This window comes from Enoplosus armatus, chromosome 7 (genome assembly GCF_043641665.1).
Source record: "Enoplosus armatus isolate fEnoArm2 chromosome 7, fEnoArm2.hap1, whole genome shotgun sequence".
NCBI classification, from domain to species: Eukaryota; Metazoa; Chordata; class Actinopteri; order Centrarchiformes; family Enoplosidae; genus Enoplosus; species Enoplosus armatus.
Genome location: NC_092186.1, coordinates 14314584 through 14435000, shown reverse-complemented (window position 1 = coordinate 14435000; position 120417 = coordinate 14314584). Strand labels below are relative to the sequence as shown.

Below are 120417 nucleotides of genomic sequence, written 5' to 3'. Positions count from 1 at the left end.
ATCAAGAAAAACAAACAATAAAAAGACGAATATTTCGACTAAAAGGTAATACAAAACACACTCTTGTGTGATCAAATGTTTTGAATATTGGTGCATAAAAGTACAGAATTCATTGTAACGCTACCATCCATGGCCACGTGATGTCGCCCTTGTTCAGCCAATTTTGTATTATCAATGCTATAAACAAGTCAGACTATTAATAACATATCTAAATCTGGATTTGTATGAGAGCATTTAATCTAAGTCTCAGAAAGCATCACAGTGGAAATAGCAGTTTGAGATATCAATCCCAACTCAAGGTTCACTGAGCTCACATCAACCGACCTGTCTCCATGACAACACAGCAATCCACTGATGATGACCTTGTGTTGGTTAAAACCTCCAGAAAACAGCTGAAGAGTGGACCTTGAGTTGAGATTGTTTTGTTTTGTAAATACCCCGATAGCCACACAAACTATAGTTCAGCCATCTGACGTCAAAACTACTGCTTAGTTCAAGAGAGAAACCTCTGGTTCTGGTCTGTGTCTGAGTATTCCTCTCCCTTGTCAGGAGACAGGGCACCATTTAATTCACACACACACACACACACACACACACACACACACACACACACACACACACACACACAGACCTCTGTTTGGTTTTATATATATATATATATATATATATATATATATATACTGTAGGTTTTTACTGCCTGGCTGCAGCCCAGGATGTCATGCAGGTGTAAAGGGGAGAGGGCAGAGTGCACATCTCGTCTCCCTCAATTTATGAGATGCATTAACATGTGACTGACGTTTCTTGTCTCATTTTAAGGTCTTATCTCATATTGTCTCAATCAACCATTCCTCACTGCATGGCTGCATGTGGTTTAGATGGAAACAGTGGAGGTTTTCTGCACAGTTAGCTGTCTGTTTAAATCTATTGTTTGAGCTTCATGATTAAATAGGCTATGTATGTGTAATTACAGCTGTTTGAATAGTCGAGAATGCATGACTTTTACTTGTAAAGTATTTCTACACTGCAGTTTTGCTACTTTTACTAAAGTAAAAGTTCTAAGTACTTCTTCCACCACTGAGTGTGTATATGAGTGTGTAATTATTACTACAAAATGTATATACAGGTTTGCATTGTGCTGTATGAGTGGTGCAGGATTGCATTGCAGTGCAAGGCACACTGGAATTATCTTTGTATGTAATAAATTACTCCATATAAAGAGATTTTTTGCACATCTATAAATGGATAGAGTATATGTACAGTATATACAGCCTGCTTAGACTAACAATAATCAGTGAAAGAATATTATGTGCATGCCATTGCACAATGAGTATATTTGGCTATGTATGTGCAGTAAGAGGATTAGGTGTTTTATTTTACAAATATGAATTCCAAACTACTATAATTTGGAGAAAGATATTTAAATTGAATTTCAGTGGATTTAGCTGAAAGTACCCTTTGCCCACTGATGAAACATAAAAGAGAGTAAAACATCTTTGCCAATTGCCTTTTATAATGCTGGCTGTTTTTGTGAAGCGCTATTAAAATACCATTATTTGTATCCTCTGATCGATGAAACAACCTTGTTTAAAGCCTGAATGAATGAATGAATAACTCTGAACATTTGTGCCTCTTGCATTCAGGTCTGCTGCACAAAATAAAGTGTGAGTATGAGTGTCATCCTCTCACAAAATGTCTACAAAAGCATGAAATACATTTGCCCAGTCTCAATAACAAATACTGTACATGTACATTCCTCTCTTTTTCACACAAGAAGAACAGTTTGTGTTACAGGAGACGACAAAAAGTCTCATGTCTGCTCCAGTACGTGTATATTTTTATGTATGTCCCTGGAGCCATAAAGCGTCGCCCCTCGTGAAGCGTGACACACGAACAGATGTTTGGTACGAGAGGAGACACCTTAACATTGTCTGACACTCATGTGTGAAACCCATGAAACAATACGAGCATTTAGAACCAAATTCTACCAAAATAACTGGAAGTTGAATAACCCGTCCGCCCTTCACCCTCCCCTCCATCTCCTCCCCCTCCTTCCCTGTTCGCAGCCTCATCCGGGCCGCCTCCCTGACCGATCCCACTTCCCAGCCCAAAAATAATACAATAACAGGATTAATAACAGCACACGTTCACTCAGACAGCCTGCTGAGTGTTTTAATATTTACACAGCAGCTCCGGGAGGAAAAGTACAGGGGTCATTAGTTACACATTCTTCTGTTTGAAACAGGCAGAGCTGTTAAATCTGTAATGATGTGTAAATGGTCAGACTCAGGGAGTCCTCGTCCTGCCCAGGTAAACATTGTTTCCTCTTTCAGGATGTCGGACACTCGGCTGTGTAAAACCAGGAGGAGAGAAAACTATTCAGTCATTTCCACTGTGCTCACACAAGCAGCTTCTTCTCTTTGCTATAAACAAACAATTCTCTGAGAAGGTAAATACAGACCACATATCCAGACAGAGAAACAGAACATTAGTGCAGAGTTGGCGTCAAGTTATTTCGCTAATGATGCTTCAGACTCTACACACACACCTCAGCATGTCAGCGGTTACGTATTTGTAGATTTATATACTTCAGAGTCAATTTAACACTTTTAATAGTTCAGAACGGCTGTCACGAGCTGTGAATCAGCACAGTCTGTCTGTTCTTGTCAACTCAAAATAAAATTCAGATGGAAACTCAACTGTGAAGAATTGCCTCTCCATCTGATTGTTTGGTTGATTACCACCATGCCTTCCTATCATTGGATGATTAGTCATATCTGATGAATGTATTATTATTATGTCCTCTCATGGAGCTGATGTGTGAGCTCATAATCATCTAAAAGTGTTAAATGAATTCTGGAGGATGTTGATTTATATGAACACTGGCACAGCGTGGATTACCACACTGGCAGAGTTGGATTTATCACAATGAACTCATACTACAGTATGTGAACGAGCTCTGTTCAAACCAAATCAAGCTTTGATTATTCTTAATTCTAGTGAAACAAAAGTGTGATTCAAAATATATCCAGACATTTCCAATTGATATAATGGTACCACTAAAAAATAAACCTTATATTATATATTTAACTTGAAGCTGCACTAATCAAGATTTTTGTATTAACAATGCATCAAATCACTGTGTGTAATATGAATGGTCTTGCTTGTAATGACAAACCCACAGCAGTATCTGCAGCTCCCCTCAACTCTCCTGAACGTTTTGGCCTCTTTCAGCTCATTGCTTTGGTTTTCAGCCAAAGTAGGTGGATGTTTTCAGAATAAAAGCTCTAAAAAAAACCCCACTGTACACTACGTGCTCAGCACCAAACAGCATATAGACAAAGTTAGCGACTAGCTGGTGAACATAGTGGGGCGTTTAGCAGCTGAAGAGCCAGAGATTTCATTTAGGAGTTGGTGTTTAAAGCTTGATCTGAGGCCCAGAGTGGCGAAAAATTTCAGTTTGTTTTGATTTCAGCTTTAATGTAAGTGTCATATAACCTCAGTGAAGTGCTGAAACAAGCAAGTACAGAATAATAATGCTACGCAAAGGAAAAAGGGTAAAGGTTGAAGGGATCAGTATTGACAGTTTTGCAGTTTGTGTCTGTAGAAGGAACAAACTGACTGCCATAAAGTGTCACTGCAGTCTAGCCTGTTGGCTCTGACACTTGTTGACCGGGAGTCTCAGACAGCCAGGCCTCTGGGCACAGCCTCACAGACGGTCAGCCCGCGATAAGGATGGTTTCTGTGGTGCTCGCTGATGTCAGCAGTTTGCAGTCAGGTTTTCCTGGCCGTCTGCGGATCTGTGGAATTTCTCTCCTCCTCGCCATCTCCAGCGGGGGCAGGCAGGGGCGACCGGCAGCTCTGCCCATCCTGCACGCCCTGCAGGCTTAGCGCGTCGGCCTGCCCTGAGCAAACAGCAACTGGATCAGCGGAGGAGGCTCTGCTCCTGACCCTCTGTCACACTCATATTCACATCAGCGGATCACCTCGAGGGTTCTCTGACCAAAGATGGCGAGGGCTCGACAGAGAGGCCATGTTTGGATAAGAGGATGAGTGAAATGGGTTCAAGCCCTGTGTGGTGTGGATATCTGCTGTGCATGCACTGACATTCTCCTAATCTCTGATAATCTTTCCCATCTCATCGTTACAGCGATGGAAAGTAACCAAGTACATTTGCTCAAGTACAATTTTGAGGTACTTGTACTTTACATGAGTCTTTCCATTTTTATGCTACTTCATACTTCTACTCGCCTACATTTCAGAGGGAAATATTGCAGATTTTTAACAGATGTACTTACTGGTTACCTTCAGATTTATAATTTACCTACAAAAAAAACACATGATGAGGTGATGAAATACAAGTTCAAACAAGTGATTTCCAAACCTTTTGACTTGAGACCCCTTACAATGAAGCAGTATCTGCTTGTGGCTCCTTGTCATGTTTCATAAGTTGTTAGCAGTTCTACCAAAGAGTGATTTCTAAACTTCTCACATGGTTTAATTTAAATAACAGTTTGAGGCCTAAAGAAATAAAATTATCCAATATTTTACAAAAAGGCAAAGAGAATGATCCAAAAAATAAATACATATTGTGTAGCAGAACTTTATTTTTCTTCTTTCCGACACTATTAATCATCTCACGACCCCCCAAATGTATTTTGTGATCCTTTGGAGGGGCCCGTCTCATAGGTTGGGAACCACTGGACTAAACCACCCAACTGTTTATAAAGTGGTTAAAATTAGCTGCACCTAAACCCGCTACAACAGTAACATTCATCTTACACAGTACCCCTGTGTTAGTGTGTTTGAGTCTTGGTGCCTTCATAACTTGCAAAGTATAAAACAGCAGATGGAGATTCATCAACCCAGCAAACAAGAGCAAAACTCACAGCATCTGAGAAGCTGACAGCACACATGGTTGAAAACAGACTCTCACCACTATCATGAGAGGGAGTGGAGAAGTCAAGTACAGTAACAGATGCTGTAGAGCAGCTAAAGCAGCAGAGAAAACACACTCCGTGACCTCAGCTCCCACCTGCCTGCATTTTCATCTCATAAACATCCTGAAACTGTTTCCTTCTTTCATCAAGGCTTTGCATGGAAATGGCTGAAATCCTCCACTTTACAAGAACCACAAAAAGTTTACTTAAATCTACTTTGTTGAACGTATTAAAATAAGCTGTTATCTTCTACAAAGTACGAGAAGTGAGGTACTGTACTGTACTGAGTTTATACAGTCAAAACACTTTTACTTTCATGCTTTACATTTAACATTACAAGACTATGAAGCAATGTATTTGTGCTGGACAGTAAAGACCACTGTTGAAAAAGAGCACAAAGAACATATGGTGTTAAAAAATAGTTGCAGTGATTATTTATACATTTCCAAGTCCCAGTCAGACAGTGTCCCTAATAAATCTGGTGACAAAGTGCAAATAGAGCGAGACATTCCCAGACACCTCACATGGAGTTATTGCCAGGTGAATAAATGTTTTCTCACGACAAACACGCAACAACAGGCTTGTTGGTGTGAAGCTCTATGTCTTTTGCTGACATTTCCGAGAGACATAAACGTGCTAAGTGGAATTATTTCAGGTATTTCTCCAAGGTGTGTTATTCCAAAAGCATTTAAGAAATGTACCACTCCCCACGCTAATGGCCCTCAGCAGTAAATGTGCAGCGGAATGACTTCATGTTGTTAAATATTTGTTCAAATTATCCCATCAGTAGTGATTATTTAGATCGAATTTAAGGCGTCAGTCCTCAAACCCAAATAAACTTTATTATAAAACATAATAAAAATTCCGAACACCTTTCAAGCAATCAAACACCCTTTCAATAGGTTGTAAAAGGACAGACTAAACATGTGTGCTGTGGTAATATACACAAAATCATACACACCATACTGCTCAAAACGCATGCATGAGAGTATTTGTTTTTCATATCTTAACAGCACTTATAAATCCTTCACTCCGATACATATGTGGTCAATATTAAACAGAGGATCTTTTCTCTGACAAAACAAAATGCTAATAAATTTCAGTAGAGAAGAGCACCGCTGTTTTCTTTCAGTCATACAGTTTGACTGAATGACTTTACACAGCTTCCTTAAGAATAACAGACAGCTGACAGTACAGTCTTGCATTGCTTAAAAACCCACTAAAAAAATGTATATTCTTACAAATAACATAACTTAACACCTAGCCAGCTGGGCTGTAGCTACAATATATCATATGACATAAATACAAACAGATTAATTTATATAGTAGCAAATGTTTGAATGTAAAACAGCTGCACAGCAGAGCAGCAACTGCAGGTTAAGAGCAACAAGAAGGTTTCTGTGGGAAAACTTTCTTCAGGTCAGCTTCTGTGAAACAAAGAATAGACATCAGTGATGAGCTCTTCTCTTTGCTTCTGATCTTAGCTATAAGGAGTGACAACATTATAAAGACTGACTTACACAGTGATCCTGCAGTTTCTTGCCTGGACGTAGCCTCCTGTGTACCTGATGTCGCAGCGCACCTCATTGTTGGAGAAGTCGGACTCCTGAACCAGCTGAGAGGGGTTCACCGTCACCTGAGAAACAGCAGAAACAGCTGACGTAAATATTTTGCGTGAATTCAGTTAAATCGGATTATTATTCATCCTGTTCATAAAGCAGTTCTACGCTCGCACCTTGAGTATGTAGTTTCCAGGTGTTACATCAGTGATGTCGATCCACTGGCAGTCGATGTTGGCGTGATACGTATCGTAGCAACCAGGACCGAGCCCCTGAGAAAGATCCAAAGTCATAATAATGCTCTGTTGGCTTAAGGAAAGATTTAATTTGTATTTCCAATTATGTCAATGAAAATTATAGTAATTAATCAAATCAAATGAAATTAAACGACCAAACAAATATAAATGAATTGATAATGGATGGATGGATCAATGGGACAATAAATAAAGGAGGAAGACCGACCTGTGTGTGAGCAGTGCAGGCGAAGCGTCGTCTTACTCCTGGGTCACAAGACGTGTCCTCCAGACAGAAACTGGCCTTGTGTCCCTCAGCGACCTTCTGTCCAGTGGAGACGTCCAGCAAGTCATAGTTACTGAACGCCTCCATGCTGTGGTAATGCCTGGAAACATAGAGACAATGTGTCTCCGTTGTCTTGGTCAGCTCATATTGATGGTAAAGTGGCCAAAATAGGAAGTATTGTATGTCACGCATATATTCTTAAAAATGTTGTACTGTCACTTATTTTCGGGAGGAGTTGGGGATCAAACCTGCACACCCTGTGATTAGCGGACGACCCGCTGCACCTCCTGAGCCACAGGAATTGAATTGTATAACAACAGTGAACTCACTGGTGACAGCTGTGCCATTCCCACTCGTGTCTGGGCTTCACTGGGAGGAAGTCTGCTGTTCCTTGGTTCTTCACTCGCTGTGGGAACCGCAGCAGGACTCTGTAGTCCAGGTCCCTCACGCTCGGATGATTCGCGGACCTGAAATGGAAACAGGAAGGGAAAGAGCCCAAGTTTACCTCGAGTATCTTCACTATGAGCAGAGAGGACACGAAGAAAACCTAAACCGCTGAGACCACAGCTGAGGTTGACTCCTAACACCTTTTTGTTTGTGGTATCTTAACATCACATTCTCCTCCACACGCTGAACTCCTTCTCCTCCTCGCTGACCAGTTCACCACGGTGATTTACTGTCCAAGCGACAGAAGTGGTTTCTGGTCTTGCCTCAGTAGTTTCTGCAGTCACCTCAGGAATCCTTTGCCTTTCATTTCAGAGCTTCTTTAACTTGGCAAAGTGGCCGCTCAGATCAGAGGAGAGAATCTTGGGCGGTTGCCAGGTTTGTGTCCAGCCGCTCTGTCACTCAGCTGTAGCTTCCAAGTGGGACTGAGGCCAACACACATCCTAATGTGGCAACCTCAAAGGAATCCTAAATCATTATTTATTTATTTATTTATACATGTATAACCCATTGATTTTTGTGTGTGAAGGTATAACATTTTATCACACAATAGAGAGTGTGTGCATAACAAAATATCAGTCAAGGACAAAGAGCAACACAAGAATCACAAAAAAGAATTAGACTGGCTGAAATCTACTTATATCTTCACTAATTAACTGATTGAATTAATTGGTTTTGACTTGACAGATTAATATAAATAAGTGCACCTGGAAAGACAGTTCTCCTCAGCAGCACAACGGAGTGCGTACATCTGCACTCTCTGGATGTAAGAGGCAGCTTGGATGTAATACGGGTCAGGAACCAAGTCTGGGAGACCTGCAGAACAAAGTGAATCCACAACTTCAAGTTAATGTAAATAAATGCATGGACCAGAAATGAAGGAGGCGATTACTTTTTGTTAAGACTTTTGAAAACAGGGGCTTCAGACTGATTTTTGGGTCTTCAGTGTTTCCTCTGGAAAAGAAGAGGAAGCTTTTTAATTATATTCTCTGAGGAAGCACGTGCATACATAATCAGAACATTACCACGACCATCTCACCTGTATCTATGCAAGTAAAATATCTATCTGTATCTACTGATGTTATAAGAGAATATAGGAAATTGGACAGATTTTAACAAATAAAAACAACTTCAGTGTTTATGTTGCCAATGAACTGTGAGGATATCACGTTAAATAAGTAATTTTCCTTCTGATGCCTGAGTACACTTTACTCTAGAGTCTACCTTAATAGGACACTTAGCAGATTATTGAAAGGAGAACTTTGCATACTTTATAATAACTTTTAGTGGTAATTACTTCACCACTGCTGGCCATCTACTAATGAGTCGCTCCCTGTCTATCATCAGCCGTCTCATTTAAATTCTGCTCAGAGGCTCTCACACTGGAGACATTAGTTTTGTCATTAAGGGGCATTAACCCTAAGTCTCATTACAAATGCATTAAAATCTGCTGAAAAAGGGGGATTTAAAGTTTGTGAAAGTGAAAATGAGCTCGGGGCATCTGCTGCCTCAGCATTGCTCCACTCAGTGCTTCAAGGATGAGCTGTGATTGATAGGGCTTGTTGGTTTTAAGGTGTTATCAATTAAGAAATATCCCTTTTATTACAGTCAAAGTGTGTGTCAGTCTTTGTACAGTTTACATGTCTCCTGTCCGCCTCACCATTGTGGAAGAACCTGGTGCCATAGCCCGGTGCAGGTGGAGGGCGCACAGTGATCCTGTTTCTGCGGTCTGCTGGGTAAATATTATAGAAAACTGAGTTCCTGTGGTGAATACTGTGCGGGTCCCGTGGATCACTCGTGTCCGTAGTCCGTGCTGTATCCGGCCTTGGACGAGGAAAGTGTATTTCTACGGCGTTACTGGACAGAGCTGTGGGAGAAACATTAGTCTCCGGTGTGATTCTGGTCAGTGAGTGCACTCTTTGCGCGCTGCGGGCGTCTCCTAAACTGGTTTGCTGCGGGAGGCGACGTGCATTCCCACTATCCTCAGTGATGGTGACCCATCCAGCAGGTGATTCCCAGCTCTCAGATCTTATTCTGCCGCCTCTGTTGTGCGTAAAGTCCGGCGATCTTACCGGAGACGCAGTGGCCTGTTGTGCGCCAGCGTCGTGTCCAGGTGTACTCCGGCCTCCGCGTGGGACTCCGCTGCCGGAGAACTCCTGGGTGGCGGTGAAAGCGGCAGCGCTGCCGTTAGACGGCGCCTGTTGTGAACGGTGTCTCACAGCCACAGCCTCTCCCGTGGTTGCGAGGCGCGGTGGGGACTGACTGTGTCTCCCGGGTCGTCCCGCGGCGAGTAAATACTGACCCGCATCAGCACCAAGAACCGACGCATCCATTTGAATGAGGTCGTTGTGCTGAGAGCGACCCCCGGCAGCATCCTCGAGGTCTCCAGATCTGGTTCTGGTGGATCTACTGAGCGCTACAGGAGGGTGAAGTCGGTTAATACCGTTTTCAGTTGTCAATAAGAGCTGAGTGCGTCTTCTGGTCTGCGCAGGTGAGCGATACTGAGTCCCCGTGCTCAGCAAACTGTACACCTGACCGTTATTCTCCCACTGGATCCGGTGTCTCCACGGTCCGACACGTGCGCGTAAATGGTGCTGACCGGTGCCCAAACACACCAGCACCTCTAGAAGGCAAATTAATACAAGCACACACTTCTCCATGGCTGAAAGTGACGGTGTCTCTATCCGGTGAGCTCCAACACTGAGACGTTAACGACGAACATCTGGGTTTGAGGTGACGGGGTGGTGTTTTGAATACACTCCACTCCGTCACGCAGTTGCGCACAGCATCACCGCAGAGAAAGAGTTTGGGTTGAAACGTCTTCAAATGTTTGTAATGTGAGTTACTCTCAGAAAAAATCCATGCACCGCACGGAGCTGCTCTCATGTCAGTTTGACCGTTTCACCACTGGCTGGGCTCCATATTCGCAAGATGTAGGTGGAGAAAAAGTTGTAGCATATTCACTACCATGAAACATATCCCAAAAAGATGGAGGTGAGAGTAGGTGCATAGCAGCGTGGCCGCTGATTTTACATGGACTGAGGTGCACGAGTGCTTCTCAAAGTGGTTTCCGGGACCCAATTGTCCACTGAAGGTCCCGGGAAAGAAATTAGATTGCATGTTAATACCAGTAGGAAATGTCATCGCCTTTTATTTAGGTAGGGGCTGGTGGCACTGGGAGTGCATGTCTTTACTACAACCTGTTGTGTCTCCACACCGCGGCCAGGCCGACCTCTTCACCACATGATGGCAGTGGACCCTCACTGAAAGTCAGCGCCCTGGTGACTCAACTATTTCTATCAAAGTCTCGTGACTTTTGCGGGTGACATTACGTCACGGCAAGGTTTTTTTTTTATGAGGCTGATCAAGATAAGAAATTCTGGATCAAGATAAACCTGTGGTCCACTTATAACCGACTGGTCTTCGTGAATCTCACTTTGAAGTCAATTAACCTTCAAAACCCATGGAAGTCCTCCAGTGTTTGTTTACACAACAGGATGTCTGCTCTCCATATCTGAACTTGTGCAGTGTTCAAACTCAGGTCAGGTTTATATTTATAGTCCTTGTAGAGTTTTAAAGTGCTTGACATCCTTCATAGGCTACAGACCACTTACTCTATCCCCGTGGTATAGGTGAGCTCTTTACATTTGATATCTTATGTGCTTCACTTTCTGCCAAGTTATTGCAGGAGGCCTGAAGGAATCCTGCATAACCCATGTACAATACCAGAAAACAGTTTCAGGTAGTTCAGGCTTTTGTGGTGCACACATGATGATGAGGCTGTAGATTTTGGCAGGAAGTGGGTGAGAGGTCCACACCTTTGCCTTTCTTTTAGACTGGTAGTCATAGCATGGTGCCAGTCCCGAGTGCATGGTGACAAAGACGCACACTCCGGATTAGAGGAGGTCTGAGTGTATAAAACATCCTGTATCTGCTCCTGCACCAACTCTACAAGAACCCCCCTCTAAATATATACCTTCACACCCTGGCAGGCACTCAGAGCCTTTCAGCAATCTGTGTGAGTATAAATCCATGAGTGAGTGTGAGAAACAGGAGTAGGGGTGTGTGTGTGTGTCAGTCGTGGGACATAATCTCGGGGTCCAGACCTAGTTGGCTCAGGCGGGCTGTAACCGGATGGGTGTCATTCCTCCAGCATGTTGGGTGGCCTCTCACAGTTAAAGCACGTAAGGTCTCTCAGCCTGTGACACTCCTCCGTCCCTAACTCGTTGACACACATGATTTAAACCGTCGCCTCTCTTGGCACTAACGTCCCACATGTGGGATCTGACACCATCAATGAACACTGGCTTTGGTTTCCATCAAAACTGCTTTGGAGGTTAAAGGGGCAGGATTTCACTAGAGGCCTGTTTCTTTAAAATGTTCAGATATAACTGGATATTTGGTGGAGAAGTGAAGAAAAAGTCACCTTCACGAAATAACTATGATTGGCTCACTTGAGCAAGGCGCTCAACCCTACCTCCTGCTCAGTACTACTTGCAAATACTACATCCAGTGGTGAAAAGTAACAATACACACAAGTACTGTACTTAAGAACAATTTTTCAAAGTTTTTCTATCTACTTGACACTTCTACTCCCCTCCCTTTCAGAAGGAAATATTGTACTTTTTACTTTGTAGATTAAGATTTTACATCATTGAATGGTAAATGGACTGTACTTACACTGAACTCAGCGTCTTGCTCAAGGACACTTGGACAAGTGGACAGGAGGAACCGGGGATCCAATGTGATAATGAGTATGATGCATTGCTATTAAATTACCCAATAGTTGGACTTGGCTCTATCTTGACCAGTTGCAACATTAAAATGCTGCTTACACCCCAACATGGGTATGAAATGTGAGATATAAATAAAGCTTGCCTTGCCTGACATGTTAATGCATAACTAATAACAATGAAATAATGTATGATATGACACTAATCAGTACACTTTGTGTTACAATTACGTCTGTACTTTTACTTAAGTAAACATTGTAATGCAGGACATTTACTTATGAGTGTTTTTACTTTGTTTAAGTAAAATTAGCAATACAACAATGTGAAAATATTCGGTTGAAAGTAGAAATCCTGCATTCAATATCTTACTTATGTAAAAGTTCGGAAGTATTAGAAACAAAATGTACTTAGTAAGTAAAAGTATCAGCACAATGTCAGTGATTTTATTGTCATATATTACATTATTTGATGATTGTTGCTGATGCATTAACATGAGCAGCATTTAGATCCTGCGTCTGGTTTAGGTACAGCTAATTTCATACACAGTTTGGTATGTAAAATATTAATCTGCTAACTATAACTGCAAGATTCTCCGCTGGGTCTGAATGTAAACATGTGGATAGTAAACTTGAGTGTACATGCTGCAACACTGAGTGAGAGTTTTTCCATGTCAGTAATAAACCTCAGTGTCCTGTGACGCACATTGAGAAGAGGTTTGTGAATCCAAAACAAAGCACAGATGTATTAATTTATCCACAACATCAATCTCAATATTCACTTCTTGTAAACCCTGTTTCATAATGTCTCAGAGCAGCACTGATACACCTCCTGCATGTGATGAAAGTCATCCATTCATCTATTCCAAACAGGCACTTGACAGATATAAAAGCAAGAATGGGATGGCTAACACATGCACCTACACAAAGTTACACTGCGATGTTCTGTATGTGTGTACACTTGTAAACACTCTGAGGATCAGATACAAACATCATGAAAACAGAAAATAGCCCATTTCCTCAGTGTAACACTCTTCTCTCGGCCAGAACCATCATGTGTACCTGACATTACTGACTTTAGACAGGCCCGCACTGCTGATGGACGTGTTTCAGTCACATGATTCACTCAAGCTGTGAGGAATGAGGTCAGGTTTGTCCAGGAAAACGTCTAGACTGGATGTGTTTTCACTGTAAAGCAGCTCGGGATAATGTAGCCTCTGTTTCACACAGTTCAAATGGGCATGAGCCGATGTGTGCATGAACACGTACACACCACACGCAGCTGGCACACATAATGTTGTAAACCTTTTGAGTATGATTATATATGTATGTGTGTGTGTGTGTATCGTGGTTCATGTTTGTCCTCGGTGAACAGATCCACCTGTGTGCGTGCTTCCACAGCCATCACACACTCTGCTGTCATTTTTAGCACCGGGAGTCCAGGCCAATGTGGTTCACTCCACGTCCACCTGTTAGAGCGTCACAACAATCACCTTGTCACTGCATTTCCACAAGACACGCACATGACAGATTACGTGAACCTGCAGTTGATGTCATTAGCAACTGACAGTCAATAAAATTAAGGGGAGAATGTGCTGAATATAGATGCACTACAAGCTCCACTCTGGCTTTTCCAAAATGATGACAAGAGCCTAGTTAGCTGTTGCTTTCTGCTGCTTTGTAACGTTGGACTCAGAATGGCCCAAAACATTAATACTTTCTGACTTTCATGTCCAAATGACCCTTTGTTCTTCTAATGAAAGACATATTGGTTGTCAATCAGTGTTGGAAGAAGTACTCAGATCTATTACTTAAGTAAAAGTAGCAATACCACTGTGTAAAAATCATGCATTTAAAATTTTACTTAAGTAAAATTGCAAAAGTATCAACATCAAAATATGCTTAAAGTACACATTTTGCAGAATAACATATTTCAGAATAAAGTATAATAATTATATTATGGGATTATAATTATTGACGCATTAATGTGTGCTTTAATATTGCAGCTGGTAAATGTGGAGCTAATTTTTATTTATTTCTAAATATTTTATATATATATTACTTTATATACTGCTGGGTAGCTTTATGCATTTCCCCCTGGGGAATCATAATTTGTGTGTTGATTGTATTTTGTATTATTAATCTGAATCTGGAAAGTAACTAAAGTTATCAGATAGAGTAAAATGTACAATACTTGTCTCTGAGATGTAGTGGAGTAGAGGTATAAAGTAGTAGAAAATGGAATTACTCAAGTCAAAAGTATACTAGTACAGTACATGAGTAAATGTACTTACTTACTTTCCACCACTGCTGTCAATGTACGTTGGAAATGAGGAGGCCCAAAATACATTCACCTACCCGACCTGTTCTTTATTTAGCTGTCGTATAATACGCTGAAGTTCAAACTAGCTACTGTGACAGAATAAGGTATTCCCTTAGGGGAAATGAGAAATTATTCTGGTCTATTTATACATGTGGAAACAGGTGATATCAGCACATGCCTCTGGCCTCATGTGCTGTAAATCTAGTGCTAATAGCCTAAATCTTGTGGTTAGTCGATGACCTACTCAGACTTCTACTTGAGGGAAGCGAGGGCAGCTATTTCAAACCCCGGGGGGACAGATATAGGTGTTGAACAGAGCCTCTCCTGGTTCGAAAATAGATGCAAGCAAAATTGGCTCAACCTGGATGTTTATATTCTATGTCAGGTATTCAGATAATGACATTAAAGCTATCAAATGTCTTGCCAGTGAGATCACGTTCAGTAGGTTCATGAGCCACATGAAATCCAGAGTGGCCCAGTTTCTTCATATATAATCCTCGGCAAAACAGGCTCTGGTCACCTTCATCAGTGGCTCCCAACATGTTTGGCTTGTGTGCCTTTACAATGAGCAGGATCCCTCCTCAAAGGCTGAACATGCCGATGAGTTGCAAGCAGTTCAACCAAAACGTGACGTGACGTTTTTAGAGAATTTGAGATTTCGAAAAAGAAAATTTCTTCTCCCTTCCTGTCTTGTTAACTATCTTTGGACCTCTTGGGGGGTCCAACCCCCAGCTTGGGAACCATTGCTTCTGATCCCAGGTCTGAGATGAGAATCAACAACCCACACTTAAGGACTAATTAATACACCACAGCGTTACTCGCTTGAGGGAAGAATAGTTGTGTTGAAATGTCCATACAAGGTGAAATTGTCCCTACAGAGACACCGTCCAGGGAGGTCTAGGGAGTGTCATTTTGAAAAGGTAACTTAAACATACTTCAAATAAACTGTACATGGAGCCATGCTCGTACAACACTAAGTTATTTGCCTTCTGATGTAATCTATAAAATTACTCCAAATCTTCTCTAAATTGGAGAATGGTTGATTTCCATTCCCTCCAAATAACTCTTTTAGCTACATCCATACAAAGCATGAAAGCCTGCTGGTTCTCAAAGGAACAGTCTGGAATGATTAGTTGTACTAAGTCAATGAAATGTTTACCCCTGAAATGTTTTAACTTTTAACCAGAGATGAGTCAGGGTGTTTGTAAAATGAAACTGTACCAAATCAGTATTTACATTGATAAAAGGAAACATGTAGCTCTTTATGTGTACATTTAAATGCAAATTTATTTTTCTGATGACAAAACAAATAGATCCTTGCTGTACTGTATATCAACAGCTATTAACGCATTTATTTATAGCAGATTGCGACAAATGGTCCAGTACAAGTCAGTGGTTTAACAGTAACATACTAGTTAAAAAGTTCAATCACTTTTAAAAAACAAAAATATGAATCATCTGAAGATGATTTAAAAAAAACAATGATAAGTTAACATTGCTTTGTTCCATATACAAACAAAGAATAAAATTAGAAAAGCTTCATAAAAAAAGAATCCTTGGGACTATTTACAAATTCTGTACAGGGATGGAGAGGAGTCTTCCTGCTGCAAGAGACAGAAATAAATCATGTTAGATCATTTTGCACTTCAGCATCCTTTTACTTTTCAAATTGTACCAACAGGGTTTTTATACATTTCTATTTCTGAAAATATGCACTTTGTTGGGTTTTTTTCAAGAGCAGAATAGAAAGATCAGATGTGGCAGATTTTTCAAACCAAAATTCTTACCTATAAACGATTGAGCAGATTGTTCTGAATGTCCTCGTACACCTGGTTGTAGACCTCCTCTTTGTGTTTCAAACCATCCAGGTACTCTGCAACACACACAAAAGGTGGCCAGTTAATCAGATGTTTGCAAACTGTTGGAAATTTTGCCCTAAATAGATTACACATATACAGAAAATATTAGCAAATATTAAAAAGACATTGATCTGACAAACTGGATAAAGCATCCAAGCTGCAACATACCAATATTCAAGCCGCAGTCCTCCATTGCGCTCCTGTGTTTCAGGTACATTGGCCACACATGGCCGTCAAACAGACCGGGAGGATCGGGGACAGTGTACTGCCTGGTACTGAAAATAATAATATCACTGTTAGCCAACACTTGCCATGACAGGATTAATGAGGAAAAACAACTGAAGTCAATGATTTGAAAAAGGTAAACGTGAGAATGTAGCCATTAAATTGTTAAAAAACAACAACAAAAAATGGTAAACAGCAACAATATTAACAAACATGTTTGTGTACTCTCACCTTCTCCTTCTCTTGCACTCCTCATAGGGAATCGTGATGTAATAGCACTTGTCGAAAACATCCAGCAGGGGCCTAGAGGGTCATCGATGAAGATACATAATGTCAACCAAACCAGAGTAAAGGAGCATGGTTACACAACTGCTCATATGGTGTCTTATCTAGGTCTCTGCAGCGAGCCTGACATTCATCCCTGGCACAGAGTACAAATCACCCAGCAGTGAGCTTTAAGGACAACTCAGAGAGCCTCTTTCTGCTGAAACCCTTATCTCTCTCTGCAGGATCCGCCCTAGTGTGCATGCAGGGCACTGCGTACATGTGCCAATGGTACGCATACAACATTACCATGTGACACTACAGAAATAACACCGCCCATCCAATGTTTGTTGTCATGAATTGAAGACGGCCTGTTCTGCTTCACTGAAAACTTTGTGGTGTGAAGGCGATTCAGTGAGAGAACTTATTCAATTTAGAGCCAGATTAAAAACACACGACATAATCTACTATAATAATTTTATACACTCTGGCTAACCACACTTATTAATAAAACTGGTTTATATGTCAATCAACATTATAGATGCATACAGGTGAGTCGTTCAGGACGGAATTAAACCGAGTGAATCAAAATTAAATTTACGGGTAGTTGTAGAGCAGGAAGCCCTCCACGATCAGGATGTGGATCTGCTCGTCAGGGTTGGCCACGTCAGATGCAGAAGACAGAGTGACACCGTGGGAACGGGCGAACTTCGCTGGATTCTCGATCCAGCCTTTTACGGTGTTGGTCATGGCCTCCATATCCATAGCTGTGATCACTGTAGAGGAGGATTGATAGAAAGGAAGATGATGGAAAAGACAGATAGTGAATTAGAATAGACAATAGTCAAGAATATAAAAAAATGGAAATGTGTTTTGTATTTGGCTCCAAGTTACTGGAGGTTATTATCAGTTTAATGTCGATATAATGGTGTGCATGTATGTATGTATGTAATGTTTGAGGGTGGGGGGATGTGACATTAAAGGGTAAACAATGAGTTATTGGCAGTCTCCAGTGAAGTCTTACCATCCCATTGTATAAAGCCGTCCTCCCCGACTTCTATCTGATCAGGTTTCTGAAATAACAGTCACCAATAAAACACTGCTGCAACCTCACAGCTCTGATCCCACTCACATGCTAGAGTAATAAGACGCACAAACAGAAGACAAAAGGGAAAACAAGGCACACAGCAAAAGGCATGCACAAAATAAAGCAAGCCATTTACAAAAGTGCACAGCTTTAGCACACTATATAATGTGAAGGTGCTAATGGAGATGAAGGAGAAAATGGATGCATCTAGCCATCTTAGAAAAGTTTAGGGGAAGTAAGGCAAAGCTGATTAATCTATTAATGTGATTATATTTATAATACGCTTATCACAGTACATAAGGACACTTAATAAGAAAGTTAAAGGACACAGGGGAGGAAAATTATGACTGAAGCAGTGAGAAGAGACAGCCAGGTAAAGATGCTATTTGCATTGATGTAAATGCCGTGTCTACTATCTACTGTGGAGAACAGAGGTTACTCACGGCAGCATCCACTACTTTGCTTACATGCGATGCTCATGCAGTGCTCAAGGGAAAACGTAGGCAAACAATAACACAAATAAAACTCTTACTTATCCACTCGCTAAAACTCACCTTGAAAAAGTCGTCTTGGTGCACAACACAGCAGTTGGGCAACGTCTTGATCAACTTATTTGTCAGGGTGGTTTTGCCACCATTAGTGACTCTGTAAACAAAAAGTCAAGAAAGTGATGAAATGCACATTAATAAAAGCAAGGTATTGCCAGCTACAATTATGGTTTAAAAACATAATTATTTTTATCAGGGGGAAAAAAAGCAGCCCTGCAAGCTTTCAACCAGAATGTGGCGCCCTTTGTTTACATTTAGTTAGTTAATTTGGTACACATGACAAAAAGACACATTTGGATAAAACATAGTTAAATGTAATAAAGACGTATTTGTGTTTGTGATTAAAAGTTGCACTGACTTAGTAGACAAATGATGCTGAATAAAAAGCACATGCTGTTTTCATGAAATCTGCTGAAATACAATACAATACAATTGTGTCATTTCCTAATTCAAAAGGTTTGCATATAAATGGTGATTATAACATTAAACGGTTTTTGGTTTGGGACAATACTGATGTTAAATCTCCCTCCACTTTTGAACTAAGTCTCGCGGTGAATTTTCAAATGTCCCGCTCGATTGATGACAACAAACCAGCCGCACCGGACGGACTGGCTTTAACAGCTGGTACAGCACAGCGTTTCCAACTTTCTGGCGGGCAGCTGATAAAACATGTGGCCAACGGATAAAAAGGATCAACCAGAAGCGTTATTCACCATTACAAAATAAATGACTTAAGCCGAACCACTAGCATAACTTAAGACACCTACACAAACCTAACATAACGTTACACTAGACCATTTTAGTCAAGTCCAATATAAACTGCGTAACTCCACCTAACTATCAGTCACTTTAGCTAAGATAACATTACAATGTTAGATTGAAATGATGTAACAACGTGCAAAATGTTAGCAAACAGCCTAACTAACGTTAGCTGTTTGATAAAAATAAAAGCACTTACCCGCCAATTCCTATAATATATTTCATCTTTTTGTCACTTCTCGACAGTCCCGCTCAACGTCAGCTGAAGAAACAGTCAAGAGTACTTTTGACCAAAGTCGCGGAAGAAAATCCAACAAATGAAACGGTTCAAAAAGATGTAAATGTAAGTTATAGTTTGACTGCGTTTCTCTCTACTGCTCCATTGAATGTGAGCGCGAGGTACTGCAATATATATCCGTCTGTGTCGTATTGCGTCACCACTCACGCAGCCATGGGGCGTTCTCGTGATCGGACGTGCCTGAGACGCGCGAGGGCTCTTTTCCACTCTTGGTACGTGCCTCTTCGCAGCAGCCAATCAGTCCCCGCAGAGCTCCTGCCACCAGCCAATCACAGCCCGCAAACTTTCACATATTTACATATTTCACTGCACCTGCTCTTGTCCATCACAGCGATGGATGATCAGCAGCTCCTCCCAATCCATTCAGCAGTTAATCCACCTGATGACCTGAACTACAGTGGAAAACTACCATTGATGGTGTCAACTGTCTATAAATAAAGGCATGAAAGTAATATAATACTTTAAAACAATATAAGTAAAAGTAAAGTAAGGAATCAAGCCTACATCATTTCATAACTCTATTCACATGGTGGGATTTTCTTATAGAGCACAAATGTGGAAAATAACCAGCCAAATGGATCAAGAGGTATTGTTATTGTACTGAGATTTTAGGTTGGGGTACCGCTATAAATCTTTATTAATTAAAAGTAAAAATTAGGTCATTTTAGTCTTTGACAGGAGGGCACTTTCCTTTTCCTTTTCTCAAAATGAATTATAGCCAATCAATACCAGTCGTATTAGATTCTTAAGAAAAAAAAGTAGTAATAAATTACATACAGTTATTCAAATGTAACTGTATTCTGTTTTAAGTAGGTCCTGCATTCAAAATGATACTAAAGTAACAGCTCATACACATTATGAGCAAAATGTAGTCGTAGCAGTAGAGTAAAAGTAAATAGAATTGCCCCTTTCAGAGAGTTATACTATAACACATATCGCATAGTTGAATTTACATCATATATTCAATTTTAACAGTATGATATGATATTATTGAAACTGGCAGATGTTAAGCTAATTTTAATTACTTTATGCATTATATTTTGTAATCTATAACAATGCATCATATTTTATTAACAAATTTTATTTTTGAAAGAAATGTTTAATCTACAAAGTAACTACTAACTGTCAAACAAATGCAGTGGAACAAAACGTGTAATATTTCCCTCTGAAATGTAGTGAAGTAAAACTATAAAATAGCATTAAAGTAATGTACAAATACCTCAAAATTTTACTCAAGCATAGTATTTAGAATAGAATAGAATCAAGGGTCGAAGGATAGAGGGTGTCGTATGCTGAACAGTGATTTGTGTTTATTGGACTATATGAATAAAATGGACTTGACTACTCAAGTAAAAGTAGTTACACATAAAAGCTACATCTTGTACAATAAAGAGAGTGACAGTAACATCTTTCTATGAGTTGCAGTTATTGTTATGAGATGTAATAAAATCTTCTCAACCAACATTTGACACACTTTCTTCATTTTGTACAGCACAGATTTGTTTTTCTAAATCATACTTATATACACATATACAGAATTTTAGAGAAAACCCAACAACATGTCATGAAGCAACACAAAATACAGAAACCAAACATAAGCTCAACTTTAGTATCTTAACATTTGGCTAACAACATAACAGTTTTATGTATTTTTGCCTTGAAGTGGCTTTATTACACTGGGAGCAATGTTGGCTTTGACAATATTATATCATATTCATCCCCAAAGATTTCAAGTCAAATTCTAATTCATAACTTCATACTGACAAGCGCACTTTATGTGAATATACTCACATCCATGGTAAACTTTCCTGTGTTTGGTAAAGTGAGACAGAAAGCAGGAGCCTAATTCAAAGGGAAACAGCCTTATTGGGACAGATGGGTTCAGATGTGAGCCAGAGCAACGTACAGTCTATTTGTGTGTATGAGTCCATGTGCAATGTGAATCCTGTCACAGCCGTCGGGGGGTCGGGGGTCAGCAGTTAGGGTCTCTGTCTGTCAATATTAGTGAGTAATGGAAAAGGGTGTGATGGGTGACTCATGTGATAATCTTTGGGAACATTACAGGGCTTGGTCACAGCCCTGTTCAGACATGTTGGGAACTGAAAAGGTGGCACCAAAAAGTAAGATATCTTTTTGGATGTCCTCAAGCACCAACCTCATCTAGCAGGAAGTTCCCCTGGCATCAGAACTTAAGAAGTCATTCAGGGAAAACAAGCTCTGCAGGTTGTTTAAATATGTTCTGGGCAACTGTGCGCTACATAAAAAGAGATATGTTTGTGTGAAGTATGAAAAAGGAAACTACAGCGTACACTTGGAACCATGAACACATTTCTGGTACTTTATAAAGAGATTATCAGCCCATATAGTTCAGGATAGCTGTATACGGTTTACATATATGTGGAAGAGAAAATGTGTTATTTGATTACAGGCACAAATGTATATTACTGGTTCCCAAATTCTTTCTGCAACGCCCCCATAACCTGTAAAGTTTTAACACACAAAACACACAAGATTTTACTGCCATATTGACAATGAATGAGACAGAGACAGTGTTTTAAAATATTTTTTTGTTTGCTTGATGAGCATTACCAGCTGTTCTTTTCCTCCCTGTCAAAAGTCTGTCAAGGGATCGAGGGTGCTGTATGCTGGGCAGATTGTAAAGCTCTTTGAGGCAAATTTGTGAAGTGGGGCTATATTAGTAAAACGGATTTGACTTGACATCTTATACTTTACATGTTAATTTTGCTGTGTGAATAAATCTATTTTCTTTATTGTTCCAAAATGAATCAGCAACACCTTTTTCATAGCAGCCAGGTGGAACTAATAACATAAACAATGGCTCCATTGCTGCAGTGCAGTGCAGAAATTAATGTTATTAGTCACAAATGACAAGTCAAAATTTTTGCTGTGGAAAAGGGGAGCCAATCCCCATCACTGCTGTATATTATAACACACTTATATCATTTACTGTAGCTGTGTGTTTACACATGCACCCAATCTTCTTCATATGCTTATACCTACATGTAAGATACATACTCATTTTCAGTCAGGTCCAGTATCTCCAGGCCAAACTCTGTGTCTAAAGTGCAGAAATTATCTCCCCCGTTTGAGTGCACAGAAAGGATGAAAACAAAAAAAACAACAGATTTTGGGAGGAACGGTTTATTCAGTTATATTTACAAGGCAGAACCGATCATATCAATCCAAAGAACTTCAGAACCATGAATGATAGATCATCTTTCCCATTGGAGTCTGAGCAAACAATTTACAGCAGACAAATGGAAGGCAAAGAATTTGTAACAATATGAATATTGTGCTTTTATTGTCAAAATGAACATTTTGATTCTTGGAGAGGTCATATCAGCCATTTTTATGCAAACCTTGCTATACACCATATTGGGTATGACTTGATATAGTAAACCTATAAACTATTATAACTCAAAATCGGAAAAAGGCTACACGTTACATTCCTTCACTTTTTCTGGATTTCTTTTAATCCTTTGGTTGAAAAACAGGCACTCAGTACAGCCAACAAACCTGCCCAAAGCTGCTGAGCTGGGATTGTTTCATCAAGGATGATAAATATTTGATGGAACTGCTCAGGTTTGGTTTATTGGTGTGAAAACAGCCTAACAGGACTGAAAAGAACAGAAAAGTTTAACCTTTTCGTTAACATTCCTGCACCAGAAAGGCAAAGGAACAAAAGGAAAACTAAAAGTGAGATGGCACTTTCGAAACAGACATTTCACGAATCCTATTTCCTGTACCAAAGACATGTTCATGCCTTGCTAACAGCTACACAGCGGCATGACATCTGGCTACTTAACAACAACACAAAATACATTTTAGGAGAACACATCACCTCCTAAACATTAATCAATCACATTATATGCTGAAATCATTCAAAGGTTCCGTGACAACCAAATCCAATAGTGCAAAACAAGGCAGGCAGGAAATACAAGTATGCAGTTCTTTACAAAAATAAAACTTCTCACTTCTCTGCCCTCCTGCTACAATAAGCTGAACAGATGGAAGACATTAGAGAAACTCAATGTAATATGTACAATCCCTAATGCATTAGGATGTTTGAGAAATGTTTAGACTTCTGTTCCATATGAGAATGTCACTCCTTCATACTTTAAATCACAAACTAAATCTCCACATAGGCTAAATAAACGTAATCATTCTGAAATAAGATCAAATGTCTTCTTTCAGAGGACGCTTTATACTCAAGTTAGTGGACAGAACATGTTTTCACAATTTGAGCTGACAACAAATGTTCCAGGGATGAAACAGATCTATAAGAATTTGTGAAATAAATATGCAAACATATGTACAATGCTTGCGTATTTTGTCTCGATTATGGCCACTTTGATACAGATTTCATACAGAATTATTGCAACTGTTTTTTATATGGTGGGTTAGTATTATATTTATGTTACAGATGACATGAGTATGCAATATGCAGAATATATACTCTGGATATGATGTACTAAATGTGAAGCATATGTGTTTAATGTTTGTATGAAATCTGTTTATGAGGCCATAACCATGTTACACAAGACAAACAAGCATTGCTTGCATAAACATTTTACAACATATACATGATTCTTATAGATTTTCTCATACTGGTTTTCCAGGCCACAAAATGCAAATACTGATCATGTTCTTACATTTTCTACGCACAAGACGACTGAGGCACATCATAACACAAGGTACAGTACAGATGTTAGTACGTGACATTTTCAAAATGTCAGTCCAGCAAAAGAGAGAGTTTGAAAAGGCATTATGATACAGCAGTTATGAGGCAAAAGATAAAGATAAAGGCATCCGATGCATTGGAAAACATTGTTATTTACATCAAACACACATTATATTATTCACACCAACCAGCATGAATATAAATGTGTGTAACCAGTTTGGTCTGGTGGTCTCACACTGACCCAAGCTCTCCATCTGCTACATGAGTGATGTTGATACTAGACACCTCTGGTCTCGCAGAGTGTTAAATCTTTCATAATATATGTACACATCGCTACTGTCAGGCAAAAACCTTATATCTCCAATATGTCAGATTTTCAAGAACTCAGGAAAATATCCTGAATTTTGGATACAAAATTTTTACTTAATTTAGAACATTTATTTTACTATTGACAAAAAGTAGAATTGTAAAATGTTCTCAACCCATTTTAAAACCTCTTATCCTTCAAATGAAGTTACAGCACGAGGATCCACAATTGGAGTTACAATTGTTTCGCCCAAAATTGCCAAAATCAGTTTTTCTTAATTTTGAGTTACATTATAGAGTGTAAAGTTTCTGTCAATGTCCAGAGCCTCACGATGATGTAATATTACAATATGAGCTATACAGCAGGTCCGACCACGCAGCAGGTTAATGACTCGATGAACCCAACAACAGTTTCCATGGCGAAACACTTCTTGTAACAGAACAGCAACTTCCTTCGCACGTTTTCAAGTTGCAATATGAAACCTTCTGGCAGAGAGGGAGAAGAGGTTCCAGACAGAGTGAAAATGAGATGGAGGTTCACCATCTTGATCGGAAAATGACGGCACAAATCGTCAGCTGGATGTTGGTAAGACAAGGAAGCACATGTAGACTCGTTGGACCACAGCTTCATATGGGTATAAATCGAAGGGTTCATGCTCCATGTGTCTGTCACACACTGCATAAAGAGAAGGAAATGTTTGTGGATGATGAAAAACATGTTGCTGCTCTTGTATCATGATCAAATTAAAACTCAGAATTCAGAGAAATGTGTTTGTGTGTATGTGAAACTTTGTGTCTTCCTGATCCTTTAAGGAATAAAACAAACTGCAACCCAACTGCCTTCAGTACCATTGTGTTCAAAAACTACAGTGTTTTGGAAAAAAAGGAAGCAGCCCTTCCTAGTTATTATTACACATTTCTAAAAGAAGTTTTCTGTACTGGAGATTTGAAGAAGATCACTGTTACAATTAACTTCAGAACTCCATGTGTGCCTAACTGGAGCAGATACAGAGTCAATCTGTTGATCTTGACATGTATAAATGAAGCGTCCAGTCTCAGTTCAACAGCCTTTTTATCCTGCTCACTGTTTTAAATCACTTCTATGCATTTCATCATTGGCGTTTCAGTCTCTCTAATACTATTTCAAAAAGGAACAAATACCTGATTGCTTAAAAAATGCATGTAATGAATGCAATCTAATATGATAAAGAACTTAATTTGTTCACTTGACAGCAAATGTAAACAGTAAGATCATCGTACTGAAATATATAAAAATAATACACTGGAACGTGTAATTATTGGCCACTATTTATCCGTTTGTGTGGAGATGTAATGGGCTATGTGGTGAATCTATTTCAAAGTATAGAGCCACATTGGGGGTCCTACAAGAAATACAACAGCGGTTTATATTACCTTCACCTTCTCATAATCCTTGATTTACAATCATTGACTTCGGCCTGAAAATGAGAAAAATAAAATACACTGAGAACTTTTGGATGATGATGTGCCAGAAAGTGATGAATGTACCAACTAGCAACTAGTTAAATGTCCGATGTGAAAATATGACAGGTTTGGTAAATCCAGGGTGGACCAGTACCTCTCAGACTTTTTAATTGGCTCCTGTGGGACTGACTGCTGCTGCTGCTCCTGCTCCATCCTACACACACACACACACATACACACACACACACACACACATACAGAGTTAATGCAGGCATTTGGGCTGATGTCCATTGGACAATGGGGAATCTAAAGGTAGTCTTCGGTATCCAATTAATTCAGATTAAGTGCTTAAACCACAGTTCATTTCGGGTGCAGTTCTGTATGAGCAATATATATGTATGTATGAAGCAGTAATCTTAGCAAAATTAGACAAATGTATTTTACCTTTCCCTCCGTGCTTTAAGCCTCTCCTCGTCAAATCTGAAAATGAGCAATAGTTACATCCTCAGTCCACTCAGTAAATCCTTCCATCCAAGTGGAACTAGAGTACTAATCTTATTTTACATTTATTCAGACATTAGATAATAATAATTAGAAACTTTAATTGTATAGCACTTTTCAAAACAGAGATGTCACACTAGACATGGACGTCACAGGAGAAGCTGCTGGCTGCAGGCTGTGGTCACTGCCGCAGCTCATTTTCTCCATCTAGTGGTCAGAGATACTTACTGCACCACACACTCGGGAACATGGACATGCTCCATGGGGACGATCTCTGCCAGTTCATCCAGGCTGTGTACATACTGGATCTTATTCATGAACTTCACACTGCAGAGGGCAACAGGACAACAACAACAACAACAACAACAACACAACCACAGTTACAGTCAGTTACAGCATCATTGAGCTACAAAATCCTCACGAGTCATTCAATATGAAATATACTGCTGTCAAAATGATACTTTACTGTATTTTCTTCTAAATACAAATGCATTGGAAATACTTGACTGAATTTTTAGTGTAAAAAGCACAGATGTGTTTTGGATTGGATAAACAGTTGAGCATGAATCAGCCAAAACATGCAACAATATTCAGTGAAAACTGTCCAAGGCACACAAACAAGGCACTGAGTCATTCTTTTATCTCATATAGTAAGGATAAATTAAAACTCCTCATCGGTTCACTGTGATTAGTGCTACAAAAAGCACTTTAACTTGTGCACCAAGCCATATTTGTCCAGTTGTTGGTTGGCATGTATTACCTGATAAAGGGCCTGGATATAGCCAGGACAGTGCGTATGAACCAGGTGGGATGAGCGATGACCAAAGACTTCAGGTTCTTCCTCAGTCTGCCATCACAACACAAAACAACCATTCACAGTAAGTTAGTCAGTGTTCACAAGTTTAAAGGCTTCTGCTAAAATTACCATATAGTTGTGGAGCAACACGAGACATTAAAAATATTGAGAATTAAAAAGAGGTTTTCTCTAAACAGAATCCTGCTGTAAAGTCGACTTCAGTCTCCTACTGACTGGCAGCAGACGACAACTTCCATTACTCTCCATTTTATGTCTGTCTTGCATTTCTGTATGTTGACAACATATCAATCAATATTTAAAAGTAGTTTCTTCTTTCCCCACCTTCTGTCAATCATTTGGTAACACTTCTTGAGCCAGCTGATCCCAGGCATCTTACTCCGAGGAGTGGCTCCGTTCATGTAGATGATCAGATAGTCTTCAGCCACAAGCATCTCCAGACTGCTCACCACATACCTGTAGGAGTGAGAAGGCTCTTAAGCTTTGTTATAGGAAACACTGGGTTACCTCAAAACATTCAGTCATCCATCCACATCCATCCAAAGCCTGTACTTGAAAACTAAAAGTCAGCCATGGCGGACTCACAGGAAGAGGTTTTCCATGATGTAGTGGTAGTCTGGACAGCTGCTGTCAGGCAGGTAACAGGCAGAGAAAACAATGATGGCATTAAGGCCCTCGCCATAATATCCTGATGGAAGAGAGTTAATAGTGAATAACGCTTCAGGCCATGTACTGAACAGTTAGGTAGGTCTGCTACTTATAACAGCACAACACGTCTTGTACACTGGTCTATTATGCAGGTTAAAGGTTGTCAGTATATTACTGGAAACCATCTTCCAAAGCCTTTCTAAGTGATCAGATTGATTTCTGTCCTCCCACTGACCTCCGTGTGTGATGACCCGGAGGTAGGGTCTGATGACCTGCATGTCAATACGATGCTCCTGTTCTCCGATGATCACCGTCCTCCAGAGGCGTCCGTTGTTGGCATTCCCATCCCCGTCTGCTTCTCCTGAACGGTCACTAGGACCTGCTTTAGCTGAGGCCACCGGGGTGTCATCTGGACAGATATAGAGCCAGATTTCTTTCTTAATAATGCACTGAAAGATGTACCATGCTGCATAGCACTGGTTCCAAGGAAGAGTCAAATATACTGTCTGTGTGTAAGATCCTTTTAAGTGAGGTTTTGGTTAAGGTTTGAATTAGGATTACTTTTAGTCTGAGCAAAACTACAGTTACTTTAAGATTAATATCCAGTTAGGATTAGGTTAGCATATATAAATATAATAAGAAAAAATGTATTTATATATATATATATATATATATATATATACCTTTCAAGTTACAAAGTGCTTTACAAAAAAATAAAGATTAAAACAGGCAAATAAATGTACAAAAAATGAAATAAACCAAGAATAACAGTCGTATATGTGCAATTTTAACCACTTACCTTCCCACTCCAGCTCGTTGCCATTGGTGATGAACTCCAGCGAGTCCGTCTCATCAGGCGTATCGATGTCATCAACGTTGATGTCCAGGTCGTCCGGTGTATCCAGGAAGTCGTCTGACAGCAGAGAACCCTCACTTTGGTCGAGCGAAAGGTTCATCTCCGGGGCAACCAACGTACGCCGTTTACGGTGGGATGAAGACACACCGCCTCCTCCTCCAGGTGGGCTCACAGTCAGGGAGTTAGGGGGAGCTACAGCAAGACCAGGAGAGGAGAAACAGATGAGGAAATGTAACGGATGTCATGAAGCGGGGATATTATGGTCTTTCCATTATTGACCCTCCCACTCCCCAGTGTTACTTACAGGCTCTGTCGTCTGTGAGACCACAAGAGGGATCCATGTCTCCGTACTCTGGTAGTGGTCTGGAGGGAAACATGCACAGGTAAGCAACCAGCAGTGTGTTTGATGAGTAAAGTCATGAGGAAGTCATGATGCTGCCGATGTTCAGCAGAGCAATCATGACTTAGCTATTTAATGTTTTTCTGATCTATGTTCTCTAACATGCACTAGTCCATAACCACGGCCTCATAATAAAATGTAACATTGGGATTAGGACGGCGTTCAATGGACCAGTCGAGGCGTGGGTGTTGTCACTGATCTGACTGAGCACTAAAAAGAGGAGCAAGCAGAGGAAGATAGAGATGGTAATTAACTTCTCTCTGGGGAGAGATGAAGATTACAAGGCTGCCAGGCAGGGCGTGAGGGGAGGAGAGATAGAGGAGAAAAGGGGAGGAATAAGAGACAGAGAATGAGTGGAAGAGGGAAGAAGTGGTGCAGCTCTCTCTCCCTTTACGCTGCCTGTTATTTACTGATGACAACCTGCACAGAAGGAGGAGCGGACAGGACGTCAACATGTAGCTCTGCATGTGTTTGTGTGTGTGTGTGCATGTAGCCCATCTGCGGGTTTATGTGACAGTAAGCTAAACTACGCACATTAGGACAGATGTGCTTACACCTGCATATCATCAACAACGCTCAGTGCAAACAAGGAACTGGAAGCAGGGTTGTACAACTAAATGCTTAGAGATGCAGAGAGCTACAGTGCAGTGTTGTTCAGCAGAGAGGGTCTTAGCTGCAGTTCCTGTGAAAGCCAACTGCTTCATCCTCCCATCTAGAGGAGGACTGTGTGTGACAACAACACTGGCTTTAGCCCAGAGACACAGGCAACCCTATTCCCTGGGGATCACTGCAGTGATTACTAGTCCAACGCCTCCTTTGTCAGCAATGAAGCACTATCTATAAACATAACAGATTTATGGATTTATTTCCTCTTTTAACAAAAGCAAGATCATCTCTTTTGTCCCTGTTTATGGCTGCATTGTCCTTCAGCTACAAACATCGATATCAGGATGAAGCGATGATGCTTACCTTTTGGAAATAGCACAGGGCTGCTTTTGTCAGAGCCGATTCAAATGAGCTTTTTAAACCTCACACACCTTTATATTTGATTTGCTAACTCATTCCCTTTCTTCCCAGTTGATAACAGACAGCATCTCTCAGAGGCTACTTTAATAATCCATTAGCTGCTGGCTTATTCCTCCGTCTCTGTCTGTCTTTAATCAAAACCTGCCACCATTTTCCTGGCGATGCTGTGTTGTTGATCGGTGACTGCTGTTGCGTCACATGACGTAGCCTGAGACGATTTACAGACAGAGCTGCACCTGCTCCCTGGCTTCCTGCCTCCCAGTCTGACGGAGGAGGGAGGATAAAAGAGGGAGGAGGAGGAGGAGGAGGAGGAGGAGGAGGGAGCCCAGAGCTGACTGTCATCACACTTCTCTCCTGCTCTTTTTCTGCCCATCAAGCTCCTCATCTCAAACATCTCTGAATATCAAATTCCCACACTTTCTAAAGACTTCTTTCTGTTTCTTCTCCTTCTGATCGATCAGCTGTCATATCTCAGAGCCTCTAACTGTGAACATGAAGTTAAATGACACACTGTGCTCAAACCTCCCTGTGCAAATAATTTCACATCAACACAATAATTATCAAAACTTCAGATACAATAGTACATTAATATCTCCAATGATGCTTAGAAAGAAGAACAAAAATAAGATATGGCTATGATAAAGATAAATGTGTTTTAATAAAATTTAAAAACTGCCAATATTACAAAAATACAGATTAAACTAAATAACACTGCTTAATCCATCCAGACTGAACTGTGCTGGAAGTGATATGGTGCAGCTGGCCCATAATCGATAATTAACTGCACAATTAATCCTACACAAACACAAGAACATACAAACACAAGAATATGCTAAATGGCTAAAGACATTTAGCGTATTCTTACGTTATTTGACATCAGTAGGACAGTTGAAGGATTTCACCTGGGGAAGTCTTCATCCTGCCACTCGTCTTTCACTTCCATGTTCTCCATTCTTAGAGTTGCCTCTGTGGTGCCCATCCCTTAGAGAGGAGAGCAGGGGCCTGGAGGTGTGAAGAGAAGAATCTATCATTTACAATAACAGAGGAAAACGGTCACATATAATGAGTGTATACTAACTAGACAGTCAGCTCCATGGCTGCAATGCAGGAACACGTGTCGGCCTCAGATGACAAAGAGCAGGAGGATTTCATCCAAATCATTTTTCATTACAATATGAGGGCTGTAACCACTTTTGATCACATGGGTTTTATCCCCCTGCCCAGAGGAGCACATGTGAGAGGCATGTGACTGACTCGGACAGAGCCCATATTCTGAGCTCAGCTCTCCTCAAAGTCAAATATTATGTACGAATTTCATCCTAGGTGGAATTTAAGAGGCCAATGAGGAGGACGACATGCAGACCTAATCCTCCCTCACTGCTCCCTAATCCCACTACACTGATGTGACGGCTGCCTGTTTGATCTCTGTTCACACTGAGGCTTTATGTCACCAATAGCATTAATAGAAAAACTTGACTTCAGATCTAATATTCATTCGTTTGTGCTCAAGAGTTTGAAGACATTTCACATACTGATGAATGCCTACAATACAGCAACTACACGCTGACTGCATAATCAATGGTGGCATTAGGATGCACTCCTCTAAATGACAGGATTTAATGCTGAAATCCAGTTGCATTATCACAACACAATGGTGACCCATTAATAAGAGAAGCACAGGTTTGTTTTGGCTGGTGAATTGCTCTCTTTGTACTTCTCCATTCAAGCATAAAATCCACAAAGTGTGAGCAGGTTCTGCTGAGTGACAGAGTATTCCCAGGTCTGTGTGGGAGGTTATACTTAGACACAGAGACTCTGAGGAAAGGAGTGCATCTTAAGTGCTTCTCTGGGAGCCATTAACACAGCTCAGAGCGTTTTAAGTGACTACAGTGCAACAAAAATACCTGTTGTGGGAAAATGAAACACAACAAACCCAATGTGATCCTGACATTCTTGTCAGCAGTGCATAATGTTGATTACAATGAGATATAATGCAACATGGGTTCCTGTGATATAATTAGTAGAAGGAGTGGAGTGGTTTTGGTGGTTTTGGCAGCGAAACTCGTGGCTGAACTGGACGACAGCCAAGTCTCACATAGAGGAAATAATTCATTTCTAAAGGCGTTTTTTACATTACACATGAACATCAAGAGATTGTACCGTGAAGTAAAATCCACCAACACATCACACACTTGTTTGTAGTAGGTTAGGGTTAGTCCCACATGTGATAACACCCCAAAAGAGAAAGCAGTAGCGTGTGCTGCACTCTATCAGTTTAGAGAGGAGTGGAGAGCAGTACACATAAAAAATAATTCATTATCAATTATATCAAAGACAAGGAGGTTTCTTCACAAATGTAATGTAACTGTAAGTGAAAATATTCCAATAACCATTTAAGATTTCTACCAAATGCTATGTGTAGAAATTGGCCTATGTAATTGAAAGACCCTGCTCCTGTACATGTATTGTGCTGTCCATGTCAACCCACTCATTCTGCTTGAAAATATCAATATTGCAAAAAAGATTTCTACACAATGAATTACCACCAAATGTGCAGCATGTGTACTCCATCACAGAGTAAAATGGCCCCAGAGCCTTTCTAGGTCATCCTAAATGGAACAGCCAATAGGAGAAAAACCCAAATGGATTTCATGTGTTAGTGGACAATCTGATGTGCATGCAGTCTGTCTAAGGTGTCTGCCTTGTGCAACGAGCAAAATAGAAATGCAAGGATGTTAAGTCAGTGACTATACTCACATGAGCGGTGTGAGATCCTCTCAAAACCTCTCACTGGTGTCTGTGTGTCCTCCCTCTTCCTCAGTCACAGATGCAAAGATTCAAAGTCCTAATCCTCCACACCAACAGAAAAGCAGGGGTCAGGCTGAAATTTCTCCTCTCACGCTCCCTGTCTCTCACTCATTCACATGCATACACACACACACACACACACGCTCACTCATGCACAGACACAGTCATACAGTGTCCTCGATGTCAGCCGCAAGCCAGCAGCAGGTGGCTGAAGACAGGGGGCACCTCTGTGCTGGACCCCCCCTCCCTTCTCTTCTCCTCCGCCTCTGGCCACCTTTGTTGGAGAAAGGCTGGCCGTGAAGAGCGAGCCGACAGCCTGCCTCTCAGCTCCTACGTCCACACCACCGAGACACAAAATTCCTTTAATCAGAATGCATCTGCTCTGGCATCATAATCTCTCTCTCTATTATCCCCCTTTTCTCTGCTTGTAACTCCAGATACCTTTGGAGTATTTTTTCCCACTCCCAAATATGAATTCAAACCCTTCTTTTAGTTTCCTCTGTATCCAAATCCCTCCGTGGAGGCAGCTTATTAATGTGTGTATCCCTTTACTCCATTAGATAATCCTGCTGTTGTTGTCAGTGGTCCTCTATGTGGCTGCTGTTCCCTGGCAACAGCATCTCTCTCTCCATCCATAGCCTCTCCCCTCCCTCTGTCTCCTCACCCCAGTCTCTTTCATACCCACTCTACCCCAACTCTCCCCACACATATTAATTATTCAGCACCTTACTTCACTTGCACCCAACCAATCATATCACTCCTGCCCAGTTTCCCTGCATAGTATGCTGCTAGCTTGCATACTCCTATAACAGGCCTCTTTGTACATATATATATATACATATATATATATAGATATATATAGATATATATCTATATATATATTAGATTTATAGCATAATTTTCTCCTCTATCCTCTGTGTTAAAACCCAAGGTCGTTTTACCTTATTATCCATTTGGAAGATTTTGAATTCCAGGCAGTTTAATATCACACTGACAGAGGACATGAATGTTATGTTCTGTCTTTCTTTTTGTCTAATGACTCACTGCCTGGTAACTTAGTTGGGTTTACATTAGATTGTATCTCTATCATCGGTACAAGCGTGACTGACAGGCACACGCTACATTCAGCAGATTCACCGCAGGCAACGCGGGAGGATTCACTTCAATCTACTTCCGTCTTCGCGTAAATCATTTAAGCATTGTAGAATTGCATTTTAAATTTGCGTAAACCAGCATCAAATAATTAACTAAATGCTTTTTTTTGTTGTCCATTTAGTTTTATGAATGAAGTTTCTTCCCAATCCGAGTGATAACGATAACAAAAAAGTGATCATCCTACTTTCTTCTTCCTTATTTCCCCTCCTCATTTATTTTTTCTGTTCTTTGTTCCTTTTCATTGTAATATTCATAACTTTCTACTGTTCCTCTAATTCATATGTCAACGTCTCATTATGTCTCACAAGCAAAAAGCTTCCTTCTCAGTTCATTTTCCAAATGTTTGGTGCGCATGCGTACCGCAGTAATGTTGAATAACAAGAACAGAATTACGAAAATCGATGTATGCTAAAAATGTCACGATAAATTTACTGAAAATATACATTTACACGACATTTTCTCGCTGTGTATTCTTTAACATCTTGACTCACTGTGTGTGTGAAATATTTGTTGTCTTACGCAGTTCCGGTGTAGCGGAGAGGTGTTTCTATTGGTTGCAGTAGAGGGGGTGAACTATCTTGACGATCAGTTTCAGGCTTTCACTGCTGTCTGCCAGTACTGTACTGTACTGGAGATGCCAAGATGGCTGCAAGCAATTATTTCGGCTTCACACATGGTGCCGGTCCGCAATACAGGTAATTCAAGAGATGGAGGTTGGTGTCAGCATGTCTTTTGAGTCGCATTTGTTAGCCGCTGGTGTTTAACGGCAGAGACACAGTCGCTGGTGGGATTTTACTGCGCGGCGGTGGAGAGACGGGCTCGTCAGCTAGCTTGACCCGCTAGTTCGGTTAGCTAACGTTAGCTAGCTGAGTTCGCAGGCCAGTGCTGTCCTACACGCTGGTTGACATTAGGTGAATCCCATTACAGTCATCATCCGGTTGGAAAGCTGCTATTGATGGTTCAACTCTTTACCACTTGGCATACCTTTACGTCAATCAAAACGTCACTTATAGCAAGTGTCACGCAGCTGGTTTAGTCAGTCGAGCTGTCTGCAGCTGTGACTGGAGAGATATTGGCCGGCGTTTAGGATTAGCTCTGGTCAAGCTTCACTGAAGATCCGGTGTGTCATTAACAGTGCATTTGTTGTAGTTATTTGTTTATAACGACGTGTTGCTACAAAGGCACATTTAAATAGATGCTTGTGTGGAGGTTTAAAATGAACACAGGTCAAAAGAAAAACTCAAGCAGGATGGATTGGTGTTAATCGAGTTGTAATCATTCAATTTGCCACTTTGACAGGTAATATGATATATATTTAGCATATAATGTAATTATCATTCACTGCGGTTAGTGAAGTGTGAAGGTTTCCTGTTTTGTCTGTTGTTTTGGTATGTTGGCCAGCGCTCAAGCCAACAAACCTGACTAACAGGAGTGGACTGAGTTCTCTGTACATGTTAACCTTAGTTTATACACTAAAGTCTGGACTTCTCCTGATTTGAATACATTGCTGACCAGTCTGAAGTTTTAATCCTAATTCTTGATTGAACATAAACTTGTACAGCCTCAAACATGTCACTGTGTTGGAGCTGCAGAGACACAGTAAGTTTTTAGTCTTCATGAGATGCTCACTAAGTGCAGGATTACAATATCTGTAGTTAAGTGTGAGCGACATGGAGAACAACCTATATCATGAGTTATGTCATGGTATTGCAGTGTTGTATATTTTCTGGAAGAATCAGTGGACAGAAACGACCAATCCAGCAAATTGAATTCCTGTGAAATCAAGGTACTTGATAACTTTGATGTAAAAAAAAAAACCCCAGTACTGCGGTAAAGCAGTTCTGTCCATTGATTGCAAAATTTCCCACAATGACCTTGCACACCCAGAGATATTAAAGGGTAGCTCCAACGGCATAAACCGTAAAACTGATGAATGAAGAAACTGTTTAGCCTCTGGAAACACACATCAGGGGCTGCATACAGTCATTTACTAATCCCGATCCCACCCGGCAATTCTGCAATGAATTCAAGGTCAAAAAGAGGAGTGTTTATGGCTCTTCGTAGCTAACTTTTTCAAACAACTAAATCCAGTTTCCAAAAAGCATATCTGAAGTAAGTGAGACACCCCAGGGTCTGGAAATTTAACAATGATACAGCAATTTTACATATACCATGTACTTTTCAGTAATTTTCAACCACAATAGCAAAATCTGACAAATGAGTAACATATATTGTCGCACGGTTTATATCGCCCTATCTGTAGTACTGAATTCTGAGAAATTTAATAAGCAATGAGTGAATATCAGTGTTTGTTCTCCATTTAGTGTTATGAAAGCAGAGGCATCTCTTATCCAAAACTTGCAATATTTAACACAGAGGCATTCTGATAGCAGGTTTGGCAGCAGGGGTGGGTCAGAGCAGGCAAGTAGGTCAACCGTCGAGTGTTCAACCAAACTTATTGATTTGTTTTCCTGTCTAATTTTGGTGAAGTGGATGATGTCAGACTTGTTCAGGAGTGAGTCACGGCATGGCATGTGGCTCTTACATAATCTAATCATTAGATCTTGGATTTTCTTGTCCACAGTATGAGATAATGAAATTACAGGCATTGCTATCGAGGAACAATTAAGCTACTCAATGCACGATGCACAGACTATTCAGCCTTGAAATGTGTTTTTCCAAAACCCTTCTTGGTAGTCTCTGTACGTATTAGACGAACACAGTTTCCTGTATACATTTTATTGAGCAACTGTTTTGTATTTGCAGTGGCTCCAGTATATTTTTGCATGATAAAATAGTGTTATGATTACTCTCACAGCATTTTGACACTATGCACTTATATGTATTAACCACTTAAGTCCAGACTGAAATATCTCAAGAACAATTGGATGAATTTACATGAAATTTTGATGTTCATGGTGCCCAGACGATGAATCCCACTGAATACATGACTTTTCCTCTAGTGCCACCATGAGGTTCACTTTTGTGGTTTTGAGTGAAATATCTCTCTCTATAACTATTGGATGGATTGGCATGAAAGTTAGTCATTCATGCCCCCTTCAGAATTAATTGTAGTCACTTTTGTGATCCTTGGACTTGCGGATATTAGTACAGCCTCACAGAGCTGCTAGCATGGTTATAGACTCTTAGTCTTGTTGAAATATACTGACATTTGAACTTTGAAGAAAATTTTGTTTCGCTTAATTTCCCTTCCCTCTCTTCTCCTTCAGTGCCCAGCCTCCCCCAGCATACTCCCATCCCTCTACAGCCAGTTACACTGTCCAGCAGGCTCCAGCTGTTGCTCATGCAGTGACTGCGTCCTATGCTCCAGCTCCAGTCCAAGCAGCCCGGCCTGTGGTCTCTGCCCCTTACCCTGCCTATCAGAGCCACCAGGCCCCCCCTGACTATGCCTACAGGCAGCCAGATCCCCCAGCACCCCCGCAGCCCACCACCACCCCACAGACGTACCAGGTATATTCGGACACGGTGAGTCTCTTCCTGCTTCCCTTATATTTTCTGCTTCTCAGATTCTTATAGCACGATATGGTCATATTGGATCATATTGGTCGTGTAATGGTTTTTGTTTTGGGTCATATAATGTGACTTTTAGCCACAAGACAGTCCACCACCATAGTCTAATTTTTCACAAACAAATACTTGAGCCATCAGAATGTTACCAATGCTTTAATTTTACACACAGTGGCTTTAAAGCAATGACAAGATATCTGTGCTTTTTTTAAAAAAAAAATTTAACTACTAAATATGCTGCTTTTCCATTGGATTAAATGCTCTCTTGTAAACAGCAGGACAACTACAGCTACGGGCGCCCTGCAGCTGTGACTACCTATGACAATAAACAATACTACCAGACGAGTATAGCGACGGCTCAGAGGACACCCACAGAGAATTACTACCAGACTGGTGAGTCACTTTATTTTTACTCTCATGTTGCGTCCAAACGTTCAATCATTGTTTGGGTTGAGCGATTATTAAATGTCAGATATGCTATACTGTTTAGGTTCATGCATGCTGTGCTTGATTAACATCTCCCTCACTTTCCTGTTATTTTGTTGCACCTGTTAGGGCGTGACAACTTACACCTTTATCATGTTTATTACTTCATAGAAACATCACGTAATTCCCAGCATATCTTCACTCAACTTCTAAGGTCTAATCGGCCAGGGTGATTGAAACGCCTGTGTGGCTGTGCAGGCGAACTTTACTACATCAGTTCATATCAGTTTCACAAAAATTACTGTTGACTGTTATATAACAAGTGTTTCAGATCTAATTAACAGTGTAAAACACCGGCACACACACACACCCCAGTCTTGCTGGCGGATTTGTGGGTCATCAGTCTTGGTGTTATTTACTTTGCACTTTTGAAGGGTGATATGAGATATGTGGAATGTGCCTGCAGCCCATTTGCTCATGGAAGGAATGATCCTTCCTGCCCTGCCAAAAACTCTCTGACAGGCAGTCCCAGAGGAATCGTTTCAGACCTCTTTTGCTCTCCTCTTTCCTCACTCTGATACCCTTCCTCTCCACCTCTACTCCCTCTCTCCTCTTTGCCCCTCACCCCCAACTGCCCCCCCCATCTCTCTCTGTTTCAGTAGGAGTAAAGAGTGCTTACAGTCCAGCCCCCTCCACTGTGTACAGCCAGCCTCCTCCTCCCCAGAGGCAGATAACAACCCTGAAACCTCTGGCCCCCTCCAGCGCTGTGTCCACCAGCTACAACATCTACCCAGTGTCCACCAGTGTCCAGCAGCCGCCCACGCCCATTTCATCCTACACCCTCGGCTCCTCCTTCGGCTCCACCGTTTCAGCCACCACTTACTCAGGTAGAGATAAGATACTTTAGAGTAAATATTGTAGAGTAAATATATTGTATATACATTCACAGTAAAACCACTGAAGAAAAAACATATTAAGGGAGATGAAAAGTGCAAATGATTGTACAACACAAAAGCAAAAAACGTACAGTACATGTATGTTACTATGTTACAAGCATAGAAATAAAGAGTGTGTAAGTCGTCCAACATAGCTGCAGTATAAAACAAAAACATATTTATTGCAGCATATTGACTTGCACACAATAGCTGATAACATTTCTTCTCCTTCCGGTCAAACACGAAAGTGGCACAGTGAAATGAATCTGCATCTTTGCGAAATATTTGTTTGAAGCTTGATGACATGATCTCTACTTGATGCCAGCCGTGAATGTGCTAGTCACAATAGCTTCCTGAGCTTCTTTCCACTCAGCATTCTGTCCTCAGGATTGTTGATCTCTGAGCTAGCTAGTCATATTGTTTGCTCTCAAATTTGATTTATTTTATTTTATTATTTATCTATTATTTGTCTCATAACTGTCACCCTTGCAAGCAAATCCACTGATCGAGTGAGGTAATTCCAAGTGGAGACAGGTGTATACAAACATTGATACCTTGCTAATTAAAAGTTGAAGCTTGAGTTTCTTCTTACGTCCTTGACTCTTGTCAAAGAGGATTTTGGGATCCTCTGTGTCCTCCTTGGTCTTTAAGTGCAGCTTATTGCTGCATGACTGCTGGCTGTTCATGTTTGACCCATATCTTGTGTGCTTTCCTTCTTTCTAATAACACTCTGTCCTCACTCTCTTCCTCCTGTTCTCTCACCCTCAGGCCTTAGCTACTCCAGTTATGATTCAACTGGCTACACCTCCACATCCGCCCCCTCCTATTACCAGCCGGCTCAGCAGACTCTCACCCAGCCGCAGCCTCCACCTCAACAGCCACAGCAGCCGCAACAGCCCCAGCCCCCCATCCAGCCGCCACCCAAGCAGCTGACGAGCTCTTCTTGGAGCAACTCGGGCAGCAACATGGTGACAGCTCCGGCAGTAAACACCTACAAAAAGCCCACGTTTCACCAGAACAAGCTGCAGAAGCCCAAAGGGCCTCCCAAGCAGCCCCAGCTCCATTACTGCGACATTTGCAAGATCAGCTGTGCAGGCCCTCAGGTACGAGTAGATCATTTTATTTATGAAAAGCTTTCAACATAAAAGCTGTATGGTGTTGAGCTTTGAACTGTGCTTTACAATATTAACATTTAAGACTAGAGAACATGTTTTAATGTCTATATGAAGACACTTTATGTAGATTCATAGAGTAGAAGAATAAAAAAAGAAATGATAAGTAAGAAGACTATTTCTGTATGTGCATTTGGAATCTCTCGCTAACTGGTTTAATTTACTGCATCAGACGTACCGGGAGCACCTTGAGGGCCAGAAGCATAAGAAAAAGGAGGCAGCCCTTAAATCTGGGGGGCAGACGGGGGCCAGCAACGGGCCCAGAGGGGTCCAAACTCAGTTACGCTGTGAGTTATGTGACGTCTCCTGCACCGGAGTGGACGCCTACGCCGCCCATATCCGTGGGGCCAAACACCAGAAGGTTAGCACAGCTGTGATGCTTTTGTCTTCAAGCGTTTCAGTATTTGTTGTTATTTAAGAAAATATAGGCAGCTGTAGAAGATATTGATGTAACATGCTTTCATTATTGGACTTGACTGTGGTGTACTCATGTGATGTTCCATCTGAGCTGCCAAGACATGAAAGAAAACCTGCCTCAGGGATTTGGGATGGGATTAAGTGTCAGCAGACTTAAATGGTTGTATCTCCCTCTGTCTCTCTTTGTCAACCTTGGAAAGGTGGTGAAACTTCACACCAAGCTGGGCAAACCTATACCTTCCACTGAGCCAGTGTTGGTGAATTCTGCTCCAGTTATCACAACCTCGACAGCAGGGAAACCTCCAGTCTCCACGTCCACTCCGGCCTCCATCTCCACCACTTCAACTCCCACTGCGACACCCAAACAGGTGGCTGTGAACGCCACGATCAAAACAACAACAGCACCAGTCAAGAAACCAGCTCCTTCCAAAATAACTGTCATTTGTAAGTTTGTTGATTTGTTAAGTAGATGATTAGGAATGTTTTCTTTCCTTTATCTTCTGGACGAGCCAAATACTGGTTAAGTTCAAATGAAAATTTCACACAATAACAGCACTTTATAAGCATTATGCACAAGTGCTGCAGGTGCATAATGCATTTTTCCCCCAACAGATGGACATACTGTATATCAGAATCAGCTTTATTGGCCAAGCACACAAGGAGTTTGACTCCGTTCCTTAAATGAGTTCTTTAAACTACAGCATTTTGCTTCTCTGTGTGTTTGCTTGCTGTGCTGCATCATCAAATACATGAGTTTAATCTGAATGTTTTCAGCCCTGCACTTCAGTTTTACTGACCAATAATGTGGCTCACATGGAAACTTAATGCTGCAAGGATGAAAAGTATCTGTCCCTATTAGTGTCAAAGTTAATTAACAAAATGAACTGTGTCCCAAATGTTTTTCAAATCAAATAACTTGTTTAACAGACAAAATACTTTTCAAGAAGGAATTTCTGTAACTGTAAGACCCTGAATGGTAATTCATCAACGGTTATTTACCAACCTTTGGAAGAGAACAAGAGACAGAAATTAGAGATTAGAAATGTTGTGTTGTGTTTTTTTTTTTTTTTAACAAATGGGCATATAGTGTTCCTTAAATTCACTCTCTGATCTGTAATATCTTTCCTGCCGCATAGCCAATAAGCCTGCCAGCGCTCCAGCAGCTGCAGTGACAACAGCAGCGGCAGTGGTGGTGGCAGCCAAGGTGGAGGAGACCATGCAACAGTCAGCTCAGAAGATGGAGCCTCTGAGTGATGATGAGGACGGTGACAGAGCTGGAGGCCAGGGAGACATCCAGCCGGTGGGACACGACTACGTAGAGGAGGTAAGCAGGAGATGAGAAGAAAAAAAAACCGATCACAATCTTAGCTTTTACCAGTTATAGCACATTATAAAGTAAAAATTATACTTTACTTTTTTATGTAATTCATTCAAAAGTCTCAATTGTTTACAGTCATCTACAACATGTGAGTTAACAGTGTAGTCTCACAACTGAGAAGATGTTTTGTGCAAGGTCTTAAAATTGATACTGTCTTGTAATCTGTGAAGTACTCTACTTACAGTAAAGACTGTCTCATACACTTTTTAAACCGTATTTATACATCAGTATTTGCATCAGACCTAGAAATCGAGTTTTGATCAAGCTTCAGTTATATTTATAGTATCAACGTTGACTCTAGTAAGAGTTATATTGTATTTGTATGTCAAATATTTTGTGTCCTTTTTAGAGTCTTAAGATCATTTATGTGACGTTCGCTGTCCTGTATGATGTGTATTTACCTGAACTGTCTGTCTGTTTCAGGTCCGTAACGATGACGGCAAGGTGATTCGATTCCACTGTAAACTGTGCGAGTGCAGCTTCAACGACCCCAATGCTAAAGACATGCACCTAAAAGGAAGAAGGCACAGACTCCAATACAAGGTAAGAGAGTTTGAGAATGAGGAGTGCGTTTGAATGGTCTCACCAGCTTTTCTTGCCTCCTGCTCTTTTTGTTATCACTAGTTTTGTGCTTCAGTACAGCCAAACACACAATCAGAATCAGATTCAGAATCAGAAATACTTTATTGATCCCTGGGGGAAATTGTACTCCAGATGCCCTCAAGTTACTTATGCTTTTGTCAGTCAATGGTGGTTTGATTAAGGATAAAAATTCAAGCTTAGAGTGGATGGAAGCCCAAATTGAAAGAAAAAGATAATTTCAAGTTCATCTGCTCTAGTGTGGAATGGCCTGAGAATGTGCAGGATCACACGTGCTCTGACTTTTATTACATTCCCCTTACGTTTGTTTGTCCTCCTCTCCGTCTTTCTTTAGAAGAAAGTGAACCCAGAGCTTCCTGTGGAGATCAAGCCCAGTAACCGGGCCAGGAAGCTGCAGGAGAGCAAGCTGAAGAAGCAGAAGCAGAAGGCGGTGCTGAAGAGACAGAGAGACGACGAGCAGCGCTGGCACATGGAGATGAGGTCAGACTCGTGGCCAAAGTTAGTAACCTAAACTTGTTCCCACTCCTACGTTAAGTTTGCAAGTTTCCCTGGTTGGCACAGAACTGACTGAAAAGGAAAAGATGAGGAAGATGCATTCATACAGGTGATATCAGTAAGGGGAAGTCCTGAAGTTGACCAGCTGACTGTTAGTCTGACGCATGCACACATGGGGGAAAAAAAGGGAATTTCATGCTTCATTCGACTCTTTTCCTGTTTTCTTGACTCTTTCTGGTGCTGGTCAATCACATGAGCTTTCCTGCATGTGTAATAAAATACAGTCTCTCAACAGCCCGAGGAAAGTCATATTAATCAAATTAGATGTGAGGATTTTATCATGAAAACTGTGCAGTCCAATTCATTATATTTTTACATTTTTTAAGTACCAGGCCTGTGCTTTAATTGTTGTATTACAAGAGGAAATGCACATTTTGTAACCCTGGGTTACCTTCAACTAACATAGTTAGAGTTTGACACAAAACCTCTGTATGATAATTATTTTGTATGATCAGTAGATTAGAGTAAATGTTTTGTTAAAGTGCTTTTTTATGCACTACTGTGTCCTTTTAATGGCAGCCATAACATTCCCCTGTGGGAATAAATCATTTTTAATTAATGGCATTGAAAATGTCCCCCTCCCCTGCAGGCGATATGAGGAGGATATGTACTGGAGGAGGATGGAGGAGGAGCAGATGTACTGGGGGGAGCAGAGACGCAGGATGGCCCCTCCACCACTGATGAGTCGCCCTGGTATGCCAGTACCCCCTCTACTGGTGAGCATCACAATTGCAGTTTTTTTTGTTTCGTATACTACAAACTAACTTTCACAGTGGCTTTATTCAAAGTGTGATTAATCACTTTATTCCCACCTCTCCCTTAAGACGTGTGTGCGTCGGCCAGACTCTCCTGATGACCGTCACATCATGGCTAAACACTCAACCATTTACCCAGTAGAAGAAGAGCTGCAGGCTGTTCAGAGGATTGTCTCCCACTCTGAGAGAGCCCTAAAACTGGTGTCAGACTCCCTGCTGGATAAGGACACACCAGTTGTGGCTACCGCTGCTACTGAAGGAGGAGATGAAAAAGGGTAAAGAGTCACTTTCGGCAGATAACTCACATTTTTCTCTGAGCATGTTGGTAATAACAAGGATTAAGGTGAAGCCTAAAAGGACTTTTATTGATTTGGAACAAGCGAAGGGCTACACAGAGATGCAAAGGTATCAAAGCTTCGCTTTTGATTATGATGTAAGTTTTTGACATGTGGATAAAGGAAATTCATGGTATTTTAATTGCTGAGTAGGTTCTAAATGCATAGATAGATATAGATAGACACTGTATTTAAAAACTGTATATTATTACAATCAATCAATTAATAAATAACAAATAAAACAAACCATAAGTGATGCACCTAAAGACAGGACCAATAATACAGACAATAAATATGAAATAAATATACATACATAGAACCACAGATGTGTGGTCAGGTAAAAAAATAGCAGCCATTGATAAATATAGTCTTCATTATGATCCATCAGGTAGCTGCAAAAGAAACCACTTTATCTGACTTGTTTGTAAAATCAGGCCTGCGAGTCTTCATCTTGGCCTCTGTACCTCTGATGACAGTACTGAGAACCCAGCACGGCTGCTAAAAGGTGTGATGAGGGTGGGCATCCTGGCCAAAGGCCTGCTGCTTCGTGGGGACAGAAATGTTGAGCTCATCCTGCTGACTGCTAAGAAACCCACTATCTCTTTACTGAAGAGCATCGCCAAGCAGCTGCCCAAAGAACTGGAGGTAAGAAAACGTCGCCCCTTTACAGACTGTTTATTTAGGACATTGGTGCAGGTTGAGGGAGGGAAGAATTGTGGTAAACTTGGAATTCACAACACTGACATTCTTACATTTTTAGGTTTTATCTTGAATTATTGGCAGATTTCGGGATATACACCTGAGTATGGGATCATATAGACGGACTGTAAACAAAATCTGATGAAAAATGGCAGGAAAAAGGCTCCGTTTGCCAGTTTTAGCAGTAGTTTGTTATATTTTCAGATGCTGTAGATTTTCAAAAAGAGGAAACTATTCTCTGTCATCCACTGCCTTATGACTTTTGTCATAAGAGCTGGATACTCGAAGACTTCATAGTTATGTAACAAATAGAATGGGAACGAGAAGTTTTCACTTTGGTATAGAGAAAGACGTTTTAGAAAGCAAAATACAAAACCAGAAAAATTCCACAGTTGAGTCTCTTCATCCTAGAGGGGTTTTTCTCGTATGCTAGAGCCGCTCATTAATCATTAGTGAACATGTGCAGCTGTACCCCACAGCAGTTTGTCGTCCACACATGTATTAATGATTATAACATATCATCTGAAAGTAAAATCAGTAGAATTGACTCACATTTTAGCTTCCAGGCTGCATCATAGGATTACTGTGTGGTTGCTAGCTTTGGGAGAGATTTCTCCATGTTCACGAATGACTAAACTGCCCCTAGCCTAAAGAGAAAAGCTCTTGTGAATGTTTAAATATACTGGCATTTCCATTTAAGTCCCACAAGACAGAGGATTGACACCAAATACATGGTTGTGATGTGTTGTAATTCCTCACTCTTCCTCCCTCCTGCTTTAGCTGTAATGAGTGTTTCATTAAAGATGCTTTTGACTGATCTTTAGATTCACTGCCTGGTTATGACACCTGAATCCTACAGAGTGAGATGGGGCTTTTCGTCTTTATAAAATACGCCATTGCTTTCCTAAATATTACAATTACAAAGATATATTGAATTGTTGAGAAATATAGTCATGGTAATGTTACCAACCCTGTTTAAATAAGGGAACTGCCTTGAGAAAAAACAAATTGCGCAACCCAGGGTTGAAAACACAACAGTATTGCCCTGTAACCTTGCCAAACAAGGCTATTCTTTGCCCCTACACCCCTCCTCCTCTGTAGTGAGTAATCCCAAGTGTCCTTTTAACCGGCAGACATTTTCTGAAGATCAGTATGAGGTGCAGGCTCACCCCGAGGAGGCGAACATCGTGATATTTTCAAGCAAGGAGCCCAAAATGCAGGTGACCATTTCTCTCACCTCGCCGCTGATGAGGGAGGACACTGCTGCTGAGAAGGACAAGCAGGCAGGAGGAAAAGCGGCTGAGAAAGGTTAGAGAAGCCAAAGCTTTCAGTACCAGACAACCAAATGTAAGCGATGTGTGTAATACACTTATATATATATACATATATATATACCCCTTGCTCCACCCTTCCACCTATTAGCAGCCTAGATTTTAGGCTGAAAAGCTCTTAAATTACACAAAATGAGAGGTGGGACTTTTAACCAAAGCCCACTTTCAAGCTTTTTTTCTTTAACCCCTCAAATAAGAATTAACTCACGCATTCATTTGTCCCACTCTTTTCATTTCCCCCATTTTTTGCAGTTACACTAGTCCCCAATTTCTTTATTTCTTTTCCACAACATGGGAATCAAAAGCCGGGCTCTCCGACCTTTCTGTGCCACTAGGGTGTGTGTTTATCTGGTGAACACATGCTCCGATAAAACCTTTGGGAAACTATAGTAATAGACTGAAGTGATGATCGGTGTTCAGATGATGCCCAGGGATGGACATGCTTCAAATGGTGGTACTATTTCTACAGATATTCTTATTTTTTCAGACTTGAGAAAGGTTTTGCTTGTGGTTGCATTTTGGCCATGATACCTATGAGGGGATTTTGAGGTCCAGCGACTTCCCATTCCCTCGTCTCTCATCCCTGAATCATAATGTGGCATTATCAATGACGAGGTGTTGGAGTGTCATTTTATAGCCTCACAATGATCAGCACTGAAATAATAATAAGATGACACTAGTAAATCCATTGTCATTAATTCCCCCCACCATCTAACAATGAAGGTAATTCTCCAGATCATTGTGTTGTAAACACTCCTCCGCCTGCTCCAATATCTGTCAGTATTTTAATGTGTTTTTTTCCCATTTGGAAAACATGGTAGATATGTTTTCTGTGGACGTTGTCTTTTATTTTTTTTAAATTTTGTTTGGGTTTGTTGATCAGTGCCCCTAATTCTGTATCAGCAGACCTAGGCAAGCCAATGGCTGATCTGAAGACCACACTTGTACACATACCACTAAGAATAGAGAAATGAAAGGAACCAGGCGTCCCATGTTTATTAAGCTTTTTAGAGGAGGAAAAAGCCTCTTGTTCACTGTCATCACAGGGGCTGATGCTAAATGAAAATCCCAACTCTAAGAGGCATGATAAATATGGGTCTTTGATTCTAAGTGGTATGGTAGTGTAGACTTCAAAAAAGTGGCTTTGTTTTTTGTTATGTATTTCCCCTGTGAGACAGCTAATGACCTCTGTTGTTGCTCCAGTTCTAGTGAATATAGAAGTGTGGAAATCCCAGAGGCTGATCTTGTGAAATGTTAACTCATCGCTGTCTTCAAACCACATTGAATGTTTTGGACAAACCTGTCATTTTTGTAAACGTGTCTTAAATTTGTCCACAAACTTTTTTACTATTTCATAAATCCAACACAGACACAAGCATATTTTTTTTTTAAACAAACATATTTAGTACTACTAATTAAGTTAATCGTGGGCTTTGTCATATTGTTTACGGTCTGATTTCACTTTAATTGGTTTGCTTTTTGAAGTTGAAATATGGAGGCATGAAGGGAAAGAAGTATCCTTGCTCTTGTGCCTTTATCTGCTTGAGAAGGTTCCTTAATTGCAGCAGAGTAGTGGAAACTATTGCTGTCTATGCAAAGTAGGTCCAATTAAAAACATTTGGCCTGGAATGAGAACATTTCCAAAGGGATAAAGTTCATGTTTCAGTTGTTAAATGATCAAAAGCTGCTGAAAATACATCTTTGGATCTGTCAGTCAGGCCCTTGTTCAAAGTCAAGTGCAAAAAAGCGGAAATCCACAACACTCAGAGTTTGAGTTTATTAAAGGGAATTTTCTAAAAGTCGTAAAAATGTTTTACTTGTAAAATAATTGACATGACGGGACTTAGTAGTGGTCTGAAGGAATCCACATTTTACAGAGTTTAGATTCTTTTAGTGAATAAAAATTGTGGAATAAAATTTCAGATGTTGAGTGATGACACTCCATTATAGTAAGAAGGAAATGTGTGTAGTGAGAAGGAAACAGCTTAAGCTTAAATTAGCTTTGATGACGTATAATAAAACGTTCTTTAATGCGCCTTTCTCAAAGCCGACATTTTGGCTAATCATAACAGGAAATCTTAATGTAATGTAGATATTATTAATGTTATTAGTTACACCTGTGTTTGACAAGTCAAAATGTCTCTAGAGAAAGATGAGGTCAGACAGGCGATAATAGGGCGGGCAACAAATTTACAATTTATGTGGTTTAGTCACCTCAAACTAGATTAGTTATAAACTCGACCACTCTCTTCTCTGAATGTCATGGATTTCCATTGTTTTTGCATGTGCCTTCCACTCCAAACAACACCGGTGATTGTACCACTTTTTTGCTATTTTTTTCTACTCAGAACACATCTGTAAACCATAGAAACCCTCCTTATTCGATGGTCAAATGCTTGCTTTTTCTTTATATCTTCCCCTCATTATTTTTCTCACAAACAAAGTGAGTATTTAGGGATTCAAGGAAATGTCTGAGATAACCATGAGCGTCCAGTCAGTGTTTTTATAGTTTCATCCCTGATCAGCATCTGTACATCAGTAACAACACTTACTATGTATTGCAGTCATCATTTGGGCTTTGCATTAGTGTGACTGTAAGTCGTGAGCTAGTACATGTTATCTCCACCAGATGTGGCTGAGAAAGACCCTCCTGATCTTCTGAATAAGAAGAAATGTCTGGAATACCTGGCTGCTCTCCGTCACGCCAAATGGTTTCAGGTAAATGCATCATGACAGCTCGAGCTCCGTCTTTCCCGTCTTTTTGTGAACTTCATTTAACTTTTCAGTCCCTTCAGGAAATTGTTCTGGTGTGATGACAAGAATAGACAGCAGTTATTTTGACTTTTTATTTGACTCGTAGCGGGAAAAGTTTAACTAACAACATTAACACGGCTGTTAGTTACACAGTTCTCTTGAATTGAATTTCTATTAAAGGGTCCCACCAAGCCACGCCAATGAGCCATCATGCACTCTGGTTCTGTTACTGGAAAAAACTAAATGGAATGCAGCCTTTATTAATGTTATTAGTTACACCTGAACTTTCCTGTGGGCTAATTGTAACAGATTAAGACACTGGTGTAACCAATGACATTAGTGATTGCTGCATTCCATTCAGGTGTACCATTGACTGTATATAAAGATGGACGACACGTCTCCACTTCCTCCCACTGTACAAAAACGAAGCCAAAATATTGCGGACACGGGCGCTGCCATCTGGTGATGTCATTTGGAGCCAGAGTCAGCTCCGTGGTGATCGGCGAGTGGAGCCGTGGTCCGAGTTCCCGCCCATACACCCGCCTGACCCAATCGCAAACACACCGCTGTCAATCATGACGCTTCAGCCTGTTTTTATCGCATCAAATAACTAATTAAAACACTTGAACAAACACCAGCATGATAAGAACTACTTAAAATGACAGAAACTATCTTTGGGAAAATTATATTTGACGTATACTTTGATGTTTTAGTTCTGCCCATGTCCCATCTGCTAACATGGAGGGGGCGGGGTTTATGACCTATACTGCAGCCAGCCACCAGGGGGCGATCGAGATGTTTTGGCTTCACTTTCAGGGAGCTGTTATGCCGTGCATCTATATATACAGTCTATGAGGTGTACACCTGAATTCAATGGAGCACTTTCTCCACTAGCAGCTCCCTCACCTGCAATGTTGTTAGTTAACACCTGTGTGTATCTTCCTCTGACATGTCAAAATGTCAGGTCTATAATTTGTGATGAGATATTTATGATATATTGATTTAAAACATTCTGTATCTTGTATTATATTGTAGAACTGTAGAAAATGCACAAATTTAAAGTCACCAGTTAAATGTTTAGTGACATTGTCAGAAGTCCAGTCTAATAAAACAAATGCTTGTTGTTAGTTGATTTCTTTTTTCCTTCACTTCTGAAGGCTCGTGCCAACGGGCTGCAGTCCTGTGTGATCATCATCCGGGTGCTGAGAGATTTATGTCAGCGGGTTCCCACCTGGGGGAAGATGCCCGGCTGGGTAAGCAGCTTCAACTGTCTTTGAATTTCTGTCTTGACCGGGTGTTTTCTGAAGAGTTCAGACAGTGGATTGAAGGCCTCCTCTACCTTTCGATGTCTGGAGTGTCTTCTTCCATTTCAGTGTGTCTGTTTCTCCCTGCAGGCGATGGAGCTGCTGGTGGAGAAAGTGATCAGCAGTGCTACAGGCCCGCTCAGCCCAGGAGAGGCCATGCGCAGAGTCCTGGAGTGCATCTCCACAGGCATCCTGCTTCCAGGTCAGACTGATAAACATGTTAATGAGACGGGGACAAGTAGATTGTTTCACAGCATCAGAAAATCTCTCCAGTTGATGAATGCCACATACTCACTCAGAACTTTTATTACTTAAAAGTTTGATTGCTTTTTTACTCTGGAGACATTTTCTTATCTGCTGTGCTACAAAGTCAACTTCGAAAGGAGAAGGATTCACCATTTTCTCTGATTTAGTAACATCTTCTATCACATTTACATGTTTAACTCTTTTCTCTCTTTACTCAGACGGACCAGGGTTGATGGACCCCTGTGAGAAAGAGCCAACAGATGCTTTGGAAAGCATGATGCTTCAAGCCAGAGAGGACATAACTGCCAGCGCACAGGTAACCATACAGAGCATTTATACCAATTCACACTGGCTGGAAGGTGTGAATTTACTTTTAGTTACCCACCTATGACTAAGTGTTTGCTTTCAGTTATAAATAAATGAGCCAGTATTAAACTATGTAAAAAGACAGCAACAGTGAGGCTTAGCTAAAGAGCTTGGTGCCAGAGTTATTTGTGTAACCACCAACAACAACTAAAAACAAAATAGCGGCTCAGTCTGAACCACAAACATTTACTTTCAAGAGTGTTTGATATTTGCGTAAGAGACGTTTAAATTATTGTTAGCCATGGTGGAGCTGGTAGCATGTGTCTGAGGGGCCGCTGCAGGGGAAAGGAGAGAAGACCCTTGTTTCCTGTGTACCCCTATACTGTCAAAAAAAGAAAATGCCAAAACAATCATCTTACAAAAAGATGCCTACAACTCTACAAACCTACATTTCTCTCTCCTGTTTCCTCTGGTTCTAGCATGCTCTGCGGCTGCTTGCTTTCCGTCAGATCCACAAGGTTCTGGGCATGGAGTCTCTGCCGGCGTCCAAGGCCAGCGCTCGCAACCGCAAGCGTCGACGGGACGGCAGCGACGCAGGCGAAGGGGAGGGGGAAGGCAAAAAAGACAAGAAAGAAGAAGCAGAGAGCGCTTGACCTCTGCCTGCAGAGCGAAGGCGTTAACTAGTTTAGAGACTGGTAGAATGTCACAACTTTAAACTTTTCTTATCTTGGAAACAATCTTAACACGCAGCTATACACATATGAATATGACTGACTGTACATGCTACATGTCTGCTCGTGAATTAAGAGGAATAATGTGTCGGAGGAGGAGACTGAAGTTTGAGAATCTGTACTGCACCTTCTCCGGTGTAGTAACTTCCTGCAGACATAGTGTCTTTAAAGTGTGCAGAGAACATTGGCTCAGAAAAAGATCATGAAAATTACTATTCCATCATTCCATTTCACTATAATTGCACACTTAACTACTGAGCATCCCCCCTGTTTCTCCACAATAGTTAAACCACCACCACCAAGTACAGTTATATGGTTTTCTATGATATTAAAGTCTCCAGTTAAATCATCAGCACCTTAAGCTTTATTTCCAGCTTTTCTCTTTGAAGAAGAGTCTGAACTCAGTTTTACCATCCGACTCTTGAGTCGGGCCTCGCTGAACTAACGTTGGTGCATGACATTTGTACACTGAAATGTGTTTTTCAGCCTGTGTTTAAATGAAAAAAAGATGGGTGTATAAATGTTTGAAGCTTTGAAACTGTGAGAGAGATCAGAGAAGACTGATCGTGTTTAGGATCTACATACATACAGTACTGTGACGTTCAATGTGCCTGAGATGACACATTAGTATTAAAATAGTGTAACGCTGTTGAGCGAACCTCAGAAGTCCTTCCTGAAGTCTTTTCAGGCCCTCTTTGCTCCCTCTCCTGTAAGGCCGTTTCAACATTTCCTCCCAGCACATTTTGAAAACGTCAGAGCGATAACTCGATAGAGTTTTGAAATCCAAAGGCCCCGCTTCACAAAACAAGGCTACACTAAAATAACTTCCCCTTGTGACGGTACGTCATTAAGGTGTGTCGAGAAACGTACAAAGACACAGAAGCTCTGCTTTGTGCAGCATCCCGACACACTGGAGAGTAGATCTGTCTCTGAAGAGAGAGAAGTCTTATGTTGCACAGTCTGTAGCATGCTGAGGGAATGAAGCACTTAAGAAATGACAATGTTACTGTACGCAGCCATAATTTTAATCATTGACATAATATGCCGAGTAATATTTTTTTCTTCCAAGAGTATGGTTAGCAGAAGAGAGAAGCTTTAGACTGAATATCTACTGTAATGATCAAGTAGTCCTTCGACTTTCTTCCTTGTGCCTGCATCATGTTGTGTGTTTCAAGAGATGGAGTAAGGGGAACATTTATGAGTTGTCATGTTAATATTGTAATGCTCTTATTCCACAAAGGTGTAGGACAGGAAGGGGACTGTTGCACAACTCTTTTGGCTTAAAAGACGACGTGAGAGAATTATTGTGCAGTTTGTTTTTCGTTTGTCAAAGAGCATCATATAAGTATTGCTTATTTTATTTCTGAAGGATGTTGCAATCTATTTTGTATTGTTTAAACGGAAAGTGTGAGCGTTGCTGTCCTATTATTTGAATGTCTTTGTAGTGTTGCCTAAAATTTAAGGGGAGATATTAAAACACTTTTAAGCCATTTTGTCTCCTGGGTTGTGTTTCCTGGATCACTGTTTTTCACCCATTAAATGCCCTGCACGTTGTCAAGAGACACAGTCCCGTCGCGATGAACACACGAGGACAAGTAGTCACCTTCAGCGTCACTTCTTACGTCGACCTGAGGACACATGAGCCACAGCTGCCTAAATATTGAGGAAGTGGTGTGACAGACTGATGTCGGCCATCACACCACAGCTGCAGTACGTGTCTGGGGAATGAATATCTCCAGAATCGGTTCCTGCTTCAGTTGTTTTCAATGAAGACATTTGACAAGAAATGTGACCGCTGAAGGAGACAAACGGGGACCGCGGCTGCTGGAGGATCTGAAGTCGTCGTGGTGGTGTTTTCTTTCAGTTGACTGAGCCAGCTGTCCGCATCTGTCCAGAGAGAGCCGCAGGTACTGAAACATTCATGTCGACTAGAGACCAGACTGAACAAGCTGCCCGGGCGTTCAGCTGCTGGCTTTTTACTTTTCATTTGTGCGGCAGGAGCAGCCAGACACAAAGCTGCAAACAGCCCGCTGCCCGATAACTGCTCCCTTCTGCCTTTGTTGTGTTGTTGGACCCCCAGTGTGAGTTTACTGGACACGGCTTTCATAAAAGGCAGTAGTAAATACTCAGTGTTATGTACATGCAGTATAGACAGTATTTTATGTCCTCTGGTTGTTCAGAGACATGTTTCTCTTTGACAGGAGTCCAACACAGAATTATCCGGCTCTGCAGACCTGCTCATGGCAAAGGCACATTCAGTAGTTTGCTCTAATATCAGTCAATATGATGAAGTCCTTCTTGATCTCGGGTGTGTTATTTTGCTAAAACGGGAGGTCGTTTAAGATTTTAAATGTGTATATATATATATATAATATATCTGAGATTAATATAAATTAACGACGTTAATCAACACAGTCAGATACAGTGGTGGAGGAAGTATTCACATCCTTTACTTAAGTAAAAGTACTAATACCACATTGTAAAAATACATAATATTACAAGTATAATCAGGAAGATGTACTTAAAGTATTAAAAGTAAAAGTACTCAATGCAGAAAAAAGGAATCTGTGACTGTTATACTATTATATATTATATTGTTATATTATTATTACTAATTAAGCTAACAGCAGGATTTTACTGTTGGAGCTTCTTTTTAACTAGTTTGTGTAAGACTGCAGCTAGTTATTATTTTCATTATGGATTCATCTGCTGATTAATTTCTCCATTAATCAGTTGATTGTTTGGTTTGTAAAAATTCAGAAAATACTACAATTACCCAGAGCCCAACGTGACAGCTTCATAATGCTTGTTTTGTCCAACCAATGGTAAAAGAATATTAAAATAATATTATATAATATGAATAAAGGAAAAGCATCAAATCCTCCCATTTGTAAAGTTGGAACCATGAAATGTTTTTTGATGAAAAAATGACACTTAATGAACTAATTGTTTCAGCTGTACTTGTACATTTTAATATGTTTTGTATGAAAAATTAGTTAAACTAAAGCTGTCAAATAAACAAAAAACATTTCCCTCTAAATTGTAGTTAAGTATTAAGTGGCATGAAAAGAATAGACAGTGCTTGAGTAAATGTACTTAGTTACATACCGCCACTGGTGATGAATAATAATAATAAAGCTATCAAACTCTAAGCAACAGAGAGTTTGAGGTGTTTTTTAAAAAAAAATTAATCCATGTGTATTGAAGTCAGTGTCTCTGCAGTTCTTGTTGGATAAAATTAGGGACAAGGCAAAAATCCTAGTAATTTCCTAGGAAGTTTACTAGAAAGAATAATTAGTTATTTCAGACAGACACAGAGATGGTACAGAGTCTCTTATTATTGTTCCTGTGCTTCTGCAGATGAGCTGGGCTGTCGGTACACAGTGTGTGGCCAAGGGGGGCCACAGGAAACCAAAACCTGGAGAGCTAGCATACCATAAAGGAGACATCCTCACTATCGTTGACACGAGCACGGTACTGTCATGTGTTAAGAGGAGCTACAGACTGTGTTTGTTCAGAGTCCATTATTTTCCACCATTTGAGACAAGACTTTGATTTCTGTTTTGTAGAAGAAGGGATATTACAAGGCCAAATGTAACCGCACAGGAGAGGAAGGACTCATAAACTCCAACAATGTGCGTGAAAGAGAGGCTCTGCGTGTCGACCCCAGCCTCAGCCTCATGCCGTATGTCTCCTCTTCCTTTTTGAATTTTACACTTTTTTCCTTTGTGCTGCTCAATACGGAGTGTCAGTATTGTCTCACATCAGTAGGATGTGGTCATGTTTACAAGCAGTGTGACTGTCACATGGAGGCCCACTGGTTTCTAACTTTAGCAGTGCCTGTGGTCAATCTCAAAAACACATCTTGTGACCATACAGAGTAATGTTGGATGTGCCATTGTCTCAGGGTTAATCACTCCAACTTCCTTTTTTGGTGTGTAAACTACTGTTTTCACCTCCTGTCTGTTTTAAAAAGCATGTCTGTTTAGCATCTGTAAGATGTAAGAAGGACTTATTTAGGATCCCAAATGGATCAGTATCAATATCTGACAGAGACAGATGGGTTTTGTATGTTTATGTGGCTCACCCTGTGCTGTCTATCACCAGTTGGTTTCATGGGAAGATCTCTGGTCCAGAGGCGGTGAGTAAACTGCAGCCAACCCAGGATGGCCTGTTCCTGGTTCGAGAGTCCATCCGGCATCCCGGCGACTACGTTCTGTGTGTCAGTGTCTCCGGAGAGGTCGTCCACTACCGGGTGATTTATCAGGACAACAAGCTGACCATCGACAACACACAGTATTTCTACAACCTCATTGACATGATAGAGGTGAGAGGCTCTCGGTTAGATTCAATCCAAGTTGTGAAGGGGTTTCAGGCACAACTTCACTCACTTCCAAGGTGCATGGACAAGGGGGGGGGGGGGGGGGTTTAAAGAGGTCAAAACTCCAGCTACACTTATAGTAGAAAGAACAACTTCATTGTGTGAACAAAGCTTGTGGCCTTCATCAAGGTCACCCAAATGAAGCTCACAAGTTGAAACACGTTGGTCTCACAGTAAAGTCAACCTCTTCACTCTGAATTCAGCAAGATTGAGTAAATAATCAGTTCATCAACAAATTTCTCCCATACAAACTCCGAGGCCAGCGGTTTCTAACCTGCTGGCTGGGACAAGATCAATCTGAGGGGTCATTAAGGACATAAAAAAAAGCATTTCTGCTCCACAAAATATATATTTATATGATTATTCTCTAATTTTGTGCTTTTGTGCATTACATGCTCACAATGACAATGCTAACATGCTGATGTTAAACAACTCATTTTTACCACGATCGCCATCTTAGTTTAGCATCTTAGCATGAGCTAATACAAAGTACAGCTGAGGCTGATGTGAAGTTTTTCAGGTATTTGGTCATAAACCAAAGTAAACAAATGAACATTTTGACTTTATGATGGTACTAGATGAAAAGTCAAGGGATCGCCAAAGTCAGCAGGGCTATGAATGAATGTACAACATTTCATGGCAATCCATAGAATATTTGTTGAGATATTTCAGTCCGAACCAACGTGGTCAACCGCCAACTGAAGACATTGCCATCATAGAGCCACAACGCTAAATGATCGTTAAAAACGTTCACACTTAGACGATGTGACGAGAGCATGTTAAAGGCTCACAAGCCAAAAATGTCGGGAACTACGGTCCACTACCCCGATGCTTGCTGTATTTATGGCCAAAGTGTTTGTCAGCCTGAAGCAGCGGAACGGAAACCAGTGTAAAAATATACACTTCATGTGTCAAAATGAAACACAGAGGAAAACACGTAAAGCACGGCCCTTTTATAGTTTATCTGTGTTCAGCCTGTGTCTGTGTGGGGGTGCAGTGAAAGCTTTGCTGCAGTGAGGTTTGAAGATGGATTTGACAGAGACGACCGACTCTTATCAGCGAGTCACAGATGGCTTCAGGCCTGAGTCAGACCGGCTGACTTACTCATGGGAGGAAACAGAGGGAAGTCGTTCCAGAGGGATATTTGGGCTGAATCATGTTAGAAATGCTCTGTCTCAGTGCTGGCAGACTGCTGACAATATAAAACCAGCCTCTGATGTGTTGCCGTGCATGAGCTCATAATTTACTGGTGCAGTTTAATTCAGCTGCTGTCCCTTGATGCTTTTGTATTTTGTCGTTAGGAAACATAGACTTTATACTGACATTGAAGAGTATCTTTACATAGAATGGGTGGTGCAGTTTTTCTAATGATTTGTAAAGCTAGATATAGGTTATAGGTTGTTGGGTTTTTGTTAAGCCCCAGTTCTGTCAAATGGCTTCCTGCGTACTGGTGGAGGTGTTCTCGCATGGCTCAGGTTCTCTGTATCAAAGTTTTAATGAGCTCATTACTCTCTCTACAGCTAGAGAAAATAATAATATGTGCTTTACATTCATAAACTCTACTATATATGTGGCAACCTGTACACAGCACGTTCAGTGTTTATTGTGCAGAAAAAGAAGAATGAACATACCAAAGGAAATGACAGATTAAAAAAAACATCTACTATAAATAACGGAATGTGTTTGGTGAACATCTGTTGTTGTGTGTTTCCATCTTTTGCAGTTCTACTCAGAGAACAAAGGCTCCATTGCTACAACTCTTCTGAAGCCCAAACAAAAACAAGGAGCCAAGTCAGCTGAGCTGGAGCTGTCTAAAAGTGAGCCTGATGTCAAGAAAACTGTATCTAAGGCACTTTTATAAGATCATTTAAATGAATCATTGGTAATAACTTGTAGTCTATCAAATGTAATAATAATGATGTATTATGTAAAGGTATGTGTCAGGTTTACAGTGCTGTTGATATATCTGCTCTCCAGATGGATGGCTGATGGACATTACGATGCTCACGCTGGGAGAGAATATTGGAGAGGGGGAATTTGGTGGTGAGCTTTCTTTGATTTTGTCTGCTTTTCTTATTATCAGCCCATCTTTGTATCCTCATAAGATTTATAATGGAAAAGTGTCAGAAAACATTAACGAAAAAGAATAATTCTGTCTTAGTCAGGATGTATTCTGATATATGATTCTCCACCCAGCTGTTTATGAAGGAGAGTACATGGGCCAGAGGGTGGCAGTAAAGACCATTAAATGTGATGTCACAGCTCAGGCCTTCCTGCAGGAGACGACTGTTATGACGTGAGTCTGAAGATTTCATCAATTTTGATATTTTTCCCATTTTACAACTTCTGTCAGAACACTTCTTTTTATTCTTCTGACAGTGTTTTTAATGTGGATTCACTCCTTCCAGGAAGCTTCAGCATAAAAACCTGGTGCGATTGTTGGGGGTCATTCTTCACAAAGGGCTTCATATTGTCACAGAGCTCATGACTAAGGTACAGTAAACACATCCTTCATCGGCTGGAAAGTAAAACATTATAATAACAACTGTTAACAGGATAAACGAATAAAAACAAGAAACAGTGAATACATATTGAGCGTAACAATCTAAACCATTAAAATTATAAGGTTAAACTACAACGTATATTTGTTCTACAATGATACTTAACAGACCCTACATGGGCAGTTCTCACATTATCCTCATGAATGCACAAACAGGACAAAAATAATTAAGGAAAGGAGTCTGTTATCCCTCTGAAAAGTCATTAAGGAGCAATGTCAGTAATCTAACTGCGGGGGGCGTACAGGTTCTCTGACGGTGTGGGGGATCTGCTCGATGTAGCGTCTCCTGAGCCCTCTGTCTAAACACAAAGCTGGACTCATCAGCTGCGATTACACCTGCTTGTTTCTGCAAATTCACCACCAGCCGCTAATGAGACAAAAAATAGTTATGAGGGGCTTATTAGTTTTCTAGGGTTGTTTTACTTTCTGGGTAATCAAGTCCAACAATTCAATCAGCTCCAGGATGCCCTGCTGCCACTTGGCTGTGATTGCAAAGCAGCTTTAGGGACTCAGAGTCGGCCTTTCTCTCTCTGCTGGGCTTCAAATACGGTCATATTATGACTTTAGGTGGCATTTTAAAGCACTAAATAACTTGTTTGGCAGAGAGTTAACACATTTGCAAATATTCTGCAGCACCAAAAAGTTATCCCCTGCTTGCAGTATTTCTGTCTGAGTGAAGTATTTCTCATAAAACTGAGAAATCTTCTCATAGAACCTGATTTAAGTTTTTTTATCATTTGTGTGTTTGTGTTGCAGGGAAACCTTGTTAACTTTCTCAGGACAAGGGGACGTTCAGTCATAAACTCAGTCCAGCTGCTCCGCTTTGCTCTGTGAGTTCAAACTTCAAAGACATCTTGATCAATGATTTTAATGTTCTGTATTGCAGAAGTTAGTAGCACATTGTGTGTCAGGAGATGGACTGCTGCGTCCAAAAAATTGCTTGTAACTGTATATACATGACATTGTGTATGTTTTACATGTATGTGGTCAGTGATGTGTGTGAGGGGATGGAGTACCTGGAGTCCAAGAAGTTGGTCCACAGAGATTTGGCAGCTCGTAATGTGCTGGTCTCTGATGACAGCGTGGCCAAGGTCAGCGACTTTGGCCTGACCAAAGTGGACTCGAAGGTGTCAGATCACGCCAAACTGCCCGTTAAATGGACCGCCCCCGAGGCTCTGAAGAAAGAGGTCGGTGGAAGAGCTGCTTTTCTTAAGTGTCTCTCTACACCCTGCTTTGACTTCCTGATTAAGCATAATTATTCACATTTTATGGTCATTTCAACTAAATACTCCAGCAGCTCATTTTTATGGTTGCCTCTTTTTGTTGGAAGGTGTCCTAACTAGTTATCACATTTAGTGTTTGCTGAATCCCAACAATCCAATCATTGTGCATACATGTACATAAAATGATGTCACTAAAATGGCAGCAAAGTAGCATAAAAGCGTGTGCAAATTTTTGTTTAATATGTGTATACATTTGCTTCCATTATGCAGAAATTCTCCACAAAGTCAGATGTTTGGAGCTACGGTGTTCTTCTGTGGGAGATCTTCTCTTATGGTCGTCAACCTTACCCTAAGATGGTATGTAGCACCAGTATGTGTGTGTGTGTTTATATTGGTGTGTCACTAGGCACATGTGTGCATTATATACATGTCAGTTACAGCAAAATCTGTGTTGAACTAATAGTTTCGACATTTTGGGAAATACACTTTTTTACTTTCTTTCCAAGGGTTGGATGAGAAGATCTACGTTGCTCTTCTATCTGTCCATTAAATATGAAGCTACAGCCAGGAGATGGTTAGCTTAGCTTAGCATAAAGACTGGAAACAGGGGGAAACAGTTAGCCTGGCTCTGTCCAATTGTAACAAAATCCGCCTACTTGCACCTCTAAATCTCACTAATTAAGACGTTATATGTTGTTTATTTAATCCGCACAAAAAAGCAAGGTTAAAATGACAAGTTGTCGTTTTATGGAGGGGGGGGGTTATGTGCCAGATTATTTCTTGGCCGGGACCAGTTGATTTCCTGGAGTCATATTGTCAATGTGAGATTGCTGAGCAACTTCATCTTCTCAGTTAACTCTCAACAAGAAAGCAAAAACAAAATCAGTCTTCTGTGTGTGCAGACAGTTAATGTGACTAATGTGACCTTATTTAAGTTTAACTTTTCTTTATCAAACAACTGCACAGCCACTCTTTGACAGATTGCAGACCCCCATCTTGTCTTACATCTCTCTCTGTGCTCATGACGAGCTGATTTTGAGAAAAGACACCCTATAAAGAGTCTGCAAGATAAGACTTCTGACAAATCTTAGTCACTTTCAGGACAGGAAAGAGCATCAAGCTCGTTGCGTAACTCTGTTTCCATGTCATGTCAGGATTCCCGTCTCTATCACGTAGTAGGCGTGTCAGTGGAGCGCTGCCAGGCCTAGTGGCTGGATTCGTCACTAGACCGTCATCTCTGAATCGACTTACTGTGTCTGAGCAGGAAGCCACTTCAGGTCACTTAGATAATGGTAGTGCGTCAGTGAGGATAGAAGTTTAGCAGAGGTTGACGTCACATGAAGGCTGGATCATGTTGCCCCTGTAATGGAGAAACTCGGTGAAGGAAGAAAACTATGCTACTTAAACACAGCTCTGTTTGTCTCTCTCAGGTAATCCCCGCTCGCTGACCGCCGAGGTGATTTGTGTCTTGGCCGGTGGTTCAGTGAGAACAGTAGGATCAGGCAGCATTAATCGGACGGACAATTAGCACCACACAGCCTTTATGTCTCTTTTGCACCTTACATCAGTTGGTGTCCTTTTAAATGCAGATGATTACCTCCTAATTACAGCCTGTTTAACATATACGCAGGTTGATTTATCTGGGTCAAGTTTATGTTTCCCTCAATTAAACTCTGCGCCTGGTAATTTGTTGTCTGTTGGCAGAGAGAGCGAGCTGAGAAACCAAGGGGAAAAGTACAAAGAGGGAGAAAGAGTTTGTGTGATTATCTGTGTTTTTAACATATATAACAAGAAAGGCGATGACACAAATGCTTAATTTCACCCACACAGCACTGATGAGAGCCTAAACGTTTTTGTCAGGCAGACAGGTGAAATTTGTTTAACTTCGCAAACTAATGTCACCACACTTTCCACTTGTCCCTCTTCATCCCCACTGATCCTTCCTCTCTCACTGCTCCTGCTCATGTAGTCTCTGATGGATGTGAAGGAGAGAGTGGAGGGGGGCTATCGTATGGAGGCTCCAGAGGAGTGTCCCCCCAGTGTTTACTCCCTGATGAGGATTTGCTGGGAGCAGGAGCCACGCAGAAGACCTGCTTTCCACAAACTGAGAGACAAACTTGAACGAGAGATGGGTAAACTCAGCCCGAGCCCTGGGTCGGCGCGTCGGGATGGGACCACGTCTGGATCTGGATGCTGATCTTGGTTGTGAATCTTGAACTCACAATGGTGGGAATAGAGTGCTGGCTGTTGGACAGCTGATCCGCACATTGTTACCCTCCTGGGTTTATGATGTTCTCATACACCAATTGGATTTCTATAAACTAACGGATGACAAGACGATCATTATGTAACTGTGGTCATCAGGGTTTAATGGTTGGAGCCATGAACATACTAAACTTTGCTTTAGTGGAGCAAAAATGGGTAAATGAGACTGTGGTATGATCATTTTCATGATCGATTTTTAGCCATGCTAGCAACGTATGGACAGCAATGTCAGTTTGTCGGTCTGTTGGTCGCTTCACCACTTTGGTCCAGACTGAAATATCTCAACAACTTTTTGATGGATTGCCATGAAACTTTGTACCGACATTCCTGGTCCCCAGAGGATGAATCCTTATTCATCTTTTTACATTTAAAAACACAATGACATTATTTTTTACTACAAAAAGGGAAGACTAAATGTGTTTTCAGTTGGACTTTAAAAGGAAAGATCTCTCACTGTATTATCAATCATTTAAAATCAACCCACAGAACAACACACAGCCACTATTTGTAAACTCTGTTGACACTATGCTTGTAGTACCACGCTATACACAAGTGTGGTAATATCCCTTTTTTTTGTTGTTTTTTGTCAACAATCCTCATGAAAAGACGAAAAGCAACAATGCATGAATCCAACTAACAAGTATTGTCTGTGTAGCCCGAAGCCTACATATAGCCTATATAACGTTTATCTCGATACCATAGACCTACACTGTTGTACAAAATCATTAAAAACACAACAATAACTGACTCACTTAACTTCAGTGCCCGGCTGTTTTAGGAAGTTATTTAGCCCCTTTTATAAAAATGAAGCTTTACATTTAAAGATGTATATTGTCAGGCTGAGGCCACAGGAAGTCAAAAAGTATTGAGAGATGTTCTATCACATTGTTGGTTTTTAATGGGATTTGTTAACAATAACTAGAATACAGAGTATGGGCAGTGTCATCCTTAAACAGTACTGTGAAGCTTGAGTGGTAGCACAGCACCATAATGTGTGTGGAAATACTGCACATTGAGTCTGAATCTCCTGAATGACATGTCAGTCCAGTCAGTCAGGTAAGATCAACTGGTATTTAGTGTCTGTTTATTGCCATATGAATATGGTACATGTATGATGATAAAATCTACTGTTTTAAGAGTAAACACAGGTTATTTAATGTCAGGGGTAGATGTCAGAAAAAGATGAAATGTGTATAGGAACGAGAAGGGAAGGAGAGATGGAGAAAGAAGAAAAATGTTTATCCTGGATTTAATCACAGATCACCCAAATCTGCTTGTCCCAGCATTAATGCTCAGCAATATGCCATGGACTCAGGGCTTAACATGAAAAATATTTAATATTATTGCTGGTTTACAGTAACTAAAGAATTTTACTTACATATTATAGAGGTCAGTGTTGTGTTTGTGTGTAGAGAAGATTGGGAGATTTTGACAGTTAATTTGGCCTTTGGTTAATTCTCCTAAAGCACGGCAGCTTTTTGACTTTTATGAAGGCGTGAAGTCAAAGATGAGCTTCAACATGTATTTTATATTTTGTTTTAGAATCCAAGCCTCATGCTATTTTTGACACTCCACCAATCAGCATACTTGGGGCGGACTTTCAATTCATTCAAATTTAATTTGTTTCGTAAGAGTAAATCTATGGGAAATACAGCATTTATTACTACTTTCTTTTCCCTCTTTATAAGGATTTTGAGATTATAGGAGTGACTTTGTGTTATCCACCGTCCTCTTGGGATCCCTTGCAGGTACAGAATGGTTTCTGCTCTCCTAATCTTGGGAAAAAAATGGGTTTTGGACTGCAGATGATTATTTTACATATGCAGTTACATATTGAATTTATTAAAGTTCATGCATCTCACTCATTTCACAGTATGTGATCGTCAGCTGCTTTTTAATAGAAAATGCAGTGAAATGTTCTTTCTGAAGACTAATAAACTTTCAGTCCAGAACGCACCAGAAAATTAAGCCTCTGTTTATGGATTGTTGTCACGTCACAAGACCAAATTAAAGATGTCATTTGATTTAAGTCTACGTAAGCCTGGTATTTGTCTCTGTCCCAGGAGACGGACCCCAAATTGAGGCTTGATCCTCCTCCGTCTCATTATATCATACAGTCTGAGCGAGGGTCCTCCACGATTTGTTCAATCTGCTCTGTGTTTTCCTGAAGCTCTCTAATGGGATTAGCAGCAATTTTATGCGCAAGGATTTATAAATGTTAAAAAAAAGATAATAAAAGATTTGCCTTCTTTGATGGGGAGGAGTTATACATTATTGAGTTTTTTTTCTGAATATCAGCGGTTATTTCCTTGCAGTTGATGCAGGGATATCAGGACAACGCTTTTATCCTGGTGTCCATGGATGAGATTTAAAGATGTTTTTCTCAGAGGGTCTAATGCCCTCTAAGGTGTGCTTTCTACGAATAGAGCTAATCTGCTGAAGCAGTGGCGTTCATTGACAGAGATGACCTGTCAGCTGTTGCTTTCGGCAGTTCCTGACTCCCAACACATTGGATATGAAATGAAACACTATGATGTTACTATGATGAGAATCAACTCTAGACTTTTTGATGAGCTCTTTTGTGCAATAGTTGAGCAGACAATCATCCAGTTACGGCTGGTTGTTTAAGTCTGGATGCAAATATCCTCAAATTAAAGCTTAGAGGCAGCACTTTCACTTCATAGTTACTGTTTTCTTTACACAGCAAAAACAACAAAGAAAGTGTCACTGTTCTGACTACTTAGAGCTGTTTTTTAAGCCTTTGTGCAATTGTGTGCAAACAAAGTTATTTCTCTGACACGAGAGCCAATGATTCCTGAGCCAATATAGGTATTAGACATAAGCTCTTCCAAGAAAACTGTATCATCTGTTTTCTTGGAAGGGCTCTCGTTCCTGGAGAGCAGCTTTTGTCTGCTTCAGGAACTAACAACCCATCTAAAACGTGAGATTACCTAGCTAACCTATGAGTGATCTGTGCAGTGCTCAGAAGCAGTGACACTCAAAACGTTCATGGACACCTGACCTGCTCGGGGCATGTGGGAGTGGTTTGCCTTCAAGGCTTTCAGCCAGAAAGCCTTTCTGACAGAAAGACAGGACTTTCACCCAGGAGACTGCTGTTCGTGTCTCATGTGAAACCCAAAGTCAACGTTGACTTATTGTTTTAACCCAAACCATGATCTTTTCCTCAACCTAACCAAGTAGTTTTAGTGTTTAAATCTAACCAAACTTCGACTGTTTCCCAATGTTCGAAAGGCTTTCTGGCAGAAAGGCCTGAGGCCTATTAATGTTTCTTTATTAACAGGCTCCTGGCCTCGTGTTATCTTGCAAAACTGGCCCTCAGGCAAAGCAAGTAGAATATCCCTGTTGGCCTACCACAGTGGTCCAAAGGCAAACTTTTAAGAGCTATTACATGGACTGGCATGCTATTTGGTACAGGACTAGATTTTCGTAATCTCCTCAAGGAGATGAATGCCACCAACAGGTCAGAATTCCCACTTCACTCTTTCCCCTGATTTTACACATGAAAGCCGTGAAGAATTCAGATACCAATAATGCATGTCACACAATTTTTAAATCAAAGTTATGTTGTTTGAATTGGAATAAAATAAATGAGAGTATCAATGCACTTTTTTTTCATATTAACTTCATGCCACAGAATCTACCTCTGGCTGACTTCTTAAACTTTAACACTTGTAAGAAGCACAGTAAGTAAGCACACACTTGTCAGTAGGAGCAGTTTTCAACAGTTTGATAGTTTAACTGAGTTGATCAGTGGGAACATAATGCCATTTGGATCAATAGTCTGGCCAGGAGTCAGCAGGTTCACTTCCGAATAAAATGTCTTAAGAACTGTGTGAAGTATGTTTAGCCCAGAACACACTGTACAGTAAGTAAGTAGGTCAGGCTCAGCACAGACAGTCCATATGCGTCATGGATTGGCCTGTGTTTTAACACTGAACAGTTAACTACACTGGCCACGCATGTCCATGTGTGAAACTACATCTCCAAATAGGGAAAGTCAAGTCAAGTCAAAGTTTTTCACATAAACGTCTCTGTCACAGTCTGCTTTTATTGCTGTAATTTTAAACTCTGACATTTTCTCTTATCTATATTTGTCCCTTGAATGGTCCAAGTCATCATGTAATTGTTCCTGTGGATGCTGGCTACTCAAATTGAAATATTATATAGGATAATATAACTGCTTGTTGGGGGGCTCATGATCTCATGTCAAAACTGTGAAGATCAAACTGTGCTTGGGCAAAAATAAAACCACAATTTTCAGGTGAAATTCAATTTGTGGCCATACAACAACAACAACAACAGATGTTTTGCTACTGACAGTCATTATATCAGTTAAGACAGGTCAGGACGAATATAAAATGCTGGAACTGTGTGGACAGGGTGAAAGCTTACCCTGCTGGGGGTAGCTGTAATTCAATTGTGGAAATAAGGTTAAGCGCAGCCATCTGTCTCTTGGTCAAAGTCTGACATTAGAGGTGATTGCGTGACGAGGCGATGGACTGACTGACTGACTGACTGACTTTTGAAAATGAGGAAAAAATAATGTCCACTGATTTAAGAACAAAAATTATACTTTTATTTTCACACTACTGGACTGAACGTTTTAATGCATTTGGTTCATGTGTCACAATTTCTATCTATATCCAATTCTATCCGTGTTAAATTCAGTGAAGGATCTTGACACTTTTCTGTGACAGACCTGACATTCAACTGGACAAACCAGTGAGGACGTTGTTTTGGCTTCGATCTTGAGAGATTCCATTAGCTTTAAAGAGCTAACGGTAACAACTTTAAGCATGACTTCTAAGCCATGAAAGTGGATCTAATTACTCCAGGGTTCCCCAGCCAACAAGAACGCTGTTTTAGCTAAAGCCTAAATGTTATTAATCAGTGACTGAAACTTACCAAATGTCAACAACATGGGGAAAGGAAAAATTACACATTTATAATTAGCAGAAAACCTGTATAACAACCTACAGTACTTGCCTACTGTAGGTTGTAGGCCAAGGAGCACATCATTAACTGACTACATACGTTTGTGTCAGTGGAAGAGGTCCCGGATACTATCAAAGTTTAGGGTAATGTTAGCAGTCAGTGCCACCAAACCCAGTCAACATGGTTACCCAATATATTGTTATGTTCACCAAGCACATCGGATGTCTAAGATCATTTTACAGGATTCTCTTTTTAAAAAGTCAGCCGGAGAGTTTTGAACAAGCTCGAGTTACTACATTAAGTGTTAACAAACCATAAGCAAAATGGCTAGCCACCATCACTGGCAGTATATTTAAATAACATCCTAAATTAACGCTAACACAATCAATTCACTTAATTCAAAAGGAGCCATACGCTATTTGTATATACCTAGTTTCAACAAACCGCTTCAAATACATAACACCACAAACGTAGCTAGTTTAAGCAATCTGAATGATGTGATTAGAGGGCTAGCAGTGGGGATAGTGGAGGTTTTTCTTCCCATTCTGCCAACATTGCGTGAAAGCAGCGTAACTGCCAGAGGGAAATAAACTGACGTTACCATGGAAACAATATCAACAGTTTTATGGAATTCAGAACCCAACAGACGAGCCAATCACAGCACAGTGTTCTGTGTGTGTGCTTTTGCACGACAGAATCACATGAACTTCACGTTCCCTGTTACACCACCACCTCACCCTTTCTCTCCCCATTTCTGCCCCCCTACCTCCACCTCCCTCAGTAAGCTGACACTGGGCATTTACACGTTAGCTGCTTTTACCTCTAATAGGATCAGAGGGACTTACATTGTCATCTGATAAAACTAAGCAGCTTGATAACTACACTGCTCCTTCTTAACCAATTTATGCTCAATTAGGAGAAACAGTGGAAGGACAAAAATGTATTAAGAAAATCATGATGGGATAAACAAGCACCTTAGACTATCATTATGTGGACCGAGAAGGGGTTCTTTAATTACAACGCCACCTAGGAGAGAGCCTAGGACTCCTGTATTTGCCTAGCAGGGGTGAGCAGTAGGAATTACCCAAGATGAAACAGACTCAAATTCAACGGTTTATTAATAAATTACCAAATAAATATAGCACACTATGGCTAAAAATAAAGAGTTTAAAACTGGTAACATAGAAACAAAGCTTTGAATAAAAACTATTTGATAGTCAGTTTTCTTTACGACACAGAGTCCCTTGTACGTCCGCTGCTGCGTTTCCTTGTCCAGCCACACCAACACAGTCCACAAACCGCCCCCAAGTCAGCTCTATACTGCTAACAATGTGTCGCGTTATCTGACTACGTGGGAAATCACAACAACCGTGTATCTTTATAAAAGTATATTTAATACCAGCAACATGTGGCATACAGTACTGTAAAGTAACCAACATTCCTCCAAGTTCCCCGAATGCCCCCTGGCATCCCCTACATCACATACATATAACCAATTACACCACATCTCCCCTTTTAAGTATACCAAAACAATTTACTTTGGTGTATTCCCACCTATAATAGAACATAGCCATAGCCAACATTGTCACAACACAGTAACATTAACATTCATGCACTTTTTCCATTTTCTCTGTACTGCATATGGTCTTTTGTTTACAAGTCCAGTCTTTGTGGTTTCACTACTGCTCTGCCGGATCTGGTTCTAAGTGCAATCTGGACTAGGTCTAGGTGTTGGTTGTTTTGGTGAAGACACCACTGTGTGTGTTGGTGCAGGTGTCTGAGTGTCCTGTGTGCTCTCCGGTCCGTCCAAAGGGATAAGGTGATGGCGGTTCCTGCAAACAGTTCCATGAGGCACATCCACCATGTATGAACGTGGCGCTGAGTGTTCACCCGCCACAGTCCCTGTTACCTGTGTTGGCACAGTGGAATGAAGCTGGTGTCTCATCAACAGCTGAGCTGGACTGAAGCCATTTTGGAATGGGGTGCCATGATATGCCAGCAAAGCAAGGTATGGATCTGTGGCCTTTTTGAGAAAGTTTTTAACCGTTTGAACTGCCCGTTCAGCCTCTCCGTTGCTCTGTGGCTATCGTGGACTGCTGGTCACATGTCTAAATACGTATGCTGCAGCGAAGGCTACTCCCTGAGAATTGTGGCCCATGGCACGTGAACATAGATTTGAGGTGGACCATAATTTCGGTGGGCTTTGTTAAGGTTTTCTATTTCCACATACCCCTAATAACAGTGCCGGCCCTAGCCATTTTGGTGCCCTAGGCGAGATTATGATTCCCCCCCCCCCGCACACACTATAAAATATAAATAAGAATAAAATAATAATTAAATTAAATAACATCAATAAAACAGGGTCATTTTTAATGTTAGAAAAGACGACATACCTCTATACTGCGACCTCTTTTCCGCCTCCTCTTTTCTTCTTTTTCTGAAAGCTGACCCTGAGGGCTTTGATGGCCTTTTCATGATGGTAATTGTCTCAAAAGATTGACTTCGTCACGTCTGTCAATATCAAACTGCTGCCTGAGATGCGCACTGATAAGTCGCCCCCTCCCCCTCTGCCCTCTCCCACCTTGTACGGTGCAGGTCAGTTTCAGGCCAGGTCAAACCAATAATGACAAACAACGGGGAGGGGGGCGGGTGTTGTTGTTTTTTTTTTCAGTATTTGTTCATTTTTTATTTTCAAGGCAGAGCACGAGGAAAGGGCGCCTGTCGGGGCTCTAAATTATAACTATTATTTATTTTATTTTATTTGTTGTTTTCATTTTTTTTTTCTGAAGGCTTGGAGCGGCGCCCCCTCCTGCAGTTGGCGCCCTAGGCAACCGCCTAGTTCGCCTATGCCCAGAGCCGGCCCTGCCTAGTAATAGTCATCCCCCAGCAGGTACATTTGTCCTTTCGGTGTGAACAGATCCGCCCCTAGCTTTTGCCAGGGTCTTTCTGGGAGATCTGTTGGAATCAGTGGCTCTGTGTGGTCAGTGCGTTCCTTAATGCACGTTCTACAGTTCAAAACAAGTTTGTTCGGTTTCTGGCTCAAGTCAGGCCACCATACGCTGCTGCCACGCACACTCCCTGCACTTTGCCACACCTTGTTGCGTGTAGCTTACTGAGGACATCGTTTCTTAAGGCCGCAGGAATGACTAGTCTTGTCTCCTTCAACAGGAGACCATCATGCACGGTGAGGTAGGCATGCTCTGCCCAGTACAGCTTTAATGTACCTTCCTGACACATTTTCATGACCTTGGAGCACATACTGTCTGCTTTGAGATGCTCTCTCAGACTGTCTATGTAGGAAGCATTTTCCATGATGCTATCCACATAGATGTTTTTGCTCTCCATGAACTCCTTGTCTGCATTCGATGTGTCTGTCTGCAGTGGTGCACGTGATAGTGTGTCTGCCTCCCACAGGTTCTTTCCAGGGACATTAGAGATCGAGTAGGAGTATCTCATAAGTCTCATCCTGAAATGCTGGATCCGTGGGGTTAAGGTGTCCAAAGCTTGAGCCCCCAGGAGGCTCAACAGCGGTTTGTGGTCGGTCTCCAGTTCAAAGTGCCTGCCTATGAGAAAGTCTCTCAATCGTTCGCAGGCCCATGTGAGCCCCAGAGCCTCTTTCTCCAACTGATCGTATCGCTGTTCAACTGGTGAGAGAGAACATGAAGCAACAAAGACGCGTCTGCTGACACTTTGATGTCATTGCTTGGATCATACAGGGCTAACACAGGTGTGTGTGATAGCTCGTCCTTCAGGCTGTTAAAAGCTTTGTCTTGGTCAAATCCCTAGAACCAGTGGTTCTTCTTTGAGAGTAAGTCTCTGAGAGGTTTGTCTTTCTCTGCAAGCTGTGGGGTAACTTCAGTAACTTCTGTTGTCATCCTGTTCTGGAAATGTTCATATATATATATATATCACTTTATGCATGTTTCCAGCCTGATATATCTGGTGTCTGTGGAAGCTTTGGGATCTCCACTAGGATTTAAAATAAAGTTCTGTGGGTTCGAGCAACACTTTGACTGCACAGTGTGAGTTTATTGCTAGTTAATTGAAACTCTAAAGTAGGCATGTACAGTACATTAAGGGCAATCTTGGATTGCCTGACCCAAAGAACCCACTTTACATTTTATTTCTGAGCATTTATCATTTAAAACCTCCACTTTTTTTTATCTTCTTCCTTTTTGTTCTCAGCAGACTCTGTTTTACATTCAAGGTTCAAGGTACATTTATCAGTCTTCTACAACAGAGGGCTGAACAATAAAATTAAGGTTGTTTTAATAAAAATGTCATGTGCACATTCTCCAAGTAGTAAAAACTGAAACTGAATCAGTTGACTGTTTTTAAATAGATGTTTCTCTAACTTCAGCTTTAGATATGTTTGTGGTCACAGGTCACAATCTCTTTAGCGTCTTTAGAGACGTGGCTGATTTCTGTGACACTAAACCAGAATCAGCTTTGAACTCTGCAGTCTCCACTGATTTTAAGCTGCCAGCAGACACTTTTGTGCTCCAGTACACAAAGACACAACTGTAGTAGTAAGTATTCAGTGCCACAAACTGACTCTGTGGTGATAATGAGCCAGTTCGTACTCTGTTTTAGACATTAAAGGCTTTTGTTTCCAGTCAACAAGAAGCATCACAACCTTTAGGAGTCTGTTTATTATCATCATATCGTGGTGTCATCTCATTGTCAAAAGGAGCTTTAAAACTAAAGGGACATGTTAAGAAGCCTCCCATTAAAGGCCTTGAAATACTGCACCTCCACAAAGGGAATTTTACTGTACAATCCATGTAGCCCGGCCCACTTTTCAATGACTGGGCTGCTGCACTGAATGAGCCACCAACCTGAAAGTGTCCAATTTACTGTTTGTTACCATCTCCTCTACTGGGCCAACAGGGTTATCTGACACCATCATAACGCTAATATAACATATTTCATGTATTAATTTAGTTGTTCAATTCTTTTTTAAATTATTTTTAAAAAAATGTTCCCTATAGCCTTTCTGACCATTACACAGGCTTGGTGAATTTATATGACGGAAGTTTCTTCCATTTGTGCCCAACTGAGTTATGATGTAAACAGTGTTGCTGCAGTGTTTCAGAGGCATTTTAGTTCTGAGAAGAATTTCTAGGAAATTACTGATTGTTTTGGTTTATTTCTAAATGATGAATTTTGAAGAGAATTAACATCAGAATGAAATATTAACTCTCACCGATTTGATTTTAAAAACATTGCTATTGGTAGTGGCTTTCATAACTGTAACCCAACTGTAGTTAATAATGCTTGTATGAGCATCTTGTAAAGCTATCTCAAACCACAAACACACTGTGTAATTGTGACTGAAGCTATACATTACATTCTACTTAACTATCTGAAAGGAATTGAGTGCAAGATAAATCTCATATAGTGTATGCACAACATACAATATTTTAGTATGTATATATTATACATATCATACAGTATGTTCGTTGTTATTAAACTTTTATTGTTCTTGTAACAGGAAAACCACATTCATGTAAAAGAAATATACAGTACGCAGAACAAGTAAACAGAGAATACTTACAAACAATAACAAGTTCATCTTAATTTATTATAACTGTAAAACTGTTTTCTTCCAAATCAACCAATGAAAATGTTGTAATTAGACGTAAATTATATTTGTTACATAGTGTCCTGTGTAGAAGTAATTATTGTTCCAGTTTAACTAAAATTTGCTTAAAAGAGCTAATAACTATAAGGGGCTTGTTAAAAAAATGTTTTAATGATTAATTAATGAGATATTAGCAAAGCAATTTTTTAATTTAGTACAGTAAAATAAATGTATTTGTCCTTGCACCAGGATGTCAGATTAGACCAAACAAAGACAGATCACATGCAGGAATTTCACAGAAAATGTAATATTTTGGGGAAATTTAAGACAATCTAAAATTCATTTTAATAAATTAAATAAACATTATGGTTTTGATGGAATATTATTATTTATCTCTGACACTTCTTTGAGAAAAAATCATTCTGTCAGCATCAACATCAGCTTGTTTCATGAAGATAGTCTTTATGCTGATAGTAGTTTTTTACCACATCATCATTTCAAAGTTTCCTTTTTTCATGTAGTTCCACATAATGGGGGGCAGGGTGAGCTTAGTGAAAACTTTCAGTGGGTCTTTTGTCTTTAAAACAATACATTTATGAAAGAAAGTCTTGTCCAGGCTTCATTAGCCTGGGCCTCCTCCTGTGGGGGTGAATGGAAATGACATTTAAAACAATTACTTGAGCAGAAAACAGCTGCCAATCACTCTTAAAGGGGAAGGATTCCAATTAATAACCCTCTCTTAATCCCCTCGTTTCACCTCCTACGCCCCCTCAGCTTTGTCCACCTCTCCCTCTCTGTCTTTCTCCTCTTCCACTCTCCTCTCTGAGCTGGAGTGCATGGCGTCTGAACTCAGTTGTTGAGCGCTCTTTGCACTGGGTGGCTTTATTTAGTTGCACCTTATTTGAGTGTTTCTGTCAGGACTTGTTTGCTACATAGAGAAATTGTTTAGAGAGAGATGCAAGGTGAGCAAAGCCGGCTGAGTAACTGCGAGCGCTGCACATTGCGGATCTGGGAAGAGTGAAATTGGAGGGTGAGCTGCTGAGAGGAACAGGTGGAGCACTGGCATCAGCAACTTTAACAGTTCCACATATTGACTTCCAAAAGGTAAGCTCTATCATGGTCTCGTTTTATGGCTTTCAGTGACACTCAATTTCAACTGTGTTGCTTGTTAAGCAAGTGCCTGAAACTTTGGGTCCAAAAAGATAGTGGTGTGATCAGTTGGTAAATCTTGGGATGCACGCTGGTGCTCTTGAAACGAATAAACTCCACACATTCCTGCTCTTCTTCGTGTGAGTACCTGAAATTTGCTTGATTTATAACATAAATAATAGATGAAAGAATACAGAATCAATTTTGCGCACCAATTACAGTCCAGTAAAGTTACTTAACTTACTTTATTTATTATTTCTTTATGGAGGACAGTGCATATTAATTAAAGTCATTGTGATGTACTGGATGTCACAGATTTGGCCAAAAGGCTCTTTTTTCATCTGCATTCCCCCTTTTCCCACCTTTTTTGCAGAAGTATCTTTTCCGATACATAAACCTCATTTGTTCTTCAGCAACATGCATTACTTCATCCAAGATTATATAACCTGTCAATGAACTGATTGCTTTATAGAAACAATGTAGTTCCTGGAAATGGTTTGTTGCTCTTTAAAGATGTGGATCATTGCTACACTTACAATCTGTACTTATCTAACATAATATTGACATCAATAATCAATGAGTTAACAGTATGTAAAGTAATGGGAGGCAACATTATCAGTAGAATGATAAGACGTGTGTTTTTTATTCCAATAGAGAGGCTTTGACTTAAATCTGTGTAGGGTTGTCTTTGTTTTGTAAAAATGGAAATTGAATGTAAATGTAAAAAATTGCAGTTAATTCATATTCACAATCAACACTGTAGGGTCATTAGTGCTGATCATTCATAAAAAGAGGTCAAACGTCTGGATTAAGAAGTAACTTGTGTGACATTAGTGTCCATCAGCACACTCGTCAGTGTAGCTCTCAGAGTCTAATTTAGGCTCTCGACCTCCTGTGACTGCAGAGGATAAACTGGTTTAGATGGAAGGATGTACAGAAGATCATCCAAGGTAACCAGGTGATCTCTCACCTACAACTGTACCTTTAGCCCGTCACTCAAACTCCTTTCCTCTGACCCCAGACCCAGGTCAGTGCCCCGACGCTCTAATGCATTTATCACTGGATACCATGAGCATGGTGGATGACAGCTGCCTCTCACCCAGCAACTTCCACGAAATGGGGAAAGGTGGGGGCGTCGCTGCCGGGGGCCGCGTCCACAGCATCGATGTTATTCTAGGTTTCAGTAAAGACCAGGACCCCCTGCTCAGCCCTGCAGGGGCTCCACGGCCCCATAAAGTGGACATAGATGGCCTGGCAGAGCCTGGGAAGCAGCAGGAGCCCTCACCACACCCGACCTACAGCGGGCACCTTTCCTCTCTGAGGAATGGCGGCACAGAGCAGCAGCAGCAGTACCATGGTGAGTCAAGCTGCTGATGGTGGTCGACAGTAGTGTCCCCTTTTGGAGCACTTAGTTTCACACCACCGGGTATCAGTAGTGTTTTGGTTTCAGAGTTTTGAGTTTGTTATTGAGGATAAAGTTTATGAATCATCAAAACATATGAGATAGTCAAGGATATTGATTATACAGCAGCATCTCTGGTCTTGGAGGGCTGGATAAGTATGAGCTCTGGGTTCAGTGTTTCAAAAATTTGAATTAGATAAGAAAGAATTGATTTTGCTGCACTGAAGTTAGGATACCATGAAGACCAGAAAGACCAGAAAGTTATCTGACCACCAAACCAGATTCAGTGTTTCATGGTCCAAACAAAACTTATTGAAGAGCCAGAAAGAACTTATGATCTAATGAAAAACTTCAAAGCCTAAATATGAGTTTATACTGTGAACCTTGACCAGCTAACAGTATAAAGTCATGTTTACTCTTTGAAGCTTTTCATAAGATAAGGCAGCGTATCAAACAGCATATATAACAGGCACAGCATGCACTCAAAAGACACGCTTCTAAACCTTATAATTTCAAATACTGTTTCTGACACAAATAGACACTTAAAAGGAGATTCTACAAAACATTTATTAATAAATATAATGTTTGTTTTTTGTATGTTGTCAAATCTGCACTGTAAGTTTAAAAACTGCAATGGCAATGATAAAGAATCTAATTAACCAAACAATAGAGCATAATTGTTCTATAATATCACATTAATTATTCAGCACTCTGAAATGAAGAGACAAAGTGTTGAAATGGGTCCCATTCTTCTGTGTTTATAACACATGAGACCTACCTTTTTGTTTAATTATTTGAACGATTGTTTGACAGACGGAGGCGAGTGATAATTAGAAATCTGACCTATTTTAAAAGAGGCAGTTTTAGGACCATTGGATCTTATGTCTTGGAGCAGCATGTGGAGCCTGTTGCATTAACTGTGTGAATGGTGTGGGCTGAGATTGAGAGATAAATCACAGAACAAGATGGTGTAGGGGGTTTATGTCCCCAAACCCAATCCCATCCCCTTGTGGAATTCCCCTAATCTTCTCTTCAGCGCAGATTAGATTGTACAGTAGTTCATTCGGGTGTTATTGTTATCGTTCTGTCTCAGAATCAAATTCATCACGTTTAATCTGAAGCTATTTTCATGTGCAGGATCTGGCAGGTGGTTTGGTGATTTTGTGGCAGAAACACAAATGAACTGGAGACAGATATACCTTGTCCTGAAAGTGATTCAAATTCAGTCGCCGAATCCAGGAGGACATTCGTTTCTCTTGATTAACGTACATCAACACCAATGACATCACTCTTTTGTATGTAACTATCCTGTGAAGTCAGCCCAGTTCCCCCTGAATGAGCAACTTTTCTGTGTTCGGTGTCAGTTGCCCCCTCCTCTCTGTGCTGAGATGTTCTGCTGGCTGATAAACAGTGGGCAGCCTTCAGACCAGCGGCTGTGATGGTCTGACAGGCCAAGAGCTGGTCACTGAACCAGACCTGACCTCTGCCTTTGTCAGAGCCTGGCCTTTGTCATAGCTGCTTAATGAGAGGTGGATAAATGAACCCCCCAAAAAATCCTGCTTTGCCTTTGCCTCTGCTCCCGTTTGCCAGTTGAAAGACCACAATGACCCCCTCCGTCATCTCCATCAACACGCCTCAGTCACAGAAACACGCTCACATTTACATTTGTTCACTGTCAGCTGAAGCAGTGACAGGTGGACGACAGTAGTTAAGCGCGAGGGTTTATTCTTGACTTTACAAACGCTCATTTGACATTAAAAACTGTAAATTAAAGCAGCTGTAAACTAATTGTAAACAATGTGTGAATGTGAATGTCTCATGACATTGGTTTCAGCAGCAGCAGGAAGCTGTTTTTAACAAAAAAAAAGCCAGCTGTACCTGTTCAACATCAAACACAGTGGAGCATTTAGCAGCTAAAGAGTCAGATAGAATAGAGAATGGACTTACAGGTGGTGTATGATGATGTTGCTCCGTAACTGCTGGATGTGTAATTAAACAACTGTTTGCTGACAAGTTCACCATATCAGCTTAAAAGGTGATGATATGTCAATGTTGTGTTCACAACGTGCCTCACCCAGGTCACCCAAAAATATTAGATATTGTGATTCTTTCTTTCCACTTAGATGCCGAAATTGCACTTCTAATAGGTCTGCCAGGAAAGTATTTAAAAGTCAATTTAACCTACTTTATGTGATTGGCAGCTTATCCAACACAACCTGAATGATGTATTATCTAATTCAGGTCTGATCCTTGGCAGACATAAACTCTGCTGGAGTAGCTGCTTCACAAGAGCAACTGATCTGATCGTGATTGTGATGCAGTGGAAACAACAATGTGATTGTGACAATTCAGTCCATAAAAAGAAAGGCAACACGCTTGTTTCCAAACATCTCTTTTGAGGACGGTTTACCTCTGGAGAAGATAAACACTGGAAACAACTTCTTCTAAATCCGATTAGGAATGTTTTTGAGCTTCATTGAAGTTCAGGGGATTGCTTGCTTCACTGACCTACAGTAGCCTATTGTTGCAGGTGTCAAACTAATGTCTGCTCTACTGGAAAGTGGGCACTACATTCTTCATTTCAACGCACCATTCTGCTCTTGTTTTTCTTCTAAATTTGAGATCATATTTCTAACATATTGTTTATAATAATAATCACAATTTTCAAATGAAAAACTGTGATTTTCTATTCATTGATTTACTTCTCTTGTGTGTGTGTGTTGAATAGATTCTGGCTTGTTCACAAACAAGTGTGATGAGGAACTGAACGAGCTGAGGAAGAGTGTAGAGAGTGACGAAGGCAATTCTCCAGAGCCATGCAAGGACGATCAGCCTAAGAAGAAGCACAGGCGCAACCGCACCACCTTCACCACCTACCAGCTGCATGAGCTGGAGCGTGCCTTCGAGAAGTCCCACTACCCGGACGTGTACAGCCGCGAGGAGCTCGCCATGAAGGTGAACCTTCCGGAGGTCCGAGTTCAGGTGGGCAACAACATGAGTCTGTCCAAACAGGTCTATAGTTGTAGCAGTCAACTTCACAGACATCAGAAATGTGCACCTTGAGTCAGTTTTATCATTGATAAAGCCAGGCACGTATTCACGGTCTGCAGAGTTCATGTTCATGTTTTCTCTTGTGTCGGGTCGTTCCTTAATACATTCCAGCAGTAGAATAGTTAGACAACCACATCACAAGCTGACAGTTCGCCATAAGAAAAATGGTGTGTTTCCAAATGCTGAGGTGCTCTTGAGGACAACATAAGCACGCCAAGCCTCTGGCCCTTGGCTTGTCAGTATTCAGGTAAGGAGATTGTACCAGATAGTTACATAAGCGGGGTGTGTGTATGTTAAAACGCACAATGCCAAAGGTCATACAGAGTTGTAAGGACAAGAAGGAGCAGTCTTTAAACAGGACAGTGGCTTTTTTGGAGGAACAAAAGGGCCAAACTTAAGACAAAAAATGACACCTTTAAGGTTGACATGAAGCAGCTGGTTTCAGCAGCGGGAGGTTGAAGGTAAGGGCAAAGAATATTCAAGGAATTGGACAACTAATTCTTAGCACAATGTCCTTACTGGAAATTTCAGGAGCTTTTTCTCATGGCCTTCATCAGTGGTTGAAGTTTGCTCAGTTGTCCTAGAGATTATTCAGTTGTTATCATGTGACCTAAATATAGGATTTCTGTCATGTGGTAAGATTTCCAGTAAGTGGACTTTAATAATGAAATTATCCACAATGAACATTAATGCTCAGCTTTTCAAGAAAAGTTTAGTTAGTGCTGCGAATGTGATGATGAACTCACCATACCTGCACCTGTAGGTTTTTGACATTTCAGTTTAAATAACTTTAGTTTGAACAGTGTTTCTGTGAGTGTTGGGTTGAGATGCTCATTGTGCTGTGATTTTGAAGGGCTGTGTTAATGGAGAACAATTTCTTATTCAGATGAACTTGAGATACGTTATTATTTTTCCAATGTATAAACAGCAAATTATCTGCCTGAAAGTGTGATGATTTTGTCCCCCAGGTCTGGTTCCAGAACCGCAGAGCTAAATGGCGCCGGCAGGAAAAGATGGACGCCAGCACCATGAAGCTCCACGACTCACCCATGCTGTCCTTCAACCGCCCAGCACCAGTTCACACCAGCATGGGTCCGATGACCAACTCCCTCCCCTTGGACCCCTGGCTGTCCTCTCCCCTGTCCAGCGCTACACCGGTCCACAGCATCCCGGGCTTCATGGGTCCAGCTCAGGGCCTCCAGCCCAGCTACCCCAGCCACAGCTTCCTCAACTCCACTCCTCATCCTCCTCATCCTCCTCATCCTCACTCTCATCCTCATCCTCATTCTCATCCTCATCCGTCCATGGGCCAAGGGATGCAGAGTATGGCTCCTCCTCCCTACCAGTGCCCGGCACCGTACCCTGATAAATACCCTCTTGAGGACGTCGACCAGCGCAGCTCGAGTATCGCTGCACTGAGAATGAAAGCCAAGGAACACATCCAGTCTATGGACAAGACCTGGCAACCCATGTGACTAACAAACCTGGCAGTCCACGTGAATGACATTGGGAAAGGGAGATGCTGAAGTTGTTTCTTGGGGTTCAGGTTAACAGACATTGAGTAAAATGTTGGAAAACATGGCAGTGACATGTCTGTTACCGACGGAGCAAAGGAAATGGATTTTGACCTGTGAACACTGAAGACTTTAGGACTTTCTTTGGACTTTCTTTTTAAATTTTTCCTCATCTCAAGGACATGAAGCAGACAAGTGAACTCTACAGTCTTGTTAACTTGTTAATTTTAAACCACCAATTACCAGACATCTGTTCCCCCTCCCATCTCTAAGTGTTTAGCGTTGCCTTGGGTGCTGTAAAAGCAAATGTCTTCTTGGTGATCATTGCTCTGATCGCAACTTGCACCCCAGGAGCAAGGAAATTTCTTTCCTTATCAGTCACTTTTTATAACCAGCCATAGAGTCTTTACAGGCACGTTTTAAAGGCAAAATTGTGTTTAATGCCCAGAGATGTTTATAGGTCCCTTGTGACAGCTCGTATCAGACGGCAGCTGTTCATGAACTGGGAATTAAAGCATGTTGACATGAAAATGTTCTAATCACTTCACGTTATTTCTGTCAACCGTCAAAAATGGAGTCAGACTAAACATCCCACATTCAGCTGTTCATTCATTCTTTCCTTTTCCCATTTTTTCACTAAGTTTGTGTTTTTACTAATTAATCCAATTGTAGCATTTTCATGGGTCAGCTAATCAGAGTCTCTGAGTACTTTGTGAATGAAAGTCCAGTCTCAGTTTAATGTGAGAGCAGCTTCAAAAATCAAGGCATAAAGACACATAACAATGTTTCTGACTTTGACTGTAAATGTACATCTCACTAACATGTTGATTTATATAAGCTGTGTAACTGGTTTTAAGCTGATCTCCCAATTTTAGCATGGTTTATGTTGCTACTTACTGGCTGCCCAGTTTAGGTATTTGAACCTGTAGCATAGATGCGCTGGTGTGACTGGAGGAAGATGACAGCTGAGGACCGGTGAGGCTTACTGTCATGGTTTTCAATATACAAGGAGAGGAGGATCTCTCACTTATGGGATCAAAAACTGTAAAATACATCATTGTTTGGTGGGAGAGTGTACTAGAGTCAGAGATGTGATAGCACCTTCTAAATGGACCAGGAATATAAAAGGAGAATATACCAAAAATAATTATTTTCTGATTTGTACCAAGATGCTTTAAGGAAGGAAGGAAGGAAGGAAGGGAGGAAGGAAAGGAAGTAAGTATAAAAGAAAGAAAAACAGGCTATTGAGCGGAGTAACCCTCTTTTTGCTTGAGTGGCTGTTGGAGGAGAAAACCTGTTGGCAGCTCAGTGTTGGGTGGCTGCGTGTACGTGCAGGGCAGCAGAAAGAGCCCTGTGTGATGCGTCACCCCACATAGTTTGGTCTTTGTTCGGCACAATTGATCCAAGTGTATCCTCTTTGTCTGAAATTGAAGGGGAGGGGGGACGGTCTCGGGCTGCACTAAATAGGCCCTTGTAACCATTTTGTCATGGAAGTTTTTTTTTTCCTTTCTCAATCAAAGGAGGAGAAACATGGATTGTAGCTGCTATGGTCATTAGTGACACAATATTGGTCTTTTACCATCTGTTATAGAGTCAAGCTCTAATTGTCTCAAAGGCAGAGAAGAAGCTAACCACAATATGTTTAAATAGATTTGTATTTGGTACTGAGACATGTTAACAAGCATCTACAGGTAGCATCTCACATAACTGAAGGCAGAAAAGCTGCATGGTAAGCTCATATGTTAACCTTTTGTGACTTTGTTATGGAACAAGAGGGAGAGAAAATCCTTCACGTTAAAGTGCAATTTCAGACTCCTTTTTATTGTTTATATTTTTTTTTAAAAAGGAGACTCATTTTGCCCATAACAGCCCATTCTATGGTGTGATATTTCACTTTAATATGATTGTGCTGTTGCGCTGACATTAAGTCATGTATGCATCCACACTGACTACAGAAAGAACAATATTAAGTCACTTCTGGTTCGTTTTAAAACCCATAGTTGTAATGCTCAGAGAGGGAAAAGTACAGTTTCACATCTGCTGCTTGTCATCTGCCCTCGTAATGTTTTTTAATGTTGTTGGTTAGTGATGTTTACACTCCCGACTGGACAATGCCAGGACCTCATTCCATAGAGGATTACTGCACATTAAGAGCTTCTTTAGGATGCTACATAAATGTGATTTTGGACCAAGAACAAGCCAAAGGTTAGATAACAGACAAAAATGCACTAGAAGTTTGACAGTTTTAGTTTTTTTTATGTGAATATGTCCAGGATATTTTTCCTGTATGGCTGTTTTGTTTCTTTCATGTCCTAGTTATATCTGTCCTAGTAATATCATTGTTTTCTTTCTTTTTGATTTTGTCTGCATCATTGATGTCCATGTTCTGGAAAGAATGAGGATCTACTGAAAATAAATATAGTTTGATAGAATACGTATCTCCACTTTCTCACTGCAGTGCTTTCATGTTGACCTGTGCACTCGTTCCCACACAGTCACTGTTTTTTCTTTTTACCTCAGTAAGTCTAAAGAGCAATCCAAGATTACTACAGTATAATCGTTATCATCTGACATACATGGGCAGAGACATTTTCCTTTCTTTTCCTCTAACACTTGTGCCTCGTCTCTCTCTGTCATATTAGAGCTCTTTCTCTGTTTTTTACCCCTCCCAATCCTCTCTGCTGTTCCATGGTTTGGTGGCAGGATGCCAGCCTGTTAGGAAGATGAGACTCCAATCAATCAGGGCTTCCTAGGGGGGCCTCTGACCGCAGGGCCCGACTCCCTAATTGCCCCTAGGCAGGCAGGCAGGCCGGCCGGCTCAGCCGCTGCAACACATGTTCACAGAGGGACCGGTGCCGCCGTGCTAGCTGGCCTCCTCAGCGTGTGAATCACTTTCTTGGACAGATGGGGGCCTGGATGGACCTCACTTGCAGGGCCATATGGGTAGGCCAGTGGATGTAACAGAGAATTTATTTTTTTTTTACATGTCCTGAAGTGATCAGATGCTGCATTACACTCCAGAGGTGTGTTGTTGGTTTGTGCCTCTCATGAATAACCATTACATTCCAGCAACTGATTTTCCGAAAAATAAATACTTGTTGATCTTTTAACAACCCAGACGGTCATTTAACAACATTTACTGCTGTTCTGAACTCATTTCCAGAATCCTCAAAGATTGGTTTAACCATTTGGATGAAAAAATATTCCATCTGTTGCAGAATAAAAAATATTTTTAACCCATTTCCAAATTGTGCCTCTTTTTCCAACAAGACGAAAGCTGGAGGTGAAGCTCAATTTTTACAATGCCACAATCAAAAATTATTATCAGTTATATAAGTATTTATTAATGTTTTTTCCAATATTTTGTTGTATGTTAATATTTTCTGGGGGGTTAACAAAAACAGCAAGGACTGTATCTCTTTTCGGGTTATCCAGATTAGGAAAAATCTGTTGCAATTTGGGAAACTGGTTTGTGCAGTGGACAGAATATCTTTTTATCCAAATGTTTTGAAGAGTCTTTGAGGATTCTGGAAATCCTTCAGAACAGCAATAAGTTTTGTTGAATGACCTTGTGTTTTTGGGATGCTTGGTTCAATAACTCAAATGCAATCATACTATATGAGAGGCACAGACTGTGGCTAGTTGTTGGTATGGAACAAAAGTAAAACAGTTATGAATCATGAGACAGAAGTTGATCTGTAAAGAAAGAAATCTGAAATTATTTGAGCTCAAATCTCAGGAATCACACAACTTGCATTTCATTCCGTATAAAGCATAACAAGTACACAAGAAAGATGAGAGAGATTTATAGCACTTTCACTACTTTCACATGTTGATTTTTGTTTATCGGATCACATCTCATTATGTTCTCATAGGCCTGTTCAGAGCTGAACAAACATTACGCTGAATGGATGAAAAGGGCAAAAAAAATGTTTTGGACAAGAAAGGATGAAAGGAGAGACAGAGAATGTGAGGAAGTCAGAGTGGGAGAAAGGAAAGAGAGAAACATTAAGAAAGAGATTAAGCAGGAGAAAAGTGTGGGAGTGAGAGAGAGAGCGAGGGAGAGACGGAGGGAGTAAGAGTGGAGAGGAAGAGGGGAAGGAGGGTGGGATGGCTGCTCATCAGAGTTAATGATGTAGAAAATCCCCCAATTAGAGCGTTTTCCTGTGTTGCAGGATGAGTTCAGAGCGGGGTCCTCTGACAGCCCCGAGGATTAGTACCCGGGCCGGGCCGGGCCGAGCCGAGCCTGAACAGACACTAACTAACTGCTGGACAGCTTGGCACTGCTCAGCTGGGGCCGGGTCGGGGCTATAGCCACAGCCAGGGGCCGGGGTAGGCATGCGTTTAGTCGGAGTGAGTGGCACAAAGAAAAGCATGGGAAAAAGAGCAGCAGCAGATCAACATGGAAAAAAAAAAGTTCTGGTGGAGAGTTCTTCTCTACCATAAATTACATGTATTCAAATGTGAGCCAAATAAGATTTTACCTTCTATTTCTGTAAATTACTCTCTATCTTACCTCTCACTAAGTCTCTGAACTTCTCTACACTTATTGAACACTTGGACAGGGAGTGCCAAAAGTACAGACTACCATGTGCTGTTAACATTGTCTCTGGCTGATGCATCTATTTTGTGACAGCATCACATATGTGCTCACCCAAAACTGGACATCTGGATTGCACTAAAAATCAATCTGTCCACATACTGCTTGATGTCGAACAATAGATCACAAGATGGCCAAAAAAATCCTGAGTCTTGCGGTGGTGAGGCACAGGAACACAGCCTCTAATCCTCCTGACCTGTTACTTGAGACAGTAAATCTGAACATCAATCTGTCTCTTCACACAATGATGAAGTGATTACTGTTGAAACATAATCAATAAAACCCTTTTGCCTCTCATAAGGTATTCACCTGCAAGTAGGAGAAGCAAAACAAGTACATAGAAACAGAGATATTGAGACTTGAGTATGGAGATTCGTTCTTCCTTGTGGACACACATATGTTGTAAATATTCGAAATTCAAAGTCTACTTCTACTTAGCTATTTGACTGCAACCCATGGCTTCAGTCAGCAAAGAGACTTGATACTTGACTTGAGACTTGACTGCCCATAGATTTGACCTGACTTCAGAATAAAAAACTTTGACCAAAAAACAACAAAACAAATTTCAGTAAAAATATATATTGTATATCACAGCACCAGACATGACTTGCGTAGCCTCACAGCTTGAATATTTAATTATTAGGCCTTTGCATTGGAACGACTACAACTGCTACTACTAACGCGGCTTTATTCAAACGCCGTGTCATTTTAATGGTCAACATCCAGTGACTTGAGCAGCAGCAGGTCAACATGAAAAAAGTTTCCATAGAGTTCTTCTCTAATATACAAAATCTCAACGTCTTTAAAGTGTGAGCTAAATGAGATTTTAGATGTGTTTGGAAGTTACTCTGAAAGACTTGAAACTCTCAATTTTCTTTACTTACTTGAGACTTGAGCCACAAAACCAAAACAACTCTGCAAATAAGTGAGGAAATTACAGGTAGTCTGATAACTGTATGAGCAGAGCAATAGCATTATAAAGCAAGAAAATCATAAAGGTGATCCATTCTGGCATTTGCACATTTTCATGTTTTCCTCTGAAGTCTAACTGTGAAGGTCACAGAAATTAAGGTGTCAGCCTCCAAAGTTATAGTTTGTTGACTAAATTTCAGATAGAAAGATGAGCCCTAACTCACCTCTCCTACACAGTTACTGTGTTCATTAAGAACTACTGAGTCCCTAATGACTAATTGATTAATTGTGCAGTCTATTATTTCGCTCCTGCACCCCAGTAGATCTGAAAGGGGCACGGCTGGAGTTAACAGTCTTATTGGAAAGACGCGTTCCTTGCAAAGGACAATAAGGGAAAATAGCGGAATTAATTGGGTTTGATTAAGAGAGCTTTTCAATGGGACACAGCTTTTTCGCATGACATAATTAGAGGTCAGTTAGGGGGGTGGAAGGGGGGATTTGCTTGTTGGCGCCAGTGTTGTGTGGGTGTGTCTGTGTGAGAGACAGACAGACAGACACACAGAGAGAAGGGGGGTGCTTCCTTCACACTTGTAGAGCTATGTTGTGTGTCTGATGTGGTAAATTTCTACTGGCTCACTCACCAGAAAGCACACAGTGAAGTTCACAGGGGGCCCTCTGTGCGCTCGGTGTGTGATTATTATCACTACACTTGCCAGCATTAAAGGCACAGTGCTCGGTCTTTTGTTATAGCTACACGCTCATTAGCAGAGCACTGCAGAGACTACATTATTGTATGGAAGACAGAGGAGTACATTCAGCTGTGTGTTTGGATGAGAACAAGACATGTAAACAAACACACACACTGTGAATTTATAATCCTGTTGCAGTATAATCTAAAATAGGAGGAAGGGCATGCGAGACATCAGATCTAAAAATACATCTGAACTGTCATGAACCAAAACCAGGCTTCACGCCTGATTAGATTATCAAATATTTCATCACAGGCCTGCAGAACAGTCGTGATTTCACTGCTCTCTGTTTTACTGGGATTTTGGACAAATAATGAGCCCCTAAACTGTTCTGTAGAGTGAATCTTTAATCCCACAGACTGCAGGCATCCACTTTATTGAGGTGTCCTTGAGCAACAGGAAACCTGTTCTGTACTGGACAACATGGTCTGACGAAGTAGATGGAGGATCTCTCCGGGCATCGTATCATATTAGTCACTACTTTTGTTACTACACTTGAATTTCCCTGCATGCAATCATTAAAGTTGATCTTAACTCATCTTGTTTATTTATTTTTTGCATGTGCTATTGTTATTTATGTCCTGAACTCACACAGAGATCCACATTTCAAATCCCGTGTTTTGATTGTAGCGTAAGAGGAAGGTGTGTTTGTCAAACTGCAGGTGAGGATGGTGGGGAGCAAGACAAGACACAGTGGTGCGATATAAATGTACGTACTTTTACTCAAGTTTTGAGGTACTCCATTTTATGCTACTTTATACTTCTACTCCACTATATTTATTTGATAACTTTAGTTACTAGTTACTTTGCAGATTTAGATTATCAATAAAATAATAAATCAAAAATGATGATGTATTATTACAGGTTATCTATCCAGCAGTATTTAATGTAATTCAAATTAGCCCCACCTTTACCAGCAGCAACATTAAAGTGATGAACACATCAATGCATCACCAACTATAATCCAGTAATATATTATTCTGAAATGGGCTGTTGGGCATAATGAGTGCTTTTAAATCTTGATGCTTGATACTTTTGGACTTTTACTTAAGTAAGATTTTGAATGCAGGACTTTTTACTTCTTACTTCTTCCACCACTGCAAGTACAGTGAGGTCTACAGCAGCGCAGTCCTGTCTTCATCAGGGTCTGGGGAGTTTGAAAATAGAACTAGCGCGCCCTCTATGTTTGGTACTTGGACATGATAGGAAACACCCACACTGACACACAATATCATGCTTATTCACTTCTATTCAACTTAAGCATTAAGCATCAGAGGTTCCTAACATTATTCATGTAGTTGAATTACTTTACTTTACACAGCACCAATTTGATGAGATCTATCTGTCTAACTATCTATCTGACTTTTACAGTTAGATTTACGTTTATATAGTAAGTGGGAAAGTACAGTTTTGGATAGCGGTTATATTGTACTATTGTATTAGACCCCTACATGTTTCATCACTGATCGTAGTAGTTCGCTCTAAAAACTCCCTCTGACAACAAATGCAGCATTTCCGTGTTTTGATTTGAGAGGCATACGTCACCGGAGTGACAAAAATCCCACAATGCAATGTCATTTTCACCTCAGCTACACTGAATTAACCCACATTACAGCTGAGAGTGTGAATAACTTTGGATATAGCGCTTCAATTCATCTGATATCTCCGTGAATTGTTGTTCCTGTCTGGCGTGTGTGTGGTGATATTCAGGGACTGGTCGCTGTTGTATGTATGTTGTCTATTGCAAATATGATTAGATTAGCCACTAGCTAAATTAGCTAACGCTAGTTGTCATTAGCTAGCTTTCCTTTTTTATTACAAACTTGAATATAAAGAAGCCATTTGATGTCATTTAGCTACGACCAAGGCTCTTAACAATGTAATTCGTGTCTTTGAACTGGTGAAAAGATAGTGATAACGTAACGTTATTAAAAGAATTAGTTAATCTGTTCTTCCTCCAAATCCAGCATTGGGTTTGCATCAACTCTGAGTTTAAAATTACACTGAATAAATGACATGGTTTAATGATCATTTAGTTTATAACACAGCAAGTGAACTGTTTGACAGATATCTTTAAAAAGTGCCTATTTTCTATCAACAACATGCAACCTGGTTTTACAGGTTTAAATCAGTATTTTCAGGATACATAATATTTTGGCTAACTTTCTAACCCTGCATAATGGGATACTTTACAGATTACAAGCACAAAAATACACAAAATACAATCACAATAGCATTTCAATTGAACTGTTGAAATGTTTTTTTGTGTGTACGTTGGTCAGTTCTCTCGCCTCCCAGCCTGAGGCTGTGGGATCAGGATTTCAGTTTAGGATGGATCCAGAATATGAACATCGCCTCCTCCGACAAATCAACATTCAGAATGACAACTTGAGCCCTGTTGTGAGTTGTTTTCTTACTTTTCTACTTTTCACTGTCAGTTGTTTTTCCTTAACAATGTAAATGTTGTTATTTCAGAAACGGACACAGAATCTGCACGGTCGGACACCCAACAGCTCCCCGTTATCCTCACCCAGTAAACTTGGAGACAGATTCATTCCAACCAGAGCGGGGGCAAACTGGAATATCAACTTCCACAGGATCAATGTATGAACATTTTGTGGGTAACATTGTTGAGGAAGAAGAAAAATGTAGTATTCATGTGTATGACAAGAGTCTAAATGTTACTGTGTGTTCGGGTGAAGTTGATTACTGTATGAATGTTATGTCTGAGAAAAGTTTGTGTCTCAAATTAATGACATTTTTGTGATATTCAGGAAAATGAGAAGTCACCAAGTCAGAACAGAAAAACAAAGGATGCCTCTTCTGATAATATCAAAGGTAAATAGATTTTGTAAATGTTGTTTTGTCAATTCTATTACTTGCTTATGTGCAGATAAGATTGTAGTTTTGTGCTCGTGTGTAAATTATATTTTTGTTCACGTAGCAGATGGGCTGGCCTACTCTGCTTTACTGAAGAACGAGCTGCTGGGAGCAGGAATAGAAAAGATCCAGGACCCCCAGACAGAGGACAGGCGTCTACAGCCATCAACCCCAGAGAAGAGAAGTCTCTTCACTGTATGAACATTGAATCTCATACTCCTTATGTAGTGAAATATACACCATATTGTTCATACAACGTCGGAACAGACACACAGAGTCTTGAGTGGGGGGTAAAAAACAAAATTGAGGAGTAGAATTCCACTATTCAGTGTACAGTTTTTCTTTAGTGGTTTATGTTATTGTTATGTTATTCTGTGGTAGAGAATATGATGGTTTCTGCCTTTGTGTTGTTTGCAGTATTCACTCAATACCAAGAGGTCGTCACCAGATGATGGCACCAACATCTCCCCCTACTCCCTATCCCCTGTCAGCAACAAAAGGTAGAAGCACTTTTTTAAAATTTGTTTTTAGATCTTTTATTGTTGATCACACTGCAAACAAAGAAACTGTACATTTTGGCATCAGGGTTTCATAATGTCTGACTTTTCCTGTTGTAGTCAGAAATTGCTGCGGTCTCCAAGAAAGCCAACTCGCAAGATCTCTAAGATCCCTTTTAAAGTCCTGGATGCTCCAGAGCTGCAGGATGACTTTTACCTCAACTTGGTGGACTGGTCGTCTCTCAACGTGCTCAGTGTCGGGCTGGGTACATGTGTTTACCTGTGGAGTGCCTGTACCAGCCAGGTAGTGTAGGGCGTTTGGAACATGAATTTGAATTGTTTGATGGGTATGTATATTTGTAATGTTATGCCACAGTGAATCACTGGCTGAATTGTCTTTTCCTCAGGTAACAAGGTTGTGTGATTTATCAGTGGAGGGAGACTCAGTCACATCAGTTGGGTGGTCTGAAAGGGTAAGTACATGCAGCTTACTGCCTTCAGAAAACTGTCATGGTGAACTTCAGTTAGTTTTTGTCAATGAAAGGATTCTTCATGTTTTTAGGGTAACCTGGTGGCAGTGGGAACTCACAAAGGCTATGTTCAGATCTGGGATGCTGGTGCTGGGAAGAAACTCTTTGCCCTGGAAGGACACACAGCTAGAGTTGGTGAGACCATCTGCCGTGTTTAAACTCTGAACATGGGTTATAAAGTGCCTTAACAGGAATACAGGAATACTCAAGTCACAATAAAAACAAAAGAACTAGAAACAATCAGCTTTAAGCTGAATTAATGATTGACATTCCTGATGTTGTCTCCTGACAGATATGTATTTTAGTCAAATGTTGAGAGTGTGACGATGCATAAATGAAGCTTTGCTTTGTTTGCAGGAGCGTTAGCTTGGAATGCAGACCAGTTGTCTTCGGGAAGCCGCGATCGAATGATTCTTCAAAGAGACGTGCGGACCCCTCCACTCCAGTCAGAGAGACGGCTGCAGGGACACAGACAGGAAGTGTGTGGCTTAAAGTGGAGCACTGACCATCAGTTGCTCGCTTCTGGTGGCAACGACAACAAGGTACAGTTGTTATTGTTGTTAAACTAGCTTCTGTCTTTGTGCATTTACCCATTGTATTCATTGATGTGGTTGTTATTTGTCATCTCAGCTGCTGGTTTGGAACCACTCCTCCCTGAGCCCAGTGCAAACATACATGGATCACCTGGCTGCAGTGAAAGCCATTGCCTGGTCCCCCCACCAGCACGGCCTGCTGGCCTCTGGGGGCGGCACTGCCGACCGCTGTATCCGATTTTGGAACACCCTGACCTCACAGCCGCTGCAGTGCATGGACACCGGCTCTCAGGTCTGCAACCTGGCCTGGTCCAAACATGCTAATGAGCTGGTAAGTGACTCCAGTCAGGCTATATTTTATGAAGTTATACAGAAACAATTGTCATGAGGGTAACACTTACATTGAGACTAAGGTGCTACATGGCATATTTTTAAGCATCAGCACAATGCCTGTAAAAAGGTTGGCAGTGATGATTTAGTCGTGTTTTAGTAAATGGGGGGAATACACATGCAATCAATTATTTAATGTTTCACATTAGAGAGAGATTTCTCACTTTGACATTAGTCTCCTTCTTTCAAATCGGCCTAATTCACTGACACTGCCTCTTCCTAAAACTAACAAACAAGTTCAAGGGGGAAGAAGTAGGAATTGTATATCCATGTTAATTATGATACACTGGCTCATTTCAGTCAACCATGGTTGAGGCAATTGGTAGCCTCGATCTCGTGCCAGTGTTTCTCAGCATTAAGACAACATATAGGGTGCTGTGTCCTCAATTAAATGTTTTTTAATAAACCTCTTGTGAGGCAGTGCATAGGCCTGAACAGTACAACTGTCTGTCAACAAACAAGACCATCACTGAGAAGATGGTCTTATTTGTTTGCAGTAATAACAAAATGTGTCCAACTGAACTTGGTATAATGTATTAATAGTGAATTACACAAAGCCCCCCTTTGAATTATACTGTTGCCTCTTTTTCCAGGTGAGCACTCATGGCTACTCTCAGAACCAGATCTTGGTGTGGAAATATCCAGCTCTGACTCAGGTTGCCAAACTCACAGGACACTCCTACAGAGTGCTCTACCTGGTCAGTCAGTGTTTTCTTTCTGATGAGACTGTGATTAGGCTGTTGGTCATGTTGATGGAAAAGCTTATGTTATTATTTTATTTTAAATATTAGGCCATGTCCCCGGATGGTGAGGCGATAGTGACAGGAGCTGGAGATGAGACCCTACGCTTCTGGAACGTATTCAGTAAAACAAGGTCAACAAAGGTGAGAAAGCAGTTTTAGGGAACAGCATAATGTAACTACAGACTCCCTCAAATCGGCAAAACAATTAACCAAATTTCTCCATATTTTGTTTCAGGAATCCGTATCAGTTTTAAATCTCTTCACCAGGATACGGTAACTTTAAGCAAATATTAAAACTCTAAAACTCTAGTTTGAGTGGATCCTGGCGTCTCCACTGGATAGCTCATCAACATGGTGCTAAGGACATACAGTGCAAGCTAAGGCAGCTTGTGAAATTTTTTTTACAGAGGACATGGCAGCAGGAACAACTGAGCAAGGTTTTTTTTCATGCTAACAATTGTTTGGGAGATTCTTTCTGACTTTTGTGCTCTCATTATGAATGTAGTGTTGTTTTTTGTTTTTTTACTTTTTAAAAAAATGTATAAGTGGAATGAAGAAATCATAGGCCTTTAAAACACATTGTGATACCATTTTCATTGTTGTGAAATGTGGAGAGAGCATTTTTAGTTTTTGTTTAACTCAGGTCTTATTTATTTAACGCTGCAGTGAAAGCCATCGCAACTGCAATGGCTTCAATGGAGAAAAATGCCATTACATATTGTGACAAAAACATTAAAACTAAACATAATCACCTACTAAGGCCTTTACAGTATGTGCACCACATTTACTATGATCCTTAGAGCACTAAGGTTAAGAGTGGTTGGCTGAAATAATGCAGTTTTGCTCCTGTGGACAGAAAGTCTAATGCTGTGCATCTAGACATACACTACATGGTTGATTCTTTGTAGTAAAGGAACAAATAAAAGATGATGGAACTGAAGAACCCGTGTCTGACTTGGTGTATATTTCCGTTTTGGTATTACAAATACTATTACCATTTATTTTTTAGACCTCATTTAGTTGAGTTGCACTTTTGTTGTTAGATTACATTTTGTAATGATGCATCTTAAAATTACAATTTAAAAAGTATAAGTGAGTAAGTAAAATAAGTTGGATTGTCGGCAAGATTTTCCATCTGAGTGGAGGCTTTGCTTTACATTACATTAATCATGCTTGAATTTTGTTTATTTTACCATTTAATTCAATGTCCTAGTTTCATTGACTGTTGAATCTGTGGTCATTTATTTACTTATTTAAGTTGAAAAAAAAAACAATTAATAGAATTGAATCAACTAGTGCATAATGTATATGTACATTACACCCATACATTAGTGCAAAAGTGTACATTTTCACAACCTTGTTTTTTTGTGGTGCCAGTTTCAAGCGGTCCAAAGTTAAGAGTGGGGTCAGTCCATTTATTTTTATTACGTGGCATTTAATTAATAAATTAATAAAAACTCATCCATAATACTGTGACCGTGACCATGGCAACAACCGACGACAACCAGCGGCGGCGCTGCCTCAACGGATATGCTGACCGGAAGTACTGTGAACGAGCGGGAAGTTGGAAGTTTGAGTATTTCAGATAAAAAAGAAAATCCATTAGCTAGTTAACTTACGTGTGTTAACGTACATACACATCTTCCACAAGAGCAGAGTAAGTTCAAGGACTAATAGTTAGCCAAATGCAGTCAACGACTCGAGCAAACTACGCTAGCTGACAGAATAGTAACGTTAGCAAGCCTGTTGGTGTTGCTAACTAGCTCGCTACAAGTTGTTTACTTTCTGCTGTCTGTCGGGATGGCGGACCGAAATCTTGTGCAGGAGTTGAAACGCTGGGCGACAGAGGAGTTCAATCTGCTCCCGGAAAGCCTGCCAAATGACAGCTATTGTAAAACGTAGGTACCAGCTTATCTATACGTTCACATCACAATTAAGGCTTACTTTGTGTTGAACTAACGTAGTGGTGATCTTTTGTTTACTAGGCTCTGCGTTGGGACAGGGAAGTCAATATGGAAATATGTCATCCAACACGTTTTTCAACAGAGGTTAGTCTTTACACTGCCTTCCTGCTCTGTAACCTCTCCATCACTTACCTGTGGTTAGAGGACTGCTGATTTCTTGTATGTCACCCGAGAACTCACTCAGTTCATATTTGTCTCGTCAGAATAAAGAACATCATGGCATCTGATAAATGGCTTGGTCTCTCAAGTGACTTGTTGACTGTTTCTCTGTTTTCCCAGGAACGTGAGGATCATGCGCGGAAATCTCCAGTGGTATCCTTTCTGGCCCTGATTGAGGATTTTTACATTACAATAGCCATGGCAACTTCATATGTACGTTTAGTCGTTTACTTGCTCTTGTAAATTTCACAGAGAGATCACTGGCAAAAGAGAGTCAGTATTTTGTGCAAGAGTTATTGCTTTTGGTGTGATTGTGTTTATGTTCTGTTAATGAATTGTCACTGTCTCTCTACCACCACCCTGCCACTCCTCTCATTGCATGCAAGCATATGGTGTATGCTTTCATGGGGAGCCCTGCTGGTCCCTGGTTCAAACATTGCAAAATGACCTTTATGTTTCACCCTATTACTGCTCTCTCTCTCTCTCTCTCTCTCTCTCTCTCTCTCTCTCTCTCCCCCTCTCTGTTCTCCATCAAATGTCTACTGTACTGTCTTAGAAATACCCCCAAAATAATTTTAAATATGCCCTCTTCCTATACTTTGTATCACTCAGTGTACACTGAATTCCCTCAGCCACCGTGACCACTGTCTGTTTAACATTTATCCAGTAACTTCCTTGACATTATGATCTTCAAGGTACAAAGTTCTTCAAGACAAAGAGGTAGGCTACAACTTGTTTTCCTTCCTTGTGGTTTTATTTCCATTTCATAATTACCTGCTGGATGTAGTTCTGATCACACTAATAATACACAATGTGGAGAGAGAGCCATTGATAAAATAAAATGTTTTTATTTGCTGGTGTTTTTGTATGCTCAGTTGAAGCAGGCTGAGGGCCAGAGTGAGGCTGCTAAGCAGAGAGAACTTCAGAGGAAGATCGAGCAGCTGAGAGCTGAGATCAGTCACCTGGACTCGCAGATCAGTGGAACAGAGGAACAGTTGTCTACACAAGGTTAGTCCATCACATGCAGTAAAGGCTGCATATCTGATCAGACCACATTACTCCTTGCTGTGGTTGAAAGGCAGAAAGCCAGTTCCCCCACACCAGTGTTTTCTACTATTTACTAACAGAGCAGTCCATCAGCCGTACCTGGGCCCAGGTGGAGGACTGCCGGTGCAGAGAGCTGCTCCTACAGTCCTTCAGGCAGCGCTGCATCTTGGGCTGCACAGTGCTCTCTGATGACACGCAAAAGATCAGTGGGCACTGCCAGGCACTGGAACAAATGGCCAGGTAAGACAGAACATTGAGCAGAACAAGTTTGAGTAAATGAAGCAGGATCATTTACACACCCGTACTAATCATATAGTACGTAAGTAAGAACTGTATTGTGTATTGCAGGAAAGCTGAGATTGAAGTGCTGTTTGATAATAAGCCTTCCAGTAGCAGAGATGGTGACAACCTCAACTCCAAAGCCACAGCAGAGGCACAGGTCCTGGTAAGAGCTGCCTAGATATGGTCTGTATTTTATGAAGTAGAGTTTAGAGTGCACTTGATCTGATGTATGCAGTGTCTGTGTTTTGCTGCTATCCATTAGTACATGTTTCCGCCAGAAAACCCCAAAAATAAAGAATGAATAGGCCAACTGACAAAAATGTTACACAGTGGTTATGTCCCAAATCACTCTGTTTATTATAGTGCATATATTTACCCTCCGTCATTTTGTTTGAGTGTCCAAATTCTGAGTGTGAAATTTATGCACTATATAGACGCTTCAACTACTACTACTTTTTGCTAACAATCCCACAATGCAACGTTCTGCAGTTATGTGACTCTACATCTGTGAATGATGCCAATTTCAGAGTTTCTGAACTCTCAATATACTGCTCACTAGAGTAAAATATACAGTATTATATAGGGAGAAATGAATGAGGGAGTGATTTCGGACACACAATTCCATCTTGGGTGGGAAACAGCAATGGTTTACTGTTGGTTTTTTCATTATGTACCTTGTTATGCCATGTATGAGAGTAATTTTATAGTACTACAGCTGGTGGTTGATCAGCAATTATTCACACAAATCTGAGTAATGTAGACCCAGGTGCCTGTAATACATCAGCTGCTGACTGAAGAAAATCATCCCATTTCTTTTATTTTGTGCCCGTTAGCGTGAAGTGCGAGAGCTGTGTGACGACAGGGTTCACTTCTATCAGTCTTTACAGGAGAGTGAACTGAAAATGGCACACTCTGCATCCAAACAGTAAGGGCTACAGTGGATTCAGTATTTGAGAAATCAACTATTAAAACAAACGGTCTTCTTTCTTGAATTAATCGCTCCTCTTCGTTTCCTCTCAGTATGACTCGAGAACAAAGGACTGCTGTGTTTCAGTACTGGCTGAGTGCTGTGGAGGTTGGTGTATTTTGATCAAATCTCAGTAGATATTTTGGTACTTGTGTATACACAGTTAATTTCCACTTTGAATTAACATGTTTGTCATGTCATCAGAACCTGTTGGGTGGTTATCCTCCAAACCACGTCCTCTCTGCGTTGGAGTATTTAGCTTCCAGAGAGCAGAAGGAACTAGAAGAGAAACTCACCTCTCTGGATTTGACACGGGATGTGACAGCTCTACGGTAAACTTCAGCATTATTATAATGTTCTCTCCTTCTTTTAAGACCATAAAAACACTTAAAAAGGTTTCCAGAGTTAGAGTATTTATCTAGCATTTTAATTGCAGGTTCCGCTATGAAAGCAATCACCTACTGGACATGTCAGCCGAAGAGGATAATGAGTTGCCGCCGGTTAAGACCCTCTTAGAGGTGCTGACCACAAACACACACATTCAAGAAGTTCATAGTAGAAGAAAACATGTTTACCTGTTTCCTGGTGTTGTGATTAAAACATTTTTTTATTTGTGGAATTGCACATGTTTATTGTTCCAGGCTGCTTGGAAAGAGGTGGAGCAGAGTTTGGTGGAACTGGCCCAGACTCGCTCCAAAGTCCAGCAGCTCCGAAACCAGCTGCAGGCCCGCAGGAAGGAGGCTGAGCTGGAGGTGTCTGGTGTTGCAGATGAGCTCCACAATGATACCTTGGCACTGTAAGTCGCCTAAATCATAAACTTGGACCGTAAGTCAATAAACTCACTGTATAGTTTATTGATGAGGTTCCCACAAGTCATGAAAAAAGTGTATTGTCTCAGGAACTTTGGTTAATTTCAGACAACAAATTTTTCTTTTACATTTTTTCTCAATTTTGTCTGTCTTTGCAAGGTCTTCTGTCTTTATTTATTTATTTAGCAATAATCTGTTTCAAACACAAAGAATGATTTGATTTGATCTCAATTGAAAAACTTTTTTTCTTCGCTGCTGTCAGGTCGGCTCTAGAGGTGGAACTCCAGTGTGTGATGCAGGCGGCAGCCAGGGATCATATCAGAGTCCGGTGTATCCAACTTGACCAACATGCCAGAAGCCGACAGGAGGCCCTTAGGAACCTCCGCAGCCAGTGGCAGAGCATCCTTGACTTCAGAGAGCTAGTGGTAAGAGTGAATTGACAATATGAGACCTCTCATACCCTTTGCCAGTGTCACTCTTGTATTATGCATTTTCTACATGTTTCAAAATATATCAGTAATTATTGAGGAAAATGTGGGCTAGAGGATTTGGTTATGGTTATTGATTGATAACATGTCCTGTTGTGTCTCTACAGGTTTTCAGACAGGAGCAGATCAGAGGTCTGATTAAGGGGAACTCCATGGCCAAGACAGAGCTGATCCGTCTGCACACAGAGGTGTGTATATTCTATGACACTGAAGTAGAGAGATTATCTAGAAGATTTGCTTCATCCCGTGGTGAAACAAATGGTTTGGTCTCTTTAAGCTAATTTGAACATTTGTTGTTCAGTTACAGGAATTCATCCAGGGCAAACTGGTGCCACAGTTTGAAGATGTCACCACTACAGCCAGCAGTCTAAGGAACTCCATTTCCAAGGAGGCTAGACAGCTGGGAACGGTTTCACTTCTTGCTCTGGACCGTAGGACTGTCGAAGGGTAAGAACAAGTTGCCCGATACCTGAGGGGGTAAACCCAGGTCAGGTTAGTATGTAACCAGAGAAGTTTCATTTTTGTTCAGAAAAAGGCTCCTAAATGAACACCCAAACTGAGCATTTCATTTCCAAGTACGTAATTGTTTTCCCTCTGTTGCATTTCATGATAAATTACAAATTCACAGAGGGGATGAGAAAAGCAGAACAGTAAAATATGTCAAGAAATGATGGTTCACCTGTGGCTCCAGCAGCAGCGGACTCAAAAATTTCACTTTGAAATGATGGTTCACTGAGAGTGCATCACAAGAAAATGCACTGTTAATTATACTCTTGAATAGGTGGTGAACAAAATAGTTCTGTTGTTTCAGAATGCAAAGAATCCCTGCATCGTGGTTGTCCATCCATCGTTTGCAGTCCCCGATCTTCAGCACCTTGTGTCAGAGCCTGGCATTCCCACTGTACAGGGTGAGTCTGGGTGTATAATACATCCATCTAACAAATGTGAGGTCTCCTACCTCCTTCTCTTCTTACCCAGAGCAACACTATATGCTTATGCTTATTATATGTTAAGTCAGTGTGATTCATAATTCAGTGGTTGATGATTCAATTTAAAAGCAATTCAGTAACTATTAGCTATAATACTTAAACTAAACCTATGAAGTAATGCAGAAGAAAATTATTGTTCTTTTTTATATGGTAACAATATGATAAATACAATACAATTGAAGAGCAGTAATATAAATTTTAAGAATATTACTGCATATTCTAAAAAAGTATTGAATTGTTTATTACTTGTATATGAGAACTCAGTTTTATCTGGTCCATTCTTTTGAAATGAAGTGTGTGGTTATGGTAACTGTTCAGCAGCTTGTCCATCCCTATGTTGAATATTGTGGGTCTTTTTTTCACATCTTTGAAATCTGAAAGTCTTTATAATTTCTCAGAATCTAGCATTGTAACTATACACACACACACATTTTGCATTTAACTGCCCATTCATTCATTCTTTATAATGAAATTCTTCTTAAAGCTTTCCTGTGGACACTTGATGCATTCCTAGTAAAGTTGTGTAGGCAGCTTCTAGAGTTCACACTGTTCCTTGAACTCGACATGCTCATCGTGGTTTTGATTAAACAGTATATCAGTTTTACTGCACAGAGGCGCAACTTCCTAACACTCATTGTGTAGTTTTTGTATTTTTTTACTTTCATAAAGTATATATATAATTGAATGGAACTTCTTCTCCTTTGCTACTTTGACACAAACTAAACTTTCTCCTTCTTACACTTTAGGCTCCAGAGGAGTTGTGTTCCCAGACGCGCTCCCAGCAGCTTGAGTTGCGTTTTCTCCGTCAGTTACTGCAACTTCACTCTGCTGCTCTGCAGAAAATACAGAAGGAAGCAGAGTCACTGCATGCATCTGACCAAAAAGGTAATCAGCGGAACTCATCAAGAGTGAGGCTTTTGCTTTAAATACACAGTAAGAAGGTGCTGTATTTGGCTGTTCATCCACATACTGTATGTGACGAAGAATTTATGTTTCCTTGGCAAAAAGAAGTTTGAAGACTTTTTATCAATTTTATTAACAACAAAACTACTGTTTCTCTACACTCTGTCTCTTAGCTCTGCTGTCCAGAGTCGTGGAGGAGGATCAGAAGCTTCTTAAGGCTCTGGTACCAAGAGTCAGAGGCCTCACCCAGCGTTGCGCCCAAGGCCTTTCTTATGGTGTCCAAGTCAAAACTGCCATCTCTTACTGGTGAGGCACATTTCACAACAAGTAGATAACCTGATGTAAAACAATGGATACACCACATTCAACATTTTTGAGGTGTCTAGTTTCCTTTCAAAAATATCTGTACAGGAGATTTTTTTTTTCCCAATATGTATTTTCACCACAATCCTGTTTTAATTGCTAAGATCTGGGGATGACCCCTGACACAGCTTTACAGTGGAGTGCATTAGGGCAAGCAGCACAAGCAGTCATGCAGGTTTTAAACAAGTCTGCTGTCTAACCATGTTACCTAAACCACATCTGCGAGTGAATATGAAAGTGAATATGAAAGTGAATGTGACAAGTTATCACTCAAACAGTCTATTCTGAACATCCATTTGTTTTCTAAGAACTCCTTTCTGGTTCATCTTTGACACAGAACTTGCGTTATTGTGTGCACACAGTTTTACATTGTAATCTGTTTAACTTGATTTTGCTTGTCAAATAAATGGTTTAGATAACTGTGTTTAAACTCTAATATTGTAATTATAAACTATGAAATTGAGTAAATTTGTCTGATGTATGAACAGTGGAACATAGTACATTGCATTGAACATCAATAATTTATTTTACATAATTCTTTTACAATAGATATTTCCACATCAAAATACTCTAATTAAACAGTAATTTTCCCCAGCCCTATGCTGAGTTAAATGTTATAATAAATGACAGAAGTTATTGCCAAAACTATGAAAAGAGGACCCTAGTTGTTTTCCTTTATTGTTCGTTAACAAAAAACTCTGGATTAAACCTTTGCTGCTTTGATTGCATATAGATTATTTCTAAACATGAATGTATTTGTATTGTTTTGGATTTATACTTTCAGTCAGGAGGTAAGGGTCTGGATTGCTGGCTAACTTTTTCTGTCTTGTGTGTGTTCATTTACGTGTAGGTGGGAGAAGCCGGCCCAGCATGTCCTACCGGAGGTCAGTAAAGGAGGTCTGACTTTTCAACAGTGGCTGCAAAGATGGAAACTTGCCGCCAAAGCCTCTTAGTGGACGCCTCATAGTTTAAAAAATATAAAGGAGATCCTTTACAGCACCTTTCAGTGGCACAATGACCATGCTATAGTTGTTAAAAATGCACGTCTATAACTAAATCACACTGTTCTCTTTTTCCAAGTTTTCCACTCTCATTCCTCTTAATATTTTACTGTGTGAAAGTCAGTGACTAATAAATCATTTTAAATCCTATTATTTGTTCCTGTCTTCCTTGAAGTGCATTCAAAAATACAATAAAGTTGTTGAAAAGTGCCTCTTGCTCTTGTATTGAACTCACTGTACCAGTGCTGCGTTTTGCTCATATGCCCACTGACTGACCTGTAGGTATCTATCGATAGCCCAGTATTGATATTGTCTCACAGTCAGTGCCCAGTATATCGTTGATCGTGTAGTTGCGGGTACAGTGTGAACTATGTAGCTATCGTTTTGCATGGTGTAACATTGTTCCTTTGTAGCAGTGAAGGGGGAGTGGAGCAATCTGATTCTTGTGAACTCAGCTCCTCCCATCGCTGCGGCTGCGCAGTTCAATTTTTCACCTTTTTTTTTTTTTCTTTTTTACAATTTTTTCACTCCTACTCTGGCTTCCGGACGCCAAGACAGACCGCTGCCGCCGAATTTAAAGAGACAGGCGATAGTTATTTTAAATACGATAAACGGCAACCATTGTCCCTTAGCTTATTTTCCGACGCTTCTTGCCTGAGCTTGTTTAGTTCGATGGTGATGTTTAATCAAAGTCGCAGCGAGTAGCAGCTTGTCTGTCATCACCCTCCACTCTGCTGGATTTTCCGTCCGTTTGCGCTGTGCCGAGACTGTCCAGCTAGGCAAAGTAGGGTTGCTCGCTGGCAGGCTGGCTTCCCGACCGAGAGGAAGGTTTGTCGGCTAGCCAACAACTGGAGGTAACACCGAAGCTTCCCTCTCAAGTTGTGGTAGTGGCTCTCAAGCCTCCTGTCGCCGGGATAATGGCGAAGATTCAGGCACACAGCACCGCGAAGCAAATAAACCAAATTCAAGACAAGCCTTTCGTTATAACACAAAAGCAAGTGCAGCAGCAGCACTTCCAGAAGCTGAAGGTAAGAAGACAACGGACACGACAAGGGAAAAGTCCCTCAGAGTCAGAACCATTTTGTTCGTCGGATCATTGCATTGGATTTGAGGCTTTCCTCTTTCTCCCCTAACGTCGAGAGTAGTGAAAGGATCGGCTGGCTAACGTTAGTTAGCTCGCTGGCCTATTAAAAGTAATTCATTGCTAAACACCCGAACATTGACATTTAAGGTTAGACGTGGAAGCTGTATTCCATTAATGAATATCTGAGTGACAGTCGAGTGACACAGTTAGCGGTAGTTTCTTATTTACGATGTCAATAACAGCCACTGTGAGCAAACGTTAACTCAAACCTCGGTTGTGGGAAGTTCCTCCTTGTTCGTTTTTTCAGCCACCCTGAACAAAGTGGAGGACGTCAGCCGGGCTAGCCAAGAACGGCTATTTCAGTTGATTAGCAGCTTCATTACACATTTCTTTGTTATCGCAGTGTTTGAATATTATCATGCTGCTTTTTGCCAACACGACACCGTTGGCTAGGGACCAACTGTGACTAAACGTATTGTATAAATTTGTATGTGGGTAGGTGTTGTAAGTGTTCGTGGAGTTATTATCGTCAGTTGGCTGGCTGTTGGCTAACGTTAGCTAGAACAACCCTCTTCAGATGTGGACTGTTTGTGACAATGCTTTGTGTGAACACGTATTTTATCGTAACCTGACTTAGCTTGGATGTTGTAAATAAAGAGAGCTGAGGTCCAGTGAACAAAAGCAGCTTGGTGTTTCTTGTATTCGCCCATTTATTTATTTATTTAGCGGTTACTTGTACAGCTAACTAGTGCATTTGTTGATATAGCACTTCAGTTTACAATGAAGAAAGCAAACATTACTTATTTAGATAAGTTAGTGTACAAAAATGACCACATATAGTATTGAGGAAATTCTGCAATAAAATTATTTCGGTTTGTTAGTGGCACCACATGAAATTTGATCGTAGTACTTGCCAATATATACAATTATTAATACACACAATGTAGCATTGCTGTGTAGACAAGCCATCGTTAAACATGTTCAAGCTTTTTGAGAGCTGGGTTTAACGATACATCTCTGTAAGATCCTCCTTATCAACAGCACAACAGGATGTTTGCCTAAAAGCTTCTCCACAGGTCCAGGTGAGACTGAGCTTTGTGCTGCATTGATGATTTTATGTTTTTTTTCTCTCTTTGCTTAGGTTGAAGATGCCTTGTCATATCTGGACCAAGTCAAGATTCGTTTTGCAAATGATCCTGGCATATACAACAAGTTTCTCGACATCATGAAAGAGTTCAAGTCACAGAGGTATTCATGCAAGAAGTTACTTAGTTTTAGTAATATCTTTTTAATGGTGATTCTTAATGCAGACTGTCGAGATACTGAATGGCGGCGCTTGTGTGTGGACATTGATTACGTTGCAAAACAGAAATACCCAGGGATCAACCACACATTTTTAAAGCAGTTATCAATAAGGAAGAAATTGCAGATAGCATCTTACTCTCCTACTAATTATTCAGCTGTTTATATTCTCTTGAAATTTGATTGTGGGATGACAGAAATTGTTTGTGATTCAAGTGTGTTTCTTCTTCTTAAACTAAGCTACGTAGCAACACTCTTTTGTGATTAGGAGTTGTTTGTCTTCATGCCGCATATGAGAGAGGAAGTTAATCTTTATTTGCTTCTGTCATTCACACCACTAATATGCTGTGTCTACCTGTTCTCTTGAATAGCATCGACACACCGGGGGTGATAAACCGCGTGTCACAACTCTTCCATGGACACCCAGACCTAGTCTTGGGCTTCAATGCCTTCCTACCACCGGGGTATCGGATAGAGGTCCCCAAGAATGGGGTGGCTTTCCTCCAATCGCCGTTCTCCACACAGGTGAGACACTCTCCTCACAGCTGAAGTTGGTAAATTCTCAAAACTAATGCTTTATTTATCTTCAAACCACGGAAACTTTCATCATGTGCATCATAACAAACTCTGAAAGGTACAAGGAATTTTTCAGTTCTTATGAGGAAACAGGTTTCAGTTGGGTGCTCTACCTCAGAAAATAGCTCTAATTCTAGCAGATTTGTCACTTGATTTGTTTTTATAAAATTCACAGAAATAATCAGGACATGAGGTGATTATTTCTTTTTCTTTTTGAACCACTGGAGTGTCGCCCTTTCCTTTGTTTGGGGAAACATTTCAACTTTAAAATTCTTTTTTTAGATCCCAAACATACCATGCTGAATTGTTTACACACACTCAGTTACCAGTTTATAAGTTACACTTAGCTAAAACTAAAGACTATAAAGTTGATTCAACACTTATTTAAAACAGTTTCAACAAAATCTTTGTAAACATTGTAACCTAATGCAGGTAGGATGTATTGCAGGACTGTTGTATTAGACTGCATTAGTTTTAGCTAGGTGTACCTAATAAACTGGCAACTGAGTGTATGTAATGTGTATAGAAAATGCATTTCAGTGGGTGGGTATCTCTCTTAGACAAATTGATACATATTTAGATAGAGAATTTCTACAGTTTGATATAAAAAAGATGCAGAATAAGTTTGTGATGTTTTGGTGCACCGTGATTCTAAACTGATTTCGACGTGATTAGCTTCAGCCCAGATTCAGTTTCAATTCAGTTCACATTTGTTGTGATTTGATATAAGTGTTTTCAGTTTTGGCTGACAGAAAACAAGTGATACGTTTACAGAAGACAGTTTCAGGTTTGTCAGTTTCACATGCAATAAGTCTGGTGGACTTTGAGGTGCTTTTGAAGATGGAAAAAGTAGTCACAGAAAAGAACGTTCTTTGGTCACTGTTAGACATGCCAGACTAAAAACTGGGAAGTGGAGGGCTCGACTAAAGAAATTTATTGGACAACCTGAGGACCAGGGGAGGTGTGTGTCACACACGAATGCAGAGTGTTACTTGAGTGTTTTTGACAGCTGCGTTGATTTTAGAATTTGTCACTGAATATGGTCGGATGTATGTTTTTGAATTGGAGAAGCTGTAGCTCCTGTTTGACGTAATAGTGCAGTCATCTGAAATGTAATCATGGATGTAAATATTTCACTTAATACGAGGGTGATATTACTTAAGTAATATATAGATAATGTTTTCAAAAATTGCGAAAAAATGTCTTGAAGCTTCTGAATTGCAAATTTAAGGGAAACACTTTCTGTGTCCTGTTTACTATGTAGTGCACTATTTACTGTCGGCCATTTTATTTGAGTGTCTGAAACCTGAGTGTGAATATATAGTGCCCTAAAAATAGTGTCCATGACATGTACACTACCTTCTGCTAACAATTCCACAATGCAATGCGCCACATTTCATAGATGAGAAAACATACCATTCATAACGGTTTGTTTTGGTCACTGAGAGTTGTAGTGTTTCTTCATTTCCATCCTGTTCCACCTCCAAGAATATGACTGAGTGGTAGTGTAGGGTTTTAGGAGAGATGCGTAAATTACCGATGTGGGACTTCTGTCGATGATGACGCAACATCATGGTGAATTGCAAGTGTCAGAAATCACAATTTATTGCTCATTGTAGAGTCTGTTATGTAGGGGGCTGTGAACGAGGGAGTGGTTTTGGACACAGACCTGTAGGGTTCAAGTGAAATTTTTAGCATTAACATTTCTTACTGCCAAATTTTAACCACCATCTGGGCTGGCTTTTACTGGCAAATATTTTCCTCCAAATCTTAAGGGAGGTAAACAACAGTTTGCTTCAATAGTTGCACCTCTAATCATCCACTTCTTCCTGACATCTTTCACCTGTCCAGGTATCCCCAGGCCAGCAGGGGAAGAGCCTCACCACCTCTGCCATGACGGCAACCTCAGGTAGTGCCTCTGCCGCCCAAAGTGAAGCTGGACCTGCCCAGGCCACCGAAGTCAAGGCGGCCTCATCAGAGTCCCTATCTTCCTCAACCCCAGCAGGACCTCCAGAGCCTCCCAGCAGGCTTTCTCTTCCCCTGGCCAGCAGAGAGGGCCAGAATCAGGCAACCACCTCGTCTGTATCCCCACCTGCCTCAGAGACGAGCCCCGTAGAGTTTGACAGTGCCATCAGCTACGTAAACAAGATCAAAAACCGTTTCCTGGACCACCCAGAGATCTACAGAGCCTTTCTAGAGATTCTTCACACGTATCAGGTACTATAGAAATAAAATGTGGCGATTTAAGTTGCTTTTTAGTTTTATATTATATCTAAATGGCTTCATTGTATTTTAAATAAGAATACAACAACAAGTAACTACAGGTCATATTTGAAGTGTTACTGTCCAGTACGAAATCTCTGCAGCAGTCTGTTCCTTGGAGGACAGTGATGGTGTTTGTGTCTCTTGCACCAAGACTATTGACCATGTGTACCCAGGCCCACTTGGCTCTACTTTTTTTAAATTAAGTTTGGTTTCTCACAATTTTCCCCCTTCCACCCCTCAGAAGGAGCAGCTGGAGGTGAAGGAGAGTCGAGGCAGCCGAGGCAGCAGTGGGATGACAGAAGATGAGGTGTTTTCTAAAGTTGCTAGTCTTTTCAAGGGGCAAGAAGACCTGCTGGCTGAATTTGGACAATTCTTACCGGATGCCAAGAGATCATTGGTCAGTGAAGCAGCAGTAGACAGAGATAAATAATATTTAAATTTAAAAATACATTAAACATCCTAAAGGTTGTTACACAAACAATAAGTGGCCTGTCTCTGTTGTAATTCCTTCTTCTTGACAGTGTTTTTTGAACCACACATCACAACTGAAACGCTAATGACATTTTTTATTTCCATGTTCAGAAATCTCAATCTCGTATATTCTTAATAGTCAATGTATTGCAAAATAAGTGCTTTTTACTCAATATTCTTTGAATACAGTAATTTAAAGTGCAAGTCCAAAGTAAAGCTGAAAAGATTTAGTAGATTAGTCGATCATCAGAATATTAATTGTCTATTTATGTCTATTTATATTAAGTTTAAGTATTTTTTTGGTTTTTGCTTCTCAAATGTGAATATTTGCTATGTTTTTTTTAGTCTTCTATTAAAGTAAATTAAAGATTTTTGGCTTTTGGATTGTTGGTTACACAAAACAAGCCATGTCAATTTTGGCTTTGGTTGTGATGGGTACTTTTCACTATTTGTGACACTTCTGTGTGATTCCTCTCCTGTAGTTCACAGGGAGCTCACTGACTGGGGGGAAAGAGCAGCTGAAAAGGCCGGAGGAAGAGGACACGATAACCAAACAGAACAAGAAGAGGCCCCGGCCCATCCTACTGCAGCACATGTCCCCACTGCTCAAGGTAAAGTCTCAATTTAGAGTAACTGCCTCAGGCAATGCACCAATGCATGTATACATGTCCTTGATCTCTTAAAGGTTCAACTTCTCTTTGTATTGTTGCTAAAGCAACAATTCAAAAGCTCTTTAATGACTAACGTTTAGATGTAAAAAACATTAAGCATTGATTTATTTTTTATTTAGAAAAAGATGAAGTATTCCTGTACCAAAGATCAGTCCTTTGCTTCAGTCGGCAAACATGGAGTCTTAAGAGAATTCTCCTTCTTTGACAAGGTGAGGCATCATTTTCCAATTCAGTAATGATTTCCTTTCTTAGTTCATACTTTTTTGTTTCTTTATCCCTCATTTCTCTATTGCTGTCTTTATTATGTGTTTTTAATGACTTATGGATGATGTAATTGTTCTGAATTACCCTGTCAACCCACATCATTCAGGTTCGTCGCCTCTTTAAAAGCCAGGAAGTGTACGAGAACTTCCTGCGCTGCATCGCCTTGTTTAACCAGGAAGTAGTTTCTGGAGCGGAGCTGCTACAGCTGGTCACTCCTTTCCTGGGGTGAGTGGATGGAAAGATGATTGAACTGAACAAATGTGTGAAATGGCTGGATGAAATCAGAGAAATGGATGCACCAATGAATGGCTACAGTAGCTGCAGGGAGCTGACAGAAGGTGTAGACGGTAATGTCTCGTCTTGTGGAAGAGGCACTCTGGTATTACAGCAGACAACTGTTAAAAATGTTGACATTTATAAAAGGCTTTCAAGGCCATTGCAAAATGTTTAAAGGTATATGGAAACAGTACTGATATATGTCCCATATGTAATGGTCATATGATCTTATCAATTATGAACCTAACTTTGCTAAAAGAAATAAAACTAACATTTATTATTATTCTGATGGTTTTTGATCAGCTGTTCTCCTCCTGATTTATCTGTCATTCATGATTTCATCCATCTCTCCCTCCAGGAAGTTTCCCGAACTGTACACACAGTTCAAGTCATTTCTGGGGGACAAAGAGCTCTCTCATGCTGTGTCAGGGCTGTCGGATCGCTACATGGAGGGGGGAGGGGGCAGGGAAGTGGATTATGCCTCCTGCAAGCGCCTGGGGTCCAGCTACAGAGCACTGCCCAAGACCTACCAGCAGCCTAAATGCAGTGGGCGCACCGCCCTATGCAAGGAGGTACACCCATTTTCATTTTGTTATAGAGTTGTCACTAGATCAGTGCGTCACTTAAAGGTGCCCTGTGGAGTTTTCTTGCAAACAAATTTTCTGTTTACATCAAGACTCATTGTGTCTATCCTTGAAGTCTGTTGAATGGATTGTCTTCCTCATAAAACATTTGCAAAGCAGATTTTTCTTGTTTGAAGTTTGAAACATGCATTAACATCCATGTTTACATTCTGGCAGTGTCTCTAAAATGATAGAATAGTGTCAATAGGAAATATTGTCCTATGTCCTGTTCGTTATTTTACATTTGTGTCTGTATGTGTGTAGGTGTTGAACGACACCTGGGTGTCATTCCCCTCCTGGTCAGAGGACTCCACCTTTGTCAGCTCGAAGAAAACTCCTTATGAGGAACAGCTGCATCGCTGCGAGGATGAAAGATTTGAGGCACGTACATCCTGACAAGGACGCTTTTATAATCATCACAACATACTCAACTTTTTTATCTTTCTTTCCCTGCTCTTGTAAAAGAGGAGATGACAAGCTTTAACACAGAAGCAGTTGGCACTACACTGTAGTTTATGGCTGCCTACTAAAAGCTCTGTGTCTGTAACTCTCTACTTATAGCTGGATGTGGTTCTGGAGACAAACCTGGCCACCATCAGGGTGCTAGAGAGCGTCCAGAAGAAGCTCTCTCGTCTTTCGCCTGAGGACCAGGACCGATTCAGATTAGACGACTGCCTGGGTGGCACCTCTGAGGTCATCCAGCGCCGTGCTGTGTATCGTATCTATGGTGACAAAGCCCCTGAGATCATTGAGGGACTGAAGAGGAGTCCTGCTACCGCTGTGCCTGTGGTGCTGAAGAGGTCAGGACTGCCTTTTTATTTCACATTTCTTCACATGGAAGAACTTCAGTGGCTGAATTCTTGTGATTATAACCTTGATGTACATGCATTACTATTATGGTAAATTAGACATATTGATAGAATGCTCTAATTTTCTTGTATATCAACATTGTGAATATGGAAAGTAGATTGATGCGTGCAGTTAGACGGCTCATTTAATTTACATCAATAGCAGGGAGGTTTAGCCAAATGACAGTATGATGGAGATGATGATTTGCTGACAGTATGAGTAAGATCCTTGTATCAACAGGCAGCAATCTTTGGTACGTCCTGCCAACAAGGTGAACCATACGAGCAGCAGCTGTGTTGTGTGTTCAGTGTATTGTACGAAGGCACTTGGAAATGTGTGTTTTACACAAGGCAGGCTTCTACATAAAGAATTAATTTAGTCAAACTGCCACGTTCATGCGCAATTTCACTGACGGACATGTTAACGTAACATATTTATATACGTGGCTGTGTTTGTGAAGTATCTACACTGAAGGCGTGTCTTCCTCTACAGGTTGAAAGCCAAGGAGGAGGAGTGGAGAGAGGCCCAGCAGGGCTTCAATAAGATTTGGAGGGAGCAGTACGAGAAGGCTTACCTGAAGTCCCTCGACCACCAAGGAGTCAACTTCAAGCAGAATGACATGAAGGCCTTGCGATCGAAGAGTCTTCTCAACGAGATCGAGAGCGTCTATGATGAGGTAAGAACTTTCTTCCTGTCCTACATCCAAACACTACAATTTCATAATGTGAAAAGATAATTAGCTGTGGAGTGTCAAATTACATTTTTGTGTATGTTTTGGTCCAGTTTGTGTAGAGCCACACTGGAGCTTGGACACAATAAGACATAATAAAGTTAATTCTATTTTAAACAGTTTAATGACCAACTGAGCACCCTTATTTAATTTGGAACATGATCCTGTCACATTTTACACAAACACAGAGCCAACCAAGCAAAAGAAACATTTAAAAGAATTGACGTTTTGATGATTGGGTGAGTTGATAGTATTCATTTACACAAATTAGTTTCTCATTTTCTGGAGTTTGACAGTTCATTCTTGATGTTGGAAAGAATCTCACCTCCGGGGCCTTTATCACACGGTCTGCATTAACAGATTTAGTTCGTTCATTTGACATGTAATCTCATCAACGTTGACTTAAACGTTGATCTAAAGAGTTCATTCTTGACTTTGGAAACAGCAGCTGACAACAAAACAATCTCAACCTGAGACTCAATCACAAGAATCGATCAGAATAGAAATAGCACAGAAAGTTTGATTATCCACAGTTGATGGTTATACTCGATCTGCTGACGAGGATCGTGTGATATGGTCGAAAGCTCCAGAACAAGCAAGCAAGTAAATGGACCTTGAGTTGATGTTGTTTTGTCATTTCCTTGTATGTTGTTTTTCTTTTCATCCTTTGCAGTGGTGGAAGAAGTATTCCAATGTTTTACTTGAGTATAAATAGCAATACTGCAGTGTAAAAATACTCTGTTACAAGTATAAGTTCTGCATTCAAAATCTTACTTAAAAGTACAAAGTAATTAGCATCAAAATATACTTAAAGTACCAAAAGTACAAGTACTACAGATTGTCCCATTTCAGAATCATATACATTATATTACTGGATTATAATTAGTGATGCATTGTAGTGTACATCGCTTTAATGCTGCAGCTTGTAAAGGTAGGGGTAATTTGAATTACTTTATACACTGATGGTTAGCTTAACCTATAACGCTGTATCACAATTTATTAGTTGATTTATATTTTGTATTAATAATTTGAATCCACAAAGTAGGAAAGTTATCAAATAAATGAAGTGAAAAGTACAATATTTGCCTATGAATTGTGGAAGAGTAGACATATAAAGTAGCATAAAATGGAAATACTAAGTACAAGTACCGCAAAATTGTACATGAATAAATGCGCTGAGTGTCATTCCACCACTGGTCCTTTGTGTAGTGCTGCTGTGAGAGGAAAACCTGATCATATTTTCCCCTTAGATTTAATATAGGTAGATTGATTTCTCTAAGATCAATGAAACCTATTAACACCCATGATTGTACACAGTGCATCATTAATCTCTGTGTTTTTCTGTGTGCCTCAGCGTCAGGAGCAGAGCACGGAAGAGGGCGGCGTAGGCCAGCAGGGCCGTAACGGCTCTGGTTCGGCCTCAACTAGCGAGCCTCACATGGTGTTTACCTACGAGGACAAACAGATCCTGGAGGACGCGGCCTCGCTCATCATCTACCACGTGAAACGCCAGCCCACCATCCACAAAGACGATAAGGACCACATCAAGCGCATCATCCAGCACTTTGTCCCTGACCTGTATTTCACCCGCCGTGGCGAGCTCAGTGACACTGAAGATTGGACAGATGAGGAGGCTGAGCCCGAGGAGGGGGGAGACAGAGTAGAGAGAGGAGGACTAGGAGGTGGAGCGGCGGCGGCAGCAGCAGCAGCAGCAGCAGGAGCAGCAGCAGGAGCAGCAGCAGCAGCAGCAGCAGCAGCAGGAGGAGCAGGAGGAGGAGGAGCAGGAGGAGGAGCAGGAGGAGGAGGGAATGGTATTTCTAATAGTGCATTAGGAGCAGCAGCAGCAGCCACAGGTAGTCAGTCTCTACCCCAACCTGCCCCATCACAGTCCCAGGCCCAGTCCCAACCCCAGCAGCAGCTCAACGGGGAGTCCAGGCGGAGGCGCTGCAGCCCATCCCAACCTGCAGACACAGAGGCCTCCACCACCTCCAGTAGCATGAGCCAGCCCGGAGGGACTGCCACGTCAACCCCTGGGTCTACGCCTATGGAGATGGGTTCAAGTGCAACTGGAGAGAAGGTGGACCTGCGCGACCCTGAAGCAGAGCACCAGAAGGAGCTGGACGGCGTCTACAACCTTTTCTTCGTCAACAACAACTGGTATTTCTTCCTGCGGCTGCACCAGACCCTGTGCTCGCGGCTGCTGCGGGTTTACCGTCAGGCAGAGCGACAGCTGCTTGAGCACCGAGCTGAGCAGAGCAGGGAGAGGCTGCTGATGGCGGAGGGAAGGAGAGAGAAAGCATGTGACCTTGCCATGGAGCTCCGCCTCAAACAGCCCAGTAAGTTCAGCTACCGGTAACTGGTTGCTTCTGCAAATCCTTCTGCAAATGGGCCGATTTTAAAGTATTTAGTCTTAGTTGTCTCAAGTCACGTCTGACTCAACATGGACAGAGAAGCTCAGTGTAGGAGGCTGTTTTGTTTTAGATCCTTGAACTATGATCAAGAGCTGTAATATACTTATTACCTCATCAGGAAGATTAGTTAATTAGTTATTGTTAATGAGAACAGAATCAGAGAGTGCATTTAAATCAAACTGTCTCTTATTTCAGTTCACCTAAATGATGCCAGGTTTCAGTGTTATATTCATACTACATGATAAAGTGAAAAATATTCCACGTGTTGACTGATTCTTTAGTTTGCCTCACCAGCCTTTGAAACAGTGTGGTGTTGAAGAAAAGAGAAGAGAATTACTGTTGAGGTGGTTTTTATTGGGCTGAATCTGGTTATATGCTTAGTGTAGTATTGCATGGTACTTTCTCTTAATTGAGGTGTAGCGCATTATCTGTTTTGGTGTCCTGAGGAGATTTGCAAGGTTAGTATCGAGGCCTTTTTAAAAATTGATTTGCTGTAAAAAAGATCAATTCTTTGTCACTCACTGAGCTCCAGGTAAAGCAGCTGTCATAAACAGCCACTTGAGCTATTTTATAATACTTAACACAAAGCCTTCCAAGCAAGTGAACTGCAACTTGTGATTATTTCCATTATCGATATATATCTGCCGATTATCTTCTCAATTAATCATGTGGTCTATAAAACATCATAAAACAGTGAAAAATGCCTTCACAATATCGTTGAGCCCAAGGTGATGTCATTGAATGTTTCTCACATCCAGGAACCTGGAACCATCAAATATTTGGTATTTTATCTTGAAAAGTTTGAAAAAGCCTTCCCGTCACTGACACTCATCTGCTTATATCATGACGACATGCTGTTGTGACAGACGTGACATCGCTCTGCTTCCACAGGTGAGGTGGAATTGGAGGAGTACTACCCGGCCTTCCTGGATATGGTGCGCAGCCTGCTGGATGGAAACCTGGACTCCACACAGTATGAAGACACACTGAGAGAGATGTTCACCATCCACGCCTACATCGGCTTCACCATCGACAAGGTCATCCACAATATCATTCGGCAGGTAAGTTTACCGTCACACTGAGCGCTCGTATCAGATCAAAGTGCAACATTTGACTGTGTCATGTTCTTATCCTCACTTTCTTTCTTTCTTTGGCTTCAGCTGCAGCACCTAGTGAGCGACGAGGTGTGTCTGCAGGTGGTTGATCTTTACCTGGCTGAGAGGAAGAGGGGGGCGGCGGGGGGAAACCTGTCCTCGCAGTGTGTGAGAGCGGCCTGGGAGACCAGCTACCAGTGGAAATCTGAGAGGGTTATGGCTGAGGAGAACTGCTTCAAGGTGAGCACAAAGAAGTCCTGGTGAAGGCAGTGAAACTGTTTTCTGTCATCAACCTCTATTGTCCCTGCAGTGGAAATATGCTGCTTACACTTGTTCTATCACTTCACTTGTAATTTTAGAGGATAGTAAACAATTCTCACAGCACCTAATGTACCAAGAACAGCAAAGCACTTCTTTTTATAATGGTGTTTTTAGAGATAATGATCAGAGAGGGCTGTTATTTTATCTGAGGTGAAGTTATTTGCAGTTTTACCTTCTATGTTACGACTAGGCTTAATCTGGACATGGAAGTGTTGCTGCTTATATACAGCGGGATGAACACAGTCTCTTTAAATTCACTTACATATAATTGGACCAGCTGTTATAACTGGCAGCTCCTTTCTCTTATTTAGATCTCTGCAGCTGAATAAAACCAGTTCATATTCATACAACAGTGAGTCAATTTGAGTTGATTTACTTATGTTTGTTTGCATTCTTTGTCATCAGGTGATGTTTATCCAAAATAAGGGTCATGTGACGATGACCATTGAGCTGCTGGACACTGAGGAGGCCCAGGCTGATGATCCGTTAGACGTACAGGTAAACAGACACATGTACAAACACTTAAAAATAATAAGATATCGTTAAACATGTATTAACCTTAATGGATCTTTCTGAACAGTTATAAATGTCTTCACTGTCTTCTCCCTCAGTGCCTGTCGAGCTACATGGAGCAGTTTGTAGGAACAGAGTCCAGTCTGTGTTCTCAAGCTGAGGGCTACTTCTTCAAACCTGTGTTTCTGCCCAGGTAAAACATTATTTCTTTGAGCTGTGCATATGTACATCTTGCAGCCACCCATCTTGTACAAATAATACATCCAGATCAGGTTATGATCACTGTATTCATGCAACTCTAACTGCTTTACCTCACACCTTTTTTAGTACAGTATCAAAAGAGAGTCTGAATTTCTGCACAGTCTGCACTAAGTTTATTGAAAACTGTTCGCGTGACTAAAATGTTGCATTCAGTGAACTTAGTGCTGACAGTTTGCAGGAATTCATGATTTAATTTTACTACCAGCATGCAGTGGTGAAATGTAACTAAATACATTTACTCAAGTATTGTGCTTCAGTACAGTTTTGAGGTAGTTTACTTGTGTATTTACATTTACATTGTGTTATTACTAGTTTCGCTTAAGTGAAAGATCTGAATACTTCTTCCACCACTGCCAGCATGCACCTGTCTTCCCAGTGTGCACTAGACAGAACGTAACTTGATGATTACCACCAAAAAGACCATAGAGTGGAATCAGCATATTTCTGACAAAAACTGTCAACAGTCAACAAAAACTACACGCAATAGAGGGTAAAATATTGTGCTGATGTGTGACGTTACATTAGATTTGACAGCAACATTGTAAACACTATACTGAAAAAAATAAGTTATTGTCTTGTTTTAGTTGCCAACTTTTGCCTCATTTTGAGCCAGGAAAAATCTTGTTAAATTTCTAGAATTGGATTAAGTCTGGAAAAGGAAAGTCTGATTTTAGTGTGATCTTACTGTTTCAGATCCCCTGTCGTCTCAGATAACATATTTGATTTGTTCAAAATATGTCACACAAATATTGTAATCAGCATTTAAGAAAATGTGTCTGTGCTTGTAGGAACCTGCGGCGTTTCCGTCGCTGGCAGGTGCGGCAGGTGGAGGCGATGCGCTGCCGGAGAGAGTGGCACCGCCAGCTGGGCGTGGAGAACGCCGGGAGTCTGGACTGTCGATTTAAACTAAACACTCACAAGATGGTGTTTGTCATGAACTCTGAGGATTACATGTACCGCAGAGGAGCGCTGGTCAAGACCAGGAAGGTAGGCTGGAGTCGGCGTTTAGTTTCAGTCATCAGTCTCAGTCATCAGCTGTGGTGTGTTGTAAGAGTTTGTGACGAGGAGAATCTGGGTGACAGTGGGTGCCATTTTCCGCTTGTTAAGTCCTGACAGTTTTTCCTCTTCCTCCGCAGTCGCAGCACAGAGTGGCAGCGAGCCAGCACGAGCGCTTTGACAAGTGGCACCAGGGCTGGCTGGCCAATCACGTCGCGGCCTCGGCTGAGCGCTCGGTGCAGAACTGGCTAATGGGCGAGGAGGAAGAGGACATGATCCCCTGCAAGACGACCTGCCTGTCGACTGAGGTGAAGGGGCAAACGGTGAACAGATACCAAGTTCATTACAGCGGTAGCAAAGCCCCAGCCTCACCATAGAGGCCCACAGAGAGATGGACATTCAGCACGCACGCACGCACGCACACACACACACACACACACACACACACACACACACACACACACAGGTAAATGCATGGACGTACAGGACATTCATACACTAAACACAGACAAACAGCTGCAGTCCCACTTCTCCACCGTCCTCCACAACATGTTCATTCATTCACTTTCTCTCACTGATGAAGAAACTGGCAGAAACACAGTGCAGACTCTGGACTGTTCACACCAGCGAGTCAGTGAATGAGTGAGAGGAGCGATGACGTGGAGAAACAGGACCAACACAGACAGTGAAGTAATCAATGAGAGTGAACTTGCGAGTTGGACGACGACGGCACAAACGGGAGCTCATCATCATCATCATAATCATCAACAACAACGACAACAACAACAACAACAACATCATCATCATTCTAGCTTCTCTGGTGGCACTAAAAGTTGATAAGACTGATGGACAGAGACGGTTGATCAGGTGAGAAGTTATGAGATCATGAAATTTGTTTCAGAAATGTGAATGTCTGTTTCCTTTTTTCTTTTTTTTCTTTTTTAAGTCAAGTGTAGTTTTTAGCTTCTAAAGCCAGAGAGCCTTCTGTTTGTTGGTTGGTCGGTTGGTTGGTTTATGCGTGTTTATATGGAGAGATTATGGTAAACGTGTGTATGTATGTGTATCCTGCTCTCTTCATTTTGTCTGTTTGTATGCCCAGTACAGGCTCTACAACTCTAGTAATTCATATTACTGTATGTGCATATATACAATGGGGATCCTGTATTTTTATATATGCATCTACACTAGTTGATTGATACATCTTAAGATCACGTGGTTCTTTACAGTGTTTGCTGTCAGCCAACTCTTGATGTTTGCATTTTGTTTTTTTGTATTTTTTCCCTTTTTTGTGTTGTAGCTAAACAAGATATCACCAGGGCGACAAGGAGTCCTAAAAATTAATTGGTTTAATATGGATGAAGCAGTCAAATTATGTATCATATTCATGATACTAAATGTTTACTTTGTATTGTCTCTTTTTTTTGGCATACTGACATTGAAAATAAAGCAAAATATCAGTGTTAAAATAGAATGTATAACATTTATCCTGTATCAGTTATCACAAAATAAACAACCTAGTTGTGACCTTCTTAGATGTTGACTGGCAGGTTGTTGTTTTGTTGCCGTCGGAGAAGTTTAACGTACAGAAAACTCACTGGTAACTAAACAAGTGGCTGCATGTGAAACTACAGCCTTTAAAATGTTGAAACACGTCTCTAACTGCAACGGTTAGTCCATTCATTTATTAGTCGATCTGCAAATATTTTGATCATCTTTTAATAGTTTCATTTACTTTTCAAACAGAAATGTGAGGATTTGTTGGTTTTCTGTGTTTTATGTCACTGTAGACTAAACAGCTTTGGTTTGTTGATCGAACAAAGCCACCGAAGTCACCTTGAGCTCCGGGAAACAGACATTTTCCACAATTTTCAAACATTTTAATAGACAAAATGAATAGTAATCGATAATGAAAATTATCAAAGTCCACTAGGAGCAGTTCTGGAGCTTTTGATTATATCACATGTTCTTCATCAGCACATGGGGTGTTCCAGTTGTCACACAAGTGTAGATTGAAATTATTCTTGTCCATTTGGGTTACAAGTTACAAGAAGAGCGTGTGATATGATTGAAAGCTCCAGAACTGCCACTAATTGACCTTGTGGTGAGATTGTTTTAACTGCTGTCTCCAAGGTCTTCCAGCCTCAATTGACACACTTTCTTTTAAAAGGGAAAATGTTGTGATTTTATGTTGGATTAAGAGGGTTTGTTTGTTGGTGATTTGTCACAAAGTTAACTGTGTTCTCCTTTTGATTTCCTCTCTGCCAAGAAGCGGGATTTTCAGGCTTTTCAGGATGACTCACTGATCCTTACTGGCACGCTGAACATAACTGCGTCAGACTCGGTCAACCCACTGCGAGCGAAGAAAAACATGCATCAAATCCCTAATCGCTGCCTGTGTTTTTGGACGAGTCCCTCAAGCTTTTTTTGGGACACAGTCTTTCAGTCTTGTAAAGACCTAAATCTTGTCAGGGTCTGCAACGCCACTATTCACCACCGGTCTGCACGATGTGAAGCGGTCATAAAACCACAAAAGCAAATAACTAACAAAAATGAACTAATAAAAGCACAACGCAGAGGAGGAAATACCCCGGACCACAGCAAACAATCTGATATTTGATCTGGAGGAATGGGCTCTATGCACACGTTTATGTGCATGTACTTATACTCACAGAACTGCATCAAAGATACTCCCTCAGAAGAGCTTGTTGTCCACCACGAAGGTCAGAGACGTCCGCAAGACCTAAAACTAAAATCTGTGACGAGCTGAAAGATTAGAATCGGTCGGAGCAGCTAAAACTTCAATAGGAAAAGAGGGGAAAAAAAGAGTCTAGAGGCAGAGCGAGTTTTAAAAATAATCGTGGTTTATAAAACCCAGATATGACAGGATCACCAAAGTGTATACAGAAATACAAATACCATCAGGAAAACCATCATAGAACAGTGTTATACACTCGACATGTACAAACTACTCTGTAAAAGGGACTCGGGGGAGGATGGTTCAGACTGTAAGACATTTTCCTTTCTTCATGTCTCTTAAAATCACATTTAGCCACAATGTATTTATTCTATTATCTTTTTTTTGTATCTTATCAAAGTAGAACATCCATCTACCAAACTACAGGTACTATTACGTTCAGCTAGATTAGAGAAAGGGTACAACATCGAGGGAGGGAGGGGGAGGGATGCACACATATCAAGCACTTTAACATCATGGGGGTTTCAGCAAGCAGTGAAAACAAAATCATCTCTGATTTTCACCCATGAGAAAAATGGGATGTCAGGGCTTATCGCCATCACCATCTCATCAACACAAACTGTATAAAATAACCCTGTTCTTGCTTCTGTCGCTGGGTTACACATACTGAACATCTGTGAACAGACGCTGGTCACTAAAATGTTTGTTTTTCTCACAGAGAAGCATCTCAAAAATGCTTCCAGGGAGCAAATAAAGACCCTAGATCTGTTTGTGAGATATTCAAGAGAAGCTCAGGCAGATCTGGGATCAGTTTAACGGTATCTCGTTAGGGTGTGGATCCGGAGTCTGTTCCTGTGCCCTACAGTATGTCAAAGTGCTTCTGTCAGCAGGGCAGTTTTACGACAACAGATGAAACGTCCACAGTATTTTCATGCACGTTCACAAATGTACAAACAGTGTTACAGCTTCAGGACACAGTAATGTGGCCCACCTCACCGTGAGCCCTGGACACAAACCCCCGGAGATGACGGAGCCTTGAAATAAGAAGGAATCACCAACGAGATACAACCAATCACGTTCTCCAGTTCTATGGATTCTTTTTTTCTATTTTTATACAAACACATTGTCAACAGATTTACACATGAAAAGGAGTGCAGGATCGTGACCAATCAAAAACAAAATAAAAGCCTCCTCCTCATCACCTAAAAAATACTGCTTGTCTTGGAGCAAAAATGGCAACATATGAAATCAATCATTGTCACAGTAGCTACAATGATTGCTAATATACACATCATGTCAAATAAATTAAGGTCTATGTACAATGTAGAACAAAAGCAGCATGCAGGCAAGACAACAGAGCCTTTTTACAAAACTATCTGCTGTGGTGTTGTGAGAGAGTGTGTGTGTGTGTGTGTGTGTGTGTTTTATGCCTGTGTACAGTAATGGCATGTGTCCAGTGTATTTAAATGGATCGGGAAGCTACCCATCTTCTACATTTTAACAAGTACAACACATTTTTTTCTAGCTTTCCAGTTCACATTAAGCTCATTGCACACAGAAGCTTTTCTTTTAGCCACAACGGGAAAAACAGAAGTAGAAGAAAACAGGACTCTAACACATTTGTCTTGTAGCTCTCTGGGCTTTGTCTTATGACTGGCTGGTGGTGACACGGTGTAGCCACAGGGAGGAACAGCAGAGCAGAGTTGAGAGGGTCAAACAGGAAGAGAAAGTGAAACACATATCAGCATTCAAGTTAGCGTCCTTTCTCTGAAAGCCTGGGGGGCCTTTCAACAGCAGCGGCAGCAACACACTTTAAAGTTATGAGCAACAGATCTGAAAGTGTGAGCTGGAGGTTTGAAAATAAGCCAAGGAGGCAAAGAGTGGATGTCAGATGTACAGCATGTTTGTCCTGTTGTTACTAACGTCCCTTATCTAAGATTAGTAGACTACATTTGATCCAACAAATCAAAACACTTCATTTCAATCATTTTTTAAAAAGTGCTAAAATGAACGAACATTGAACAGAGACAAACACACAGCATATATCTGGTGACAGCAACATTGAATGTGGTGAAACCTGACTGATCCAGGAGCTGTGAAACACATCACAGGTTATAGATATTTACTGTTAAAGAGCCCTGAATGAGCTTTTGCAGTGTTGCCAGATTTGACTACAACCAAGTAGCTCAATCAAACTTGCCCAATCGTCATACAATTAGCCTAGTTTTTTATTTGGGATGTTGGATGAGGTCCATGTGCTTTCTGTTTTATGAGTTGAATTAGGTGAAGTCAAAAGAGGCTGATTCATTGGGTTATAGTCTAAATTCTTGTTGCAGGAAACCACCCAAATGGTACAAAAAGCAGAAAAGGTAAAGTAACCCAACTGGGTACAAAACCGTTGAATCTGGCAACACAGTGTTTGTCACGGGGCTCTGAATTTCT

The 120417-nt window shown here is 40.8% G+C and overlaps 9 protein-coding genes across 12 annotated transcripts; 6 read left to right on the top strand and 3 right to left on the bottom strand.

Annotated features, from left to right (window-relative positions):
* Window positions 1-6453: 6453 nt before the first annotated feature.
* loxl5a (lysyl oxidase-like 5a) lies at window positions 6454-10119 on the bottom strand. The gene is made up of 6 exons (XM_070909529.1): window positions 9120-10119; window positions 8167-8275; window positions 7345-7482; window positions 6959-7115; window positions 6673-6768; window positions 6454-6573 (listed from the first exon to the last, which is right to left on the bottom strand). Exons 1-6 carry the CDS (start codon window positions 10117-10119, stop codon window positions 6454-6456), a joined length of 1620 nt encoding a protein of 539 aa, XP_070765630.1.
* Window positions 10120-15770: 5651 nt separating this feature from the next.
* mibp (muscle-specific beta 1 integrin binding protein) lies at window positions 15771-19621 on the bottom strand. 2 transcript variants are annotated; one of them, XM_070909531.1, is made up of 8 exons: window positions 19453-19621; window positions 18501-18591; window positions 17884-17932; window positions 17461-17635; window positions 16827-16898; window positions 16539-16645; window positions 16299-16384; window positions 15771-16115 (listed from the first exon to the last, which is right to left on the bottom strand). In XM_070909531.1, the coding sequence occupies exons 1-7, from the start codon at window positions 19476-19478 to the stop codon at window positions 16299-16301; spliced, it is 606 nt and encodes a 201-aa protein (XP_070765632.1). In that variant the 5' UTR covers window positions 19479-19621; the 3' UTR covers window positions 15771-16115. The 2 variants fall into 2 exon arrangements, with proteins under 2 accessions (XP_070765632.1, XP_070765631.1); XM_070909530.1 differs by lacking the exon at window positions 17884-17932 and having other exon boundaries at window positions 19453-19502.
* A 6361-nt stretch (window positions 19622-25982) lies between these two features.
* atcaya (ATCAY kinesin light chain interacting caytaxin a) lies at window positions 25983-31226 on the bottom strand. The gene is made up of 11 exons (XM_070908852.1): window positions 31150-31226; window positions 29126-29184; window positions 28765-29013; window positions 28201-28374; window positions 27903-28005; window positions 27642-27773; window positions 27264-27350; window positions 26732-26830; window positions 26447-26482; window positions 26157-26216; window positions 25983-26016 (listed from the first exon to the last, which is right to left on the bottom strand). Exons 1-11 carry the CDS (start codon window positions 31224-31226, stop codon window positions 25983-25985), a joined length of 1110 nt encoding a protein of 369 aa, XP_070764953.1.
* Window positions 31227-34852: 3626 nt separating this feature from the next.
* Window positions 34853-52034, top strand: zfr2 (zinc finger RNA binding protein 2). Its single transcript, XM_070908336.1, has 19 exons — window positions 34853-34905; window positions 37441-37696; window positions 38014-38131; window positions 38824-39051; window positions 39868-40202; window positions 40444-40632; window positions 40889-41132; window positions 41825-42012; window positions 42490-42609; window positions 43001-43146; window positions 43811-43937; window positions 44046-44251; window positions 44788-44956; window positions 46144-46318; window positions 48971-49059; window positions 50253-50348; window positions 50490-50601; window positions 50864-50961; window positions 51431-52034. The coding sequence occupies exons 1-19, from the start codon at window positions 34853-34855 to the stop codon at window positions 51602-51604; spliced, it is 3123 nt and encodes a 1040-aa protein (XP_070764437.1). The 3' UTR covers window positions 51605-52034.
* Window positions 52035-53482: 1448 nt separating this feature from the next.
* On the top strand, window positions 53483-64382 carry matk (megakaryocyte-associated tyrosine kinase). The gene is made up of 12 exons (XM_070908341.1): window positions 53483-53589; window positions 55043-55156; window positions 55252-55367; window positions 55790-56009; window positions 57787-57880; window positions 58041-58106; window positions 58260-58359; window positions 58472-58556; window positions 59380-59453; window positions 59615-59810; window positions 60117-60203; window positions 61816-64382. Exons 2-12 carry the CDS (start codon window positions 55043-55045, stop codon window positions 62041-62043), a joined length of 1380 nt encoding a protein of 459 aa, XP_070764442.1. The 5' UTR covers window positions 53483-53589; the 3' UTR covers window positions 62044-64382.
* A 10465-nt stretch (window positions 64383-74847) lies between these two features.
* On the top strand, window positions 74848-79728 carry rx1 (retinal homeobox gene 1). Its single transcript, XM_070909291.1, has 3 exons — window positions 74848-75157; window positions 77931-78184; window positions 79222-79728. Exons 1-3 carry the CDS (start codon window positions 74848-74850, stop codon window positions 79726-79728), a joined length of 1071 nt encoding a protein of 356 aa, XP_070765392.1.
* Window positions 79729-87620: 7892 nt separating this feature from the next.
* LOC139287405 (fizzy-related protein homolog) lies at window positions 87621-92544 on the top strand. Of its 2 annotated transcripts, XM_070908418.1 has the most exons (14): window positions 87621-87757; window positions 88311-88428; window positions 88504-88632; window positions 88803-88866; window positions 88973-89103; window positions 89326-89408; window positions 89526-89709; window positions 89813-89878; window positions 89968-90070; window positions 90293-90477; window positions 90566-90799; window positions 91452-91556; window positions 91650-91742; window positions 91837-92544. In XM_070908418.1, the coding sequence occupies exons 2-14, from the start codon at window positions 88360-88362 to the stop codon at window positions 91876-91878; spliced, it is 1488 nt and encodes a 495-aa protein (XP_070764519.1). In that variant the 5' UTR covers window positions 87621-87757; window positions 88311-88359; the 3' UTR covers window positions 91879-92544. The 2 variants fall into 2 exon arrangements, with proteins under 2 accessions (XP_070764519.1, XP_070764520.1); XM_070908419.1 differs by lacking the exon at window positions 87621-87757 and having other exon boundaries at window positions 88251-88428.
* Window positions 92545-93401: 857 nt separating this feature from the next.
* haus5 (HAUS augmin-like complex, subunit 5) lies at window positions 93402-100677 on the top strand. The gene is made up of 19 exons (XM_070908344.1): window positions 93402-93499; window positions 93587-93649; window positions 93845-93877; window positions 94420-94444; window positions 94600-94732; window positions 94852-95011; window positions 95120-95216; window positions 95887-95978; window positions 96074-96128; window positions 96225-96352; window positions 96457-96538; window positions 96662-96816; window positions 97092-97254; window positions 97425-97505; window positions 97619-97764; window positions 98129-98225; window positions 99053-99191; window positions 99383-99515; window positions 100423-100677. The coding sequence occupies exons 1-19, from the start codon at window positions 93402-93404 to the stop codon at window positions 100523-100525; spliced, it is 1983 nt and encodes a 660-aa protein (XP_070764445.1). The 3' UTR covers window positions 100526-100677.
* An 813-nt stretch (window positions 100678-101490) lies between these two features.
* sin3b (SIN3 transcription regulator family member B) lies at window positions 101491-116744 on the top strand. Of its 2 annotated transcripts, XM_070908343.1 has the most exons (21): window positions 101491-101601; window positions 102799-102905; window positions 103331-103484; window positions 105387-105752; window positions 106042-106197; window positions 106754-106882; window positions 107062-107151; window positions 107313-107431; window positions 107841-108054; window positions 108370-108486; window positions 108667-108905; window positions 109447-109630; window positions 111039-111377; window positions 111585-111687; window positions 111748-112020; window positions 112987-113156; window positions 113256-113429; window positions 113916-114008; window positions 114122-114216; window positions 115073-115271; window positions 115421-116744. In XM_070908343.1, exons 1-21 carry the CDS (start codon window positions 101491-101493, stop codon window positions 115655-115657), a joined length of 3669 nt encoding a protein of 1222 aa, XP_070764444.1. In that variant the 3' UTR covers window positions 115658-116744. The 2 variants fall into 2 exon arrangements, with proteins under 2 accessions (XP_070764444.1, XP_070764443.1); XM_070908342.1 differs by having other exon boundaries at window positions 111039-112020.
* The last annotated feature ends 3673 nt before the right edge of the window (window positions 116745-120417 follow it).

Coding starts and splice junctions, on each gene's coding strand:
- loxl5a (XM_070909529.1), bottom strand. CDS start 10,119: ATGGAGAAGTGTGTGCTTGTATTAATTTGCCTTCTAGAGGTGCTGGTG. Junction 7,483..8,166: donor GAGGAGAACTGTCTTTCCAG/GTGCACTTATTT, acceptor TTTCCATTTCAG/GTCCGCGAATCATCCGAGCG. Junction 7,116..7,344: donor GAATGGCACAGCTGTCACCA/GTGAGTTCACTG, acceptor CTATGTTTCCAG/GCATTACCACAGCATGGAGG.
- mibp (XM_070909531.1), bottom strand. CDS start 19,478: ATGAAATATATTATAGGAATTGGCGG. Junction 17,933..18,500: donor ACCAAGACGACTTTTTCAAG/GTGAGTTTTAGC, acceptor CTGTTATTTCAG/AAACCTGATCAGATAGAAGT. Junction 16,385..16,538: donor GGACTGCGGCTTGAATATTG/GTATGTTGCAGC, acceptor TGTGTGTTGCAG/AGTACCTGGATGGTTTGAAA.
- atcaya (XM_070908852.1), bottom strand. CDS start 31,226: ATGGGCACCACAGAGGCAACTCTAAGAATGGAGAACATGGAAGTGAAA. Junction 28,375..28,764: donor CAACGAGCTGGAGTGGGAAG/GTAAGTGGTTAA, acceptor ATATCTGTCCAG/ATGACACCCCGGTGGCCTCA. Junction 28,006..28,200: donor CCGGGTCATCACACACGGAG/GTCAGTGGGAGG, acceptor CTCTTCCATCAG/GATATTATGGCGAGGGCCTT.
- zfr2 (XM_070908336.1), top strand. CDS start 34,853: ATGGCTGCAAGCAATTATTTCGGCTTCACACATGGTGCCGGTCCGCAA. Junction 38,132..38,823: donor AGAGAATTACTACCAGACTG/GTGAGTCACTTT, acceptor TCTCTGTTTCAG/TAGGAGTAAAGAGTGCTTAC. Junction 44,252..44,787: donor GAAGGAGGAGATGAAAAAGG/GTAAAGAGTCAC, acceptor CTCTGATGACAG/TACTGAGAACCCAGCACGGC.
- matk (XM_070908341.1), top strand. CDS start 55,043: ATGAGCTGGGCTGTCGGTACACAGTGTGTGGCCAAGGGGGGCCACAGG. Junction 55,157..55,251: donor CTATCGTTGACACGAGCACG/GTACTGTCATGT, acceptor TCTGTTTTGTAG/AAGAAGGGATATTACAAGGC. Junction 55,368..55,789: donor CCCAGCCTCAGCCTCATGCC/GTATGTCTCCTC, acceptor GTCTATCACCAG/TTGGTTTCATGGGAAGATCT.
- rx1 (XM_070909291.1), top strand. CDS start 74,848: ATGCATTTATCACTGGATACCATGAGCATGGTGGATGACAGCTGCCTC. Junction 75,158..77,930: donor GCAGCAGCAGCAGTACCATG/GTGAGTCAAGCT, acceptor TGTGTTGAATAG/ATTCTGGCTTGTTCACAAAC. Junction 78,185..79,221: donor TTCCGGAGGTCCGAGTTCAG/GTGGGCAACAAC, acceptor TTTGTCCCCCAG/GTCTGGTTCCAGAACCGCAG.
- LOC139287405 (XM_070908418.1), top strand. CDS start 88,360: ATGGATCCAGAATATGAACATCGCCTCCTCCGACAAATCAACATTCAG. Junction 89,409..89,525: donor TCCCCTGTCAGCAACAAAAG/GTAGAAGCACTT, acceptor TTCCTGTTGTAG/TCAGAAATTGCTGCGGTCTC. Junction 90,478..90,565: donor CTGGTGGCAACGACAACAAG/GTACAGTTGTTA, acceptor TTGTCATCTCAG/CTGCTGGTTTGGAACCACTC.
- haus5 (XM_070908344.1), top strand. CDS start 93,402: ATGGCGGACCGAAATCTTGTGCAGGAGTTGAAACGCTGGGCGACAGAG. Junction 94,445..94,599: donor AAGTTCTTCAAGACAAAGAG/GTAGGCTACAAC, acceptor TTGTATGCTCAG/TTGAAGCAGGCTGAGGGCCA. Junction 96,129..96,224: donor ACTGGCTGAGTGCTGTGGAG/GTTGGTGTATTT, acceptor TCATGTCATCAG/AACCTGTTGGGTGGTTATCC.
- sin3b (XM_070908342.1), top strand. CDS start 101,491: ATGGCGAAGATTCAGGCACACAGCACCGCGAAGCAAATAAACCAAATT. Junction 102,906..103,330: donor AAAGAGTTCAAGTCACAGAG/GTATTCATGCAA, acceptor TCTCTTGAATAG/CATCGACACACCGGGGGTGA. Junction 107,432..107,840: donor CTGGTCACTCCTTTCCTGGG/GTGAGTGGATGG, acceptor CTCTCCCTCCAG/GAAGTTTCCCGAACTGTACA.